Here is a 144,179-nt window from a genome sequence, read left to right on the forward strand (position 1 = left end):
TCTGTGCCAGGGGGACCCCAATTCTTCCAACTGCCTCCAAATAATTCCTAGAGCAGATTTTTTTTTTCCGAAAACATCCAATATTAATTTAGATATTGTCAGCGACAGAGAATCCACCACAAATCCTTTGTAAATTGTTTCAATGGTTAATTACCCTCACTGTTAAAAATGTAAATTAAACAAAACAAAATTAAGTTAACTTACTTTTCCATTTGGTCAAAAAAGATATGAAGGCCACAGCAATAAACAGCAATAAGCAGATTAAGAAATCTACTGAAAGATAGAACATGTTACTATCACCACAGTGCAGTCTCAAATATGGGAAGTATTTCTAGGTGTTATATTTTGGACCTAAACAAGGATGGAATTTTTCTCATTCTCTCAAATACTGTTGTCCTTATATGTTGATAGAGAATGAGAGTGAATATATTTCATGAGGAATAACATAAAGGCCTGCCTTCAGTGTCTCAAAGTATTACAGCAATTTCCAAAATACATGTAATTACTTTTCTGTTGCTAATTGCTCTATCGTGAACATTTACATTACACTGTGAACATTTACATTACATAAACAACCAATCCCAGAATTTTTTTCTCTTCACACAGAACTGCATTCCCAATCTTACTGTATTCTAATAATCTCCAATTCGCTTGGATGTGAACTTGCCCTCATCTAGAATATTGATCATTCTTCTGGTTTTGTGTCAGACCTGACTCTCATGGTGGAGAGCTTTTCTGCAGAATGTCTGTGGCCACGTAGCTTGTCTTGGAAGGATTGGAAGGATTCATTTTTTACTGCTAAAAGTTGGTAAACGTCTGTTTCGCCATCCATACACAAACGTAGAGAAAAATCTACCAATAATAATTGAAATTAGAAATAGGCAAAGTAAGAAAAAATGCTGCTTGCCAACTTTAGTAAGTCTGATCTAGGATATTTATTTTGTATATATTTGGCATATGATGTTCACATTTAATGTTTTAATGGTTATAAAGCTTTATCTTTTTCAATCTAAACATTTACTGTCATTAAATAATTATTGTCTGACACCCCCTATTGTCTGTCCTCATCCTAATTTTCCATAAACATGAAAATATAGATTGGTAAAAATCTAAAAAAAACCCCTTCAAACTCAAAATTTTGCATAACTATGAACATTTAATGTGATAAAAATAAAAAAATGCTTAAAAATATACATTGATACTATCCATCAAAATTGTAAAATAAAAATCGAATTCTGCCAAGCCTACTTGTCTTTGGAATTATGATGGGCTATCATTAAAGATGAGTGAATAGCAAGAAATATTCCAAATGTATTTGTTCAAATTTAAAAACTAAGTTGGATTTGGCTGTGGTCTCAACTCTCTCATGCTGATTTATCATTTATGCTGTGTTGTTGTAGCGTGTTGGTCCCAAGATATTAGAGAGACAAGGTGGGTGAGATGATATCTTTTACTGGACCAACTTCTGTTGGGGAAAAAGACACATCTGAGGAATAGTTCCATGTAGTTCGAAAGCTTGTCTCTCTCCCCAACAGAAGTTGGTCCAATAAAAGTGTAAGGAGCTTATTTAGGTTCCTGGGACTCTATGTGCTGATAATTCAAGGAGAGGTGCTGTTCCTGGGAGGAAGGGGGCCAAGGGCAGACTCAGAGTCTGTTGGCAACTAAAAAGGGAGACAGTATTTAGAGTGACAGGGCCCTGTCGGTGTGGAGAGGATATCAAGTCTGACTCCTCCTCAGAAGGGGCAGTGTCTGAGAGAAAGAAGGGGGCAGAATCAAATGACTAAAAATGAAAGCCTGGGAAGAAGAGCTATCTTGACCCATAGGAACTGAAATGCCCTTCCCTGGGAGCCCTGGATCAGGGAGAAGCCATTTTGGAGGAGTCTGGAATCAGGGCAGAACTATCTATGGTGAGCTGGGGGAGTCCCAGGCCTGCATGCAGAGTTCCCTGACAACTGGCCTCTGGGCACCTGCAGCAACAGTCCTCATCTTATTCCTTTCCCTGTTCAAGGTGACTCCCAGTTTGTAGAATTGCCCCCCTATCCAGCCAAGTGGAGTCAGCCCTCCAGCTCCCTAGGGAAAATCAGTCACCACATGGCACCACTGCTGTGGCTGCCAGTCCACGGCTGGCTGCCTGCTGTGTGTGTCTGAGCATGAGGGTGGGAGACTGAAGATAGGATTTTAGTAGAGAGATTACGATCTGCACGTTGAGCCCTGCCCTCCTTTGTGGTGAGGGGAAAACCTGGGACCAGAAGCAGCTTGACTGCTGCAAGAAGAAGATGCCTGTCAGCAGCGATCATCAGCCCCTCTGTAGTGACTGAGGAGCCCAGACCCATCTCTGAACCGGAGGTTCGTTCACAGAGTTCTGAGTGCATCAGCCTTTAGTTCAGGTCAGGGAAATTATTTGGGAGATGTCCTACTCCTTGAACTGTGTCCTCAGGCAAGGGAGTCAGGGTTTGGGGATTTAATTACCTGCTGCCTATTAAACCTGTGGAGGTATTGACCACCTTATCCCATGTGTGAGTAGTTTGGGCTGCACTGAGTCCCATCAGCTAGTTGCTAATTCTGCTGCAGAAGATATTGTGGTCACAGGTGATCAGGGACCCTTACAAAGTAAGAGTCCCAATGGGACACTAATTTTTATGTTTGCAGGTCATGTGACTGGGGAAATTCACAGGTATTATCGGCATGGACACCAGTGACCTGACAGTAATGTTTTACCCTGTTATGTTATATTTACTTCCTCTTTAATATAATTACTCTGTTGAATATATTGTATGTGTTTGTTGTTTCTTGGGGTCTCTAACCATCTGCCACGTAAGTGGGGGTTACCCTGTTGTTAGAATTTTCCTTCTAAGCTTCCCTGGTGACCCTGACAGGAAGGAGAGAGGGCGGTGGAGGCATCACCAAATAAATTCATACAGGAAGAAAATAAAGAAGTTACACTGTGCTGAACTGGAGACAGGATCCAGATGAAACCAGGACCGTCCTTTAAAATCTGTAAAGAGATTGGAATTAAAGCGGGTTACTAGGTGAATAGAACCTCATCCATCTTGTCTCATAAATCATCCAATCACATAACATAAACAATGCCAGCTGAGTTATTTAACCAACATACTATTAAAGTTGAAACTCAGATATCAAATATTTGCAATGAATTGCTTGAGAATGAATTTCAGAACAAAAATGTACACTGAAATTATTTGGCAAATAATTCTGAAAGATTCGTATATTTGAGAATCTTACTCTCTACTTGTGGAAATTTGTGGATAGATAATGAGAGGACAATCATTAAATACAGTGTTCTCTCATATTCACTCAGTCTTACTTATCACTAACAACCTAAAAAAGAAAATGTCCAATTCATAAAAGTAATGCAAAATTTGCATATATCCTGCAGTATAATATAGAGGCTGGAAGGAATTTTTTTCCATCCCATGGAAATTTCCATTTTTTGTTATTAAAACCAAAAACCAGATTTTCACTGAAAAATATTGGGGTTTTGGGTTGCTAATGAAACACCACAAAAGTTAGAGGGAGGCAGACAATTTTCACACAAAAATTAAGTTAGTCAAAACCCCAATTTTCTACCAAAAATAGTTTTGATGGAAAAAATGTTGACCCGCCCTAGTGCAATATGAGTGATTTGCAGCTTTTGGCCAAAATATTCAAAGTTGGGAACCTAAAGAGAGATTCTTTCTTTGTGATGAGCTCTTCAGGTTATGAGGGCTGAGTGTATGTGTGTGAGAGAAAGAAATACACTGCTGGTGGCAACAGTGGTTATAACCGCTCAGTGATCCGACCGAATACATGTATGTACTATTCCAGTAGCTTCTTTCCTAGACCACTGACAAAACCTTTGGCATGTTCATACTGTCTGACCCCATAACAGAGCAAAGGCCAAATTGTATCCTGACTGGCACAAGCTGCAACATCTGGAATGAGACCAAATGAATCCCTCTGAAAGTAGAAATGCCTCACCCATCATGCAAATGCAGTCACATTTGAGAGGAGTTCAGAGGCAATCAGAAACTCTGTGTGCTGTGGTGTGATCTTCCTGCAAGTCCTTCATCTGTTTGACACTCTTGAAATCTATGGAAGTCTGTTTGCTCCTTTACTCCATTCTCAGCCACAATCTAAACTAGCACTATAAGATTGATATGATGGGAGCTGAGTGTGCTGAGCAGGTCACAGACATGTGCTCAACATCTTGAAGGATAAAGTCCTAACTTGTTAGGGATGAATTATTTGGGAATAGGAAAGAATTAAGATTCAGAATGCAAAGATTTGTGCTATGATGCCCCACAGACCAAATAAAAATGCAGTAATATCTGCTCAGAAGAAGGCAAGTTTCCTGGAATAATAATAATCACATAAAAGGTACTTACCTAGGTGTGGAACAGTTGATTGTTGACTCATTATTGATTCTGGATTGATGAAGTCACAGGTAACCTTGGGGGCATCACATGACCGAGAAATGGTGCTTGCTATTGTGAAAAGATTCTGATTTTCCTGCACTTCTGTTGTCTCGGCCAATAAGGTTATGCTTTCTCCTTTGTAATTTCTCCAGACGATTATGGGCTTTGGATACCTCCCTGTCCATGTACATTTATATCTGCAAACCTGCTGATTCACTTGCAAAAGCATTTCATCCCCTGCCACTGTAACAAAAGGAGCGTTATCACAATGGACACGTGTCTAACAATGCAGAGAGATGCTCAGAGGGTAGAGTGTGAAAAGATCTCAGGGGCATCTTCACATTCGTTCAGTGTTTCATCTCAAAGCAAAGAGTGCATGTTTTGGTGAATGTGATTTAAGACAAACCCCAGTAGAAACAATGGGAAATAATTTTCCTGTTTCCAGAAGCAGATCTGCTTCGCTCTGCCTGAATAAAGATGAAGATTCATGTGTCGCTCTCATTTACACCTGTACAACCTCGGTGAAGCTAATAGTTCTGTGTGAGGTTAACAAAGGGCAGAATTTGCCCCAAATATTTTTACTGAGCAGAATGTGCTCCATAAAGAGAAAGACTGAGCTCCAGCCAAAGCCCCAATCATTGCACCTTTACATAGTGACTCTCACCCTGAATAATCCTGTCACAAAGGCTTAGTGTGAAAAGATAGACAAATATCGCTGCCTTTGCCATTAATAGATGGCTGCCATATTAACCCCAGCATAGTTCAGCAAAAGGGCACTTGAAGGACTTATTTTGTGTAGGAAGATGTGGGTGTATGATTGCCACCTACTGCTCATAGAGAAATAGGTTATGGTAATAAAATGGCAGGAAAAGAAAGAGAATATGTGGAATTGCCACAGGAATCTATTTGCATGTACATGTCAATAAATTACACTAGTGTTACAGAATCCTCTGCCTGTTTCAACCCTCTCCTGGAGCCCGCTCCTTCCGAGCCCCTCAAGAGGCAGCGTATCTTGGGTATCTCTTTATTATGAATTTTAAGTTCACACACTAGGAGAAAACTACAATTCCATTGTTACTCATTTGCTACTGCCAGCCTTTGGCTTTGTGTATTTGCTTTTGTATGTCTTAAATAATATCCAGATCCATCGACATGTAGACAAACAAGTTCAAGTTTCCAGACGAGCAATTCAGAAAACATATTACCTGCACGGAGAAAACTGTTTGTGAAACAGCTGCATTCCAGTAGGGAAGGGATGGAGGGAGAATGGGCAAGGAGGAAGTGGCAGCAGAGGGGGATGGCACGTGGTCTCCTCCTTTGCTGCTTCTGCTTCCGCATGTATTGATCTACTTGCTTAGGCATGTCATATCGCTGCCTCAGTTGAAACTGAGGACAAAACTTTGTTCTTCTCAGGGCTGGTGTACACAGACCCAGGGATTTCAGCAGTGCCCTCAAATCTGTTAGTGTAGGCAGTGCTTTGCCCGTCTTCACAGAAAATAAAGTACAGCCCATGAAGGGGAGCTCTTCAGTGGTCTATTGTATTTCTACAGGAATCCCCAGTGAATCAAGCCATGATGAGCAACAGATGGTAACTGCCATCACCATGATTCTGGCAGCTGAGTTGGCCACATCCAGGGAAGCCAGCAATGCCGACCTTGCAACCAGTTGACCTTCCACCAAGACGGACTGGGACTCATCCCTGGAGTCCTCTGGCACCTTACTGAGCAATTTGGCCAAAGCATCCCAATTCAAATAATCGTAACCAGCTACTAGGACCTGATGATTCACTATACGTAGTTGCAATTCTGCAGTTGAATAAATCTGTCAGAAAGGTCCATCTTTAAAAATGTTTTCTTTAGGAGTCACTTTTCTCTGTCTTGGCAGTATCTTTCATTTGCAGTCACCACTATCGGGGAGTCTGGTGTGGGATCCTGCTAAACCTGTTCATACCCCTCTGATGGAACTTGGTACTTGCACTCCATATGCTTTGCCACTGACACAAGGGTGGAAACTCCTTTTGAATTATAATCCCCACATATAAAAGTATAACCGCTCCATATTAAAGGTGGCAACCAGGATCTCTTTCAAGGTGGATTTTGAATGTTTCTCTTTCTCTTTGCAAATTAAAAAAAGAGAACCTTCTCGGTTTCAATTCTTTTGATATCAGACATTGTAAACTGATCTGTTCTGAACTTGTTCAGTCACTGAGGTACTGTTTAAGATTAGAGGTCTTAAATATGTCTCATTTTTAAAAAGATTTCCAAGAGTCTAACATTTCTTTGTCAGCCTTTGTCTAAAAATCACATTACACCTTAATATTTGAAAGAGTGGAATATTTTAGTGTTGTCTCACTGGTCCCTCCCTCCGTCCCTCCTCATTGATGGGCAGAGATGGTAGCCCCTCCCACAGAGCTGGGCTGAGACATCAGCCTCTCTCTCCCATCACCACCCGGAGTGGACTGAGCCACCAGCCCCTCCCCCATGTCTGGGCTGAGACACCAGCCCCTCCTCCAACCAACTGCCATTTCCCAACTGCCATGGAACTTTTTTGCCACTGAATGTAATAGATTGACTGAATGATGTCCAGGGTTTCTTTGCTTGTCTTTGCATTTTTTTTGTACTCTTTAACTTTGCAGAACCTTTCCAATTTTGCCTGTTCATCCTATGCATCTGCAGTAGCCTAGTATATTTTACACCAAGATATACCTTCCGATCTGATACTCAATCTGTTCTTAAGAATGAAAGTCCTTTTTGTACTTCAGAGCTCTAAAGACACGTGTCTAGTTCTGCCATCTCCACAGCTCCCTCAGAGCAGATTCCTGCCTTAAAGCTCCAATTAGAAAAGGAGAGGTGTTTTGGTTACAACTTGTTTATTTTGGAAAATCATAAAATAAAATACACCCAGAGTGAAGTGCCTGCTTGTGCCTCCCTTTAGCATTACAACATGAAATCCAACAGTATGTGACAGGGCAGTTTGTATCTATTGCTCTCCTCTACAAATTCAGCATGAGCCAGTTAATACAGATAAATGTTAGTCCAAGCTTTGCATTTACACAAAACTCCTTCTAATCATATACCACTGTTTTATGAATGAATTGTAAACTTTTCCAGCTTCAGTTATGAAAACATCCCTGCATTGCACCTAAATTTCAACCTCAGTCATTCCAGTTGCTCCAGAAACAATAAGTAACTTTTAAAAATCCAAAATCTGCAGTAAATATAAGAAACATATTTTAGAAATCAGTTGCCTGGATTATAAATTACATTCACACACAGCAGGTTTGTGTACTCACCTCAGAACTCTCTCAGCAGACTCAAATAAACGCGCCAAAATCCGTTGCACTATAAAAAGCAGGTGTGGGCAAAGGGCAAATGTATGAACAAATACTCAGAAAACATGGGAGGGGACTGAAGGTGAATGAAAGAAATATGCTGGGAGTTTGTAGTGCGTCTGTAGATTGCACCTTCTCCCATCCTGTAGGCATTCGGATCCAAGAATCCACAGATCCCCAAGGTCTATACAATGTTGTATGTGACTACACAAAGTGCAGGGCAATAATGAATTATCTCAATGAACAATCTTCCCCATAAGGATAAAGATGTGTGATCCCTCATAGATACTTAAGCCTTGGCTCTGCAACCATGGAAATTTCCCAGCATCTAGGGGGCCCTCCCACACATTTCAGTATTGTTGTTGGTGTGGCAATATCCCTCCCTACAAAAACTTTAGCCCGCCATCCACAATGGCAGCCTGGGTCACTCAGGAGCCTGAGTTGTGTCTCCCTGTAATGGGGCTGAGCTTACTGGTGATGGTGCCTAGTGGTTATGTTCCCAGGTAACACTATTCCTCATCTCTAGTATTCCTTACCGGTGGTTGCTCCAGTCAGGTATGAGCCATCTCCAGGATCTGTGCCAGTGACTCAGATGTAGGCTTCTTCTTTTATTGTATAAGTGAGATAGAGGTAGATACAGATTTTTCCTTTACTGTTATGATAATGGTACAGTACTGTTCAGTGTGGCATAAGTGAACTCCATCTTGTTAGTTTCTTGAAGTAAACTCTTTCCTGAAAGTTGTATTATTGAACCTAAAAATATCTTGATGAATTCTCTTTGTGCGTGTGAGTGAGGAATGTATGTGCAGGGCATAAAGAGACACCAACTTAAACTGCTCTAACAACAGAAAGGGGAGTAAAGACACCAACTGCCATCTTGACCCTGAAAGCCAAAGAATACCTATCAACGACCCTAAAGTGCAAATAAACAATCCTAAAGTACAGAAGGATCCACCCTGGGAACAAACAAAGTACAGAAATAAGACACTAGTCATGATTTCAATTAGCTGGTGATTAACAACCATAGGAAACTGGAGGCAGCATGACACAGCAAGGTCCATAGACTTACATGAGAGCCAGCAAGTATAAAAGATGGGGTAATACATGGAAACTTTGGTTCATTCTGCAATTGTCATCTTGGAGCATCAGATTCACAACCGACAAAGGCCCAGGTCTCTCCTCATGCCCAGCCTACTTGGCTACTAGGCTGGCTCAAGCAATGCATAAAAGGACTGGTAATTATATCATACCAGCTTGCAGAACTTCTTGGGTATGAATGTGTGTGTGAATGTGACAGCTTTTTGATATTCTTAAACTTATAATAAACGTGGCATATTTCCTTGTTCCCCTGAATAAGTATAACACAGATGGCAGCCCCTCTTCCAGCAGATAATAACTCAGCCCTCCAGTCAGGTCATCTTTCAAGTCCACCCCTTTCCAGGGTGACAGGATCCAAAAAAACATAAAAGTCCAACAGCCCCCACGAAAGAGTGTCTAGCCCAGCTCCGGGTCTCTATATGCTGCACATCCTTGCCTCAGGGCTTCCAATGTCTTTATCCCCCTTATCTTTGGGGTGATGAGGATCATGCCACCCTCACAGATGGCTGGCAGAGGAGCCTGGTCCCTTCTTCTCAACCAGCCTCCAACCCAGGACTCTATGAGTAGCAGTGAAATCAAGAAGTGGCCAGAGGCTGTCTTCCTGTACCACTTCCTACCACTTACTTTCCCAGTCCACGGTGCAGTCAAAGTGTAACAAACAATCCAGCACAAGATGGAATGAAAGTTTCCCTAATCTTTAACGACAAGCTAATTGCTCCTCTGGGGCCTGATGTAGCTGCTGCTTGCAGATCCCTTCCCCTCAGCAGGGAGTCCTGCTTTATGCTTAGTAAGGTGTTTGTGGGGTAAGTTTGTCCTTCTTCCTGTCTGCTGCCCCCCTGAGCTGTTTTGCTCTCTTTTCAATCCCCTCCCCCAGCAGGACAGGCTCTGCTGGTGCAGTGGAGTGGGCGCACCTGGGTCCAGAACCGCTCCTTAACCCTTAAGTCCCAGTGGGAGGTTTATATACCCCATCACACTCCCCTTCAGTGGCATGGAATGGGAGGGCATGTGAAATTTTTCCCATTGTTACCTCTGACTGGAATGTCTAGTAGGAATTTCATGAATTTCCCGGAAGGATAATGGTACTCAGGATGTCTGTCTCCCAGCTCCACACTCTCCAGGCTGACATCTGGCTGCATGCACATCTGCAAATTCTTAGAATTTGGTACTTTATCTCTATTAAGCAGTATTTATCTCCATATAATTCCTTTAGGATGCATAAGCTCCATGGGGCAGCTTCCAGTATGGCAACTGTCACTGTTTAAACTCACTCCAATTAAATGGACTCAACTATATCAGGTACATTTAAATTTGGTCCTCCAAGGTATTGTCTTTTAACACACTTTGTTGGGAAAAGATTAGTATCATATGGAAGTCGTCTTTATTTTAGGGCACAGAAAGTAGAGAGCAATCATTAAAGCTGGGATTTTCAAAGGAGCCTGCTAAAATTTGGCACCCAAATTCAATGTTATCTGGGTGGCTAACTCCTTCCAGTCTCTTTGGAAATCCCAGCCTAAAGCATTGCTCCACACATACACATACTGCAGAACTACAGTGTTTTGGCTGTCTGCGTCTATAGAAGGTGCTACTGGGACAGGATGTGAGTGACCCCAGGTCAGAAATCCCCAGAATACTGCGTAGCTCATTGAGCCACTGGAGAACAGATAGCTGCCTCCAAAACACTTTTTGACTTTAACATGTTCCAGCACACCCACAGAGGAGTTAGAAAAAACATACAATAGTCTTGCTAGAAGGTAACAGTGTAACACTACATTATTTCTGAAAATCCAGAACCTTAACACACAAGAACCAAAAACAGAGAGACACAAAGTAGACTGCTCCCTCAGGCAGAGAGGCACAATTCACCCACCCCCTCCCTTCCTCTAGACTAGCTCTTTTTACACTGACTCTGATTGCATGCTTGTTTGCTGACAGAGCTCCCTGCAAGTGGGACCAGGATAGCCCCCTCCCCATTCTTACTTTTAGTTCCAATATAGTCCTCACTACACCTCTGAGGAGAGGATCAGAGGGTTCGGCCAATCCCATTCCAGCTCACCACCTCTGACAAATCCCCTAGCTAAAACTTGCAACTGTGGAATCACTGTGCCCCCTTAATTATCCAGCCTGGGCTGTTGCTCACAGTGCTTTGCTAGTGACAAGCAGCAAACCTCTCCAGGTGCTGTGATCACTCAGGGTATGTACATGTTGACGGCGGCAAATTTACCACCATCGGATCGATCTATCCGGATCGATTGAGCGGCAGTGAAGACCCGCTTAATCAATCCAGAAGTTGATTCAATTAAACCACCTCCTCAAAAGGTGTAGCATTGCGTTGACAGGAACACATTTCCCATTGGTGCAGCACAGTGGAGACGGTGTGCAGAAGAGGATTTAGTAAGTCAACATGAGTTACACAAACTACTCTATGTAGCTTGCGTAACTCCTGTCGACTGCTGATGAATTTCCCTGTGTGTACTAAGCCTCAGTCAACAACATGCAGTCAACACACCCAGCTAAGTTGCATGAATGCTCTCTAAGCCACTCATGAACCATACACAGGGAAATACCAGCAAATCCCCTCAAGCCCCCAGCCTTGGCCCAAAGTGATCCTTGGTGTTTCTCTTCATTCACAGTGTTTATCACACTGACGGATGGAGGCAGTAGTGACTCTTCAGGGGTTCCAGTTACATGTTAGAGGCCGGGTTGAAGTGGTTCTGAGTGGGTCAAAGTGTGTGTAGCTGGTGACATGGCCACACCTAGGGTGGGGAGGAATGGTTGAAAAATTTCCATCAAAACTGTTTTTAGTGGAAAATTGGGATTTGGAAAAAAAAAATCTTTTTACCTCTTTGGTATGGAAAGTGCTTGCTTTTTGTCAGATTTTTGTCAGAAAAACCAAAAGATTTTCATTTTTTAGATGAAAATTTTCCAATTTTGCTTCCCAAAAAAAAAAGTGGGTTGGGGTTTTCATTTTTTTCAACGAAAAGCTGAAATTTTCTGCAGGAAAAAAAAAACAAAAAATAAAAACCAAAACTATTTTCCAATCAGCTGAACGGATGGAGCCTGAATGCGAGTTACAGAGGGACTATTTAAAAAGTTCATTGTGATATTAGACCTACTGTTATTTGTATGACCATAGCACTTAACTGGGGATCATTGCAGTAGCTGGACGTATCTCTAGAACCTGAATTAATTTTGTAGCTGCACCCATGCTGTATTAATTTAGTTCCAGTGGGGTAGCAGTGTTAGTCTGTATACAGCAAAAACAATGAGAGTTCTGTGGCATTTTAAAGACTAACAAATTTAATTTTTGTAGGCAGAAGCTTTCGTGAGACTCTGCTCACTTCGTCAGATGCAGAGGTTGAATGATACAGTAAATAGGAAACATAGATATACAAGTGCATAGAGAACAATCGGGGAGGTGGATGAAAGCCAGGTACTAGAGGGCTAATGACAGTCATTGAGTAGGAGACTCCCTTAAACTCCCCTGTATATGTGTCCCAAAGTACTTGTTTTAGACATGGCCAATTTCTTATGTTTTTGGAACCTGCATTCAACTTTTCTGACTAAGGAGAAGAAGGATTTGAAAGAGAGATGTTCAAAAGCATCGAGGTGCCTAAAACCCATTGAAATGTGGCCTTGGTCTAAGACTTGGCTCAGTCACTATGGCCAAGATTCTGCCTGCTGGGCTTCACACCAGCAGCACAAAACTCCTATAAAGCCAGCAGACTGTTCACTGGAGGATTCCACCTCTCTAGGGGAGCCTGCATAATGCAGAGCCACCTTAACAGCTCCTATGCCACCCTCTTTCCAGTAGTCGGTGCAAAGGCCTTGGCCAGAGAAGGGGAGAGACTGGGGCTCCCTTATGCTGGAGTCTAATTAGGAATTTAATTCATCTAACCTTTAAACATAGAAAAAAAAAAGGTTAAACACTGACTAAACAATTCTGCTACATCTTTTGTGAAAGTGTTGAAGACTTTATGGATGAGGAAGATCATAATTAGCTCTAAAATAAAATATACCCAGTGAATCTGGGACCCAGCCTGATGCTGATGGGATTAAGACTAAAAGAAAGAGGAGAATCTGGTAGCTACTCTGTGAAAACCCCAGGACTCTGTGATCAAATAATGTTATCAAATAATAATCAAATAATAATAATGTAATCAAAAAATGAAAATGTCTCAAGTCCTGCTTTAAATGGATTGGACCAGACTCCCTAGTATACTCTGGCTGCTGCAGACTCCTTCATTGATCCAAGGCAGCCATAATTAACTAGCTACTTAAGATGAATTGCAGCTGTTCAGCATCACAGAATGGTGCAAAGCATCTAAACTGTGCTGGTGAATGTGTCCTGTGATATTATAGAAAAACATGACAAGATGGTGGTTTTTCCCATTTTGGAAGGTGCAATATTTTTAGAAGACATTTTATTGGAGCACTTTATATTGTTGAACTTTGTTTGGGCTGTTTTAAGAAGCTAGAGGTTTCTTTTTATCCTCCTTGTGAAAAGAAACAAACTCACTATTTTAGGACAACTTCTTTCATTTCTTATACACGTGTAACCCTCATTAAACCCAGTGGGTTGTACAAGAGGCACCAAGGGCTGATCTACAGCGGGAACTTACATTGGCATAGCCATGTCTCTCAGGGGATGTGGGAAATCCACCCCCCTGAGAGATGTAGATATACTGACCTAGCCCCTGTGTAGACAGCACTACATAGATAGACAAATTCTTCCATCGATCTGGCTACCGCCTCTCCGGGAGGTGGATTACCTATGCCAATGGGAGAATCATTGTGGGGGAGGTGGATGTGTAAAAACTGGGTGTATATCTTCAATCTCAACTTTGGTCCAGCCACTGCTACTTCATAATGCAGCCCCAAAATACAGTTATTAATGAGCTATCTAAATCATCTACCTTTTATTATAGAGGAAATGTTGAAATTAGCAATGAGGTTCTTGTTATTGTGACTCCACCCAAGGTGAAGATGCCAATAAGGAAGCTGTGAGACAGGTCGGTGTTTTCTTCATATTAACACCTGCATCCTGTACCCCAGAAACGTTGTATTTTTGAGAGGCTAGTGAATTATCATATTGGACAAAAGTCACAAACAAAAAACCAATAGGAAATGAAAATATTTTATTGCAAAACATGTAATAAACACAGCATGGCGATGTGCTTTTTAAAAAACAAACAAACAAAAAAAAACTTTTTTACCTCAAAATACATTTGTGAAAACCTTGATTTCAGTTATATCAGTATAAAATCAGCATCAGTGTTATTTTAAATGTATTCCTCTTTAATTGAACAAATTCTCATTGTTGTTTCTCTGTGGGAATTTTTGAAGAATGGATAAACTTCTTCTGAGAATGAACAATCATTAAATGTGAACAACACAGCCATATCGGTTACACTGAAAAATCTCACCTGCCTCTCCTCATAACTAAGGTAAATTCCAATTTTCTTGGGTTTTTTCTGCACCATGACTCTGGTCCAGGGATCTGTTTTTGCCCAGTAATCTCTCCCACTCAGACCCAGAGCCCAGAATCCCTCTTTAGGGGAAAGGGAAAGTTTTCCTTTTCTCGTTATGGATTTTCTGGCCACTCCCAGGTCCCAGTCAGTGCTGTTCTCAACCTCCACCTCCCAGTAGTGCTTTCCAGAGGAGAATCCTTCAGAGCCCAACACACAGACAGTCGAATCGAACCTCCCTGGAGTTGGTGGAACATTCTGAGGTTGGGCTTCATGTTTCAAACTCTTCTTATCAATGGAGAGGTTGGGGTGGGCTGTGTCTGTATCAAGAGCAATGTCATCTACAGGAAGAGAGATTTCATTTTGAGAGTCACTCCTATAAATCCAGTATAAATAAGTGGATGGAAATATACTCTGTGGGGCCTTCTTCTGCAGCTCCTCCTCATGCAAAGCTCCCCCCAATTTCAATGGGAGTTTTGCCTGAGTAAGGACTGCAGGACTTGACCAGTGCTGTGTACTTGCCAATTCGATGTTACATAGAAATATTTTGGAAATGAGACTTGCTTGACATTTACATAAAAATAAAAGTGACCCTGAACTGTTTATCTCACTAGTACTCAAAATGGGCCAGATTCTGATCTCAGTTATATTTCTGTGAATCAAGAGTAACTTCACTTAAAATAAAGGCCAGCAAAGTACACCACCACTAATGTAACTGAGAACAGGATCGGGTCCACCATGGTTAACATCATGGGATGTTTTGTGTGTGAAGTATGGCAAAAATATGTTTCCTATCATAGCAAAACTGTGATGAAAAATTCATCAGGAACCACAGAATTGGATTAAGAACTCAAACATTGGTCATGTCAACATAACTCTATTATTCACAGTATAAATAAATAGTATGCACATAAATACATTATAATAGACAGTATATTACTCATTAAAATAAACTTTTGTCTAGTAATTAAACCTGGAATCAGGACCCTTAGGCTCTGTCCCCAGTACTGCTGTTGTTTGAGATTTGGCAGGTCACATAGGCTCTCTGAGAGTTGATTTACTCCTCATTAGGCTCAGTTATCTATGTGTTGTATATTCTATTACCTTCAGCGTTCCGACCTCTTCTCCATTCTGAAATGAAAGTAAGAAAACAACAGATATTGAATTAAGAGAGGCGTTAACCGTGGATTTCCTCCCTCCAACAGCAGGGAAGTTCCAGACTGATGGCAAGTGAAGATGCCAGAAGCAGTAGAAGGTGATTTCTTTTGCAGGAATTAATATAGACAAAAAAAGCACTTGCATGGTCATCCTCTCTCTCTCTGTCTCTCACTCTCTCTCCATCAGACATAGGTGGGCTGCTCCGAGCGAAGATTAGAAAGCATTGTCTGTCTTGCACCTCCAGTCAATGGTCCCCCTCACCACATTACCTCTTTCACTTGGCTTTGATCTGTTTCTAACTCCCTCTTACACATTCCCCTCTCACTTGAACAGAAAATGAAGCTTCCCATCCACACTCATGCTTTCCAACCACCAGACGCTTTATTCGCAACAATGCAGCTCCTACTAGGCAGGACATAGGAGACTTCCCTCCAAGGGTGTGTCTACATTGCAGCTGGGAGGTGTGATTCCTAACATGGGTAGACATACATGCGCCAGCTCTGACTGAGTAAGTGCACTAAAAACAGTAGTGACACCACGCTGGCTCAGGCTAACCATGTGAGTACAATCCCACCTCACCCTGGGTACGTACTCAGGCAGCTAGCCCTAGCTGCTACTCGTGTCACTGCAGTAATACTGCTATTTTTAGCATGCTATCTTGAGCAGAGCTGACACGTGTCTGCCTACCTGCACTGGGAATTACATACTTTAATTTGGAGCTACTCCAGCTTGGCTATTGAGGTGGTTTGGGCCCCTCAGGGAGTCAGTAGGTCTGTCCCGTCACTCAGGCTCAGACAGACAACAAGGAACAGGACACTTTTCTCATCCTGCCTGGTATGTGTGAGCAGTGTGGGGAGCTGCAATGTGTTTGACTGGAGCTGCTGTATTCCCTGCTGTGGATGGGGAAGTAAATGAACTATCAAGATCCCCTTTCCCATCAGAAGCAGCCAAGGAGATGGAGGAGAGATAAGAGAAATGGCCACTCTCTCCAAATTTCCAAGGAATGGGAGTGGAGACACCAGCAAGTATGAACATAGGTCTTTACTCACCTAATTCCTTCCTCATCTTCTCTGAAAAAACAACAACAACAACAACAACAATTATTACAGCCTTCTAAATTCTTGTTCAGTGTTTTCCTTGGTATCATAGATCAACGATTACCCAGTAAATGAATTAAATTTCACAAAAGACATGATGATTTAAATTAACAAAGAGCTAGAGAAATTGATAGCCAGATCGCTGGAAGAATTTATTGTGATGAGGGTCTAAGGTTTGGATGATTAATGCTCTCAGACAGATATTTATGTGGAATGGGGAAAAGTGTGGAGTTCCAAGAGTTTTAAGATCCGGATTAGGAACTGCAGATGTGCAAAGCCGACAGAGCCCTTCTCCTACGCAGAAGAGGAATCTCGGATGCTCTGCAATGGATATTTTGAGGGGGATTGCACTAAATCTAAATTAGGCTATAGGCACTACCACAGACAACTATTAACAACTATTTACAAAGTGAAAAACTCAGTGACACAGAGGGACACAGAGAGAAAAAAACATGAAGAGAAAATGCACATAGATAGCACCAACTAAGGCTGCTGGTGTTAAGAAGGAACTAAGGTGGGATTGAGGCTGAGCCACTCTTATATGACCTCAGGAGGGGCGAAGAGGAGGAGTAGGTTGCATGCACTGTCCCGATGGGTACTGCCAAGGGAAAAATCTCCAGCACTGATGCACTGGGCACAAACACTCCTGAGTGGAATAAACGTCTGCAACCATCCAAAAGATCACTAGTAGTTAAAAAAAACAAAAGATTCTCTGAACAGGATTGTGTTTTACAGGGACTCTATCTTGGAGTGAAGGGGCAGAAAAGTGCATTATCCTCACACATACCCAGCCCAGCCCCTGGCTCACTGTTTCTTTATGGATGTAAAGAAGGAGTTTTGAGAACCAGGAAACCAGAAGAAAATACTGAGCCCTCCTTGCACATGGGGGGAGGTGGCAAAACCTCCACTCCCCCACCACACACACTTTGCTATGGCACAGCAGACCCTATAAGACACTCTTAGGAGGGAGAGGGGGAAAAAAAGTTTCACAAAAGAAATTGCACCAGTTTCAATGCTACAGCATTTGAGAGACCACCTGCCAGTGAAAAATACTCTGCAGTCCTGAATCTCAGATGCAAAATGTGTCTACCTTCCTCGCATTACAAAAACCAGAAAGGTCCTAGTCAGGAAGCAGTGGAACCAGAGGAACTGGGCTTCCTATGGCCCAATTCTGCACCCATGGAAGTTCATGGAAACACCTTTTGGAATGAAGGTGTCTGTCAGTGGGGATCTTGGTCACAGGGAGAGAAGCATCTCCCAGGTAAGCAGGGCAGATCCTACGGGAAGCTTTGAATGTCAAAGCAAAGACCTTCAATTGGACTCCCTTTTCCATGGGAAGCAAGTCTCTACTCTATTCCTACTTAGTCTTTACCGAGGGGTAAGGCTCCGAGTCCAAGGTTACAGATTAAATAAATTATGTATTTGGCACATTGGTTTCAGTGTGATCACATAAACTGACAAAGATACATCACAGATCTGACAGTTTGGAGCCTGCTGATGTATAATGGATGATTTCAGGAGTGGTACTGAGATTTACAAATACAGGATATACATTATACTCCTGGGAAATAAAAACAGAATAATACAGCTTAGAAAACCATGCAAACTCACCAATTTCTCTCTTCAGTTGCTCTGCAAAAGAAAAAACTTTATCAGTCACCACTTGCATTTTTGTCAAACTCACCATTGCCTTCCTGCCATTGCTTTGAAAAAGCAGTCCAGTCTCAATGTGCCCCCTGTTTGATCACTGTTTTCGTTGCATATTGAGCTAATGAACATTTCTTCCCTCTGAACAGCCCCAACCTCACACTCCCACCACACCCCAGTCAAACAGAGAAAGAACCACCCCATGAAAAATGCCCAAATTCCCCTGAGTCTCAACTGCAAAGTTCACTCACCTCCCTCTCACCAAAACAACAGAAAGAGCCAGACTCCTCAGCCGTGAAGAAAAACCTGCCTCCTCTATCTCCCTCAATGGGGAAATGGCTGACCCTTCCAAACTGCAGAAGTCAAAGCCAACTTACCCTTTTCCTCATGGAGCTTGTCTGAAAAAAAAAAACAAACAGGATATTTCTCAATATATGTACTTTATTGTTATTAAATTAGGAGCGCCTAGTATACAACTCCCAGGATAGCCAGTGAAAACTTGCCACTGAATTCATTGAAGGAATGGTCAAGTCTTGGATTCAGTAACAGTAGGGGTTTTTTTTTCTGAAACGCAGACGCTGCCCACGCATGATTGGGTAACTCCATGGAACCTTAACAATGTCTCCTTGGATTTGTTTTGTGAATGAGACACAAGGACTGCACAGGTGACAAGAAGGGTAACAACATTTCCCTTATCTATCTGACTGTGACTGATACCAAGTGGGTACAGACTTACTGATTTGCTTAGGCAGAGCTTCTGAACAAGAAGTGTTGCAATGATATTAAAAGGTTATTTTTCAGACCAAGAAAAATGTACTTTATTTTCTCTGCTAAAGCTTTCCTAACATTATGAGATATGTCACACTAAATAGACAGGTTTGGGGAGCTAGTGGGAAAAGCAGCATCTAAGCAGTGGGTTTTACATGTATCCTGAGAGGTGAGGCCATTCTGATTGTGTGCAGGTTTGAGTTCTGTAGTCCAAATCCTGCTCCTAGAGAGGTGCATGTTCTGTTTCACAAGCGGAATGTATGTCTTAGTGGGGGAGTCATGGTCACAGAGGGAGAAGCATCTCTCAGACGAGAAGGGGAGATCTTATGGGAAGCTTTGAATGTTAACACAGAGATCTTGAATAGGCCTCCACATTCAATGGGAAGCAAGTCTTTCCTCTGTTCCTACTTAGCCTTAATGTAGATATAAGCCTTCACGTTCGAGGCTAGAGATTGAATTAATTCTGTATGTGGCACATTGATTTCAATGGGATTACAGAAACAGACAAAGATACATCACAGAACTGACAGTTTGGAGCCTGCTGTTGTATAATGGATTTTTTAGGGAGCAGTACTGGGGTGCACAGATTCAGGATATACATTATACTTCTGGGAAATAAAAACAGAATGATAATGTTTAGAAATCCACGCACCATTTTCTGTCTGCAGTTGCTCTGCAAAAGAAGAAACTTTATCAATCACCACTTGTTGTTTTGTTGTTTACAATGTGAAGGAAAAAAAAACCCATAACAGTTGGGTGTCTGATTTACTAACATTATGAAGAGAATGAATCAGTCGTATTCGGTATGGGTTCTATTCAGTGAGCTACATATTTTGTCCAATATTTATCTAACTGTGCATTTGACCACCTTCTGCTGTCTCTGCTGTTCTCAGCCCTACATGACAGATTACCTCCCATTTCTTACATGCCATCTAATCCACACATGCATTCAATGGAACACTTCAGAATCTTCTGACAGAAATCTAACAGCACAGGCTACATTTCTGAATACCTGAGGGTTAGCCGAGCTGACAGAGCAAAACGCAATTAAAACTTCCCATTCCCCAGAAGTGGCAACATTTTGCAACTAGCAAAACCATTCTCACTTTCACATGGGGTCTGTCAGTGGCTATGTCCATTTCTTCCCTCTGAACAGCCCCAACCTTACACGCCCACCACACCCCAGTCAAACAGAGAAAGAATCACCCCATGAAAAATGCCCAAATTGCCCCGAGTCTCAACTGCAAAGTTCACTCACCTCCCCCTCACCAAAACAACAGAAAGAGCCAGACTCCTCAGCCATGAAGAAAAACCTGCCTCCTCTATCTCCCTCAAAGGGGAAATGACTGACCCTTCCCTTTCCAAATTGCACAAGTAAAAGCAACTTACCCTTTTCCTCCTTGAGCTTGTCTGAAAAGAAAAACAAACAGGGCATTTTTCAATACATGTACTTTATTGTAATCAAATTAACAGCCCAATCCTGCTTGCAGGGTAATCAATGGAAGTCTTGCCACTGAATTCACTGAAGGAAAAATCAAATCTTGAATTAAGGATTGCTAGATTTTTTCTGACACCGCTACGCTGCCCCCACATGGATGTGTGGTTGAGTGGAACTTTAACAATGTCTCCTTGGATTTATTCTGTCAAAGAGGCATAGGGACTGCCCATGTTACATGAATGGCTTACATTTCCCTCATGCATCTGGCAGTAACTGATACAAACTCGATGCAGACTTACTGATTTGCTTAGGCAAGGCTTCTGTGCAAGAAAGGTTACAATGACATCACAATGGTTATTTTTCAAGACAGGCAAAAATGTACTACTTTTTCTTTGTTAAAGCTTCCTTTGTTTATCACATACATCACCCTAAATAGGTGTTGGGAGTGATTGGGAATAGCAGATTCCAAGAGATGCGTTTTCCATGGAGCTGGGGATGTGGAAGGAAATGACCAACCCTTCTCTCTCCAAACTGCAGAAGTCAAAGCCAACTTACCCTTTTCCTCCTGGAGTTGGGCTGCAATGAAAAACCAAAAGGACACTTTTCAATATATGCACTTTATCTTTATTAAAGTTATTAAATTAGGAGCTCCTGGTATGCAGCTCCCAGGATAGTTACGTGACCTATGAATCACACATCAAGCTCCAACAGTAGACGCAGCCACTGTGACAGAGATTTGACCCTGGCTGATGGAAGCAGACAGGAAATCTTACCTGCTTCAGGAAATTCCACATTCCTTCCTAAATGAGAACAAGAAACAAAGAAAAATTTTAATTGATGAAATGTGTAGTTCCTTTTTGTCGTTAAGGCACACAAAGACAAACGCAAATACTAGACAAAAATCCTGCTTGCCAAGAACTTCATAGCAAACTTCTGTTGACACCAATGAGAACAGGATTGACTCCACAATCTCTTCTGTTCTTGTTACACCCTAGGGCTCCGGAGTGAGTCCCGGCTGCACCCCATTTCCTCTGAGAGTTCAGATACCCCACCCCTTGGCCATAGGATGCAGAGCAAAGAGCCTTCACCAGCTACTTATTATGTGGGGCTAGTCACATGCCCATCTCACTACGTAGAAGACTAAAAGAGAGATTGGAATCTAATCTTTTTTAATACTTTTGGCAAGAACTTTCATAGTCACTATTGAATAGCGAAAAGCTCAATAGGAAACACAATCCAACTTTCCTAATATGGGCATCAGCTCTTAAAAGCCATTATATTTTTTATTTAATGACTTATATTCCATTTTCAGTTTCAATGTGGAAGCCTTTTCATGCATACATTTTCTTTCATACAATAGCTGTTTTCTGGAGAATTATATTTCCTGGATGACACCAAACAGCACGGGGGAGTTTGTTTAAAGATGCAGTAATGTATAAGCAACAATCCTGAAATCTAGCAAATAATCAGAGATGCTCTTGTCAAGCCAGGAAAAGGGGATTGTGAAAGGCAGGACAGAACAGAGAAGTTTAACAATAAATTCTTCCACTTTCCACTATACAAGATTCGTGTGTGTTGACCAGCTGTTTATACAGAAGAAAATTGTAGCACAGACTTACCTATTGTCTTCTCTAGGTTTTCTGAAAGAGAAACAAATGTTCAGTGATAGTGACAGAAACTTTCACTGTGAAAGGGTCAGGTAGTAAGGTAACTAATAGTTAAAAGCTAAAGATTCCACTGAGTTGTATAGTCCTGTGTGTGCAATAGGGGTGGGAGGGCGAAGGGATGTGCAGGAAGGGGGACCAATAAGCATTATCCCCACTTTCCCCACACCAGTCTCTCCAGCATTTCCAGCTGTACAGATCCCAGCACCAGCTAAAGGGCTTTGTAACAGCCAGGTGAATGGGGCTACAGCAAGGTAGTCAGCAGAACCCTCCTTTTTTGTGGGGAAGAAAAACCTAGCGTGGAAGGGTTTAGTTTGGCTGGGGCTCAGTGGAGTATGTAAGAGACACTCAGCAGGAGGAGGGGATTAAAAGGTTACATTTAAAAGATTGTGCCTGTTTCCATTATAGACCATTTGTGCCTGATAGGCCCAACCCTGTGGTGGGGAAGAGGAGAGAGTTGCAGAACTGCGAGTCCAGGGGGGACCTGAAGCCAAGAATGTGCCTTGAGGGGTGAGCAGTTCCTCCTGGAGATCCCAGGCACAGAGAGGGACAAAGCAATCTCAGGACCGAGCTGACAGGGAACAGGGGGCCAGGAAAGAGCCCTGGAGAACAGCATCCTCATAGAGAAACTCCAAGACTCCTGAGGACATAAAAACTGCTACATTGGGTATGACCAATGGTCCATCTAGCCCAGTATCCTGGCTCTGACAGTGGCCAGCAGCAGTGCTTCAGGGGGGATGTACAGAACAGGAACATTTTGGAGAGATCCACCCGTGTCTTCCCCTCCTCGGTTCTGGCAGTCAGAGGTTTGGGGTCACCCCGAGCATGAGGTTGTCTCTCTCACGGTCTTGGCTCATAGCCATTGATGCACATATCCTCTATGAACTTATCAAGTGCTTTTTGTAACCCATTTAGGCTTTTAGCCTTCACAACATCCCTTGGATGTGTCTCGAGGGGTGAGCTGTTCCTCCTGGAGATCCCAAGCATAGAGAGGGATAAGGTACACTCAGCACCCAGATGCCAAGGTCAGGGAAGACCAGGAAACTGCTCTAGAGAAGAGCATCTTTGTATACAAGGCTCAAGACTCATGAGCATGGGGCCTACTTTCCCATCAGTCTTGGGCTCTGTGGAAATTTCTGGCTGCTTTACACTCTCCTTTTTGACCCGAGTACTCCCCTCATGAGCAGAGGATTCAGAGGAACCTTCCCTGGGAAAGGCTCCTGGAGCTCCCAGCAGAGGTTTCCCATCAGACTGGATGCTCTGGCCCTTCATTAGCAGTGATTCTCCTTGCGGGAAGGTATTAATCCTACAGTTGTTATAGACAAGTTGTGTTGTGCAAGCTAGAGATCACTGCTAAACACTTTCATAATGAAACCTCACTCTGTGTGTTTTGCTCTTCAGTCAAAGCAACTCCACCCTTGCATTTTTGCCATTTTTTTTGCAAAGGCAGACACCTCTCAATGTGTCACCCCTTTTGTCTTTGTTTTTCCTGCAAATTGAGTTAATGAACATTTCTTTCCTCTGAGAAGTCCTAATTTGACACCTTCATGCCAACCAAGTAGAGATACAACCTTCAGTGAAAAATGCCCAAACTCCCTTGAGTCCCAAATGCAAATACGCACCTTCCTCCTCTTGCTGCAAAAACACAAAGGTCCTGGCCCGCTCCTCCCCTACTGAATTGAAGGAAATCTGCCTATCCCACCTCTCTCACTGGGGAAATGCCAGGCCCTTCCCCTTTCAAACTGCAGCTGTCGGAGAAAACTTACGTTTGTTCTCCTTCAGTTGATCTGGGAAAGAAAAAACAGAAACTCTTTTCATTATATTCACTGTATGATCTGATGAGGGGCCTAATCCTGCTCCTTATCATGTAAATCTTGTCACTGATTTCATCAGGAGATGAATCGGGCCCTGCCAGGGGGCCTGATCTCATAGCCTTAGTTAGAGCAGGCCAACAGGCTCAGAATTGCACAAAAGAGAGGGGGTCTGCTTGTCCCAAAATACCCAATAGCCCAGCGATTAGGGCATCCAGCTGGAAAACAAAAGACCTGGATTCAAGTACCTGCTCCAAATCACATAGAGCCTGGGATTGAAACCTGGCTGTCCCACACTCCTAAACCCTGTGCTCTTGGTATCATGATGCATGCAAGGGTTTCTCTCAGCTTTGCAATGCCTGGGTACATTTGTGACTCTGGTCCTTATGATTTCATTCTGAAATGCAATGGGAAAGCACAACCATGTTCTTTCCTTCAACCATGCAAAACATGTCACTTCTTTTCTGTATCGGAGCTTTCACTACATCATCAGAGAGAGAATGGAAAAAGGGTAGTTACTGACCTGTATGGTAACTGGGGTTCTTCAAGATGTGCTGTCCATATGCACATTCCTCTAATGGTGCTCAGTCACCCCACCTCACTCACGGTTGGAGTCATTTGCCCAGCAGTGCCCGTATGTATGAGCATGTGTCTTGAGACTCCTCATGCCACATGTCAAGTGCATTAAAAGATGGAGTTTGCTAATTGCCATGCAATTTCCTCTCCCCTGTAGAATCCTGGTAGGTAGAAGGATTCCAGGGTAGAGGAGATGGAAGGTAGGTCATGGAATGTGCACAAAGACAGCACATCTCAACAAACTCCAGCAGCTGTACAGGTAAGTAACTTCCTTTTCTCTCATCTAATGGACCAGTGTAATGGTCCGAGTCCAACCCCTGAGAAGGTTCAGGTTCTGCCCCTGCTCTCAAAAGCCTCCCTGTATTCTGTTACATTTTCTTTGTTCCAGGGGAGTAGAGCTGTCGGTTGAGGTTATGGTCACAGAGGGGGAAGCATTTTTTAGATAAGCATGACAGATCCCACCAAAGGCTTTAAATATTAAAGCAGAGACCTTGAACTGGACTCCACCTTCAGTATAAAGCAGGTCCTTACTCTGTTCCTGCCTAGCCTTTACACAGTTATATTTCTTGGATCCCAAGGAATTTTACCTTACTACAGACTGAATAATTCTATATTTGGCCTACACAAGGGGATAAAAACACCACTCAAAACTGACAGTTTGCAGTCTGCTGGCTTTATAATGGATTATTGAAGGACTGGTGTTGGGTCTTACAAACATAGGACATACATTACCTTTCTGTTAAGAAAAATTGAGTGTTACTGCTTAGAAGTCAGTATAAACTCACCATTTTGCCTCTGCAGATCCTCTGTGAAAATACAAACATTATCAATCAATACCTGGCTTGTTACCTTTTAGCTTGTGAAAAGCATTTTAATATGGCTAATCAATGCATTAATTCCATGAATAGCATGTGTGATGCTTTGGGGGTTCACCCAGACCAGGACAGGGTGACAGCCTGCCCTGAAATCCTGAGTTCTTCTGTGCTTGCAGCTTTGGCTCAGGTCCCTGACCCCAGCAGTCTGCTCACAGGACAAAGGCTTCACCCTGGCTTCCCCAGCCTAGTTCCATGCAGGGTGACACCAACTGCCCTTCGAGTCCCGAGTCTCCCCAGACTCGTCTCCCCTGCTGTGTCCAGTCCCTTTCAATGGCTCTCATAGAAGTTCTCTAGTTCTGGACACATCGGACTTAGTTTTTGTCCAGATCTCTGTGAATTTCTGGGCCCACTTCTGCTTAGAATAGGTCTTTGCTAGCAACTGATACATGACATTCAATGTACAAAATATATAATAATATGTAAGGACATATACTACTTGAATTATCATATTTATTTAATATATGAAAAACTATTTGCATACCTAATTTAGAGCGGTACTTTTTCATTTCTGAAAGAAAGCCAGTAAAAGGATGAGTAAAGAATAACTTATATGTGAATTCTCTGGTTTGCACTGCACCACCCACCTTTCTAATGGGCCCCTCTCAGTCACAGTCTAATCACCTCAATCTTTTCTTCACAGAACACTGAGCCTGAAAAATTGCTGGATCATAAAACACAAAGGGGACCCTTTTGTAGAGGTTAAAACAGATCCACACTGGAGATGCCCACCTGGGTCATAGAGAGTTTAGAGTGACAACATTCAGTGGTGCTATATAGCAGACAACAGGCCAAATTCTGTCTGATTTGGACCCTTACTGAAATAAACAAGACAGAAGGGATGTACATGAGAACAGAATTTAACCTTCAGGCCACGATGCGGCACAGATTTCAATATATGCCTAACTTTATGCACTGTAAACAGTGACACTGACTTCAGCAGAATGTCTCGTGGTGCATAAACCATTGCAGGATTGGGGCTTTATTAGTGCAATGTGTTAGGTCCCAGTCCAGCAAGGCAGTCAAGCACATGTTTAACTTCATCTTGTGCTTGGGCTGCATTAAAGGTACTTATGCATATGCTTAAGTGCTTTGTTAAATCAGGCCTTAGTGATGTTGATTTCAGGATGAGGAAACTGCAGGAAAGTAGAATGTACTTTGCAAAACAGGCCTCTCAACACCAACTGGAAAACACCAACTGGAATTTCCCTATGGCAATAGGTGGATGTGGTTCCACAGAAGACCATGTTAGTGCCTTGCTATGTGTTAGTGATGCTAACAAAGATGTCTAACCCATCTGTGTGCAATTACTGACATAAAACTGCAAAATATTTTGAAAACTGACAGCACGGGCAGCACTACTGATGCCATTAGCATTAACTCTGTTAGGAGTGCAACACAGATTTAGAGCGTCCTATTTCTTTGCAACAATAGCTCTCTGAAACGGGTGCATGAAACAGACATACAGTTTCATTTGCTTGGTGGCAATGCAATGAAGTGAGGTTTGACCCACAATGAAGAATAAAGTAAGGACATAGGAAACCTTACCTGCTTCAAACAGTGTTTCTTTCTCTTCTGAATGAAGGGAAGAAAACAGATAATGTTTCTTATTTAACTGATGTTTTTATATTTCTTATTTTGCCAGTACCATACACATAAAAAGTGGCATTGGAACAATTTTTATAGTGGGGATGCTGAAAGCCATTGAACAAACTGTTCATGAACAAGCCACTGAAAGCCATTGAACAAACTGTTTATGATAGAAACCACTTCAAGCCAGGGGGTGCTGCTGCACCCCCAGTTCCAGCCCCCTGCACACAAACTTCCAAACACCTATTCCAGAGCCCAAACCAATTCCGGCTGAAGGTCAGTGCAATCTGTAAAGGGGGCAGGAACAGGTTTACAAATATTTTTCCAAGAGTTACCACAAATCATACCATCTTCAGATCGAAATGTAAAATTCAGTTGTAAATCCTATGATCTTGACCTTCCATGATAGCGAATTCAAACAATATAAACAAACACAAAACAAATGACACTAAGTATATACTAACTTGGCTGCTTTTCATGGTAATCTCTGTGCCCATGGGATTTTTATTTTATTCTCTATGTGTGACTTTAATACAAATAATATTTCTTTAGAGATAGCATTTGGGAGAAGGAAGAGCAAGTGATCCCTGGCATTGCAAGACTGAACTGAACAATAATAGACAGACAAGGTGGGTGAGGTAATATCTTTCACTGGACCGACTTATTGGACTGTATTGAACAATAATAGCCTATTTAATAGAGCATCCTGTCTCTGACAATGCCTGTTCCAAGTTTCATCAAAGGAAGAGGCAGAAACCCTTAACGGACAATTAGACTGTAATATGTCCTTGATCAACCATTTTGCCAAGCTCAGGCAGCATTAGTTTGATGGCTTGAAGCAGAAGGATTTTTAAGTCTTTTACATATTTAACCGTTGCCATTGTAAGCTGAGGCTGCAGGCCACCTGGTTATTTCCTATTTTCTAAGAGAACTCTCGTTTTATTCTTACTTAGTTTGATGATGATCAGGCAACTGTCAGAAGCAAAGTATGCAATGAAATCTATTGGTGACCTGATCAGGTCCTTATCATTCCTCCTCATTGTAGCAGGAACTCAATAAAATCCTCCTGGCTCCTGTGCCTGTGTGGATTAGGCTAAATGCCATTCAGAATTCCAGGAGGGAAGGAGAATGGAGTCTTTCCCTCTTCAAACAAACAGACCAGCCATGCCCAGACACAGCTGGCAGGGTTGCCAATCATGGAGGCAGGCATTCACAGCTGGCCTTCATATGGGAAACGAACCTAATATAAAAGAGGGAGAGCAGCAAAGCAAAAGGGAGGTAGAAGAGCTTAGGGTAGCAGAGTAGCAACAGCTCTGCTTCAGGCAGTCTTCTGGAGCACCACCACAGGGCAATAATATGCTTGCAGACCCAGGCAGAAAACACTTAATTGAGGAACTACCTGGGGATAGAGACAAGCTGGGAAGTCCTGTGATTCCTGCAAGGGAGCACCAACAGACCCCACCAGGAGTCTGTAACAGAGTCTTCTGTTGGGGAAAGCAGCAGGGGAGAAAAGATGGCCACTGTTACCATATCCTGGCCTGGAAGTCATTTTGATGGCCTGATAGTTGACTGAAAAGCTGAATCAGCTACCCATGTGCAGTGCTACGTGTGACGTTAGCAAGTGGAGCAGAATAATGTATTTCTATTGCCTAGTATAGGCTCATTTGTGGTACCCTTATTTCCATTGGTAGCAACTTATTCCATGAATACTCCCATAGGCTGGGAGGGCTATTTCCATACCACATCACAAAGTTGAAGCCTGTACTATTCTGGCCTCATGGCTGTTCAAAGAAGAGCCATGGGAATTTTTTATAATTGAAAAACACGATGTTGGTGCTTGAGCCAGTCTTCCCAATCCTTCATGGCTCCTATCAGTCACAAGGGTGTGGAGGTCCCACCTGGCCTGGGCTGTGATGGGGTAACTGCAATGTGCCCATAGAGCCAGCCAACATCCCCAGCTAGACATTTGATAAGAGACTGAGGCAGGACTCACAGGCTTTTCCTTTTGCCTCTGGCTTTTCCCAGCCTAGCTCACTCCCTGAAGTCTACTACAGTGAACATGTCAGAAGAAGGAGCGGAGATGAGGGAGAAAGGTCCCCAAACATAGCCATAGAATGCAGCTGAGAATTATATTCTAAACCATGGAGCTGAGTCACTTATTTGAATGTAGTCCCCACCCTTTTGGATTTTGCTAGTTCTTGGACCACTGAACTGAGGATCTAGGGGGCCTACCCTCTAGCCTACAGAAAACTGGCTGCAGACTCTCTGGATGCCATTTCCCAGCTGGCTTCAGGCCCGGGGGAGGCAGAATAGACTAGAAATGCTTATAAAAGCCAGTGGGGAGCTTTGGCTAGAATGATTTATACAGGCAAGTTTGCTGGGCGAGGGAGGAGCCAGAACTCCTCAGTCCCTCAGTGGGAGAGGAGAGGCTGACTGAAGGACAAAGGGACTGACTTTGGTTTCACTTTTGAGCTGTTTGAGTTTGGAACCTGGAGAGGAGCAGCATGGCCTTTCAACCAAAGCAGGACTTTGAACTATTGTGGGGGTTAGTGTGCGACTAGAGAATTTGGAGACCAGTGGTCAGAGGGGATCACCACTAGCTACCAAGAGCTGGTGGGGACTTCCCAGAACTCCAGACCAGAGAGCCAGGAGAGGACCCTAACCCACCTGGGGGTGAAGACATCATAAGGAAACACCTTTCTTTTTGTTTAAGCCATCCAGCATTCACAGAGCTTCAGCACTTGTCACAGGACTTATCCCCAGCATATCAGCTGCCTGAAAAGGTGCTAGGGAGGGATCTGGTCTTTGCATATATGGTGAATGCAGGGAGATGGGGAATTTGTTATATTGTTGATGTTTTAGTATTTTAGTTCATCTTAACACTTTCTTTAGTTAACCTTAACCTCTTTCCAGTGGAGAGTAGAGTCCCCCATGGATGTGTACTGAGACCAGTGATGTTCAACACATTCATAAAAGATCTGGAAAAAGGGGTATACTTGGGAGAAGGGGGTCTAGTGAGGTGGTAAAGTTTGCAGGTGATACTAAATTAGCCACAATAGTTAAGTCCAAAGCAGACTGCAAAGAGTTACAAAAGAATCTCACGAAAGTGGCAGACTAGGCAACAAAATGGTAGATGAAATTCAAGGTTGATGAACGTAAAGCAGTTCACATTGGAAAAAAGTATCAAATATACATACAAAATGATTGTGATCTACATTAGCTGTTACCACTCAAGAAAGATCTTGGAGCCATCATGGATAGTTCTCTGCAAATATTCACTCAATGTGCAGTGGCAGTCAAAAAAGCTAACAGAATGTTAGGAATCATTAGGTAAGGGACAGATAAGAGAAAAAGTATCATAATGCCACTGTATAAATCTATGATACTCCCACACCTTAAATACTGTGTGTAGTTCTGGTCACCCCATCTCAAAAAAAGATATATTAGAACTGGAAAAAGTACAGAGAAGGGCAACAAAAATGATTAGGGGTATAGAACAGCTTCCATGTGAAGAGAGATTAAAAAGACTGGGATTGTTCATTTTAGAAAAAAGACAACTAAGGGGAGATATAATAGAAGTCTATCAAATCATGAATGGTGTGGAGAAAGTGAATAAGGAAGTATTATTTACCCTTTCACATAATACCAGAACCAGAGTCAACCAATGAAATTAATAGGCAACAGGTTAAAAACAAAGAAAAGAAAGTTCTTCTTCACACAATGCACAGTCATCCTGTGAAACTTATCACCAGAGGATGTTGTGAAGGTCAAAAGTATAATGGGTTCAAAAAAAGAATGAGATAAGTTCATGGAGGATAGGTTCATCAATGGCTATTACTCAAGATGATCAGGGATTCAACCCTGTACTCTGGGTGTCCCTAAGCCTCTGACTGTCAGAAGCTTGGACTGGATGACAGGAGATGGATCATTCTGATTAATTGCCCTGTTCTGTTCATTCCCTGTGATACATCTGGCACCAGCCGCTTTCAGAAGACAGGATACTGGGCTACATGGACCATTGGTCTGAAACAGTATGGCTGTTCTTATCTTGTTTCCCTAGAGCCTTTGTTTCCTGTCCCCTGTGTTATACTGTTATTTCTGAGTGAGGCTTTTCATTAGTTGGGACCTGTATTAGTGTATTGTATTGTACGTGTGCTGGGTTATATTCCTTGTGAATAGCATAGTAGAATTTGTCATTTGCCCAATGGACAGCACCTCCTTGTCCCAGGCACAGAGAAGAGTAATCTTTGGGTGGAGGCACCAGGCACTAAAATAAAGAACCCTGGACCCAATGCATGCCTGGAATGTGGAGAAGCCACTCTGATTAGGAAGCAGCGGGGAGGAGGCTTAAGCCATATGAGGGAGAGAGAGGCTACATAAAATACAACGTTGGCATTTCCCTCAGAGAGCTCTCTCTCTACAGCAGAGAGTGCTGGAGGAGCCTCTGACTCCTGTGAGGCAGAAGAAAGCTGTCAGGGACTGCAGGGGGTGAACCCAAGCTGCAAGCAGGCAGAGCTACCTCCCCCTTTTAAGGGAGCTGTGAGACCCTCACACAATGAAGAAACATTCATTATTCATACTTTTTTTTCAATCAAAAATGGAGGAACAGTTTTCGTTTAAATTTTCCAGAAGAAAAAACAAAATCATTGCCTTTGAGGAAAGGCAGTGGCTGAGCACTTGCAACTCCAACTGTGGTTATTTCGCTAAATTATGAGCAACTGTTAATAGAGTTTTATAACGGAAAAATCCATATCCTTTTTCTCTAGAGGGATGACTGCTATATATATAGGTTTATGAATGACTGTAGAGTGACTGAAAAGTGAGTGACTGTATTCACTATTAATGTATGGAAACACATTCCTCTTACCTAATTTAGCACTCAGTATTCGTAGCACTAAAAGAAAGGCAGACAGAAGATCAAGATAGTCTAATTCAACCCAATCTAATTCCCACTGAAGTCAAGGGAAGCAATCAAACCCTTTATCCAATTAACTGCTGTTGAAAGAGCAAAATACATTTAAAGCTTCATATTGCTCTACAATGACTCTTGGTGCATGAAATAACCAATCATATTTTCATGTGTGCTCTATTAATGTGACTGGGTAAAATATGCCTCTCGCTGATGGATCAACAGATATACAGGAAATCTTACCTTCTTCAGAATGCTCTTCTTTCTTTTCTAGACAAGGAGAAGCAAACAAAGGGCCATTTTTACTTGATTAAATGTTTCCTTTTTGTCATTACCATATACACACACTGCTCCCACTGAAATTCATGACCAATCCCTGTTGATTGCAGTGGGAGCAGGAACAGAAGTCTACGGTCTCCACTTATTTCTGTCAGACTCTAGGATTCTGCTTGGTGTCAGGCTCTCCCCCTCCCCACATATTCTTTTCAAGATTAGGAGCCCCTCCCCTTTGTACATCCAGTGAGAGGATCTTGGAGTTCCCAGTAGTTCCACACCACCACCACCACCATGGTAGAGGACAATCTGACCCTTAGTTCTTATGAGATCCATTGGGAAAGAGGGGTGGGAATATTGTTTACAGAATTACAGACCAGTTGCAGGGGGTGTGGATGGTAGGGTCTAGAAATATTTAGATCCAGATCCACCCAGTGGTTAGGGTAATCACATGGGATATGGGAAATACTTAAATTCTCTCCTCTGTCTGCTGAAATGAAGGGATTTGAGAGAAATTTCCTACTTTTCAGACAACTGGCCTAACTACTGGACTATGTATCTTTCTCAGTCTCTCTTGTTGAAGCTTTTCCTCTTTAATTAAATACATATTAAGTGAGGGGGGAGGTAGCGGGTACCACCTCAGAAGTTTGAGTGGTTAGGGCACTCACCCAGGCAGTTGGAAACCCAAGCTCACCTCCCAACTCTTCCTGAGGGGGAGGAGGGATTTGAACCTACAGCACCCACTTTTCAGAGGCTGCGCTAATCATTCATTTATGGGATATCCTGGTGTGAGATGCTCTCAGTCTCCCCTGTTGAACCTCTTCCACTTAGTATAAATAATTAAAGAGTCATTATAGCAGGAGGACTGGACACTGGGTTTCTCCCTCCCATGCAAAGGCCCCAACCACAAGTATACAGTCATTATGGCTCTTGGTCTGTCTCTTACTCTGTTAGTTGTTAATTAGTTAATCCAAAGTGGAACAGCATCAACAGAAGAGATTGAGGGAACATCCATATTGGAATATCCCATAACCCAGTGGTTAATGCACTGAGAGGAGTGGGAAACCCTGGTTCAAATCCTTTCTCCCCATCAGGCAAAGGGGGGAATTGAACCTGGTGAAAGCTGTAACCATTGGACTAAAAGTTATGAGGTGGCAATTACCGCCCACACATTCTTCATGGGACCCAATCCAGTAGCTGGTCTGTGATTGGGCCCCACCCCCCACAAGATACGCAGAGGAATGCCTACCTTCTTTCTGGTTCATGGACCACACTGGGGCCTAGAGTGAAGCAGCAGTGTGCATGCCCACAGGCAGAAACATCACCAGCAAGGAAATTTTTACAGTAAAAACTTGTGTGCTGTGGGTTTTGGCGGCTACAGTCAGGTGGCAGCTGCCTTCTCAAAAGTTGAGGGTATTTTGAAAGGTTACAAAGTGACTGAGGAATTTTGAAAGCTTGAAGAGTGAAAAAATGGAAAAAAAGGCAAAACAAAACAAAAAACTTGAACAACCTTCATTCTATTTCATTCAGTGGAAAAAAATAAAAAGGAGAAAGGGGGGGAGAACAAAAAAATCATTAAAAAAATTGAAAACCAAAATAAACAAAAAAAAAATTTTATTTAAAAAATTTCCTCTGAAAAACTAAAATGTGGAATGAAAAATTTTTTTGCTTTTTTAAGGGAAAATTTGAATATTTTTTACCAGGTACAATCATGTCATTCACAGCCAATAGGCACGGTGGGTTAACACATTTTTGCTTCCTGTAAACAGCCCCAAACCTGATGATCCAAACCTACTTTAGATGAAGAATATTCCCAAAAATGCACCAGAGAAAAAGAAACAATCTAACCCAATTATGTTTTATACTGCCCTCATCACCAATCATTGATTGAGAAGCTGCAATAAACTGTCCAATTCTGCATCTAGCAGATCAGAGCTTCTCTTCTGATTTTCTGCATCAGATATACAGTACACACAATTCCACAACATGCTTCATCTCTCCTCAGTTTGAGAAGGCTACATAAATGAATGCAAACTTACCCCTTCCCATCCGTAGTTCATCTGCAAAGGAATGACCTACATTTGAGTAACTACATCTTTTTGCTTTTTTCTGTAAATCTTTGGCGGTTGACTTTGGATTGGTGCTTGTTAAGTGTGAGCCATGAAGGATGTGGAAGTGTAAGGAATTAGCTCCTCCTTCATATCACAGCCACACAAGTCAACCATGATTAGCATTTCAGTTTTCAAAGTGCAATATTTTCCCCTCCTATTATTAAGAATGAATCAAGAAAGATGGATTGAAGCCCAGCATTGGAGTTACTTATCAAATCAGTTTGCAGCCTCTGATCCTTGGACTTCTCACTGTTGATGAAGACTCCAGTGTGGGCAGCTGACTAGGTGCAATTCCACCCTAACCCATCTGTCCTTCCCCACCTTGAGTACAAGGCTAGATACATACAAGGCTACATACATTAATGAAAACTTACCTCTTTCCAACTGTATTTGATCTGCAAAGGAATGACACACATTTAACTTACAGCACAGTTTTTGCCCTGTTCTCTAAACTAGTGTTTTTATGCAGCATGTGGCTGCAAGGTGTTAGCTACAGGGATGCTGCAGTGAAATGATTCTGGATGCAGGTTGCTGAGGGAGTATGGAACTAGTTCCTCCCACATGCCCCATTCACACAAGTCAACCCTAATCAGCATTTCACAGTTTCCAAAAAGTGTAATTTTGCCCTCATATTATTCAGAATGAAGTAAGATTGATGCTCAGCATTTGAAATCAATTACCAAGTCAGTTTGCAGCTTCTGGCTCATTTTCGATGAGCACTTCAGTATGCACAGCTGCTACAAACTTCTCCTTACATCCATGGCTTCCTAGAAGGCTGCACCTTGTCCTAGCAGAAGATGACTTTGCTACTAGGATCCACCATGCCCACATCTGCTCTCAGCTCGAATACTGGACTGTAGGAATCACCACCTCCTCACTGCTGTGACCACTCCAATACAGGCAGCTAAATGGGTGATGACTCCATCCCTGCCTGCTGTCTCTCCCCTGCCTGAGTAAAGGGCTACACAAATGAATGCAAACTTACCCCTGTCCCTCCGTACTTGATCTGCAAAGGAATGACACACATTTGAGTAACAGCATAGGTTTAGCCCCGTTCTGCAAACAAATGCTTTTATGGGGTATGACATGGAGTAGGTGGCTGGAAAATGTGAGCTACAGTGTTGCTGAAGTGAAATGGTTACAAATGCAGCCTACTGAGGGGGTAAAGAACTAGTTCCTCCCACATAGCCCATACATACAAGTCAATCCAATCTGCATTTCACAATTTTCTACGTGCGTTATTTTGCCGTCTGATCACTCAGAATGAAGTAGGATGAATGGATTGAAGTCCAACACTGGAGACTATTAGCAAGTCAGTTTGCAAGTCTGGCTCATTTTGGACTCATTCCCGATCAACACTCCAGCATTCATAGCGGCTACAAATTCCTCCTTATGTCTCTGGCTCCTATGAGGCTGCACCTTGTTCTGTCAGAAGATGACTTTCCTACCAGGATCCACGCCTACATGTGCTCTCAGCTCCAATACTAGCTTGTAGGGATGAACACATGGACCTTCAAAAAACATCATCGGGTCCAGAACACGTCAGCCTGTCTCCTCATAAATCAGGTCAAACTTACTCATTTCCATCCGTAGTTGGGCTGCAAAGGAATGACATACATTAGGGTAACAGCAGAGTTTTTCTTCTATTCTGGAAACAAATGTTTTCTACATTGGAAGACTTGGTAGAGGTGGCTGTTAGGTGGGAGCTACATGCACTCTCAGCTCAGATGCTAGGTTGTGGGGATGATCACATGGACCTTCCAAAAACATCATCGGGTCCAGAACACATCAGCCTGTCTCCTCAGCGACACTAGTTCCCAAGAGCTCATGAATATAGGGCTTCACTCATTACACTGGCTCTTCACAGATTCCTAGGTAAAATATGGGGCATCATATGGAAGGCCCTGCTTGCTATGGTACCTGAAGGACTGTCTATCTCTCTCACACACCACAGTTTCCATCAGCAACTACCTTCTGAGGGAGCTAAGAAAGTATCAGCCAAACCCACTAGACAACAGGGCTTTCTCAGCAAGTGGCATAAGACTTTTAAAAAAAAATCTCAGTGAAATTGCTTAGAAATCAAAGCAAACTTACCATTTTCACGCTGGCACTGTTCTGCAAAAGAATAAACTTGATCAAGATTTGTGATTACTTTGTTGTTGAAAATTAGATTCTCATTGCCACTGACCACATAAATAGTTAACTGCTTGGAATAGCAAGAATTAGCCACATGCAGAGCCTGATCTAAAGTCCAGTGAAATCAATGTGATTCTTTCCATTGGATTAGATGGATTTTGGATCTATCCCAAAGTTCCTCATAAAAGTCCCTTCCACATTTACATATTTTGGAAAGATATTTCTGCACTGAAACTGGAAGAACAAATGAGTAGAATGTTTTAAAAGTCTTTCTCTGAGACATTCACATGCTGAATTAAGATGTTGCTCTGCCAAGCCAATGACTGGACTTTAGGGTTTTCTCAGCCACTGGCATAAGACTTCGGAGCTTCTTTTAAAGGTTGTGAGAATGACATCAAGTCTCACCACTTCAAAACCTAGTCTGATACCCACTTACTTAACCTGGCTTTGCCAGAGCCCCAGCAGTACTACCCAGGTATTTTCCATGTGTAGTTGTATATTTTTTTCTTTCCCAAATGAAGACCTTTGCACTTGTATTTATTGAATTCCATCTTGTTGATTTCAGACTAATTCTCCAAATTGTCAAGGCTGTTTTGATTTTAAATCCTGTCCTTCAAAGTCCTTGAAACCTTTCCTATCTTGGTGTCATCTGCAAATTTTATAACCATACTCTCCGTCCAGTTAGCCAAGTCATTAATGACATATATTTGAATAATATACAGGTGTTCTCTAGATAATGTGAACTAATGTTTTCTATGGAGACTAACTTAAGATAGGGAGCTGTTTATCTTCACAGCCATATGGGGCACTCAGTCGTCCCCCATTGACATCATTGGGACATCGTTGGGACTTCTGCCATTGAGTTCATGGGAAAGTCTAGTGAAGTCTGTGTGATTTTTTTTCTTGGATTTGATGGGTTTTGGATCAACCCATTTTTCTGTCCCTCCCTCTTTTGCTGTTTTCAGTATCTCGTTTCGTCTTCTCTTCTGCAAGCAAACTTTACAAATTTGGGATAGTCATTTCTCTTAAAAATTGCAAACAGAAAGATAAAAAATCTGAGGGATTGCTTAAAAATGCAAATTTGCCCATTTCATTTTCAAACACTTTGGTAAAAAAAAAATATTTTTGATCAACATTTATGTCGTTGTTTGTGGACCATGTAGGTAATACTGCAGTTGTTTAAGTAGGAGTTTTCATGAAAGCTCTGTTTTTCCTCATGTAACTCCACTGATTTCAGTGGAGTTACAAAAAGGATGTACTGGGCTCAGATGGGCAGTATACCATTTTGAGAGGATGTGTGGCCAAGACAGCTACACAGGTCATGCAATTCCATCAGATACTCTATCCCTTCTCTGTTTCAGAAGAAAGCTATTGAGATCAATACAAATTTACCCTTCTCCTCTTGGAATTCCTCTGAAAAGGAATGACATATATTTCAGTAAAGTATAGCTGTTCTCTAGATAGTGTGAACTACTGTTTTCTATGGAGGCTGATTTAAGATAGGGAGCTGTTTAGCCTGTAATAACAAGACTGAAGCAAAGGATGCATGTGGGCAGGACACTAGAGCATAAGGAATTATGTCTACCCCATACCCAGTCACACAAGCCATCTATCATCATCGTCATTTCACAAGTTTCTCTGAGCATTATATTTCCTTTTTATTAATAAGAATGCATTTAGACTAACGGACCATTCAAGTAACTATCTAAATTACTATCACTAAATGCTATTTAACTCCTAACTATTTAATAAACTAAGTTTTAATGCTAGCCACTCATCAGGGATGCAAAAGGATTCCTCAGCTTCACATAAAACTATTCAGCAGGTCACAGTGAGAAGAAACTGAGGCACCTGGAGCACGATGCAACTTTATACCCTTGCCCTGGAACACTCCATGTTCACTGAGGGGAGGGGTGAGGGAGCTGCACGAGTGCGCCAATGGTTATTACTAGCTAGAATTCCAAATCTTCATGCTCCACTGGTCTGGAGCATTCCTATGACTGGGAATATACAGAGGACACTTGAAGGAGAAGAATCTCTCAGTGGATGTGTCAGCGTCCATGGACAGAGCCTGCTTTGGCTTCAAAGGGTAGGTTACCAAGCAGCACACTTTATCCCCTTCCATGAGCTGGGAAACCCATCCACCTTGAGAAGACATTCCCCAGGAGAAGCTCATAGATTCATAGAAAATGTGCCAAATGTGGTAAGAAACTCTAGTTTCTTGTGACAATCTAATACTCCCAACCCAGCACAAATCATAGACACTCCCAACAATCCTTCAATGAATAATGAACAATGTCACCCAAGTAACAGCTGCAATAAACGTCTCCAATTTCTGTCCAGTTCATCTCCGCAGCCCTTGGTTCCGTCAATAAATACATAATACTGTCATTTCTATCCAAGTACACTCTCTCCCATCAGGAGCAGAAGGCCACACAATTCAGTACTAACTTACCCCTTTGCCTCTGAAGCTGCTCTGTAAAAAAATTACACACATTTCAGTATTTACATGATATTTTTCCTGTTCTTCAAACCTCTTTTAAAGTACTTTATTTACCCCGTATGATTATAAAGAATGTGATAGGAATGATGGACCAAAGCACTGTACAGAATTTGACTATCAACCTCTAGATCCTACTGGACAATTCACTGTTGCTGGTCAGTCAAGTACAGTCAGCACCTGAAAATTCCTTCTGAAATCTGCAGGTGGCTAGAAGGCTGTCCAAAGGATTATGGCAATATTGCTCATTTTCCCCTTCAGGAAACATTTGAATACAAATGCTGGTAAAACATAGGTTTGAGTTTTCCAAAAATCTTAGGGGCTACTTCACACAGGTGTGACTCCACTAACATCACTGGAGTTCCAGCAGGGATGAGGGAACAGATCAATATATATAGCACCCACAATTCTACTATATCTTAGGGGTGGCCAAACTTACTGACCCCCTGAGGTGCATACAACAATCTTCAGAAGTTCGAGAGCTAGTGTGTGCCTCCGGAGTCTTGGGCCTTCAGCACTGTGATAGGGATTGAGGCTCCAGCCCCACAGAGCATGCCTGCCGGGGCATCATCCCCATTCTTGATGAAGCCCTGAGACCACTCTCCCTGCAGGGCTGAAGCCCTGAGAAATGGCAGGTGTGCCTCACGGAGATGAAGCCCCAAGAATCCCCATCCTTGCTGGGCATAAGTCTCTAGCCCCACCACCCCACTACAAAGGAGAAGCCCTGAGCTTTCCAACCCTATTCTGGTAGCTGGAGACTGCGGGGGTTATGTGGTTGGCTTCACAAGTCATACTTGAATTGTAAAAGAGCCGCATGTGGCTCAAAAGCTGAAGTTTCTCAAAAACTTTGTCACCTAATTCATCCTTGGTGTAATAGCACTGACTGCACAACAGGAATGAATTTGGCCACTGCTGTGTAGTGCACTGCACTACAATGGAACAGGGCCCTGGACAAGAAACATATATCACCTACAATTCCTTCATGCCATGCCACAGCTGCAATCAGCAGAGAAGCTGAGGCTGGATCTCCTTAATATAAAGGAGAGGGGTTGGTGGCAGAGCACTCTGTGTAAGTTCCTGGGGCTTTGGAATGCTCTCCCGACTTTGGTCTGAAATAGTCTGCATTGCCAAGCTTTTTAACTGTACTGACTTCACTGGAATTACAGTAGGGATGAATTTCACCCGTGCAGTACAGTGAACTACACTGAGAGAGTTGTGCTCTTGTCAAGAAATATATAGTATACACAGTTTCATCAGATGTTCCATTGAACATTGGCCTGATTAGAAGGCTCACGAGCCACAGTTTGGCCATCCCTGCCATATATTCTTGCTTTTTAACTTTGCTTGACTAAAAGCTACATAAATCAATGAAAACTTTGTCATTTCCCCCCATCATTGGTCTGCAACAGAATTACACGAATTTGAAGAAGCAAATAATTTCTCTCTTCTACAAACAAATATTTTCTAGGAAGGTTGAGAGGGGGTAGATGTCCCTTAGGTGTGAGTTATAAAAAGACAAACTTCTTCTTTAGAAAGGCCAAATTCATGTTTGGGGCTTAAATCCTGGGGAGACTTCACTGGCAGTTCTGCAATTTCAGCAGGGATGGATCTGGCACTGCTGTGCCGTGGACAGTTCTCTGAGGGAGGAGTGCTCTGGTCAGCAAATAAAGCACATGTAAATCCATCATAGGCTTCATCTCTGCTTCACTGGAAAACTACAGAATTCAGGTCAAACTTACCCATTTCTGTCCGTAGTTGGGCTGCAAAGGAATGACATACATTAGGGTAACAGCCGAGTTTTTCTTCTATTCTGGAAACAAATGTTTTCTATATTGGAAGACTTGGTAGAGGTGGCTGTTAGGTGGGAGCTACATGCACTCTCAGCTCAGATGCTAGGTTGTAGGGATGATCACATGGACCTTCCAAAAACATCGTCTGTTCCAGAACACATCAGCCTGTCTCCTCAGCGACACTAGTTCCCAAGAGCTCATGAATATAGTTCTTCACTCATTACACTGGCTCTCCACAGAATCATAGGTATAATATGGGGCATCATATGGAAGGCCCTGATTGCTATGGTACCTGAAGGACTGTCTATCTCTCTCACACACCACAGTTTCCATCAGCAACTACCTTCCGAGGGAACTACGAAAGTATCAGCCAAACCCACGAGACAACAGGGCTCTCTCAGCAAGTGGCATAAGACTTTTAAAAAGAAAAATCTCAGTGAAGTTGCTTAGAAATCAAAGCAAACTTACCATAGTCATGCTGGAGTTCTTCTGCAAAAGGAAAAAACTTAATCAAGATGTGCAGTTTTTTTCTTATTGAAGATTAGGTTCTCAATACAATTTGATTATGCCAATCAACTTCTGCAACAGCAAGAAGGATCTATATACAGTGAACAAGTAAGGCCACGTGAAGTTTACCGTTGCATTTAATAGGCTTAAATTAGCTCCAGAGTTTTTCAGAACAGTCCCTTGTATATTGGAAAGATCTTTTTCGGTATTAAGACTAGAAGAACAAATGAGTAGAGTATTTTTAATGTGTTGCAGATTAGAGACAGTCTTACTCAGAGCCTACCATACGTTGTATTAAGGTTTTCTACAGAGAAGCCAATGACACACTTTTGTGGCAAACAGGATGAAGGGAATTATTCAGGAAAGACTGAAAAACTTTCTCACAAGACAGTTGTCGATTTGAGTGGAAGTGCTGACAAGGCAACTTTGACTTACGGATTATCGGCTGGAGAGTCCCTGAAAAAGATATTTTGAAATAACTCACTCAGAACTCTTCTCCACATGAGATAGAGAATGGAAATTTTTAAAGTAAGTAAAGGATTTTCTAAATGATCAGATTCATCAAAGCAGCCAAAAATTTATGTGTGAACATTGGGATCTGATGCAGTTTGATGACTGCACAGGTTTCTTCAGCAATCCCCACTCCTTGCTCTTCTGTGTCCCTTTGTGTTTGAATGAAACTGTTAAAGAAGAGCTGCAAACTTACCCAGTCCCATCTCAGGAGCTCCTAAAAAAGGAAATCACAGGTTTTAAAAGTTTAATTTCACCTCTTTATCTTTTCAAAGCAGAGAAAGAAGGTTACTTAATCTAAATCACCATGAATGAACCAGGAATAGCTGTCATCGACTGGGATAAGTTTCTGACAAGAGAGGCAGCATTTAAAGCCCAGTGACCTCTGCATATCCCCAAAGGAAATGATCTCCTTAAATAAGGAGAGGAGAGGGATGGAGAAGAGAGGGAATGAGTAAAAATACTTTCAAAAGTAAAAGCGAGATAATAGAAACAAAGTAAAATGGTAACTACACTAACTATCTAAAAACTAATAAAAACTAAATATACTAGATGAAGTCAAGAAGCTATGAACAGTGTATGGCAAGCACACTAACACTCCATCTAGGGTGAAGCAGGTAAGAAGGAACTGAGGGCAGTTTCCTCACACAGACCTATTTGACCTTGGTGCAGAGCGAGAGGCTGTATAGAGCTCATAAGCAGTACAACACCACTATCAGTCTCCAGCGCCGTAGTATTCCCCGGCTTCTCTGATTCCTTTTTCCTCCTTTTTTGACTGTCTCATCCAGATCTGAGAGTATTGGATCTGAGGAGGAATGTCTCCTCACCCTCCCATCAGAAAATATATTACTGCTCAATGCCTTAAACATATCATTTTTAGAAGAGTCTTTCCCCTGAAGATTGCCTTTTGCCAAAGAGGATGACAACACTTCAAGGCTGAATCCTTATGCCTGCCTTTGCCCATTCAGTCTTTATTAAAAGGATTGGCTTTAGACATAGAGGCCAACACCTCAGATGATTTCTTTTTCTGATCTTTACCTCTGAATCCTTTAGTGTTATGGGTTGAGGAAGATGAGTTACTCTTCCTCCCTAGAGACTCATCTGGAGCCAATGCTAGTCTGTGAGCTTTCCTGGAACCTCACCCTTTCCCAGTTCCAGATGTTTTGCAGACAGTGCTTCTTCCAACATAAGAGCCTGAAGACTATTCTGTCTTTCTTTCTTTGCTCTTATGATAAACATAAAGCAAACTGAACACTTGGAGGGTGTGTCCTTCATTTAAACATGCCTGGCATCCAACATGTTGTATCTGATGCTGGGAACACCACTTGATAAGATACACACCTTTTGAAACAGGATTTCTTCTTCATTTCCATTCAAGTAACTATCTAAATTACAATCACTAAATGCTATCTATCTTCTAACTATTTAATAAACTAAGTTTTAATGCTAGCCACTCATCAGGGATGCAAAAGGACTCCTCAGCTCCACATAAAACTATTCAGCAGGTCACAGTGAGATGTAACTGAGGCACCTGGAGCACGATGCACCTTTAAACCCTTGCCCTGGAACACTCTATGTTCACTGAGGGGAGGGGTGAGGGAGCTGCAGGAGTGCTCCAATGGTTATTGCTAGCTTGAATTCTACTCTTCAGGGTCCACTGGTCTGGAGAATATCCATGACTGGGAATATACAGAGGACACTTGAAGGAGAAGAATCTCTCAGTGGATGTGTCAGCGTCCATGGACAGAGCCTGCTTTGGCTTCAAAGGGTAGGTTTCCAGGCAGCACACTTTATCGCTTTTCATGAGCTGGGAAACCCATCCTCCTTGAGAAGACATTCACCAGGAGAAGCTCATAGATTTCCTAGATAATGTGCCAAATATGGTAAGAAACTAGTTTCTTGTGACAATCTAACACTCCCAACGAAGCACAGATAACAGACAATCCCAACCATCCTTCAATGAATAATGAACAAAGTCACCCAAGTAACAGCTGCAATAAACGTCTCCAGTTTTCCTCCAGTTCATCTTCACTGTCCTTGGTTCCATCAATAAATACATAATACAGTCATTTCTATCCAGTACACTCTCTCCCCTCAGGAGCAGAAGGCTACACAATTCAGTACTAACTTACCCCTTTGCCTCTGAAGCTGGTCTGTAAAAAAATGACATACATTTCAGAATGTACATAATTTTTTCCCTGTTCTTCAAACCTCTTTTAAAGTACTTTATTTACCCCTTCTGATTATAAAGAATGTGGCAGGAATGATGGACAAAAGCACTGTACTGAATCTGACTATCAACATCTAGATCCTACTGGACAATTCAGTGTTGCTGGTCATTCAAGTACAGTCAGCACCTACAAATTACTTCTCAAATCTACAGGTGGCTAGAAGGCTGTCCAAAGGGTTTTGGCAATATTGCACATGTGACTAATGAAATTATTTTCTCTCTGAGGAACCATTTGAATACAAATGCAGGTAAAACATAGGTTTGAGTTTTCCCAAAATCTTAGGGGCTAATTCACGCAGGTGTGACTACACTTTACATCACTGGAGTTCCAGCAGGGATGAGGGAACAGATCTCTAAATAACAAATACATAGCACCATGATTCTAGCATATCTCAGGGGTGGCCAAACTTACTGACCCTCTTAGGTGCATACAACAATCTTCAGAAGTTAGAGAGCTAGTGTGTGCCTCCAGGGTCTTGGGGCTTCAGCCCTGTGATGGGGATTGAGGCTCCAGCCCCACGGAGCATGCCTGCCGGGGCATCAGCCCCACTCCTGATGAGGCCCTGAGACCACTCTCCCTGCAGGGCTGAAGCTCTGGGAAACGGCAGGTAGGCCTCACGGAGCTGAAGCCCCAAGAATCTCCATCCTTGCTGGGCATAAGCCTCTAGCCCCACCACCCTACCACAGAGGAGAAGCCCAGAGCTTTCCAACCCATTCTGGTAGCTGGAGACTCTGGGGCTTATGTGGTCGGCTCCACAAGTCATACTTGAATTATAAAAGAGCCACATGTGGCTCAAAAGCTGAAGTTTCTCAAAAACTTTGTCATCTAATTCATCCTTGGTGTAATAGCACTGACTTCACAACAGGAATTAATTTGGCCACTGCTATGTAGTGGACTGCACTAAAATGGAACAGGGCCTTGGACAATAAATATATATCACGTACAATTCTTTCATGCCATGCCACAGCTGCAATCAGCAGAGAAGCTGAGGCTGGATCTCCTTAATATAAAGGAGAGGGGCTGGTGGCAGAGCACTCTGTGTAAGTTCCTGGGGCTTTGCAATACTCTACTGACTTTGAACAGCCTGCATTGCCAAACATTTTAACTGTACTGACTTCACTGGAATTACAATAGGGACCAATTTCACCAGTGCTGTACAGTGAACTACACTGAGAGAGATTTGTGCTCTTGTCAAGAAATATATAGTATACCCACAGTTTCATCAGACATTCCATTGAACATTGGCCTGATTAGAAGGCTCACGAGTGCAGTTTGGCCATCCCTGCTATATATTCTTGCTTTTTTCCTTTGCTTGACTAAAAGCTTCATAAATCAATGAAAACTTTGTCATTTCCCTTCATTATTGGTCTGCAACAGAATGACACCAATTTGAAGAAGCAAATAATTTCTCTCTTCTATAAACAAATATTTTCTAGGAAGGTTGGGAGGGGGTAGATGTCCATTAGTTGTGAGTTATAAAAAGACAAATTTCTTCTTTAGAAAGGCCAAATTCATGATTGGAGCTTAAATCCTGGGGAGACTTCACTAGCAGTTCTGCAATTTCAGCAGGGATGGATCTGGCACTGCTATGCCATGGACAGTTCTCTGAGGGAGGAGAGCTCTGGTCAGCAAATATAAAGCACATGTAAGTCCATCATAGGCTTCATCTCTGCTTCAATGGAAGGTTACACAAATCAGGTCAAACTTACCCATTTCTGTCCGTAGTTCGGCTGCAAAGGAATGACATACATTAGGGTAACAGCAGAGCTTTCATCTATTCTGGAAACAAATGTTTTCTACTTTGGAAGACTTGGTAGAGGTGGCTGTTAGGTGGGAGCTACATGCGCTCTCAGCTCAGATGCTAGGTTGTGGGGATGATCACATGGACTTTCAAAAAACATCATCTGTTCCAGAACACATCAGCCTGTCTCCTCAGTGACACTAGTTCCCAAGAGCTCATGAATATAGTGCTTCACTCATTACACTGGCTCTCCACAGAATCCCAGGTATAATATGGGGCATCATATGGAAGGCCCTGCTTGCTATGGTACCTGAAGGACTGTCTATCTCTCTCACACCACAGTTACCATCAGCAACTAACTTCCGAGGGAACTACGAAAGTATCAGCCAAACCACGAGACAACAGGGCTTTCTCAGCAAGTGGCATAAGACTTTTAAAAAGAAAAATCTCAGTGAAGTTGCTTAGAAATCAAAGCAAACTTACCATTTTCACGCTGGAGTTGTTCTGCAAAAGAATAAACTTGATCAAGATTTGTGATTACTTTGTTGTTGAAAATTAGATTCTCATTGCCACTGACTGCATAAATAATTAAGTGCTTGGAATAGCAAGAATTAGCCACATACAGAGCCTGATCTAGAGTCCAGTGAAATCAATGTCATTCTTTCCATTGGATTAGATGGATTTTGGATCAATCCCAAAGTTCCTCAGAAAAGTCCCTTCCACATTTACATATTTTGGAAAGATCATTTCTGCTATTGAAACTGGAAGAACAAATTAATAGAATTTTTGAAAAGTCACAGTATAGAAGTGACCGTACTCAGAGCCATTCACATGCTGAATTAAGATGTTGTCCAGCCAAGCCAATGACTGGACTTTAGGGTTTTCTCAGCCACTAGCATAAGACTTTGAAGCTGCTTTTGAAGTTATTGGGAATGACATCAAAACTCACCACTTCCAGACCGAGTCTGATACCCGCTTACTTAACCTGGCTTTGCCAGAGCGCCAGCAGTACTATCCAGTTATTTTCCATGTGTGGCTATGTATATTTTCTTTCCCAAATGAAGACCTTTGCACTTGTGTTTACTGAACTCCATCTTGTTGATTTCAGACTAATTCTCCAAATTGTCAAGGCTGTTTTGATTTTTAATCCTGTCCTTTCAAAGTGCTTGCAACTCTTCCCATCTTGGTGTCAACTGCAGATTTTATAACCATACTCTCCATCCAGTTAGCCAAGTCATTAATTGAAATATTGAAAAGTACCAGGATCAGGACTGATCTCTTTGGGACCCCATTAAATATATCCTCCCAGCCATATGGGGGACTCAGTTATGCCCCATTGACATCACTGGGACATCGTTGGGACTTCTGCCATTGAGTTCATGGGAAAGTCCAGTGAAGTCAGTGTGATTTTTTTTCTTGGATTTGATGGGTTTTGGATCAACCCATTTTTCTGTCCCTCCCTCTTTTGCTGTTTTCAATATCTCGTATCGTCTTCTCTTCTGCAAGCAAACTTTACAAATTTGGGATAGTCATTTCTCTTAAAGAATTGCAAACAGAAAGATAAAAAATCTGAGGGATTGCTTAAAAATGCAAATTTACCCATTTCATTTTCAAAATCTTTGGTAAAAAAAAATTATATTTGATCAACATTTATGTCCTTGTTTGTGGACCATGTAGGTAACACTGCAGTTGTTTTAACAGGAGTTTTCATGAAAACTTAGTTTTTCCTCATGTAACCCTACTGATTTCAGTGGAATTACAGACAGGATGCACTTGGCCTCTGATGGGCAGTATACCATTTTGAGAGGATGTGTGGCCAAGACAGCTACACAGGTCATGCAATTCCATCAGATACTCTATCCCTTCTCTGCTTCAGAAGAAAGCTATTGCCATCAATACAAACTTACCCTTCTCCTCTCGGAATTCCTCTGAAAAGGAATGACATATATTTGAATAAAGTACAGGTGTTCTCTAGATAGTGTGAACTACTGTTTTCTATGGAGGCTGACTTAAGATAGGGAGCTGTTTAGCCTGTTATAGCAAGACTGAAGGAAAGGAGGCATGTGTGCAGGACACTAGAGCATAAGGAATTATGTCTACCCCATACCCAGTCACATAAGTCAAATATAATCATCATCGTCATTTCATAAGTTTCTCTGAGCATTATTTTTCCTTTTTATTAATAAAAATGCATTTAGACTAATGGACTAAAGCCCAGCACTACGCTTCACGAACTACCAATGTGACCTAGATCCTGTATATTCTATTTAATTCTCTCAGAGTATTTCTACTCTAGAAGTAAGAGGTACAATTTTCAGCTAAGGGGCACATGCCTACACTAGCTCTGATTGAGCTATTGTATTAGAGATAAAAGTGTAACCACAGCAGTGACAACTGTGTGAGGGGTTAGCACAATCCCAAAGCACAATCTCATCTGAAAAACGAGCTATGCAATTGGGGCAGCAAGCCCAACCTGCTGCCAATGAAGATGTGTCTACACTGCTAATTTTGGGATGCTAGCTCAATCAGAACTAGTGCAGTCATGTCTATCCAAATTGAAAGATATACCTCCAGCTCCAGTGTAGACATACACAGTTAGTGAAGGTGAAGCTTTTTTGTGGATGAATAAGGGGATAAACTTTCCATTTTTGACATCATTGATGAAAATGTTAGAGTAATGCCAAAATCTGCTCTTTGTGGGACCACACTAGAAACAATCCCACTCCTTGAGGATTGCCTGTTTACAAATACATTGTGAGACCAATCCGTTAGTAATATTTTAATCCATTTATCATATCTCATGTTAATTTTATATTCATCTATATTTTTAGTCCAAATATCATGTGGTACCAAGTCGAACACCTTACAGACGTCGATTATATCAACACTATAACCTCTATCAAGCAAATTTGTAAATAAGCGGAGGAAAAGATGTGCCAGCTTCTTTGAGTAGTGGAAGGAGAAATCTACACAAGATGCTTAATATAATAAAAGTGATGTTTTTAAGGTGCTTGAATACTCTAAGCATCAGTATGTTATATAGTTAATCTAGACAGAAAAATTGATAGAATAAGGCATAATTAAAGAAAAATGGAGAGAATTCTATATTTGCCCAAATAGCTTCAAAAGGACTATTTATGTGGGGAAGGATACCTCACCAGTAATTCAGAGTTTGCAGAATTAGACACCTCCCTGCAATATCTCTCCTTAAAGTCTGCTGCATAATGGATGAATGGGAGGTTTTTGTCTAGACTTAGAAATAGAGATTTTACAGTTGACTTAAAAGGAAAAATCTCAGTCGACCTGCTTAGAAATCAGAGCGAACATACCATTTTCACGCTGGAGTTGTTCTGCAAAAGGAAAAAACTTAATCAAGATTTGCAATTTTTTTGTTACTAAAACTTAGGTTCTCAAAACCATTTGATTATGTCAATATTTAACTTCTGGAACAGCAAGAATTACATATAGTGAACAAGTTAGGCCCTCTGAGACTTTCCATGGCATTTGATACGTTTTAAATCAGCTCCAAAGTTTCTCAGAACAATCCCTTCTATATTGGAAAGACTTTTTTTGTTATTGACACTAGAAGAACAAATGAGTAGAGTTTTTTAAAATAGAATAGAATAGAATAGAATAGAATAGAAACAGCCTTACTCAGAGCCTACCATATGCTGTATCAAGATTTTCTACAGACAAGCCAATGACACACTTTTGTGCTCAACAGGATGAAGGGAATTATTAAGGACAGACTGCAAAACTTTTTCACAGACAGTTGTTGATTTGAGTCAAAGTGCTCAAGAAACACACACTAACACTCCATTGCAGGGTGAAGCAATTAAGAAGGAACTGGAGTGAAGTTTATTCACACAGACCCAACATAACCTTGGTGCGGAGCGAGATGCTGAATTCTTATGCCTCCCTTTACACATTGAGTCTTTATTAAAAGGATTGGCTTTAGACATAGAGGACAACACCTCAGATGATTTATTTTTCTGATCTTTATCTCTGGATCCTTTAGTATTATGGGTTGAGGAAGATGAGTTACTCTTCCTCCCTAGAGACTCATCTGGAGCCTATGCTAGTCTGTGAGCTTTCCTGGAACCTTGTCCTTTCCCAGGTCCAGATGTTTTGCAGAAAGTACTTCTTGCAACATAAGAGCCTGAAGACTATTCTGTCTTTCTTTCTTTCTTTGTTCTCACGGTAAACATAAAGCAAACCGAACACTTGGAAGGTGTGTCCTTCACTTAAACATGCCTGGCATCTAGCATTTTGTATCTGATACTGGGAACACCACTTGACAAGATACACACCTTTTGAAACAGGATTTCTTCTTCAGTTCCATTCAAGAATCTAAATTACTATCACTAACTGCTATCTAAATCCTAACTTTTTAATAAACTAAGTTTTAATGCTAGGCACTAATCAGGGATGCAAATATATAATACTGTCATTTCTATCCAATACACTCTCTCCCCTCAGGAGCAGAAGGCTACACAATTCAGTACTAATTTACCCCTTTGCCTCTGAAGCTGGTCTGTATAAAAATGACACACATTTCAATATTTACATAATTTTTTTCCTTTTCTTCAAACATCTTTTAAAGTACTTTATGTACCCCATATGATTATAAAGAAAGTGGTAGGAATGATGGACAAAAGCACTGTACTGAATTTAACTATTAATCTCTAGGTCCTACTGGACAATTCACTGTTGCTGGTCATTCAAGTACATTCAGCACCTAAAAATTCCTTCTCAAATCTACAGGTGGCTAGAAGGCTGTCCAAAGGATTTTGGCAATATTGCGCATACGACTAATTAAATTTTTATTTTCTCCTTCAGGAACCATTTGAATACAAATACTTGTAAAATATAGGTTTGAGTTTTCCAAAAATCTTAGGGGCTACTTCACGCAGGTGTGACTCCACTTTACATCACTGGAGTTCCAGCAGGGATGAGGGAACAGATCTCTAAACAACAAATATATAGCACCCATGCTTCTAGCATATCTCAGGGGTGGCCAAATTTACTGACCCTCTGAGGTGCATACAACAATCTTCAGAAATTACAGAGCCAGTGTGTGCCTCCGGAGTCTTGGGCCTTCAGCATTGTGATGGGGTTTGGGGTTCTGGCCCCATGGACCATGCCTGCCGGGGCATCGACCCCATTCCTGATGAAGCCCTGAGACCACTCTCCCTGCAGGGCTGAAGCCCTGAGCAATGGCAGGTGTGCCTCACGGAGATGAAGCCCCAAGAATCCCCATCCTTGCTGGGCATAAGCCTCTAGCCCCACCACCCCACTACAAAGGAGAAGCCCAGAGCTTTCCAACCCATTCCGGGAGGTGGAGACTGCGCGGGTTATGTGGGAGGCTCCACAAGTCATACTTGAATTGTAAAAGAGCTGCATGTGGCTCACAAGCTGAAGTTTCTGAAAAACTTTGTCACCTAATTCATCCTTGGTGTAATAGCACTGACTGCACAACAGGAATGGATTTGGCCACTGCTGTGTAGTGCACTGCACTAAAATAGATCAGGGCCCTGGACAAGAAATATATATCACATACAGTTCCTTCGTGCCATGCCACAGCTGCAATCAGCAGAGAAGCTGAGGCTGAATATCCCTAATATAAAGGAGAGGGGCTGCTGGCAGAGCACTCTGTGTAAGTTCCTGTGGCTTTGGAATACTCTCCCGACTTTGGTCTGAAATAGCCTGCATTGCCGTACATTTTAACTGTACTGACTTCTCTGGAATTACAGTAGGGATGAATTTCACCAGTGCAGTACAGTGAACTACACAGAGAGATGTGTCCTTCTCAATAAATATATAGTATACACAGTTCCAACAAATGTTCCATTTAGCCTGATTAGAAGGCTCATGAGCCACAGTTTGGCCATCCCTGCCATATATCCTGGCTTGTTAACTTTGCTTGACTAAAAGCTACATAAATCAATGAAAACTTTGTCATTTCCCTACATTGTTGGTCTGTAAAAGAATGACACCAATTTGAATAAGGAAAATAATTTCTCTCTTCTATAAACAAATATGTTCTAGGAAGGCTGAGAGGGGTAGATGACCGTTAGGTGTGAGTTATAAAAAGACAAGCTTCTTTTTTAGAAAGGCTATATCCATGTTTGGGGCTTAAATCCTGGGGAGACTTCATTAGCAGTTCTGCAGTTTCAGCAGGGATGGATCTGGCACTGCTGTGCAGTGGATACTTCTCTGAGGGAGGAGTGCTTTGGTTAGCAAATAAAGCACATGTAAGTCCATCATAGGCTTCATCTCCGCTTCACTAGAAAGCTACATAAATCAGGTCAAACTTACCCATTTCTGTCTGTAGTTGGGCTGCAAAGGAATGACATACATTAGGGTAACAGCAGAGTTTTTCTTCTGTTCTGGAAACAAACGTTTTCTACTTTGGAAGACTTGGTAGAGGTGGCCGTTAGGTGGGAGCTACATGCGCTCTCAGCTCAAATGCTAGGTTGTAGGGATGATCACATAGACCTTCAAAAAACATCGTCTGTTCCAGAGCACATCAGCCTGTCTCCTCAGCGACACTAGTTCCCAAGAGCTCATGAATATAGTGCTTCACTCATTAAACTGGCTCTCCACAGTACCCCAGGTAAAATATGGGGCATCATATGTAAGGCCCTGCTTGCTATGGTACATAAATGACTGTCTGTCTCTCTCACACCACAGTTTCCATCAGCAACTACCTTCTGAGGGAACTACGAAAGTATCAGCCAAACCCACTAGACAATAGAGCTCTCTCAGCTAAGACATTTGCATAAGACATTTAAAAAGAAAAATCTCAATGAAGCTGCTTAGAAATCAAAGAAAACTTACCATTTTCACGCTGGAGTTGTTCTGCAAAAGGAAAAAAATTAATCAAGATTTGCAATTTCTTTCATATTGAAAATTAGGTTCTCAGTCCCATTTGATTATGTCAATATTTATCTCCTGGAACAGCAAGAATTATCTACATACAGTGAACAAGTTTGTCCCTGTGAGCCTTTACACTGCGTTTGATAGGCTTTAAATCAGCTCCAAAGTTTCTCAGAACAGTCCCTTGTATATTGGAAAGACTTTTTTTGGTATTGAGACTAGAAGAACAAATGAGTAGAGTATTTTTAATGTGTCTCAAAGTAGAGACAGTCTTACTCAGAGCCTACCATATGTTATATTAAGGTTTTATGCAAACAAGCCAATGACACACTTTGGTGGCCAACAGGATGAAGGGAATTATTCAGGAAAAACTAAAAAACTTTCTCACAGACAGTTGTCGATTTGAGTGGAAGTGCTGAAAAGGCGACTTTGATTTATGGATTATCGGCTGCAGAGTCGCTGAGAGACATTTTGAAATAACTCACTCAGAACTCTTCTCCACATGAGATAGAGAATGGAACTATTTTAAGTAAGTAAAGGATTTTCTAAATGATCAGATTCATCACAGCAGCCAAAAATTTCTGCGTGAACATTGGGATCTGATGCAGTTTGGTGACTGTGTGGGTTTTCTTCAGCAATCCCCACTCCTTGCTCTTCTGTGTCCCTTTGTGTTTGAGTGAAAGTGCTGAAGAAGAGCTGCAGACTTACCCAGTCCCATCTCAGGAGCTCCTAAAAAAGGAAATCACAGGTTTTAAAAATTTAATTTAACCTCTTTATCTTTTCAAAGCAGAGAAACAATGGTACTTATTCTAAACCGCCGTGAATGCACCGGGAATAGCTGTCATTGACTGGGATAGGTTTCTGGCAAGAGAGGCAGCATTTAAACCCCCGTGATCTCTGCATATCCCCAAAGGAAATTATCTCCTTAAATTAGGAGAGGAGAGGGATGGAGAAGAGAGGGAATGAGTAAAAATACTTTCAAAAGTAAAAGCTAGATAATAGAAAGTTAAACTTGCTACACTAACTATCTAAAAACTAACTAAATTAGATGAAGGCAAGAAGTTATCAATAGTATGTGGCAAGCACACTAACACTCCATCGCAGGGTGAAGCAGTTAAGAAGGAACTGAGGGCAGTTTGTTCAACAGACTTATTTGACCTTGGTGCAGAACGAGAGGCTGTACAGAGCACATAAGAACAACAACACCCCGATTAGTCTCTAGTACCATAGTATTCCCTGGCTTCTCTGATTCCTTATTCTTCCTTTTTTGAATGCCTCATCCAGATCTGAGAGTATTGGATCTGAGGAGGAATGTCTCCTCACTTTCTGATGAGGAAATATCACTGCTCAGTTCCTTAAACATATCTTTTTTAGAAGACTCTTCCCCCTGAAGATTGCCTTTTGCCAAAGAAGACAACAGCACTTCAAGGCTGAATCCTAATGCCGGCCTCTGCTTATTGTGTATTTATTATATTGATTGGCATTAGACATAGAGGTCAACACCTCATATGATCTCTTTTTCTGATCTATACCTCTGGATCCTTTAGTGTTATGGGTTGAGGAAGATGAGTTACTCTTCCTCCCTAGAGACTCATCTGGAGCCAATGCTAGTCTGTGAGCTTTCCTGGAACCTCGTCCTTTCCCAGTTCCAGATATTTTGCAGACAGTGCTTCTTGCAACATAAGAGCCTGAAGACTATTCTGTCTTTCTTTCTTTCTTTCCTCTTACGGTAAACATAAAGCAAACTGAACACTTGGAGGGTGTGTCCTTCACTTAAACATGCCTGGCATCAAACATGTTGTATGTGATGCTGGGAACACCACTTGACAAGATACACACCTTTTGAAACAGGATTTCTTCTTCATTTCCATTCAAGAATCTAAATTACTATCACTAAATGCTATCTAAATCCTAACTATTTAATAAACTAAGTTTTAATGCCAGGCACTAATCAGGGATGAAAAAGGATTCCTCAGCATCACATAAAACTATTCTGCAGGTCACAGTGAGATGTAACTGAGGCGCCTGGAACACGACACACCTTTATACCCTCGCCTTGGAACACTCCATGTTCACTGAGGGGAGGGGTGAGGGAAGTGCAGGAGTTATTGTTATTGTTATGGTTATTGTTAACTAGAATTCTACTCTTCAGGGTCCACTGGTCTGGAGTATTCCCATGACTGGGAGTATACAGAGGACACTTGAAGGAGAAGAATCTCTCAGTGGATGGATCAGCATCCATGGATAGAGCCTGCTTTGGCTTCAAAGGGTAGGTTACCAAGCAGCACACTTTATCCCCTTCCATAAGCTGGGAAACCCATCCTCCTTGAGAAAACATTCCCCAGGAGAAGCTCAGAGATTTCCTAGAAAATGTGCCAAATATAGTAAGAAACTCTAGTTTCTTGTGACAATCTAACACTCCCAACTCAGCACAAATCATAGACACACCCAACAATCCTTCAATGGATAATGAACAATGTCACCCAAGTAATGGCTGACATAAACGTCTCCAATTTCCCTCCAGTTCATCTCTGCTGCCCTTGGTTCCATCAATAAATACATAATTCTATCCAATACACTCTCTCCCCTCAGGAGCAGAAGGCTACACAATTCAATACTAACTTACCCCTTTGCCTCTGAAGCTGATCTGTAAATAAATGACACGCATTTCAATATTTACATAATTTTTTCCCTTTTCTTCAATCGTCATTTAAAGAACTCTATTTACCCCTTCTGATTATAAAGAATGTGGCAGGAATAATGGACAAAAGCACTGTGATTTGACTATCAACCTCTAGATCCTACTGGACAATTCACTGTTGCTGGATATTCAAGTACAGTCAGCACCTAAAACTTCCTTCTCAAATCTACAGGTGGCTAGAAGGCTGTCCAAAGGATTTTGGCAATATTGCGCATACGACTAATTAAATTATTTTCTCGTTTAGGAAACATTTGAATACAAATGCTTGTAAAATATAGGTTTGAGTTTTTCAAAAATTATAGGGGCTAATTCACCCAGGTGTGACTCCACTAACATCACTGGAGTTCCAGCAGGGATGAGGAACAGATCTCTAAACAACAAATATATAGCACCCATAATTCTACCATATCTCAGGGGTGGCCAAACTTACCATCCTTCTGAGGTGCATACAGAAATCTTCAAAAGTAAGGAGCTAGTCTGTGCTTCCCGGGTGTTGGAGCTTCAGCCCTGTGATGGGGTTTCAGGCTGTGGCCCCACGGAGCATCCCTGCCAGGGCATCATCCCTATTCCCGATGAAGCCCTGAGACCACTCTCCCTGCAGGGCTGAAGCGCCAAGAAACCCCACCATTGCTGGGCATAAGCCTCTAGCCCCACCGGCCTACTATAAAACAGGAGCCCTGAGCTTCCCACCCAATTCTAGTAGCTGAAGACTCCAGGGCTTATGTGGGAGGCTCCACAAGTCATATTTTAATTGTAAAAGAGCCGCATGTGGCTCACAAGCTGAAGTTTCTCAAAAACTTTGTGACCTAATTCATCCTTGGTGTAATAGCACTGACTGCACAACAGGAATGGATTTGGCCACTGCTGTGTAGTGGACTGCACTAAAATGGAACAGGGCCCTGGACAAGAAATATATATCACCTACAATTCCTTCATGCCATGCCACAGCTGCAATCAGCAGAGAAGCTGAGGCTGAATCTCCCTAATATAAAGGAGAGAGGCTGGTGGCAGAGCACTCTGTGTAAGTTCCTGGGGCTTTGAAATACTCTCCCGACTTTGATCTGAAATAGCCTGCATTGCCAAACTTTTTAACTGTATTTTACTGGAATTACAGTAGGGATGAATTTCACCAGTGCAGTTCAGTGAACTACACTGAGAGAGAGTTGTGCTCTTGTCAAGAAATATATAGTATACACAGTTCCATCAGATGTTCCATTGAACATTGGCCTGATTAGAAGGCTCACGAGCCACAGTTTGGCCATCCCTGCCATATAGCCTTGCTTTTTTCCTTTGCTTAACTAAAAGCTTCATAAATCAATTAACACATAGTCATTTCTTCCATGGTTGATCTGGAAAAGAATGACACCAATTTGAAGAAGCAAATAATTTCTCTCTTCTATAAACAAATATTTTCTATGAAGCCTGAGTGGGGTAGATGACCGTTAGGTGTGAGTTAGAAAAAGACAAGCTTCTTCTTTAGAAAGGCCATATTCATGTTTGGGGCTTAAATCCTGGGGAGACTTCATTAGCAGTTCTGCAGCTTCAGCAGGGATGGATCTGGCACTGCTGTGCAGTGGTTACTTCTCTGAGGGAGGAGTGCTCTGGGTCAGCAAATAAAGCACATGTAAGTCCATCATATGCTTCTTCTCTGCTTCAATTGAAGCCTACACAAATCAGGTCAAACTTACCCATTGCTGTCTGTAGTTGGGCTGCAAAGGAATGACATACATTTGAGTAACAGCCGAGTTTTTCTTCTATTCTGTAAAAAAATGTTTTCCACATTGGAAAACTGGTAGACGTGGCTATTAGGTGGGAGCGATAAAAAGACCGCAGGAAAAGTGTAATGGTTGCAGGTTGCTGATGGATTAGGAATTAGATCCCCCAGCATCCCCTACTCATACCAGTCACCCAGGATTATCACTGTGACAGAAGAGGCAATTTCCTAAAATATCTTTGGGAGATCTTAGTGTAGGTATCATAGCTAGACAGTGATTATATGCAATTCCATGAGTGAGGGTGACTATACCCCTGCAGGAACTAAGAACTGTAGGGGATAATTAGGCAATTCACTCAAGTTGTAACACCTCCCAAGAGATACCATTTCCTGGAGAGGAACACACATACTGATTCCAACTGTATTCTCCAGGGACCAACAGACAAAAAGGGACGTTTGCATATATAGCCTGTGTATAACCGGACTATAAAGGGCCTTCTTTCTGATCCGTCAAATGGACAGGACCTTTTGAGACAAGGGGAACCCAATCCTTCCCAGGAAAGTTTGGAAGGACTTGCAATTTATGTACGACCCATAAGGCCGATGGATGACCTTTTAGCATAGGTATAGAAACTTCTACTGTTTTTTTATGTTTTCTGTGTGATGATTTCACCTTATGGAGAAATGTGTTTGCATATAAAAAGCTATGTGGTACCTTGTGCCTACTCCAATCTGAGTTGCACATAGCCTATTAAGAGAAAGCAAAGCATAAATGCAGGCCTGTTTAGGCAGTCTGGCTTGCTGGGATTATCATGGTGTAGGCATCATGGACAAACCCCAGACTGGAGGGACAGAAACACCTGTCCCTGCCCAAGAGAGGTGATGCTGACCAACCCTCAAGGGACCACAGAGGGGAAATAAAGCGGAAGATGCCCTGAACCGTGATAATAATGTCACAGTTTTCAAAATATAAAGCAAGTGGACAATCCATTCGTTTAGCCTGGATTTCCCACAGCTGCAAAAAGGAGAACAAAATGAGAAGTAGGAAATTGGCAAAAAAATGTATTAACTAATTGTTGCCTGGTATCTTCTGGGAGGCATAGAGACAACAAGAGGCACTTTATTCAAGTGATCATTTGTGCAGTGATCAGACACTCTAGAAATGAAGCTGCTGGACATTTTGCGGTAAATGAGACAGAATAGGTAAATAGATAAGTAGAAAGTTTAGAAATATAGGATATACATTGCAGAGCAGAAAGGAAAAAATCTGAACACCACTTCTTACAAATCACTGCAAATTTACCATTGTCATTGCGGAATTGGATTGCAACAGATTAAATTTGATTAACATGATTGTTTTTGGTTCTTGAAAATGTCATTAACAATACATTTAACTGACAAAATATTTAACTTTCTGAATGGCACTAATCAACCTTCTTTAATAACCCTCAGAGGGCCAAATATCTTGTGTTATGTATATATTTTATCACCATCCTGGTGTAACTGCTGCTCCTGACCTGTCATCACTGGCTCTTTCTCATCTCTTGCAAGCAAATGTAAAATAATTGTTTTACAATGTAAGATGGTCACTGAATTAATTAGATATCCTGCCTGTATTTAAAATTTGCTTCCCATATGATCAAAGTTAGCAGATTATGCAGAGATTAGCAGAGATCCACAGATTACACCTCTCACTAAAAATTAAATAAATCTACATTTGCACTCACAGAAGTTTCCCAAAAACTTAGTCACCTAATTCATCCTTGGTATAATTGCACTGACTTCACCACAGGAATGAATTTGGCCACTGCTGTGTAGTGGACTGCAGCAAAACGGAACGGGGCCCTGGACAATAAATATAGATCATATACAATTTCTTTGTGCCATGCCACAGCTGCAATCAGCAGAAAAACTGAGGCTGGATCTCCTTAATATAAAGGAGAGGGGCTGGTGGCAGAGCACACTGTGTAAGTTCCTGGGGCCTTGGAATAACCTTCTGACCTTGGTCTGAAATAGTCTGGATTGCCAAACTTTTTAACTGTACAGCCTTCACTGGAATTACAATAGGGATGAATTTCACCAGTGCACTAGAGTGAACTACACTAGGAGAAATTATATTCTTGTCAATAAATATATAGTATACACAGTTCCATCAGATGTTCCATTTAACAGTGGCCTGATTAGAAGGCTCACAAGACCCAGTTTGGCCACCTCTGCTATATAGCCTCGTTTATTTCCCTTTCTTTGATTAAAGCTTCATAAATCAATGAAAACTTACTCATTTCCCTCCGTTGTTGGTCTGCAAAAGAATGACACCAATTTGAATAAGCAAATAATTTCTCTTTTCTATAAACAAATATTTTCTATGAAACCTGAGAGGGAATAGATGGCCTTTAGGTGTGAGTTATAAAAAGACTGAAACTTTTTTTTAGAAAGGCCAAATTCATGATTGGAGCTTAAATCCTGGGGAGACTTCACTAGCAGTTCTGCAATTTCAGCAGGGGTGGATCTGGCACTGCTGTGCCGTGGACAGTTCTCTGAGGGAGGAATGCTTTTGTCAGCAAATATAAAGCACATGTAAATCCATCATAGGCTTCATCTCTGCTTCACTGGAAAGCTACAGAATTCAGGTCAAACTTACCCATATCCGTCCGTAGTTGGGCTGCAAAGGAATGACATACATTAGGGTAACAGCCGAGTTTTTCTTCTATTCTGGAAACAAACGTTTTCTACATTCGAAGACTTGGTAGAGGTGGCCGTTAGGTGGGAGCTACATGTGCTCTCAGCTCAAATGCTAGGTTGTAGGGATGATCACATAGACCTTCAAAAAACATCATCGGGTCCAGAACACATCAGCCTGTCTCCTCAGTGACACTAGTTCCCAAGAGCTCATGAATATAGTTCTTCACTCATTAAACTGGCTCTCCACAGAATCCCAGGTAAAATATGGGGCATCATATGTAAGGCCCTGCTTGCTATGGTACCTAAATGACTGTCTGTCTCTCTCACACCACAGTTTCCATCAGCAACTACCTTCTGAGAGAACTACGAAAGTATGAGCTAAACCCACTAGACAACAGGGCTCTCTCAGCTAGTGGTATAAGACTTTTAAAAATAAAAATCTCAATGAAGTGGCTTAGAATTCAAAGCAAATTTACCGTTTTCACGCTGGAGTTGTTCTGCAAAAGGAAAAATATTAATCAAGATTTGCAATTTTTTTCTTATTGAAAATTAGGTTCTCAACACCATTTGATTATGTTAATATTTATCTCCTGGAACAGCAAGAATTATCTACATACAGTGAACAAGTTTGTCCCTGTGAGCCTTTCCATTGCATTTGATAGGCTTTAAATCAGCTCCAAAGTTACTCAGAACAGTCCCTTATATATTGGAAAGATCTTTTTTTGGTATTGAGACTAGAAGAACAAATGAGTAGAGTATTTTTAATGTGTCTCAAAGTAGAGACAGTCTTACTCAGAGCCTACCATATGTTATATTAAGGTTTTATACAAACAAGCCAATGACACACTTTGATGGCCAACAGGATGAAGGGAATTATTCAGGAAAAACTAAAAAACTTTCTCACAGACAGTTGTCGATTTGAGTGGAAGTGCTGAAAAGGCGACTTTGATTTATGGATTATCGGCTGCAGAGTCACTGAGAGACATTTTGAAATAACTCACTCAGAACTCTTCTCCACATGACAGAGAATGTAACATTTTTAAGTAAGTAAAGGATTTTCTAAATGATCAGATTCATCAAAGCAGCCAAAAACTTCTGCGTGAACATTGGGATCTGATGCAGTTTGGTGACTGTATGAGGTTTCTTCAGCAATCCCCACTCCTTGCTCTTCTGTGTCCCTTTGTGTTTGAGTGAAAGTGCTGAAGAAGAGCTGCAGACTTACCCAGTCCCATCTCAGGAGCTCCTAAAAAAGGAAATCACAGGTTTTAAAAATTTAATTTCACCTCTTCCTCTTTTCAAAGCAGAGAAATAATGGTACTTATTCTAAACCGCCGTGAATGCACCGGGAATAGCTGTCATCGACTGGGATAGTTTGCTGGCAAGAGAGGCAGCATTTAAACCCCCGTGACCTCTGCATATCCCCAAAGGAAATGATCTCCTTAAATAAGGAGAGGAGAGGGATGGAGAAGAGAGGGAATGAGTAAAAATACTTTCAAAAGTAAAAGCTAGATAATAGAAAGTTAAACCTTACTACACTAGCTATCTAAAAACTAATAACAACTAACTAAACTAGATGAAGGCAAAAAGCTATCAATAGTGTGTGGCAAGACACTAACACTCCATCGCAGAGTGAAGCAGTTAAGAAGGAACTGAGGGCAGTTTCCTCACACAGACTTATTTGACCTTGGTGCAGAATGAGAGGCTGTACAGAGCACATAAGCAGTACAACAGCACGATCTGTCTCCGGTATCGTAGTATTCCCTGGCTTCTCTAATTCCTTATTCTTCCTTTTTTGAATGCCTCATCCAGATCTGAGAGTATTGGATCTGAGGAGGAATGTCTCCTCACTCTCTGATGAGGAAATATCACTACTCAGTTCCTTAAACATATCTTTTTTAGAAGACTCTTCCCCCTGAAGATTGCCTTTTGCCAAAGAGGATGACAACACTTCAAGGCTGAATCCAAATGCCGGCCTCTGCTTATAGAGTCTTTATTAAATTGATTGGCATTAGACATAGAGGTCAACACCTCACATGATCTCTTTTTCTGATCTATACCTCTGGATCCTTTAGTGTTATGGGTTGAGGAAGATGAGTTACTCTTCCTCCCTAGAGACTCATCTGGAGCCAATGATAGTCTGTGAACTTTCCTGGAACCTCGTCCTTTCCCAGGTCCAGATGTTTTGCAGACAGTGCTTCTTGCACCGTAAGTGCCTGTAGACTATTCTGTCTTTCTTTCTTTCCTCTTACGGTGAACGTAAAGCTAACTGAACTCTGGGAAGATGTGTCCTTCACTTAACTTTGCCTGGCATCTAACATTTTGTATCTGATACTGGGAACACCACTTGACAAGATACACACCTTTTGAAACAGAATTTCTTCTTCACTTACATTCAAGAATCTAAATTACTATCACTAAATGCTATCTAAATCCTAACTATTTAATAAACTAAGTTTTAATACTAGGCTCTAATCAGGGATGCAAAAAGATTCCTCAGCTTCACATAAAACTATTCTGCAGGTCACAGTGAGATGTAACTGAGGCGCCTGCAACACGACGCACTTTTATACCCTCGCACTGGAACATTCCATGTTCACTGAGGGGAGGGGTGAGGGAAGTGCAGGAGTGCTCCAATGGTTATTGCTAGCTTGAATTTTACTCTTCAGGTTCCACTGGTCTGGAGCATTCCCATGACTGGGAATATACAGAGGACACTTGAAGGAGAAGACTCTCTCAGTGGATGGCTCAGCATCCATGAATAGAGCCTGCTTTGGCTTCAAAGGGTAGGTTACCAAGCAGCACACTTTATCCCCTTCCATAAGCTGGGAAACCCATCCTCCTTGAGAAGACATTCCCCAGGAGAAGCTCAGAGATTTCCTAGAAAAAGTGCCAAATATGGTAAGAAACTCTAGTTTCTTATGACAATCTAACACTCCCAACCCAGCACAAATCATAGACACTCCCAACAATCCTTCAATGGACAATGAACAATGTCACCCAAATAGCGGCTGCCATAAATGTCTCCAATTTCCCTCCAGTTCATCTCCGTTGCCCTTAGTTCCGTCAATAAATACATAATACAGCCATTTCTATCCAATACACTCTCTCCCCTCAGGAGCAGAAGGCTACACAATTCAATACTAACTTACCCCTTTGCCTCTGAAGCTGGTCTGTAAATAAATGACACACATTTCAATATTTACATAATTTTTTTCCCTTTTCTTCAAACGTCATTTAAAGAACTTTATTTACCCCTTCTGATTATAAAGAATGTGGCAGGAATGATGGACAGAAGCACTGTGATTTGACTATCAACCTCTAGATCCTACTGGACAATTCACTGTTGCTGGACATTCGAGTACATTAAGCACCTAAAACTTCCTTCTCAAATCTACAGGTGGCTAGAAAGCTGTCCAAAGGGTTTTGGCAATATTGCGCATATGACTAATGAAATTATTTTCTCCTTCAGGAAACATTTGAATACAAATGCAGGTAAAACATAGGTTTGAGTTTTCCCAAAATCTTAGGGGCTAATTCACCAAGGTTTGACTCCACTAATATCACTGGAATTCCAGCAGGGATGAGGGAACAGATCTCTAAACAACAAATATATAGCACCCATAATTCTACTATATCTCATTGGGTGGCCAAACTTACTAACCCTCTAAGGCTACAACAAACTTCAAAAGTTAGAGAGCTATTGTGTACTTCCCGGGTCTTGGGGCTTCATCCCTGTGATGGGGTTTCAGGCTCTGGTCCCATGGAGCATCCCTGCCGGGGCATCATCCCCATTCCTGATGAAGCCCTGAGACCACTCTCCTTGTAGGGCTGAAGCCCTGAGAAACTCCAGGAGTGCCTGACGGAGCTGATGTGCCAAGAAACGCCACCATTGCTGGGCATAAGCCTCTATCCCCAACACCCCACTAAAGAGGAGAAGCCCTGAGCTTTCCAATCCATTCCAGGAGGTAGAGACTGCGGGCGTTATGTGGGAGGCTCCACAAGTCATACTTGAATTGTAAAAGAGCCGCACGTGGCTCTCAAGGTGAAGTTTCTCAAAAACTTAGTCACCTAATTCATCCTTGGTGTAATTCCCCTGACTGCACAACAGGAATGGATTTGGCCACTGCTAAGTGGTGCACTGCACTAAAATGGAACAGGGCCATGAACAATAAATATACATCATATACAATGATTTTGTGCCATTCCACAGCTGCAATCAGCAGAAAAACTGAGGCTGGATCTCCTTAACATAAAGGAGAGGGGCTGGTGGAAGAGCACTCTGTATAAGTTCCTGGGGCTTTGGAATACCCTCCTGACCTTGGTCTGAAATAGTCTGCATTGCCAAACTTTTTAACTGACGGACTTCACAGGAATTACAATAGGGATTAATTTCACCAGCGCAGTACAGTGAACTACACTGAGAGAGAGTTGTGCTCTTGTCAATGAATATATAGTATACACAGGTCTATCAGATGTTCCATTTAACAATGGCCTGATTACCAGGCTCACAAGACCCAGTTTGGCCAACTCTGCCATATAGCCTTGTTTTTTCCTTTGTTTGATTAAAGTTTCATAAATCAATGAAAACTTACTCATTTCCCTCCGTTGTTGGTCTGTAAAAGAATGACACCAATTTGAATAAGCAAATCATTTCTCTTTTCTATAAACAAATATTTTCTATGAAGCCTGAGGGGATAGATGGCCTTTAGGTGTGAGTTATAAAAAGACTGAAACTTTTTTTTAGAAAGGCCATATTCATGATTGGAGCTTAAATACTGGCAAGACTTCATTAGCAGTTCTGCAATTTCAGCAGGGGTGGATCTGGCACTGCTGTGCAGTGGACAGTTCTCTGAGGGAGGAGTGCTCTGGTCAGCAAATATAAAGCACATGTAAATCCATCATAGGCTTCATCTCTGCTTCACTGGAAAGCTACAGAAATCAGGTCAAACTTACCCATTTCTGTCCGTAGTTGGGCTGCAAAGGAATGACATACATTAGGGTAACAGCCGAGTTTTTCTTCTATTCTGGAAACAAACGTTTTCTACATTGGAAGACTTGGTAGAGGTGGCTGTTAGGTGGGAGCTACATGCGCTCTCAGCTCAAATGCTAGGTTGTAGGGATGATCATGTAGACCTTCAAAAACATCATCTGTTCCAGGACACATCAGCCTGTCTCCTCAGTGACACTAGTTTCCAAGAGCTCGTCCATATAGTTCTTCACTCATTAAACTGGCTCTCCACAGAATCCCAGGTAAAATATGGGGCATCATATGGAAGACTCTGCTTGCTATGGTACCTGAATGACTGTCTGTCTCTCTCACACCACAGTTTCCATCAGCAACTACCTTCCGAGGGAACTACGAAAGTATCAGCCAAACCCACTAGACAACAGGGCTTTCTCAGCTAGTGGCATAAGACTTTTAAAAAAGAAAAATCTCAGTTAAGTTGCTTAGAAATCAAAGCAAACTTACCATAGTCACGCTGGAATTGTTCTGCAAAAGGAAAAAACTTAATCAAGATTTGCAATTTTTTTTTGAGACTAGAAGAACAAATGAGTAGAGTTTTTTTAATGTGTCACAAAGTAGAGACAATCTTACTCAGAGCCTACCATATGTTGTATTAAGGTTTTGTACAGACAAGCCAATGACACACTGTTGTGGCCAACAGGATGAAGGGAATTAGTCAGGAAAGACTGAAAAACTTTCTCACAGACAGTTGTCGATTTGAGTGGAAGTGTTAAAAAGGCAACATTGACTTATGGATTATCGACTGGAGAATCACTGAAAAAGACATTTTGAAATAACACATTCAGAACTCTTCTCCACATGAGATAGAGACTGTAACTTTTTTAAATAAGGAAAGGATTTTCTAAATGATCAAAGCAGAAAAAAAAATTCTGTGTGAGCATTGGTATGTGATGCAGTTTGGTGACTGCACGGGGTTCTTTGGAAATCCCCACTCCTTGCTCTTCTGTGTCCCTTTGTGTTTGAGTAAAACTGCTGAAGAATAGCTGCAGACTTACCCAGTCCCATCTCAGGAGCTCCTAAAAAAGGAAATCAAAGGTTTTAAAAATTTAATTTCACCTCTTCATCTTTTCAAAGCCGAGAAAGAATGGTACTTATTCTAAACCACTGTGAATGCACTGGGAACAGCTGTCATTGACTGGGATAGGTTTCTGGCAAGAGAGGCAGCATTTAAAGCCCAGTGACCTCTGCATATCCCCAAATGAAATGATCTCCTTAAATAAGGAGAGGAGAGGGATGGAGAAGAGAGGAAATGAGTAAAAATACTTTCAAAAGTAAAAGCGAGATAATAGAAACAAAGTAAAACAGTAACTACACTATCTAAAAACTAATAAAAACTAACTAAACTAAATGAAGACAAGAAGCTATCAACTGTGTGTGGCAAGCACACTAACACTCCATCTCAGGGTGAAGCAGGTAAGAAGGAACTGAGGGCAGTTTGTTCAACAGACCTATTTGACCTTGGTGCGGAACGAGAGGCTGTACAGAGCACATAAGCAGTACAACACCACGATTAGTCTCCGGTACCGTAGTATTCCCTGATTTCTCTGATTCCTTATTCTTCCTTTTTTGAATGCCTCATCCAGATCTGAGAGTACTGGATTTGAGGAGGAATGTCTCCTCACCTTCCCAGGAGGAAATATCACTGCTCAGTTCCTTAAACATATCTTTTTAAGAAGAGTTTTCCCCCTGAAGATTGCCTTTTGCCAAAGAGGACGACAACTCTTCAAGGCTGAATCCTAATGCCTGCCTCTGCTTATTGAGTCTTTATTAAAAGGACTGGCATTAGACATAGGGATAATTTTTACCAGTGCAGGAAAACATCCAAAAACATCCAATATTAATTTAGAAATTTTCAGCGATGGAGAATCCACCACAAATCCTTTGTAAATTGTTTCATTGGTTAATTACTCTCACTGTTAAAAATGTAAATTAAACAAAACAAAATTAAGTTAACTTACGTTTGCATATGGAGATCACAGCCATAAACAGCAATAAATAGATTAAGAACCATCCTGAAAGACAGAACATGTTACTATCACCTTCATGTAGACTCAGACATGGGAGGTATTTCTAGGTGTTACAGTTTTGGACCTAAACAAGGATGGAATTTTTTTTTCATTCTCTTAAGTACTGTTGTCTTTAGACCTTGATAGAGAATGAGAATGAACATATTTCCTATGAAGTATCATAGAGGCCTACCTTCAGTGTCTCAGGGATTTGCACCAACATCCAAACTACGTGTAATTACTTTTCAGTTGCTAATTGTTCTGTCGGACTACACTGTGACCATTTACATTAAGTTTATGAATGAGCTAAACAGCGAGTCCCAGAATATTTTTTTTTTCTTCACACAGAACTGCATTCCTAATCTTACTGTATTCTAATAGCCTCCAATTCACTTGGGAGTGAACTGACCCTCATCTAGACTATTTATCATTCTTCTGGTTTTGTGTCAGACCTGACTCTCATCAGGGCGAGCTTCTCTGCAGAATGTCTGTAGCCACGTAGCTTGTCTTTAGGCTTGGAAGATTCAATTTTTACTGGTAAATGTCAGTAAACATTGGTTTCATCGTCCACAAGCAAACTGAGGAAAAAAATCTACCAATAATCATTGAAATTTACAAATAGGTAAAATAAGAAAAGTGCTGCTTGAGAACTTTAGTAAATCTGATTTAAGGATATGTATTTTGTATATTTGACATATGATGTTCACAATTTGTGTTTTACTGGTTATAAAGCTTTATCTTTTTTAATCTCAACATTGACTGTCATTAAATAATTATTGTCTGACTCCCCTATTGTCTGACCCCACCATAATTTTCTGTAACTAAAAATTTATATTGGTAAAAATAAAACCATTAAAACTCATAATTTTGCATAACTATGAAAATTTAAACTGGTAAAATAAAAAATGCTTACAAATAATCATTGATATTATCCATCAAAATTGTAAAAAATAAAATTGTAAAAAATAAAAATTGAATTCTGCCAAGCCTACTTGTCTTTGATGTTATTATGGGTTATCAATAAAGATTGGTGAATAGCAAGAAATATTGCACGTGTATTTGTTCAAATTCAAAAACTAATTTTGATTTGCCGTGGTCTCAACCCTCATGAACTCATGAAAAGCACGTTATAAGCCTGAATACTGTGACATTTATTATAAAGTGCGTTTGCAATTATATAACCTCTTATCATATTCAAAATACACCCTGTGTTGGTTACTTCACAAAAATCATTTATGCAGTGTTGTTGTAGCTGCGTTTTTTCCCAAGATATTAGAGAAACAAGGTGGGTGAGAGGCACTGTCCCTAGGAGGAAAGGGGCCAAGAGCAGACTCAAACTGTTGGCAACCAAAGAGGGAGACACACTATTAAGACTGACAGGGGCCCTGTCCATGAGGGGGAGGATAGAAGGTCTTTCTGATCGGAGGAGAGGGCAGTGTCTAAGAGTACGAAAGGACAGAGTCAAATGACTAACAAGTGAAAGACTGGGAAGAAGAGCTAGTTTGATCCATAGGAAGTGAGATGCCTTCCCCTGGGAGCCCTGGATCAGGGAGAAGCCATTTTGAAGGAGTCTAGAGTCAGCCACAGTAAGGGTAGGACTGTCTGTGGTGAGCTGGGGGGTCCCAGGCCTGCATTCGGAGTCCCCTGACAACTGGCCTCTGGGCACCTGTCAGCGACATCCCTCATCTTAGTCCTTTCCCTCTTCAAGGTGACTCCCAGTCTGTAGAATTTCCCCTCACCCAGCCAAGTGGAGTCAGCCCTCCAGCTCCCTAGGGAAAATCAGTCACCATATGGCACCACTGCTCCGGCTGCCAGTCCAGGGTCGGCTGCCTCCTGTGTGTGTCTGAGCACTAAGGTGAGAGACCAAAGTTCGGTTGTAAGAAGAATTATTGTAATCTGCACCTTGAGCCCTGCACTCTTTGTGGTGAAGGGAAATCCTGGGACCAGAAGCAGTGTGACTCCTGCGTGAAGAGGATGCCTGCCAGCAGTGATCAGCCCCTCTGCAATGACTGAAGAGCCCAGACCGACCTCTGGATCGTTCGCAGAGTTCTGAGGGCACCATCCTTTAGTTAGATGGTCAGGGAAATTGTTTGGGAGATGCCCTGCTCCTTGAACTGTGTTCTTAAGCCAGGGAGTCAGGATTTGGGGTTTTATTACCTGCTGCCTATTAAACCTGTGTAGGTATTGACCACCTTATCCCATGTGTGAGTAGTTTGGGCTGCACTAAGTCCCATCAGCCAGGTTGCTAATTTCTGCTACAGAAGATATCATGGTCACATGTCACGTGACTGGGGAAATCCTCTGGTATTATCAGGGTGGGCGCCAGTGACCCTGAGAGTAGTGTTTTATCCTATTATGTTATATTTACTTCCTATTTAATGTAATTACTCTGTTGAATGTATTGTTTGTGTTTGTGTTATTTCTTGGGAGTCTACAACTATCTGCCATGTAAGTGGGAGTTATGCTGTGGTTAGAATTTTCCTTCTAAAATGCCCTGGTGATCCTATCAGGGAAGGAAGAGGGTGCTGGAGGCACAACCAAATAAATTCATACAAGAAGAAAATAAGGAAGTTACACCCTGCTGAGCTGGAGGCAGGATCCAGATGAACCCAGACCTGTCCATCAAATCCTGTAAGGAGATTGGAACTAAAGGAAGTAACCAGGTGGATAGAACCTCACCCATCTTGTCTCATAAATCATCAGGTCACATAACATAAACAATGCTAGCTGAGTTATTTAACCAACATACCATTCAAGTTGAAACTCAGATATAAAATATTTGCAATGAATTACTTGAGGATGAATTTCAGAACAAAAGTTCCACTGAAATGATTTGGCAAATAATTCTGAATGATTATTTTTGAGAATTTTACTCTATTTGTGGAAATTTTGGGTAGACATTCAGAAGGCCATCATCAAATACAGTGTTCTCTGTGAAATATTCACTCAGCCATGCTTATCACTAACAACCTAAGAAAGAAATGTCAACTTCATAGAAGTAATGCAAAATTAGCATATGTCCTGCAGTATTATATAGAGCTGATTGAAAATGTTTGTCCTCCCATTGAAAATTTTCAGTTTTTGTTAGAAAACCAAAAAACAGTTTAAAAAAAATTAGCAGGTTTTCACTGAAAAAATGTTGGTGAAACATCAAAAAATTGAGAGGGAGACAGACAATTTTCACACAAAAATTAATTTAGTCAAAACCCCCATTTTCTACCAAAACTAGTTTTGATGGAAAAATTTTTGACCAGCCCTAGTGCAATATGAGTGATTTTCAGCATTTGGCCAAAATATTCAAAGTTGGGTCTAAAGAGAGACTCCTAAATAAAAGTCAGATATTCTGAGTGCTGTGCGCACATTGTTCCCACGGACTTCAATGGAATATGCACGGGCTCAGCCACTCTGAAAATCTGGTCACTTACCTGGGTGTGTAAACATGGCTTAAATTTATCCCAAAAAGTTTAAGTTGGGGTTTATGAGGAGCACTTCAGGTTTTGAGGGCAGTGTGTGCATGAGGGAGAGAAAGAAATACACTGGTGGTGGCAACAGTGGTTGTAGCTGCTCTGTGATCTGACTGTATACATGTATGTAATATTCCCGTAGCTCCTTTCCTAGACCATTGACAAATCCGTTGGCATATAGCTACCCCTCCTTGGTTTGCAGGAGCTGCAGAAGTCCCACTAAGCAATCTTTCATCCTGACTGACCCCATAATAGATGAAAGGCCAAATTCTATCCTGACTGGCACAAACTGCCACACCTGGATTGAGGCTAAAGGAATCCCTATAGGAGTAGAAATGCCTCACTCATCATGGATGTGCAGTCACATTTGAGAGGAGGCAGTTCTACATCAGAAGCACTGAATGCTGTGGTGTGATCATCCTGTAAACCCTTGTGGTCATCTGTTGGACACTCTTGAAATCTATGGGAATATGTTTGTCCCTTTAATCCATTCTTAGCCACAGGCTAAATTAACATTGTAAGAATAATAGATGGGAGTTGAGGGCACTGAACAGGTCACAGACACGTGCTCAGAATCTTGAAGGATAGAGTCCTAACTTGTTAGGGATGAATTATTTGGGGATAGAAATGAATTAAGATTCAGAAAGCAAAGATTTGTGCTAAGATGCCCCACAGACCAAATAAAAAAGGCAGTAACATCACTCAGCAGAGGGCAAGTTTCCTGGAATAATAATAATTACATAAAAAGTTACATACCAAAGTATGGAGCAGTTGATTGTTGACTCATTATTGATTCTGGATTGATGATGTCACAGGTAACATTGGGGGTATCACATAACATAGCAATGGTGCTTGCTACTGTGAAAAGATTCTGCTCGTCCTGCACTTCTGTTGTCTCGGCCAATGAGGTTATGCTTTCTCCTTTGTGATTTCTCCAGAAGATTATGGGCTTTGGATACCTCCCTGTCCACTGACATTCATAGCTGCAAATGATCTTCTCCTGATCCACTTGCAAAGAAGTTTCATCTTCTGCTCCTGTAACAAAAGGAGCATTATCACAATGGATGCGTGTCTAACAATGCAGAGAAATGCTCAGAGGGTAGAATGTGAAAAGATCTCAGGGGCATCTTCACATTCGCTCAGTGTTTCATCTCAAAGAAAAGAGTGCATGTTTTGGTGAATGTGATTTAAGACAAATCCCAGGAGAAACAATGGGAAATAATTTTCCTGTTTCCAGAAGCAGATCTGCTTCGCTTTGCCTGGACAAAGATGAAGGTTCATGTGTCACTCTCATTTACACCTGTACAACCTCAGTGAAGCTAATAGCTCTGCATGGGGTTAACAGAGGGCAGAATTTGACCCGAATATTTTCACTGAGCAGAATGTGCTCCACAAAGAAAAAGACTGAGCTCCAGCCAAAGCCCCAATCATTGCACCTTTACATAGTGACTCTCACCCTGAATAACCCCATCACACTTTACAAACTTTAAAGGACAAAAAATAAACAAAAAATAAGCCTTAGTGTGAAAAGATGGACAAAGTTTGCTGCTCTTTGCCATTAATATATGGCTGCCATATTAACCCTGGCATAATTCAGCAAAAGGGCAGATGAGGGACTAATTTTGTGTAGCAAGATGCGGTGTATGATTGCCACCTACTGCTCATAGATAAATAGGTTATGTTGATAAGATGGCAGGAAAAGAAAGAGAATATGTGGAATTGCCACAGGAATCTATTTACATGTACATGTCAATAAATTATGCTAGGGTTACAGAGTCCTCTGCCTCTTCCATCCCTCTTCTGCAGCGCACTCCTTCCTGGCCCCTCAAAAGCCAGCGTATCTCAGGTATCTCTTTATTATGAATTTTAAGTTCACACAAGAAGAGAAAGTGACAATTACATTGTGACTCTTTTGCTACTGTCAGCCTTTGGTGTATTTGCTTTTGTATCTCTAAAGTAACATCCAGATTCATCGACACATAGACAAGTAAGTTAAAAAAAAAATTAAGATGAGCAATTCTGAAAACATATTACCTGCATGAAGAAAGATGTTTGTGAAAGAATTAGATTCTGGTAGGGAAGGGATGGAGGGAGAGTTGGCCAGGAGGAAGTTGCAGCAGAGGTGGATGGCACGTGGTCTCCTCCTTTGCTGCTTCTGCTTCCGCATGTATTGATCTACCTGCCTAGGCATGTCATATCGCTGCCTCAGTTGAAACTGAGGACAAAACTTTGTTCTTCTCAGGGCTGGTGTACACAGACCCAGGGATTTCAGCAGTGCCCTCGAATCTGTTAGTGTAGGCAGTGCTTTGTGTGTCTTCAAAAAAAATAAAGTACAGCCCATGAAGGGGAGTTCTTCAATGGTCTGTTGTATTTACACAGGAATCCCCAGCAACTGAAGGTATCATGAGCAATGGATGGTAACTGCCATCACCATGACTCTGGCAGCTGAGTCGGCCGCATCCAGGGAAGCCAGCAATGCTGACCTTGCAACCAGTTGACCTTCCACCAATAGGAACTAGAACTCATCCTTTGAGTCCTCTGGCACCTTACTGAGAAATTTGTCCAAAGCATCCCATTCAAATAATCATAACCGGCCACTAGGATCTGATGATTTCGCTAAACGTAGCTACAATTCTGCAGTTGAATAAATCTGTCAAAAAGGTCCATTTAAAAAATTTTTTTCTTTAGGAGTCACTTTTCTCTACCTTGGCAATATCTTCATTTGCAGTCGCCACTACCAGGGAGCCTGGTGTGGGATCCTGAGAAACTTGTTCATACCCCTCTAGTGGAACTTGGTACTTGCACTCCATATACTTTGCCACTGGCACAAGGGTGATGGGGTTTGCCATGAGGCCTCTATAGGCTGAATAATTGCCTCATCTATAGGGAAAGCAACTTTCTCTGTCATAGTAAAATGTGTAAAATGCCTATGAAATAGCCATCCTTTCCAGGAGCTCCTGGTAGGATTTAAAATTATCTGGTACTGGAGAAGACAATTCCGGTACCAAAGCCTCATCCGGCGAGGAGGACAAAGGGTCAAAGGACATTAAATAACACTAACTAACAACAACAACTAATTGTAATGGAATGATTCCAGATGGAACAAGCTGAAAACATCTCACCGTTGACTCTGCACAGTAAGAAGGACCTGAAGGAGGGGTGGCCCTTTATATCTCTGGCACAGAGCATGAGGCTCAGGTGAGAAGATAGATTTAATAACACAGCTCCAAGTGCTGGCATTTTAAAGGAAAATAAAGGAGAGAGTAGTTATTATTGGTCTCTCTTCTAACAGCACACAGTCTGAAATCACTTCCAAAATCAGGAAACTGATCTCACATTGAGATACATTAGACCATGTAATACCTTCCCGATGGAAGAACTAGGAACTCCATCATTTAGGAGTTTTTAAACAATAATAGCCAAAGCAATAGAAAATGTGCTGGAGAGAATGGACAAGCCCGCACTGGCTCCTGAGGAGATAGAATAACAGAGTTTTGTTAAATCTGCTTTCTCCAATTCTAGGTTTTTCTTACCTATAACCAAGACTTCAATGATGATTTCTCTGTGAAACCCATTGGTTGCGGCAGAACAAACATATTTTCCTTCATCTTCCACCTGAACATTGTTCAGTTTCAGAGAAACATTTCCTTTCCCAAACTCCTTTCCTTTCAAAACTTCTACCTTTTTTTCATATTCCTTCCTGAGCCATTCTCGGCTGTTGTCTCCATTTGGAGACAAATAACTTGCTGGGCATTTGTCACCATGTAGATAAAAATTAAGCCGGAGGCTGCTTTCATCATAGAGGTAGAAATAGATTGTTTTATCCTTCCCAGGTCCAACTTTCCTCCATTGCAGCTCCATGCTACGGGGCAGATGTTTCGTAACCAGCCGGCAGGGAAGAATAACATTTTCTCCAGTTACAGCAGTAATTGTGTCATGTTCTGCCTCCAGATGAAAGAAACCTGAAAAATGTTCGGGGGGTTATATTTGCACCAGAAGCACATAATGACTCATATTAGTGGGAGCCCAACCCAGAGAAACTGTGTAAGAGAGAGTAAAAACAGGACAGCTCTGATTCTCCTCTTATTTATGCTGTTATTACAATAGTATAAATCCATTATCTTCAGGGGAGTCACTCTTCATATACACACAGGTAAGTGAAAAAAGAATCAGAGCTATACTATCTTTTACATCTATGGTGATCTCAAGAACAATATTTGAAAAGAATTGCTGAGTTGTACAGTTCTTCACATTCACTATGCTGCACCAAGGGCATATCTACACAGTGGGATAACGTGCAGTACGGAGTGTGTTTGCTAAAGTGCACCAACGTGTTGTGCATTAATTGGTCTGTGTGGATGTTGCCAATGCACACCAAACGTTCCCTAGTGTGATTTATTGTGTTATTGTTTCAAACAATAAAATGGTAAAACACACCAGGGAACCTTTAGTGAATACCATCTGGGGATCTACACAGATTAATTAATGTGAAACCTGTTAATGCGCTTTAGAAATCACACCCCATAGTGTGTGTTGGTGCTCCATGTAGACAATCCTTGAGTGGTCTAGCTGGCCACAATGCAGGTAAGTTTAGACCTATTTTGTAAGTAAGAGCAGGAATATTTGCTTGGACAGTACTACATATCTTACCTGAAATTGCAATAACTTTTTCTTGGTGTCTCTTCAGCAACGGGTTTATTATAGTGCATGAGATAGTGTCAGAAGCAATATCTGCTACCTTGAGTGTACTGTGGATTTGATACATCTCTTTCACATTTTTTTCAATTATTGTTTCAGCCATAGCAGTTATGTTTTGTCCTGTGCTGTCTGTCCAGCGTACTTCAGGTTGTGGGTACCATCCTTGGGACGTACACCTCAGTATGGATGAATTATTCTGCTGGTGTGCTATGGTTAGACGAGGTGCAGATCCAAAACCTAGAATGAAAACCAATTTCAGAAAATGCTAAACATGTGTCAGTGTGCTAAAGAATGAGCTAACATACCATGCACCAAACAAAGAGTGCTAATGACAAATGATCACCACTATCATTTCGGTCTCCATGTCCTATTCAATCTATGCTGAATTATAATCTTGCATTTCCAAGTATCTTAAATTTATAGAAAGAGAGAGAGAATTCTACCAAACACTTCACAAGCTGATCCCAAACTCTATGCAGACATGACTTCATCGTACATATGTGATGGCTTCATTTTTGGGATGGCAACAGGTCAGTCAGGAAACAGTATTTTCACAAAAGGGGAACTCCACCTTTGTGATCCTCATATTTTGGGCACATTCAGGGTCCCCCTTAGCGGCCAGTGTAAAACAGAGCAGCCTTAGGGCTATTCTAACTTACACTTTGCTTCCCAGGGTCCCCTGTGAACCTTGGGAAGCAGAGCATAGCCAAAGCACAGTGTGCTCCAGTCATAGGTATTATTTACCGTATTATTGTTTGAAACAGTAATACCAGCTCTTAGTCTCCTTCTTTCCCCATAAGCCTGACATGCCCCTTACACCAATTCTGGAAGCAGGGCCAGTACAGAGCCCTTACATCACTTCAACATTGGCCAACAAAACATTTCTCTGCAAAAGGAGTAATGTCCGTGGCTCATTTCTATGTAAAGGGGCCTTAGCGTAACTGAGAATCAAGCACAGTGTGTACAAACCACAGCTTGACAGTGACCTCACAGTCCCACAGGAGTTTGTAATATACTGGCTGGGTGCGTATGTGTGTGCGATGGGATGTAATGGCCCACCTCTGCCTCTGTGCTTTACTCATTTTATAACTGTTTTGCCAGAGCAACACACGCAATGCAGGTGGATGAGAACTGTACATGCCACCAGCAAAAATTCAGTGGAAAATGTACATGATGTATGCATGTTGCGTGCATAAACTGTGTATAATTTACGTATACTATGGGAGGTGGACACCAAACTGTGGAAGCTTTCCTGACTCCCCGTCCTTCACTTCTCCCTGCTTCCTTCCTAGTCCCTCACTTCCTCTGCCCACAGGTGGGTGCTCATCTACAACAGATGCAGTTTCTCCTTCCCCTGCCAGGTACTGAGCCCTCCCTGTTGGGAGGAAAGGATTAAATGGAAATACAGCTGGCCACACATTGTGCAGTGCAATACAGAATCAGCACCACTGTGATCAGTGCAGCATTATTCACAGCCTGCAAAATTTCTGTATGAACAGCTCCATGCTTACCTGTAACAATCACCTTGGTCATAGCTTCTTGATAGGCACCATCGCCTGTCACTGCACACACATACTGCCCATTGTCTTCTACTCCCACTGGAGAGAGTTTCACTGTAGAGACTCCGTTCTCATATCGTCCTTTGGGTATGTCCTTCCTGTGCTGGTCCCCAGCCCTGCCCAACTCAGTCCCATTTTCTGTGCTATTGTAAGAATATAACGTCATATTTTTGCTCCTTTCCCATTTATACAAATGCACTTGAACATTAGCAGGGATCTGGCCTGTGAGCTGGCAGGATAATATCACATCTTGTCCAACCAAGGCAATTGGAGGATCAGCATGTACAGTGACAGTAAATTCATCTGCAAGAAAGAAAATAAATCATGATCACTGATTTTCATCAAAAGTTTGACATTAGTATAGCGAGAACAAAAGAAAAACTGGACAATTACTGAGATACAACAGCGGCGGTTATATTTCCTGTTTGAAACTCACCCCACTTAACCTAGTTCCACCCCTTCAGAATGGAGTATTTCAGGTCTTCACTGAGAGCTCAGCTATGAACAGATTTGAAGAAGAAGTGGACTAGGATGAAACTTTCAGGGGAAGGTGCAGGATGAATAGACCCTCCTGAAGATCTAGGGAGCACAGGGGCCTGTACCATCAGTTAAGTTGTTACAATGTGTTCTCTTCTTAGTGGCTGGCCAGCATGGGGAGGTGAACAGCAGAGCTAGGGTTAACCTTCACAGAATTCAATTTTTTAAAATAATTTTGACAGATATCAATGTTTATTTTTAATACTTTTTCTATTTTTATCTATTGACATTTTCAGAGTTTTGCAGAATTATGCCTTTTCAGCATTTTTTTATTTGTATCAATTTAAATTTTCACAGTGGCAGGAAATTATGGAGGGGACACAATCGGGGAGGGGGTCAAACAATTATGTAAAGACAGTAGATTTTGGGATTCAAAAAGTTAAAGTTTTTAACCATTAAAACACAAATTGTCAACATCATATGTCAAAATTTTAGCCTTAAATCAAACTAATAACATCTCAATTCTCGTTTTTCTTACTTTGCATCTCTGAGTATTTCAGTCATCACTGATGGAAATACTTTTTCCTTAGTTTGTGTGCGTACAGTGAAATCGACATTTATCGACATTTACCAATAAAAATTTAATCCTTCAAAGCCTATTTATGGTCCTACTTTCTGCCCAACCCTTTTGGGTGGCTTGTGCCTCTGGAAGAAGTAGAAGCTCTGAAATTTTGTTTGGGTTTCCCTCTTCAGATTGCATCATGGTTTCTTTACACAGGATTTAGACAGGCAGCAATGGATGTGCATATATTTATTTCCTGATCAGTAGTTTGGAAAAGTGGTGTTCTTACCTGAAAGCCAGTTCTTGATGATATAAACAATTGGAAAGATGGATAAACTGGCAATTGATCTGATCCCGACGATCATTGTGAAGTGATTTCAATATCATCCATCCAACTATCTGTCAATGGAAATTGAAAACATCACAAACTGTAGCATGAGATGTAAATACAACTAGAGCTGGTCAGGAACTCTCCTATGATGTGGTTGCATCAGAAAATGCTGATTTGTCAAAACCAAAACATTTCATGGAAATAGCATGCCTGGTTGTTTCAGGGAAGTCAGGGCTTCGGGGGTCCACAGCACTGAGGTGGCACTGCTATGCAGATGGCCCAGGGATCTCAGGATTTTCAGGTTCCACATTCTGAATCAGAGGACTCCCCAGACTTTGGGGGGCACCTAGGGAGTCTCCAGGAGTTGGAGACAGAATTACCTTTTGTGGAAGTAGATTGAAGGAAGACAAGATAATTCATCTGATATTTAATTAACCCTGGACACCTTCACTTGTCAGTGGATGCATGGATCAAAAGCAGCCCATGCTGTGGGTGACATAAACTCAGCACCATTCAATTACTCTATTCTGGGCTATGTGAAATGTGCTGATTGTGCCAGCCAAGTTTCTAATAGATGTCTCATGAAAATAAAATTAGAACTAATCTGCTCCCTTATGGGGCATGGCTTGTATAAACATGATATGACATTCCTCAAAGTGATCTCTTTAGGGGTATGTCTACACTGCCAAGGCTGTACTGGGACTGCACAGGTCAATGCAGCGGTATTGATTGAGCAGACACTAGAGACCCACTCAACCAATCCTGGAAATGCTTTCCATTCGACACAATAAATCCACCCTCCCGAAAAGAGTAAGGTTGCATCAACCAGAAGGTGTTTCCCGTTGACACAGTGAAGTGGAGACACATGGTAATGGAACATTAGTAAGTTGATGGGAGCTATGCAACCTACAATACGTAGCTGATATCTGCAGTCAACAGCCACCGGCAGCGTAGACCAGACCTACGTCTAGGTTGGGAAATTTGTGCTTCTTCTTTTACTATTTCTGCACATATATCATCAAGGAATTTAGTCTCTACTGATCTCAAATGAGATCTCTTCATGAACACAAAAATAATTTCAAAGAAAAAATTCAATTTCAAACTCACCTTACTTTGTCTTGTAAATTTGCAGTGTTTCTTTTGCCAGCAATGCTGATTCAATTGCTACTCACATGACAATCATCCACCTCATATAAGACCCTATTTAAAGTGATAGTATAGTAGAAGTAAGTACTGAAAGTCCCCATGTGTGAGCCTTGAAGAATCAGGCCATTTAGTGACAATTTCTGTACAGCTACTGCAGTGTTTTTCGTCCCAAAGGACTTTACAAACACAGCATACTCAAATATAATTTACTTCCGTGTACAAAGTACAAAGTACAAAGCTGTTAGAACAGGAATTAACATTCCATTCACCTGAGACTAAAAGATGAATTTATGCAGACAAGCAGTGGTTAACAAAATTGTAATTTGTCCATAACACCAGGATTAATACATTGAGCAGTACAAGAACATATCAGAATATATATCGCATCACATCCAGTAGGGTGTTACCTCCTTCATACTGTGATATAGTAGCAAATTGTGTTATCAGAGTGGGTACAATCAGTCTTCCTATTTCCAATTACTCAAAATAAGCAAAGCTATTTTAGACAGTGATCACAAAATTTATGTTAGTGAAAAGTATAATTGATGTGGAAACTCCATTTAAATTATAATCCCCACATATTGAAGTATAACAGCTCCATATTAAAGGTGGCAACCAGGATCACTTTAAAGGTGGATTTGGAATGTTTCTCTTTCACCTTGCAAATTAAAAACGAAGAAACTTCTCGTGTTTCGAATCTTTCGATGTTAGACTTATTGTAAACTAGGATCTGTTCTGGACAGGTTCAGTCACTGAGCTTCTGTTTAAGATTAAAAACAACGAGAGTCCTGTTGCACTTTAAAGACTAGCAAATTCAGTTATGCAAGAAAATCACATTACACCTTAATATTTGAAAGAGTGGATGATTTTAGTGTTGACTCACTAGCCCCTCCCTCCCTCCATCCCTCCCCATTGATGGGCAGATATGGCAGCCCCTCCCCCAAGTCCTCCCACAGGGCTGGGCTGAGCCACCAGCCCCTCCCCCAACCAACTGCCATTTCCCAACTGCCATGGAACTACCCGTCCCCATGCGTCTTTTGAGTCAATTCCCCCCATCAGTCTGCTCCTGGTTCCACAGGCTGCAGAGGCCTGTTTGTACCCAGCAGTTCCTACCCAGATTCTGCCCCCACACACCCAATGCAGACCCCCAACACTATGCAGATACCCCCTCACATCCGCAACAATGAGGGAAGCATCCAGAGCTGCTGCCCCCCATAGGGGTCCCAGCCCAGAGCCAGATGCACCCTGGTCCTGTCTCTCAGGACAACACTAGCCAGGGAGAGATGGACACAGACCAGGGCAGAAACTGCACTGTGGGATTAGCAGGAGCAGGAATTAATTTTGGTGGGTGGGGGCAATGAGTGATTTTGGGGAGGAGCAATAAGTGATTTCTGAGGACAGGGTAGGGGACTGTAACTGTCTCATGGGGAAGACCACATGTGTGTGTGTTAGGCACCTGTAACAGACAACTAATGGAAGGAAGGACGCGCCTTAGATTGAGATTCCCATAAGCCAGTGCACTAGGTGGCTCCATGTTTAAATGAGCCAATGAGAGATGCCAAGGTCAGCAATGTGTGCTAAGCCATCTCGCAGAGACAAGTGTTTAAGTACAGAGTTGGTTTATGGTTGGAATTTACTGGTGACTCATGGGGATAAATTTTAGACAGTAGCTTTCCCCTTTTTATGATTAAAAATCTTGTATGTTGTGAAAGCTATTTGTTTTTTAAAAATCCCCATGATGTAATAATGAGGGATAACAATATATTTTTGTTTTGTTTCATTTCAGATTGAAAACTTACATTTCTTAAAAACCAGAACATTTTTTAAAAATCAAACATTTCCATTTTTCTCTCCTCCCCTTTCTCTCTCTTTTCTCTTTTTTTGCCACTGAATGCAATAAATTGATTGAAGGATGTCTAGGATTTGTTTGCTTGTTTGTTTTTTCCCATTATGTTTTTTTGTTTTTGTTTTTTTGCACTCTATAACTTTGCAAAACTTCTTAATTTTGGAAAAATTTAGAGAACAAAAAGGAAAGAAATGAAACAATGTAAAAAGGGAGAAAACAGACAGAGCGGGAAAAACCAAAACTCAAAAAAGGAAAAAACAAAAACTGGATTTTGTGGTTCCTGAAACCGCAGATTGAAACAAAATTTTCTATTCAAATTAAAAAACTCATTTAATCTCATTCTAAATTTTTTCCATGAAAATTCTAAACATTTCAAATGACATTTATTTGTTCAAAATTTCTCACAGATAAAAAATAGGGAATTTTAACCAGCTCTGATCGTCAGTCTCTTTTAAAGCTTTCTTATATACCCTTTAAAATCCAACAGATGCCCAGAAACTGGTGGGGTTTTTTGTTTGTTTGTTTTACCAATTCCTTCCCCTTTAAAGCTTCAAAGACAACTGCCAACTACCAGCAGAGCAATGCTGTTAATCCCGTGAAATATGCATCTCCAAATCTGAGGTGACTCCAGTTAAACATAAAGTAAGAAGAAAAATTCACAAGCCTCTTTTTCTTCCCTTTCTCTTCTTTTCAACAGCTGACCCTTCACTGCCTGCCCATCCCATGCACATGCAGTAGCCTGATGTGTTTTACACCGAGCTATACTTTCCGATCTGATACTCAATTTATTGTTAAGAATGAAAGTCCTTTTGAGCTCTAAAGACACATGTCTAGTTCGGCCTTCTCCACAGCTCCCTCAGAGCAGATTCCCGCCTTAACAGTCAAATAAGAAAAGGAGAGGGTTTTTGGTTACAAATTTCCTCTTTTAGAAAAAAATGTAAAATAAAATAACAAAGTGTGTGACTCTTCTTAGCATTACAACACTAAATCCCGTATTATGTGACAGGGAGATTTGTATCTATTGCTGTCCTCTACAAATTCAGCATGATCCAGTTAATACAGATAAATGGTAGTCCAAACTCTGTATTTACACAAAACTCCTTCTAACCATATGCCACTGTTTTATGAATAAATTGCAAATTTCCCTAGCTTCAGTAATGAAAACATCCTTGCAATGCATCTAAGCTTTAACCTCAGTGATTCTAATTGCTCCAGAAACAAGCAGTCACTTTTAAAAACTCAAAATCTTCAATAAATATAAGAAACATATTTTAGAAATCACTTGCCTGGATTATAAATTACATTCACACACAGCAGGCTTGTGTACTCACCTCAGAACTCTCTCAGCAGACTCAAATAAACGCGCCAAAATCCGTTGCACTATAAAATGTAGGTGAGGGCAAAGGGTAAATGTATGAACAAATATTCAGAAAACATGGGAGGGGACTGAAGGTGAATGAAAGAAAAATGCTGTGAGCTTCCGTGTGTGTGATTACACCCTATCCCATCCAGGTAGGAATTTGGTTCCCCAGAATTCACAGATCACCAAGGTCTGTACACTGGTGTATGTGACTACAAAAAGTGCAGGGCTGTGATGAATTGTCTCAATGCACAATCTCCCCCATAAGGACAAGGGTGAGTGATCCCTCAGAGGTGATTAATCCTGGGCTCTGCAACCATGGAAATGTCCCACAGATCTCAGGGCAGCTGCTGGAGTAGCAGTACTCCCTCACATTCTTGCCTCAGGGCTTCCAGTGTCCTTAGCCCCCTTATCTCAGGGAGAGTTATGCCACCCTCACAGCTGGCTGGTAGGACAGCCTGGGCCCTCCCTCTCCACTAGGCTACAACCCAGGGTTCTACAAGTGGCAGTGAGATCAAGGAGTGCTCAGAGTCTGCCTCCCTGGACCACTTCTTACCACTTATTTTCCCAGTCCACGGTGCAGTCAAAGCATCACAAACAATCCAGCAGAAGGTGGAATTAAGGGTTCCCTAATCCTTAAGGACAAACTAGTCACTCCTCTGGAGCCTCATGTAGCTGCTCTTTTCATCTCCTTTTCTCTCAGCAGGAACTCCCGCTATACCCTTACTCAGGAGTTCATGGGATAAGTTTGTCCTCCTATCCTGTCTGCTGCCCCCCACTCCCATCCCCTGTCTGGCTCTCTTTTCAAACGCTTTCTTCAGCTGCAGCTGGCTCTGCTGATACAGTGGAGTGAGGCCACCATGGCCCAGAACTGCTTCTTAACCCTTTTATCCCAGTGTAGGGTTTATATACCCCATCCCACTCCCCTTCAGTGGCATGGAATGGGAGGGCATGCTGGAATTTTGACAGTTATTAACTCCTACTGGAATGTCTAATCAAAATTTCATGAATTTGCCAGAAGCACAATGGTACTCAAAATGTCTGTCTCCCAGCTCCACACCCTGCAGGCTGACACCCTGTTATATGTACATCTGCAAATTCATAGATTTCATGGCCAGAAGGGACTACTGAGATCATGTAGTTTGAGATGCATAACAGGACAGAGAACCTCTCCCTGCAATTTCTGTTTGAGCAATATCATCTCTTTGAGAAAGACATCCAGATTTATTTTAGTGATGAAAACTTCACCACATACATAGGTAATTTATTCCAATTATTAACTACTCTCATTGATAAAATGTGCACCATATTTCTATTCTAAATTTGTCCAGTTTCAGATCCCAGGCAGCAGATCCTATGATTTTTTATCCTAAATTCAAGAGTCCTTCTACTATCAGAAATGTTTTCCTCCTGTATGCACTTGAAGACTATGATCAAGTCACCTCTTCCCCGCTATCGCCCTCTATGCCACTCATCAAGGGGGATGCTATGTTAAAAAGAGATTTTTATACAATAACAATTACTGCAGCTAATATAGACAGCAATGTCTTGCTTATTAAGTAGGGTCTTATGCAAGAAGAACTAGTTTTCTGTGCTGTAACAGCCGGCCATTTGATTTCCAGAATAAGTTTAACATGTTCATTTGAGCTGGATTTGTTTTCAGGCTCATGCATCAGCAATAGAACTATTACCTGAATGTTGATTGCAAATCTTTGTTGCCATGAAACAGCAAGAACCCAAGTTGACTTTCAGAGCTCATGTTGAGTTTTCAGAGCTCCTGATTACTTGTAGACTGAACACATTTTCTGTAGAGTCAATGAGAGACACTAAACAAGGACCCTGACAAATTGTACAGCCATTTCTCAGAGTTTGAACCTTTATTTCATACAAAGACTTTATAATAGGACTTGACAATCAATAAGGGTTGCAGAATAATATCTTTGCCTTAAAATCTATTATGGGGAGGAGGCTGTGTAGGTAGAGAAGGCCATGTATTGTTGGACATACTCTTTAGCTGACCATTTAATGCCCACTGCTGCAAGATATGGTGATTCTTGATTCCCACCAATTATACAGCAGAATGACTGTTCAGATTTTGCTAATCTTTTATTATGTTCAGGAGGGTCAGCAACAGGGCTACATGACAAACTTTCCTATTTCTTAGCAGTGTAATTGAAAGTGGGAAATATTTCAAGCAAGTATAATAAAGCCCTAGATTTGTATAAAAACCCATTATGACTAAGACATCCTGATGGACATCATATTTCCTACCCTAATTAACCAGCTGTCCAGAATAACAATGGGCCATTTAGGAATATAACTGTCAGAAATGAGCTAACATGAAATGAAACACTCATTCATTTTAAAATTAGTTTTTAAATATTTATTTTAGACACTTGTTTCTTCAAAGAAAAACGTCAAATTTCACACCGTAAAAAACAACTATTACTTTTCAGCAGTGGGTGAATGTATCCTCTTCAAGCAGAAATTTTGGTACTTGTGTCTCCAGTAAGCAGTATATCTGCCTATATAGGGTGCAAAGTTCCCTGGGACAATTTCTAAGACAGCAACCAGCCCTCTTAAAACTCACTCCAATTAAATGGACTAATCTCTCAGCTAGATTTAAATTTGGTTCTCCCTAGTATTTCCTTTAACACACTTTGTTGGGAAAGGATTAGTATGGATCAGATCTAGTAAGGATCAGATGGAAGTCTTCTTTATTTTAGGGCACAAAAAGCAGAGAACAATCATTCAAGTTAGGATTTTCAAAGCCTACGGAAATATGGCACCTAATTCAATGTGATTTGGGTGCCTATATTCCTTAGGTCCCTTTGGAAATCCCAGCCTGAAATATTGCTCCCCAAACACAAATGCAGTTCTAGACCCTGAGCTCTATTTTACTTCTAAATAACAAAGGGAGGGAGATCAGGGACTCTCTTTTGCCACCAAAGTCTAGATTGTGCAATCTGCAGGTCCCCTGTAGCCAGGAGAAACACTGGGCTACAAAAATCCAGAGGGAATGCTTTTTTTAAAATCAGAAATGAAGTTTTTCAACAAACAAAATATTTCATGGAAAATGTCTGCTTTCCTAGAAAAGTTCTGATTTTTCACCAAATTGCTGAAAATGTGGAAACTGAACATTTTCATCCAAACTCCAAAGATTTCCCAGTTTGCAGCTGAGAATGTTCAGCTTTCAGCAGCTTTTGGCTGGAATATTTCTTTTTCAGAATTTTGATGTCTTTTTGTCCAAAAATAAAAAAAAAAATGCTAAAAATTCACCAGAAATGACATGTTTTTCATTTTCACAGAAATTGTCTGCTGAAGGGAAATAACAAATCTAACTAGCTGGGAGCCATTCTGCGTCAGGGTGGCAGATTGTGTCCTAGGTCTCCGTGGTACTCAGGGGTAGAGTACACCAAACTGCACTTCTCCAAGGGAAGCAGCCTATCATCCTCTGAACACTGGCCAGCTGGTTTATTATAAAGGGCCAGAACCATTAAAGGGGTAGACCCACCACTGTGAAGACAGTGCTCAGCAAATTATGTGCAACAAATGTATTTGTATCTTTTTCTATTGGTGAATTATCTGTGAGCATTTCTCAAATGTATTCACTATTCAGAGTTATTTTCCAAATAATTGCAACAAAACAATTCTTGTCTGGTGGACTGTGAGCTATTCAGTGTAACTGACATCTGATATTTGAGCTGTGCTGGCTAGAATTGTTTGGACGGATAAGTATTCTGTCTTGATTGGGACCCCCATTCAACAAACCTCGTCTATTCTGCAAAGCACTAAGGTTTACTAAAGTCAAAGGAACTTAAGTATATTCTTAAACTTTGCTGAAGAGGGATGACATTTGCTGCATTGTGCCCTAGATGATCATATCACTTGGCATCAGATTTCTGCTGTGAATACTTGCATTTACTCATTCAAAATTTGCTTTCCACAAATATTCAGTCATCTTTGCTTAGGGTCTGTCTACACTACAAACTTAAGTCGATCTATATTTGGTCAACTTACAGCCACCGCGGGAATTACTGTGGTGGCTGATGGCCACACTACACTCCTTCTGTCAGTGGCACACATCCTCAACAGAGGTGCTCCCACTGACTGAAGAGAGACAGTTGGGGAGGGCTAAGAGCCAGAGCTCTGTGCTCCATACAGCTCCTTGTTGGGAACCCACCTGCTCTCCCCCACCAACTCTTGCCTCCCTGCTCCAAGCCAGGAGCAGGGAGAGACAGCCACCCAGGGCTTCTTGCTTCCATGAGTGGGGAGCCTCCGGGCAGCAGCAGGGAGCCAAGGCAAGACAGCCAACAGCCCTAACGCAGTGTCTTCTTCCTAACTACTCCAACATAAGCCTCTTGTGGAGGTGGCGTTATGATGTCAGTGTAGTAGGGCACTTACATCAACGTGACAAGGGTGTAGTGTGTACACTGACATAATTAGGTCACTGACATAATTAAACTGCCATACGTTGACTTAACTGTGTAGTGTAGACCAGGCTTTATAGTTTGTAATTTCACTAACATTCCTGATAGTAAATTAATTCACGAGATACCTGATGAAAGCGAACATAAAATGGACAAAGCAGAGCCTCACTTTTTTCAGTGAATATAGACTTGAATAAAAAATGAATAATTATTGGTCCATTTGACAAGCCCCAGTTTTTACTCAGTTCACTTCACTGGGAGTTTGCCTGGGTCAGGACCTATGAATTATCTGTTTTGGCCTTTGGGCCTCCTTCAAAGAGGTGAAAATTATACTGTTTTCCCCCTTCTCTCTCTTTCTCTCAGATTCTATATTAATGAATTAAAACCTTCCCTTTCCTCTATATTTGTTCAGATACCCTGGTTTCCCCTTGTCTCCTCAGTCCTCAGATGAAGTAAATTTAAAAATCTCATAATGGTAAGATCCAATGCTTGATTTCAGAGAGAGGTTAAGGGGCTGGAGACACTGACTGGGCGGATTCCTAGGTATTGCTTGTCACAGCCAGGATTGAAGAATGGGTACAGTTTCCCCTTAAACTCTTGGTTGATGGACCCAACAGGACACATTAGCTCTACATTATAGAATGAGATCATTCCCTCTTCCCAATCCAGAAAAACGCCAACCACTGGACATTTTTTATCCTCAGAGACAATTGTGTCACTTTCCCCATTACAATGATATTTACCCTCAGACAGTCTCAAACTCCAGTATTCCTCCTCATGAGGTTTCTCCATCTTCTCTTTTTTCAGTTTCCCCTTTGCATCTTGAGTCAGCACTCCCAGCTCCCACTCTGGTTTGTCCCCCACTTCCACCTCCCAGTATTGCCTCTTTTCTGAAAATCCTTCATTTGCCACTGCAATCAACTCTTGGCCGGGTTTCGTCTCTGTCGTGGAAACTACTCTATTTTTATCTTTGAGTGAGAGTTTGGGGTGTTTACAGTCAGGATCCAGAGTGATGTTAACTGAAGGGAGGAATAAAAATATTAATTTTATCAGTAACCAGAAACTTATTAACTGTCACTGAAATAAACAAACACACTAATATCAAAGCAGGTGAACAAAAGGAAAGGTACAGTAAAGAGAGAAACACAATATTAAATATCTCAGTAAAGTGCACTACAAATGCCCAGAACAAGAGTGGGAAAATTAATATATGTTATAGCAAGGACACATGCAGCCAGGTTCAATTGTAGCCTGAATTAACGCCCCTGGGCCAAATCATCTTGCATAGTAAAAACCATGGGAGCAGAGTTTGTGTGAGAGAATCTCTGATCTCGCATTTCCTTCCCTATTACAGTATGTACGGGCCATGTCCATACTACAATCCAACTCTCAGGTAGAAGGCACAAATATTATGTGTAATGGCCTGGTATTTCTGTAGGTTTCAGCTAGTAAACTTCATTCTCCTATCAGAAGCCTCTCCCATTCCTGCCAAGCCTGCCACATTCCTAATTCCCATTGAAATCAAAAGGAGTTTCCCTGCTCCCGATCTGCAGGATTGGGGCCCAATGGACAGATCTGGCTGCAAATGTAGTTTGTTGATTAACGTACAAAGCCAGGTTTTCAAAGGTATTTGGGGGCTAGATTCACAAAAGGGTTTAGGCACCTAACTACCATTTTAGGTACTTAATTATCAGAATCAGACCCCATTGGGAGAAACAAAAGCCCCGCTCTGCTGCCCCCACATGGCCAGGAACATCCATAGAAAAGACAGATCTAAATATAGATTCTGGCCTCATTTTTATGGATACCAGTGAATTAATTTATTTTGCAGTAGGACTGAAGATTTCATTTGGAGTTCCCTGTCTGGATATTACTCTATTAGATATTGAGCTAATTATGTTTCATAAAGATTTTAAATAAAAGACGTCAACAATTTCTAAGGGGATCTTCGTCCATTGCAAAATACCTGCTCATCAAACTCTGTACTTTCTGTAAGAATTTGTCAATTTTGATGAAATATTGTTTTTGGAGGGGAAAAAAAAAGCTTAAAAAGCACTTTTCTTTTGGACATTGTTACAATGGAAATATTTGATTTTCCATTTCAAAACCTATTTTATTTTATAATGTATATTTTAATATGAATAAAAACTTTAAAAAGTCAAAATGAAAATGAAATATTTTCTCAAAATGATAGGTTTCAATTAACCCAAAACAATTTTTTTTAAAAAAAATTGATTTCACAGGAGATTTTTAAATGTGACCCAACAATTTCAGGACAAAACCAAATCTCTAAATGTTATTTGATTGAAAATGAAAATTTGGCTTCCTGCACAGCTCTAGCTGTAAGGTGTGAGAGAGATGGCAATTTTCTGAAATATCCTTGGAAAACCTTATTGCATTAAGTTGAAGTATCTTGGAATCCATTGTATTAAATGCAAAGATTATGTATTATTCTGGGGTGGGATGACATGCACCCTTTAGAGGAGGGAGATGTGATGTGAATCCTGGGAAGTATTATGAACTTCAGAGGGCTGTATTGAACAACGTGTCAGACAAGAATGGACTTTAGGGACAAACAGGGCCAAATGGTTTGCTGGGGGTCTTTAGGGGGAGGTGAATCTGGCCTGCTGGGAATAACACAGTGTAGGCAGACAACCATGCAACCTACAAAACCTCTGGTCAGAAGGGAAAGAGACACGGGTCTGCCTGAGCAAGGTGATGACTGAAAAGCTGGGAGTCTAGAGCAGGTGTCCTCGAGGGACAAAGGAAGGGACATACAAGTGCAGTTGCCCTGAACTGTGACATAAGGTACTTAGAGTTTTTAGATAGAGGCATTTGAGAAAATGAATAAAATAAATTAGCAATATTAATATGAGGAGTTGTGCCCTCATACAAAGAGAAAAACAGGTGTGTATTAAAAGAATGGAGAACATTTGAAAAGATTCTACAGGAAAATGGATTTAGCCATGTAACTTCCCTTTAAGTTGACAGAAACCAAAACATGAAGGGCCCTATCCTACTGCTATTACTTACCTGATCCCACGGATACCAATAGAATTACTCACATGTATAATGCCAGTAGCACTGGACCCTAAAATCTTCACAATGGCAATTCATAGTCATTCATGATGACAACTAATAGTTAATGGGCTAGGAAAAGACAGTGGGAATGGCTATAACCCAGTAGCTAGGATCTAGGAGACTCCAGTTAAAGTCCCCCATCCCGCTATTATTTATAAAAATGGGAACAGCTTCAACAGGAGAGACTGAAACTACAACATGCCAGAATATCCTATAGCCCAGCAGGTATGATGTTTTCCTATAACATGTGTATACTTCCAGATACAAGACAACTTACCTGCATTGCTACGAGCCCTCCTGAATTCTACAACAACAAAACATTCAGAATTTCAGATATAGCATATAGTTTATTTACATTCAAATAATACAGGCTGTGTAATATTAAACGTGGCCTTTCAACTCACCCAGCTCAGCCATGGCTTTTTCTGAAATGGAAAAAGGTTGTTATATCATTTGTGTGTGTTATTCCCTTGTTCATTTGGTTTTGTAGGAAATCTTCACTCCCTAAATGGCATTACTCAGGTAAAACAGACTCAGGTGAGTAAGGGTCAAGTTCTAAGGCCCAAACCTGCACAAATTTACATCCATGCTTAATTTTAGACACGATGAGTCATTCCATTGTGTTAACAGGAATGACTCACGATGTGTATAAATTTAAGCATGTGTCCAACTCTTTGCAGGATTGGGTCTAAATATTTATCTTTTTGACATACGAGCTGCGGTAGGATATCTACTGTGCCATGTTCAATGCCATCTTCATACAGACTAACCTATACGCAAAAAACCGTGACTAAAACTTGAAGTCCATTCTGCATTTAAACAATGGTAGTTTGCCTAAGTGAAGATAATGTAATAAGAGTGAGAAATTATTTGGGGGAAGTTCTCTGGCCTATATTATACAGGAAGTCAGACTAGATGAGCATAATGATCCTTCCGACTTTGGAATTTATCTATGAATATAAAGAGAGAAAACAAACAGGGAAAAAATAACAAAGTTGGGGGCTTTGGGTTCTGGCCACCACCAAGTGGCCTGTAGGCTGGGATGAGTGTGTTACCAAGAGGATGCTAAACTAAATATTAGAGATGGTTGAAAATATTCTGGTGAAACACTTACCAAACTTCTCTTGTATTTCCTGAATTGCTGCAGAGAAACAAAATTAAACTGTTAACCAAAAGACAAGAGAAGTCAGCCAATGAGTGCAACTAAAGAGAGACTTTTAATATAACAGACATACATTATGGAGATAGTTTCTGGGAATGGAGAATGCATCAATCTGTTTGTAGCGACCAAAATTTGACAGATATTTGGCTCTCACAAACACTTAGAATATTTCTACACTTACAGCGGTGTGTAGAGTACATACATTGCACACCCAGTTAGCATGGATATAAATAGTAGTGTAGACAGTGAGGCACTACTTAGGTGAGTAAACATACATTTAGATCCTTAGGACATATACCCTACAGGGCTCTCTTCACATCCACGCAGTGCATCCAATATCTGCACTGCTACGTTTAGCAGTGTAGTGTCCCACTGCCTCCGCACTACCAGACCCTTACACTGCTATATGTAGGTACACAACACAGTGCAGAAACAGCCGGCTTTTCACTGTGATGTGTAGCTACATGTACTCTACACACCACCACCAGCATAGACAATGCCTTAGTTTGTATGAAGGCAAGGGATTAAAACAGTGCAGTGCAGCAATAACGTCACTCAAAACAAACAGCCACAAATGAGATCTACAGTGCAAGAGACACTCATAAGAGCAGGAAAATATGGACTCTCTGGTATTGTACATAAATAGCATCACTGAATTACCTGTACTTTAGATTAATGCAAGCAATGAAGAAAGAACAAAAGTAAAGTCTCCATGTGTGGAGTACAGTGTGCTTCCTCTTTGCAACATGCTGAATCTTCCCCAGAATGTTACCCACCTGGTCTCTCTATTTTGTTAGAACAGCCAGCTCCAAAATAAGCATCCATGCCCAAGACTGAAAGAAATCCCTCTAATTTTAAACACTAAGTAGGAAGAGATGGAATTACCTTTTTGAGATTTTCGATGCTCAGCCTCTGCAAAATAAAGAAAGAGAAGAGGTAATCCCAAAATAATAGGGCAGAGGTGAGATTTTCATTTGTCAGACCCCAAAGTAAGATATATTTGAACATTTTGGCTGATGTTTGCAACGATGTCTAAGGAATCTGGACACCCAATTCCCATTAAAATTAAATCAAATACCACAGGCAGCTTTGGAAGTCTCTGCCTTCAGCCTGAGGAAACCTGTCAGACTGGTATTTAGCTCCCAGGTTTAGTAGTCTGGGATAGAGAGCTAGATGACGGGGGTGAGGAGCCATGGATAAGCCTTTGAGAGGAGAAAATAACTAAATGAGCTAAAATACACTCTTACCCAATTCTTTTTTGAAAATCATTGTTTCTGAAAGAAAATATATTTCAGTATTACAGCAGGAAACACACATTAATACAGTCTGATTTTGAGGCTTTTATCAAATGCCTTCAAGCTTTCTATTTAAAACAATGTAAATTACATGTTATGGATATTTTATTTCCACCTGGACAGACAGTGTCAGCAAAGATGATAAAAAGAGCTTGAATTTAACACCATAGATCAGATTTTCAGCTAATGTAAATCTGTATAGTTCTATTGCTGGAGTAAATCAGCATAGCTCCACAATGGAGCTGCATCAGTTTACTCTGTTGAGGATCTGATCCCTTAAAGGAAGGGTGACCTTTCTAACAATAAAAACCCTTTTTCGTTTTTCCCTATTTGATGGCAGCGCAGCAAGCCAATGATCCCAACTCTTGGAACTTGAACTAATGAATTTCTCTCCCAAACCATGTAACATTCAGAAATTTGTACTTTAAAAAATACAGTGGATCGATACCATAGATAGAAAAATAGAGGCCAAAGATAGATAGATAGATAAAAACCAGAGATAGATGTCAGAGCTGGTCTCATGCCAGCAGGTCATATTTGCAAACAATTCACAAATACTAGGGATCTGGTTTTTAGTGATTATTCAACGCTTCAGAGAGAGCCAGCATCATTCAATCAAATACATGAATTCAGCATCAAACATGTATTTTACCCAATCAAGCTTTTTATAAAGCTTTACTTATCAAGTCTGCAAATACAAACAAGAGAGTGTGACTTGAGAGGACCCAGCTCAAATACTGTATGTCAAACACCAACCCTGGGTAGATTGCCAATTCTTCACTTGGAATATCTGGCAACAGTTTTCACATACGGTAGAACCTTGGTTTTATAAACACCCATCTTATGAATGACTAGTTATATAAACCATTTTTCCTGATGAAGAAAAAAAAAATCACAGAACAAATGTGATGTCAATGAGGAACAAGTCGACCTTTCTTCATATCCCAATGCCTTCGGTAAATTGTTTTGCAGCGGTGTGAAGGTCGAGCAGAAAGCAATGCAGTAACCCATACTGCAATTTATGCACTGGAACTAGCGTCATTTTGACATGTTCCATTTTATTAACTTTTTGATTTTATGAACTCCTCAATCCCCCAATTAGTTTGTAAAACAGGAGCTCTGCTTTATCAGATATACTCACAGAAACAGGACTAGATGATGACTAAGTAACAAAAAAAAAGCGCTATTCCTTGATTTTAGCCTGTGTCAAATACTGTTTTTCACCAGATCTGACAGATGTATGGAAATATTATTGAAAAGATACATATAGCATGTTATAGTTACCGTCTTCGATGGCTTTCTTGTCATTTACTGCATATAGAGAGAAATATATTATAATCCCAAAGATAATTATTAGTTCATTAACAGCTAGTTTCAAAAGGTATATAAATATTACATAAAAGAAAAATTAAGATTGCAAAATCAAACACTCAGAAGTTAGGAAATGCTGTAATTGAGGCTGCCAGAGAAACCTTAATTCAGCCTTCTTTGTGCATATGACCTATGAGGAAAGGTTGAATGAATGAGGAGTATTTAGTCTAGAGAAGAGAAGGCTGACATGGGACACGATAACAGTATAAAATGTTGTTATAAAGAGAATGGCGGGATGGAATAGATGACCTCCTAAGGTCCCTTCCAGTCCTACATTTCTATGCATTATGATACATTTCAAAGACGACAGATAATTTCTGCAAAAGTTTTGTTTAGCCAAAAAAAAAAAAAGTTTGGACAGAAAAAAATTGACCAACCCCTAGGGTGCACAACTTCTTACTAGAGAGTGTGTCCCGTGGAAATCTCTCCTCCCATTCATGATGCACAGACTCCTCCTCTCATGAACTATCAAGTAAGATCTCTGTGACAACTTCAGAATTGGTTTATATAGAAATTACTCTTACGGTGGGTATTTCATGTGTTTTTATCTGTCTTTTAATACAGTTTAGCAGATAGGAACAAGCAGGAGAGCCAGCTAGCCTGTTCCCTGTGGATCATCAACAAGTGCCCTGCAACCATTAGCAGAACTCAGTTTTGAAACTGCTTCTAGAAGGTATTTTAGGACAAGTGTTAAGCCACCACTGCAAACTGAGAATAATCAACAGCATGAAAAAATTGGTGTAGGAGGAGAATCAGCCCCATGATTTATAGTATGCAACTAGTTAGTTGTGCTTAATATTTACACAATACTTGGAGATGGGTAAATATTATATTTATTGGGACTTACCAGCCTGAGCAGTTTTCTCATTGTTTTCTGAAAAAATAAATAAATAAAAAGATGCTTTTTCTCTCTTTTTTTTTAAAAGGAGACAATTTAACTTCATATTATGGCTCTGTGTGCTCCACAGGGATCACGTCTGATAGACAGCACTGGAGTGGAAATGCATGATTTTTCAAATAACCATCACACAAGTCAGATTTGATCTACACTAACCATTACAACTATTACTCAAGAAAAATGGGCAACTCGGAAATGAAGTCTATCACACTGAGATAAAGGGCGTCATTTTTAATAGACTGGCTTGAACATAGATGCAGGCCCGTGGTGAATAAATGTAGTAGCTTTTTGCTAAGCTAGGTGAAATCAACGTTTCCACTTAGCTCATTTCCCATTGCCCAAATCCCTGTCAACACCACAAGTTATGAAGCATGGTTGGGATTTACGATATAACAACAGATAATACATATGTTGTAGTTGTTTTGTTCTTTTCTACATATTGTACAACATCTGTGTGCCAGGAGGCTTTCTGTAAATATCTGTTCTTATGAATTATCAGTGTCTAAATGTAATACAAAATAAAGTTAAAAAACCAGCATGGTGGTCAAGGTCACCTTGTGCTGTCCTCTTCTCTTGAGGAGACTCGTCTGCCATTGTGTCATGCTATGAGCCCAGTGGTAGAACTCTTACAGTTGTTGCTACATGAAGGGCTAGATTCACAAAGGGACTTAGGTGCCTAACTGTCACTTTAGGCACTCAAATCCCAGAATCAGGTTCCAGTGGGATTCATAAAACCTCTGCTCAGCTTCCCCCAAGCCTGTAGGCACCTAAACTCACTTGGCACCTAATGTTTTTCAGTCAAACTTCCCTCAGCACCAGGGAAAGACAGACATTCCTCTGCCTACCTCCCCTGCAGAATCCGATTTGGTGAGCATGCTCAGAGCTCCTCTGCCAGATCAGGCCCTCTCACCTGGGATGTGGGACACCTCTTGCTCAAGTGCCCTTCCACTGGGCTCTGCTACTTCTCAAGTGAGTGCCCTAACCAGTGGGCTATGGGGTATTCTGAGATGGGCCACAATCAGTCTCTCCTGCTGAAGCTGTTCCACTTTGGATAAATAATAATAAAAAGGTCGTTGGAGCAGGAAGCATTCTTGAGTCTCCCATCACTCTGGTGAGTGTGCATGCCACCAGCTGACAAAGTTATTCTCCTGCTTGCTTGCGTTCTCTCCCTGGCCCAATAATTCTTTCATTATTTAATCCACTATTGAACAGCTTCAACAGAAGAGACTTAGAAAGGCCTCCATCACAACAGCCCATAGCTCACTTACTGGGGAGGCAGCAAATCTTTTATTCCCCATCTGGTGGCGGGGGGACTTTAACCAGGGATCTTCAACATCCCATGTGAGTCCCATAGCCACTGGGCTAAAAATTATGATGGAGCCCCAGATTATTGCTAAAATGGCTAAGGCAAATGACACTCAGAGAGGGTTTGGAGCTGAGAATGATAAACAGAGATAGGTGCCTCCCTGCAGCAAGGATTTAGGCACCTATCTCCAAGTGAAGGGCGGGGCTCAGCACACATCCCTTGGCTACTGGCTGATTGAGGTGAAGAGCTGTGTAGAGGACTAGCTTGCATGAATCCCATGCTGATGTGCCTTCCTACCTCCATTCACTGAACAGGGAGCCTCCGCACCTCATGCACGCTTTGTGAATCCCAATGATTACCCAAGCTACATGATAGTTAGACATTGTGACGCTCAGCCTCTCATCACCTGTTTCTTTGTGAATCCAGCCCAAACAGCCTCACTGACTCTTTTAGATTATTTGCATGGGGTACAGGCTGTACATGGGAATAAGTCACATCTTCTATCCAAGCTCTTTCATATCACAATTCATTAGCATTTGCTGCAATAACATGAATAGGAAAACTTACTTTTCAGCTTATAAATTGCAGCAGTAACCAGGGCTATGCTAAGCAGCAATATCACGATGAAAGCAGTCATCCATGGGGAGGTGGCAGGAAAGAAAACATCTGCAAAACAGTTCACAGTGTCCATTATTCTCTCATCAAATTACAAAACCAAATTAAATCTTCATGAGAAGTAGGTGAGATCTGAATTCTCTCTAGGACATGTTGAAGGCACTATCTTCAGTATGAAGGGATGGATTTACACTCAAAGGCTATTCAGTTTTCCCAGTGATATTGTGGATAGTTCCTATAGGTCTTAAACCCATCCCTCCTGAAAGTAGGAAGCACATACATCTATCTATGTATTATCAGGGTAGATTCATGCATTTCTGAGAAATAGAGAGTGCCTTAATGAAGAACTCCAATAACATCTTCAGATAGAATATAAACACTCATGGTGGGGTCTTCAAAAGCACTCAGCCCTTGGCCTAACTCTGTCCCAGTTGAAGTCCCTGGTAAAACTCCCATTGATCTGAATGGGAGGAGAGTTAGCTCATTGCAGAGTGTTCTCGAAAAAACCATCTCCAAGGCCTTAACCATCAGCCGTGAAAGGCAATGAAAGTCTTTCCATGGACTTCAGTGTGCATTGGATTGGGTCTTTTGGATGAGATTTTCAAATGGGTCCAAGGGATTTAGGAGCACTGCTCCCTTTGAATGTCCATGTAGTGCTCCTAATGCCTTTTGAAAATTCCACTCTTAGATACTATGCTGATGGTCACGAGAGAGAGAGAGAGAGAGAGAGAGAGAGAGAGAGAGAAAAGAACTCTCTAGAACTCTCACATCAGCCTCAGCTTCCCGGACAACACGATCAGCTTCAGCAATGGAACTCTACAGACAACTGTATACGAGAAATACATGGATCACTGCACCTACCTCCACAGATTCAGTAACCACCCCAAACACACCAAGAAATCAGCTATCGACAGCCGGGCCCTCAGATACCACAGAATATGCTCTGAGGAGAAAGCCTGAGGTATACCCCTTAACACATTTAACTCCTCCTTCACCAAACAAGGACACACCACCAGAGAAGTAGATCGCCTCATGGAACAGGCCACCCAAACACTCTGAAAGAACCTGGTTCAACGTGAAAAGAAACCCTTTTACTGCAGCCCCTAACTGTCACCTACCTGCCCTCACTGGAACCCAGGCATACGGGATATCATTAAACTGTTATAACCCATACTCAAGGGGGACGTCATCCTGAAAGAAACCTTTCCTGAATCCCTGCTTTTGGCCTTGAAACAAACTCCCCAACTTTAGCAAGCTCATCATCAGAAGCAAGCTCCTCACCAACCAGAACATACCAACTCAAAGCATCACCAGACCCTGCCAGAACAACAGATGAAAAGCCTGCAGACATATCGCCAGTGCTATGATGATCAATACCTGTCACCAACACACCTTTCAGGATCCTGGGGTCCTACACATGCCTGTGTGTTGTACATCATCCAGTACACTAAATGCCCCATAACAAATATGCGGGTGAAATGAGACAATCATGCTCTCAAATAAACTCACTCAGAAAAACCATAAAAGACAAGAAACCATTCACTCATGGGCAAACAGTTTTTGCAAAACGATCATTCTATATCTGACCTCTCAGACCTCATCCTCAAGAGAAACCTGCACAACACATTCAAAAGACAAGCTTAAATTCATAATTTTGCTAAACACCAAAAATCCTGGATTCAACAAAGACACTGGATTTATGGCATATTACAACAATCTGTAACCCACTAACCTTCCTTCATCCTATGCCTGCAGAGGTGGTAACCTGCCCGCTTCACCTTGAATTCTCTCTTGCAACATGTGTTAACTCCTTATGGTAAACAATCTGCTCCAACTTTGTATTTTGCTGAGATACTCTGAGTACCTTTTGGAGCTCTGTGTAAGCTCCAGACCTTGTCTTTTTCACCAACAGAAGTTGGTCCCATAAAAGTTATTATCTCACCCACCTTGTCTCACAAACACAGAGAGAGATGGCATTCTCCATCAGTCTATTAAATGGTGAAATTGACAAAAGACATTGCTGCCCACTGGTGGAGTTAATTTCTACCAACCAACTCCACATGTAGCAAGGGTTATTTTTAGATTTATTATTATTAATAATAATACATTAAAGAAGTTCACTTATTATCTACAGATACTTGTCAGTGATGGTTCTGTGTAGAGAAGAAGAGGAAAGGATCAAAGAAGATGATTTTTGGGGAGTTGGGAATTGTGTTTATGTAAAAGATTTGGAATCATTTTCAGACAACCTGGTTTGTTTGGTTTTTCCCCTTCCCAGGAGATATCGATACAAGTTCTCATTCACCTGCAATGACAACTGTAGATTCGACCGAGGTGCTTAGCACGTTATCAATTATGTTGCAGGAGATGGCATTGTCAGATCCTGATTTCAGAAGGATAGAACTTTGGGCATTAACATCATTTGTCTCAGAGTTCGGGGTGACTGGGCTTCCAGTAAGATTGTGTCCTTTACTGTCTGTCCACAACACTTGCACATCCGAAAACTTCCTCTCAGAAAAACAGGTGACTCTGATCCCATTGTCCTCATAATCCTTCAGGATAATCAGTGGTTCATGGCTGTTACCTATAAAGAGAAGAGACATAATTTGTTATGGGATCCATGCATTCCCAGGGGGTTGTCTATGTCCTCTCCGCAGCTACAGTTTTTGAAGGCGTTTTGGAATTATGTGGTCCTGACTAGGCTGCATACCCAAAATTCCAACCTTGATTCAATTGTGGGCCTTTTGATTAACATCTTCTCCCCTAAGTTTCATCAGGAAAATTGGTTTGCCCTGAAAATGGCCAACACCAATTGGAAAGTGACGGAGGATGGCTCTCCAAAGTCTGCACAGATTTGGACAAACTGTATTTGACAAAGGCCATTGAAGACTATCCTGATTTCAAATGACAATCAATGTCTAACATTTCTCAGGCTTGCTGTAGCTTCAAAATGACTTGTTACTAGAGTTGGGCAGGAAAGGGTTTTCCCCATCCTGTGAAAATTTTCAGGAGCTTGAAATTTTTTTCCCTGCTACAACTGGGGACAAAAACAATATTTGTGGGGAAAAAATGAAAAATTTCTCATTTTGATCCTTTTCAAATGTTTGATTTCAATTCCATGCCGTGTAATTGTAGCAGTTTCAGCCCCAGGATATTAGAGAGACAAGGTGGGTGAAGTAATATCTTTTATTGGACCCACTTGTACTGGTGAAAGAGGCAAGCTTTCAAGCTTACATGGAGTTCTTCTTCAGGTCTGGGAAAGATCCTCAGGGTGAGTACTTCTATTGGTGAGAGAGACCTGAAGAAGAGCTCTGTGTGGCTTGCAAAATTGTCTCTCTCACCACCAGAAGTTTTATTAATAAAAGATATTACTTCATCCACCTTGTCTCTTGTTTTGATTTTGGTTTTGCGGGGTGAGATCAGGTAAAATTTCTATTAGTCTAATGAGGCTTTCATTTCTAAACAAAAAGTCATTTTGAACTAGAAAACTGGAGTTTTTCATTTCGAATTTGCCAAAATGAAACATTATGACAATTTCAAAACTTTTCTCTGTACTTTTTTCAGGGTTTTTTTTTTTTTTGAGTTGCAAAATTAATTGAAACTGATCCTGGTTCCCGAACAGTTTGAGTTTTGATGAACAAGCACTTTTCAACAGCAACAACAAACAAGTTTCATGGAAAAATCCCCAACCAGCTCTATTTGTTACTACTTTTCCAAATTCCATATATGTAAGTGTCCTTGAAAACTAGAATACGGGACTGCACTTGAAGACAATAATGTGTAATTAAACAAAGTTAATGACTGTGGTATCTAGCTATATGTGGGTGAGAGAGAGCGGGAGAGAGAGACACACACACAGAGTGAGAGAGAGAGCATGTGGCTTTCTAGCAGCTAGTTGAAAGTTGGAGAAAACATAAAGGTGCACGCAAGATATAGCAATCCTTTTTTAGCTTAAGTGGGTCCTCCTGGCCAGTTGGGCTCCATCTTGTATGTTTCTTGCCACTCCTTGGAAGGGAGAGGAGCAAAAGGCTCAGAGATTCAGGAGCAGCATCTCTTACACATACCATGTACCACCAACCAGCAGGTAACCACAGAGTCTGCAGCACACTGTCTGAGAGGTCTGTATTGCAGACAAAGGGGATTAAACCATCTATAATGCAGACTGCACCACATAATGTGACACAGTTAAGGGCTCTGCTCAGCCAGTGATCTTCAGAGGAAGAGAAGAGGTAGCTGGGGACTTTGTGAAGTTCTTAAGTTCCACGTTAGTCTAACCATAAAAAAATGCATCAAATTAACAAACAACTTCCTTAAATGTAAGTCAGGGTTTCTGTGTGTTACATTTCACTGCACACAAATAGTGAAATTAGAAAAAAAAAGCATACAATACTTTTTGTGGAAGTTGGCAGTGTTGCACTAGTTCTTAGAATTCAGGATAACACACAAGAACCGAAAAACAGAGAGAGACAAAGCAGACTGCTCCCTGAAACAGAGAGGCCCAGCTCGCCCACTTTGCTCTAGACTGGCTCTCTGCCGACTGACTGCTTCTAGACCCAGACTGCACACCTCCTGCCATGCCCCCTCACCTGCAAGCAGGACAGGAAAAAAAAACCCTGAAACTCAAAGTGATAGCTTACAATTTTAACTCGTTTTCAATACACTCCTGCCACTGAACGTTAAAGATTAAAGACCAGCTATGCCTCTAATAGTATGGAAATGAACAGTTATGGGAATAGAAATAAAATCCAGATATGATCACCATTTCTAAAATTAGAGTGTGAGCGCAAACGATCACTGTGCGTAACATCATAAATACAATGAATTTACCTGCAGTGGTACGGGGAACCAACACCAGCATGAGCATGTGAATGGCTGCTATCCAGGGATCTGAGAAACCCATCGCTGTGAAACTGGAAAGCAGCTTTAGAAGACCCAGATCTGCATACAACAGAAAGCAGCTGGAAGTGCAGTAAGCAGGAACACAGACTCCACAGGGCCTGGAAATGGGAAGCACAAGAGGGTTCTGAGTTCAGAGACCTCACATGTAAAATAGTTCACTACACATGAAAAGGAGGATTGTCTCAGGGTGACACCCGCCCTCTTTTTAGTGTGGCAGCGCAAGCCTCAGTCTGTTGACCAGGACTTGGAGGCTCACTGCCGTGGGCTGTGTAGACATAGGGGGAAGAGGCTAATGCCCCTGTGACTAGTTAGCTGTCCCTAGCTGGGGTTAAGGGAGAGAACCTGGACCTTATATAGGGAAGAGACCTGATCAGTTGGGGAAGTGAACCTGCAGAAGGTGGATGGCTGTGCAGTCCCTGTCAGAGGTAAGGATGAGGAGCTGCCTGGAGCAAGGAAGTTGAGGCAGGCCAGGTAGGGAGCTGCTTCCCAGAAATGTAGGACACCTAAACTCAAGGGGAGAGACTAGAGGCTGGAGTGAGAAACAAACTTCAGGGAGGACGGGCTGTGCCCAGTAGGAGACTGGAGTGGAAGAGACTTTATTCTGAGTTTGACTTTGCTTGGGTTTATTTTATATGAAATACACCGGTCCCCCAAGAAAGAAAGTTTGTTCTTGAATATAAATCTCTGTGGACTATTCCTGGGGCCCCAAGAGAAGGGGGAACTGAGGCTGGGTGCCTGTGGGGTACCTTCCTGCCATGAGGGTTTGTTCTGAGACGTCGACCCTATGACAACAATCAAAACAATTATTGAAATGTCTGTCACAAAGATAGGCACAATTGCACCTAAGATCCCGCCTTCTGGACTCCATAGCAGCTGCCTGTGAAATTTCCGAGGTGCCAGAGAACTTGGGAGCCAAGGTTCCCAGCTCCTTGGTAACCTGGGTGGCCGGGTGCCTAGGAACTGGGACCCTAGAAGACAGGCAGGATGCTGATGGACCAGGATGCTGGGCGAACTGGCAGGGAACCAGACAGGTAGCAAGTGCCATCATAATCAGCACATTCCCTTGGAACATGTTGGTTTCAATGTATTGGTATTTTCTGGCAGAAATATTTGCATTCTCCAAGCAGTGATGCTCCCTACTAATGCTAGCCCAGTTCAGGGCTTTTTTAAGATTTCCAGAGGCTTTTCTTGACCTGCTAAATGAGGAAAAGCAATGGCTTCTCTGCACACAGCACAGTTGCTTTATGTCTTTATTGGATGCAGTATTGACAGCACCAGGAGTTCAGTAATCAATGGAGTGGTTTAAAAATCAGGAGATTAAAAAAAATAATAATACCTTTTTGGTTCTTTTTATTCACCTCTTGTTTTCTAAGCCTTTAAATCACAGTTCACTTTTCAAGCATTTCTCTGCAACCAAGAGGGCTAGAGCTTTATTAAAGCGGAGATCTTCCCATAATCACAGGACTCCAGGAGCAGCATTTAAGAAAAACACCAAATAGCACAAGACTTGTGATAGAAATTACGAGAACTGGCAACACGGCCGGAGGCCTCTGGTGAGAATTCTATTGTGAGCAAATTCACTGATGACACCTGCTTTGGAGGAGCAACAGCAGGTACACAGGAGGACTGGAACTGACAATTGACCTGGCAAGATGCGGGTAATAGGGGATGCAGGCCCTGGGCGCGAGAGCTGGAGAAATTAAAGTAAAGTCTTATATTCTCCCATTTTGTCTCTTTTCATGAGTGCAACTAGGAAGCCATGCCTGTCACATGAAAACGATGTGTTTACATTAGCTGGATTTCTTAATGGGGCCTGAGGGAGTGAGGCACCCAAATGCCACTGAAATTCAATGAGAGCAGGGTGCCCAACTCCCTTAGGCAGCTTTACAAATCCCAGCCTTTGTCTCCTAAAGATAGTCCTTCCTGTAGCCACGCCAGAAGGAAGGCATGAGATCAGGATTCAGAAGCTGCAATAATTGTCCGTAAAAGGGATTTTGGTTAAGAAACTGCCCACAGTACAAACCCATCTGAGAAACTCTGGCTTACGAAGCCCATGCATTCATCCTCTGTGGGGAGAGGGAAGGCACTGATCTGGGCCGGCATGCAAACACTGATTCTCAGCACAGGGCAGGCCCAGTTAAGTGGATACAGAAAGCCAAAGGAACTAGAGGTCTAATCCTCCTGGCTAGAGAAAAGCTGGAAGATTTTCCTTGGGGAGCGACTGAAGAGTGGAAAGGCCCAAATTAACTCTCCCTCTGGAGCAGAGCAACACAATCCCACCAGCCAGCAGCACGGGGCTTGCCTGGCTCTGAGCGACACCCCACATATTACCAAACACAGCTGTATTTTAAATAAGCAGAATGTATTACCTGGTGAAATAGGTCCAGTAACTCTGAGTACCTGGGGGCACCTGCTACCTTTGAACCATGCCACTGCGTATGTGCTGTTGGTGAAGCCAGAACTTTCATCTCCCAAAGTTACCTATTAACTTAGAAGTGGAAAACGAAAGCATCTTTCTCAGTGTGGGGGGAAGGGAGTGGGTGGGGCTGTGGATTTATTGTTCTTTATGGGACAATTTCTCCATCCCTCCCTTCCCCCCACACTGAGAAAGATGCTTTCATTTTCCACTTCTAAATTAATAGACAACTTTGGAAGTAAACAATACTTAGGTGAACATTTTCAAATTTCAAACTCTTTTCCATGAAGGAACTGGGACACGTTTCTAATGAGGAAGGTGACATTTTTCCCTCTGCAGCATGGGGCGTGGATCGGCTGCCATTCCCTGCCATTGCAGGAGCGGCAGGTGTAGAGAGATGTTTGTACAAGATTATAATTGAGAGAGGGTTGCTTATATGGGACAGTATTGCTGAGCCGTCCCCTGGAAGCAGGGGTGCAGAACACAGTATAGCTGTGCACAGAATTTCACCACAGACACTCTCTGGTTTGTTTCAATAAAAGTTTTATTCCTTTCTCATTCACTGGGTTGTTGTTTAATGAGCCCCAAGATCATTCCATGGTGTCAGAAATGCTGAATGAGAAGGAGACTGCAGTCATTTTGCTGTGTTTGAAACTGAAAGCAGGGACCAGAGGAGCTGGTGGAACAGCAAACAAAAACTTTTGTATGTATTTTATGAGCACAATAGTAGTTTGACTAGCTTAAGAAGGGAAGAAAGTCAAAAATGGATGTGTCGCAACCTGCATCCAGCCTTCAGTTATCAGGCAATGTAGCAGAGCACAGAAAAAAATTCCGACAGAGATTTGAAATGCATTTAAGCAGCTATCGGGGCAAAGGAGAAAAATAATAACATGAAATCGTCAATATTTTTGCATGTTTTGGAGGAGGAAGCAATAGATATTTATAATGACTAAGTTTGAAGAAGATGAAAACATGATGTTAAGTAAAATTCTGACTAAATTTGAGGAACATTGCTTGCCAAAAACTAATGAGACTTTTGAGATACACAATTTTTTACATGCATGCAAAAAATTAATGCCACTGTGGAACAATATGTCCGAGAATTAAGGAAACTAAGTAAAACCTGTGATTTTGGTAAGCTGACAGATTCTGGTCAGTGATAGAATTATTTGTGGCATTAAAGACAATGTATTAAGAGAGAGACCACTGTATGAATGAAGGAGATTTATCTTTAGAAAAAGCTCTCCAGATATGCAGGGCAGCAGAAACTTTTCAAGTGCAAGCTAAAGAGCTGAATTCACCAGAAGGGGTATCCACGTACGAAGTACAAAAGACTATAGTCCAAAAAGGTCAAATCAAAAAGTGGAAACACCCACTATGAAAACCACTGCTAACGGGGAGACAGGATACAGACAATTATGTGGAAGGCGTGGAGCACAACATGGCCCGAACCAGTGTTCTGCATTTGGGAAACCGCATCATAAATGTGGGGAAAATAATCATTTTGCAAAATACTGCAAATGCCAAATGCAGAAAAGTCAAGTGCATTCAGGGGAAGACAACCTGGTTGGGGAGTTTTACATGGACATGCTGGGATCACGCAAACCTGATGAGGGGGACTGGATACTGCCTGTGAAAGTGAATGAAACAATTACTCCACTCAGAGTGGATACAAGAGCTAAGGTTACTCTTCTGTTTGAACATTATGATGAGAGACTGAAAAGAAGACCAAAATTGGGGCCAACAAAAATAAAAGTAACTATTTTTCTGGAACAACTATACCAGTCAAGGGGAGATGCATTGCTAGTGTCAACTGTAAAAATACCGTATAGGTTCTTGTTCATTACAGCGCAAATGACACCATTTTTAGGCCTGGCTGACTATGAAAAACTAAAATGGGTGATCTGACTACAAGATCATACTGAACCCGGCTATGAGGCACTCATTCAGGAATACCACAATCTGTTTTAAGGGTTGGGTTGCTTGCAGGGTGAACAAAAAATCCAGATAAACAAACAGGTCCCTCCAGTGGAAAGTGCCATTTGCACTCCATGATAAACTCAAGGTGCAGCTTGCACAGATGGAAGCAATGCAAGTAATACAAAAAATGGAGGAGCCAGTGTAATGGGCGAGTTCCCCAGCCATTGTGGAGAAAAATAATGGCCAGCTATATATATGCTTAGATCTTCAATAAGGCTATAAAAGAAGAACATTTCAAACTGCTAACCAGAGAAGAGATTATGGCTCAAATTTGCAAATGCACAATATTTCCATAAATTGGATGCTCCTCAGGAATGTGGCAGCTAAAATTAACTGAAGAAAGCTCAAAACTATGCACGTTTAATACCCCATTTGGAAGATACAGATACTTATTTCCCCCCACCCCCCAAACAATTTTTTGAATTGGGAGATTTGTTGACTGGGAAGCTGTTTCACAAATAGTTTTACATTATGTGCGCAGCACACACACAGAGAAATTAGATTAAAAGCATAAATTTTCTTGCTGGAAAGTTTCAAATAATATGATTTGATTTTGTAGAATTCAGAATAACAACATGCAAGAACCAAAAACAGAAAGAGACAAAGCAGGCTGCTCCTGAAGGCAATGAGGCACAACTTACATCATTCTGCTGTAAGCTGGCTTTCTCCAGACTGCCCTGATAACATTATTTCGTACAGAATGACCCTGCCTGCAAGCAGGTCCAGGAAACTCTCTGCAAATCGAAGTCACTGCCTGCAATTCCAACACAGTTTTCAAATACACATTTTGATTTCCATTAAATTAAGATTTATCAAAATTTCCCATGTACACCAAACTCCTTTAGGCTCTTTTGAAGCCACAGGGCAAAACCCTGCACTGTGTTGGAAATCTCACCCAAGGGAATTAGTTGTGTGGGCTCCTATGGCCCTTATTCTTAGTAATAGGGAAGAGTAACGTGATCATGGGTGCAGCATGGTGGCAACCATTAGGCCAGCACCTAGCCCCAGGTTTTAATGGGAGTTAGATACCTAAACACCTTTGAGGATCTGGCCCTAAGTGACCAAGATGAGAGAGGCTTTATAAATCAGGCCTGGTCAAAATAAAATAAAAAACCCACAAATTATTTTTTATGAGAAATGATGAAAAATGTTTGTTTTTAACATTTTCCACAAATATTTTGGTTTTGATGAAAACACTGAAACCCGCAAAGTTTCCAGCTCAAAAAAAATCAGGACAAAATATTTAGTTTCTTGTAAAAATGCCATGCTCGAAAACAACACATTTTTTCCAAAAAAAAAGTTTTCACGTTCACATATTTCAGTCCAAAACAGGGAAAATCTCAACACAAATTTGGTCAAGAAGCCATTAGGAAATATTTTAACGTAATTGTTTCATTCAACTGTCCTTGCAATACCTAAGAACAACTTCCTTGAGTTTATACTAGGCAGACAATAAAACTGTCCCTTCTCTCTGATAAATTCTTCCTGAAGAACTGAGTTGATTCCACAGCTCCAAGCAACCACTGTTCCCAGGAAACTCAGCTCTGCTTCTCTGAAGAAAGGCAACCAAGGGGCCTCTCCCAGGGCAGCCCCCTATGGTGGAAGCAACAGTGAAAAGGTTGCAGCGGCGCCCAGCAAGATTACAAGAAAAGGGGTTAAATTAAATCTGAAAAGCCTCATCAGCCAAATAAAGAACTAGCAACGATGTTCCTGCAGCAGAGCTGACAGCTCTAAGCGCTCAGCCATCAGGAAATGCAAAGGTTTCGTTTCCCACGTTGCACGCTTAGGTCTGCTTTTAATATTCGGGCTGTTATAGACAGAATGTCCCCTCTGCACAAGGGGAGGGAGGGCATAAAAGCTTTGGGGATGATCAGCTGATTGATTAGAACGGGGGGGGGGGGGAAGCACTATCTGTGCTGTTTTGTCACCCACGCCCACCTCCACAGAGCCAAGGATGTGTGAGTGCTGGAGGTGGCAGGGATAACTCAGGCTGACCCGTCTATGCTTCAGGAAGTCAGCTTGAAAGTGCAGGCTGACGTGGTGCTTTGCATGCCTCTGTGCTGTGCATCGGGCATCGTGGGGAAAGCTTCAGCTGGGGAATCCCAGGCAGTAGTTGCAGTGGAGCGGATTGCATTCAGAGACAGACAGAGGCTCAGGGCTTTTGCTAGGGCAGCCATGGCCTCTGGAGATTGCCTGAGGCCTGCAGATTTGGGCGATCGGGCCAAGTACCCATACCAGGGGAAGGCAACAACCTTCAGCCCCATAGGATTCCACAAGACTCAGTCGCAGGGAGAGACTGAGGTGCACCACGGGAGATGTAGTGCAGCCATTGCCAGGGCCTGTAATGGGGCTGTCTGACCTAGTGGTCAGAGCCAGAACCACGTGTGACATACTAGACCAGTGAGGTCTGTATCACCCCTTCCCTGCAACCATGGGTGCCTTACAATGCCTTGCTGTAGTAGCTCCCACTTGTGTCACTCACAAATAGCCTTCCAGCATGCAAGCCGCACCCTGAATGTCTGTGTGTAACTGCAGCCTGCCAGCTACACCCCGACTCTCACCAGCCTTGGTTATACTGTGGGGTTACCCCAACACACCCCGAGTCCGGGATCTCCCCCCAGAAATGTATATCCTGTACTGCCCTGTACTCCTGGACAGCACAAATATATTAAGTCCATTATTCCTTTACGGACTCTGTTCATCTGGAGCAAAGAATAAGAGCCAAGCAAGGAAGCAGGGACTTGGTCCCAGGGAAATGAGGTATCAACAGTTGCTCGGACAAGGAGTGGAGCAGGAACAAAAACCTTTCTTCAGCAGTCTGCTGCTAGTTGCCTGACCGTGCTGAGGCAGCGGTTGCAGCTTCTGGTAGTGGAGCAGCAGCTGCATTTCCCTCATCTGACCCTGCATGGAAGAGTGTACGGTTCTTGCTCAGCAACCGTGCAGGCTTGGGTTTCAGATGTACAGTATCCACCAGCCACAGAGCAAGGCCTCCAGGAGAGAAAGACGTGGAACTCCCATGAGTCGTTGTGGTGACTGAGGTGGATACAAATTAATATCAACTTCACCCTCAATGACACAAAACTCCACCAACATTGCTCTGTTCCTGCGGAAATGTTCCACTTTTGCCAAAACCCCATTTTCTCTTGGGAAACATGTTTCATTAGAAACGTTTTGACCAGCTTTATCCCAGTGCACGGGGCGTGCAGAGTGATTTCGTAGCATTTTCAGCTCACTTTGCAGTGGGGCAAGGGGGGACATAACGTGCAGGTCTGTCAGCTTCCACAGATTCATAGATTATAAGGCCCAAAGGAAACATTGTGACCCTAGATGCTGAGATTCTAAGGCCAGGAAGGATATTGTAATCATCTGACCTCCTGTATAATGCAGGCCAGAAAACTCTCCTGAAATAATCCCCAGAGCAGATCTTTTAGAAAAACATCCTATCTCAATTTAAAAATTGTCAGTGATGGAGAAACCACCACGGCTCCTGGTGAATTGATCCAATGGCTAATTACCCTGACCTTCAAAAATGTGCACTTGATCTAATGGCTGGACGCTAAAGCTAGACAAATCCAGACTGGAGATAATGTTCTCTCTTCCTCTGCTACACTGAAGAGCCCATTATTAAATATTTGTTCCCCATGTAGGTACTTACAGATTGGGATCAAGTCACCCCTTAACAAGTCTCTTTGTTAAACTAAATAGATTTGAGTGCATCCATATAAGACAGGGTTTCTACTCCTTTAATTATTCTCCTGGCTCTTCTCTGAACCCTCTCCAATTTATCAACATCCTTCTTGAATTGTGGGCACCTGAACTGGACACAGGATTCCAGCAGCCGTCACACCAGTGCCTAATGCAGAGGTAAAATAACCTCTCTGCTCCCATTCAGAATTCCCCTGTTTATGCATCCCAGGGTCGCATTAGCTGTTTGAACACAGAGTTACTTTCACCTGATAATCCACCCTCCCCCCCAAATCTTTTTCAGTCAGTGCTTCCTAGGATAGAGTCCAATCGTCTAGTCTGACCTCCTGTATAAGACAAGCCATTGAACCTCCCTAAATTAATTCCCGTTTGAACTAGAGCATCTCTTTTAGCAAAACGTCCAATCTTGATTTTGAGCTATTGCTGATTTACAACAGGGCGAGCAAAAGGACCCCTGAGCAGAGCACGTGCAAAGAATTCAGGCATGAAAAAGTCCGTGTGAGTCTCACGGACTGAAAGGTTGGGAGAATCTTTCTATTCTTAGTCTGACTGGGGGACTTAGGCCATAGACAAGATAGGCTGGCACCAGAAGTGTATTCACCTGAGCAGAGAGGGACTGCAGCCTCTTTTCTCACGAAAACCTAAAGGCATTGGAATAGCCTCCACGTGGAAAGCTCTCCACCTCAACCATCCTGAGCAGAGAGGGATTCAGAGAGTGACTGAGCATTCTCCTTCTAAACAGTTATAAACAAGAGCAGGCTCAGAGCTGCAGCAACATCCCCACTGCCTCAGCCCAAGGAGACGGAGAGAGGTCAGCGTGGGATGAGACTGTGGGTTTTCTTGCACCTGCTCAAGGGAGCAGGGCGGAGAGGCTGCTACTAAGCTACACAAGCCTCCAGGAGAAGAGCGAGGTGCAGTGCAGAGAACTGAGCTGTACCTTATCCACCCATGACCGGAAGAGCAGAGGAGGGGCAGAGAAGGACTCGAAGCAGCTGCACCTTCCCCACATCAGAATGCTCTGGGGGAGCCGGAGCAGAATACAGGCTCTGCCTTGGGGAGCAGAGACCACTCCAGATTTCTGGGGCTACGGATGGCAGATCTCGCAAGGATTCTCTCACTGTGTCTGTGGCTTCTCTGTGAGTATCGTGACGCTCGGCTGTGTTGTGTGTGCGTGTGGAGCTTTGAGAAACAGTACATGGTGAATTCAAGCCAGGTTCCCCTCTCCTTCACCCAGCTGATAACCAGGAAAACAGCCATTGCTGGGCCCCTTTGTGGAATCATTTACCCCAAATCAGGAGGGGCGCCCTGCCAGGTGCAGGGTGATGTAGAATCAGGGCTCAGTGGAATTAAACTGGAGTCAGTGAGTCAGAGAAGACTCAGTTCCTTTTTGAGGTTGCCGTGGCCTGAATTCTCCTTTACACCAATGCGCCTTTTACTCCACGCTGGCATGCAAAGAGCCCATGAAGTGGGAGCATGTACATCTCTTTGGGACCCCTGCGCCCTGCCAGAGGGTCTTAATGTAAGCGAGAGGCTGGCCCTGCACCTTGGTGTGGGATGCTCTGTGACGCAGGGTTGAAAAAGTCACTAGTTAGAAATAGGGCTGGATGTTCACAACTGCCTGGCTTGGTCCATTTGATCCATTGACCTCAAGCCAAATGTAAAGGCTGCAATGTGGGAAGAATAGAGGATCTGTCTCCTCTATGGGACGGGCTGTCCTGAACCTATCACCACTGTACCAGTCCCCCCGCCCCAGCTCCCAGTCTGCATTCGCTATCTGTCATGGGCTTATCTTCAAAGCCACTAGTGCAGCAGGTCCCAGCTACATCCTCGGCTGCTTCTCCAGCCACGTCCCTCCAGTACAGCTGTGCTTCCCTGGGACAAGGAGCCCAAGGCAGAGTGTGGGGGAGCTGGAGCGCCAGCATTCTCTGGTGGTGGGACTCAGCAGGATGAGATAAGAGTAATCCAAAGTCTGATCACCTTTGGAACCCTCCTCTTTGATAAACTTTCCCACCATAACCAAAATGAAGGAGAAAATACCTTGTACTCCCAGCAGAGCTTCCTATAGCTAGGGAAGGAATAAGAAGATGCCAGAGAGCCCACTAGGACTTTGAACTGAGAAGCACTTAGATTCCACGGTGCAAAGGCTATAGGACATCCTGACGCGATGCCAACACTAGCCTGCACTACCAGTGCAGCTGTGCCTCTGTACGCTCTCTAGTGTAGCCGCTCTAAGCCAGCGTGACAGAGCTCTCCCGGCGACTTGATTAATCCACCCCAACGAGTGGCAGTAGCTGTGTTGGCAGGAGAAGCTCTCCTGTTGACATAGCGCTGTCCACACCGGCGCTTGGGTGGTGTAACATATGTCACTCAGGAGGGTGGCTTATTCACAGGTGGTAATGTAGACATAGCCTAAGACAGAGCAGGGTGATAAGAAGGTTGACTTAGTGGCTAGGACACTAGGCTAAGACTCAGAAGACGTGAGGCCAATTCCTGACTGAAACACAACCTGCTTCTGACCTCAGGAAAGTCACTTAATTTCTCTGGGCCATCTATAAAATTGAAATCATTCTCCCCTTCCTTAAAAGGGTGCTTCTGATGGATGTGAACCGATCAAGTACCACAGTGATTAGTGGTACAAGAGCCGGGGGGAGTTGGTTTTTTGCAGGGAGGGAGTGGAAAATTCCACACAAAATGAATATATATATATAATTTTTGTCAATTTTTTCTATGTCAAATGTCACCTTTTCATTGATAAAACAAAGCACCAACACCAAAAAGATTTATCTTAAACAGTTGGTGTTTTCAGGTTTTTGTTTTTTTCATGAAAGTCAAAATTTTCTGACTACAGAACACATTTTCTGCAGAAAATTGCATTTAGCTAAAACACCAATTTTCCATTGAAGAGTTTTGATGGAAATTTTCTAACCTGCCCTAAGTACCTACATAGATGTATCATTCTTATATTTCTTCTTATCCAATTAAAGTCTTTTTAGTTTAACTGATGACATGGTTAACTTACTGAACACTAGAACAAAAAATTGCTGTTGACAAAAATGAGTAGAAACCTTGCATTTCTCCTTCTAACAAAAGATTGGACATTTAATGTAAAAGATCAACATGTATAAAATGTAATTCAGCAATTCAAGATGTAGTTTAATAGCTACACTTCCTAAAGAGCAGACCATGGAGGTGAAATATCTTAGTGACGCTTTCCCCGTTTCACTCATAAATTTTGTTTCATTAGCGCTTCAGGGAAGTTCGACCTTGTAAAATAAAAAAATGTTTCTTCTCTTGTTTTGTTTCTTTTCCCTAAAATACATTTGCTTTTCTTTTCCCAAGCTTCGAGCTTCAGCTTGCAGCAATGGCAGGACTCCAGCTGCAATACTTCTGGTGAGTGCTTGCTCAAAGCAACTGCAGAAATAAAACCAACTCATGAAACTCAGTTAACCTCAATGAGGTTTCTTCAGTGTGAGAGTAAAATTAACCAAGCGGCAGGTAAGCCCCGGCTCTGTGTAGCTCATGAAATCCTATTAATGTCAGTGGACTCCACACAGGTGCAGTGTAATGCCCCTGCACAAGTCATTGCAAGATCAGGACATAAAACTAAAGTCAAATGATACATTTCCAAAAGAACCTAGGGTCCAGATCTGCAAAGATATTTAATAACACAGGACGTAGGACTGGAAAGATCCTCCAGGGTCATGGAGTCCAATTACGGTGCCCAGATAGCAAGTGTAAAACATCAGGACAGGGGGTGAGGGGTAGTAGGCTCCTATATAATTGGGACATCTGGTCACCTTAAGTCCAATCCCCTACTATCACAGGAAACCCCATTAAAGGGACCTTGGGGGTTTAGGGCCCCCACTTTCCAGTCTGATTGAAGGGAATTTGAGCACCTAACAACTTTAGGTTACTTTGAAAATCTCAGTCTAAACACCTGCTCTCTGACAATCCAGTAATTCTAGCAGGATCTGCTCCTGCACTCCCTGATGTCAATGGGCCCTTGATTTTGTGAGAATGAACTACTTTAGGACAATGAGTCACTGCGTTTTTATTTTTTCAGGTGAACTTCCTGCCGCTGAGATATTCCTGGGGACAAGCTCTGCTAATGAGGGGGACACGGTTAGCGGCAGATGTTTAATCCCTTCAGGAACCTCGGTCTCCATTGTTTTCTTTTGTAAAGATGGGATGGAAATTTCAAGGCTTCAAGCCAGGAGAGAAAAATTCTCTTATGATTTAGCTTACCGTGTGGCCGGCAGTTCAGGCAATATTTCCTGTGGCTACATGTTCAAAAATGACAATAACCAGGTGTTTAATTCTCTGCTAAGCGTACCTCGGTACCTGAAGGTCACAGGTAAGACAGTGCTAATTACTTAAAGGATAAAACATTGCACTTGTTTGTTATCGGTAAAGAAAATTACTAAAGCCGAAAAACTGTGAACTATTTTTTTTACAGGCAATTTTGAATGCTTTTCAGTTCTTTCAAAATTCCCTATGAAATCTTCCAGCTTTTGGATGAAAAAACCAGAAACCAAAGATTTTGTTGGTAACGTTTTTGACTTTCAGCTCTTTTTCTTACCAAATAATGACAGTTTTTACCAAAAGTCAAACATGATTACTGAAATTTTCATGGGAAAACCAACAAATAATTCATTTTTAGAAATGTTCACTTTGGTTACAAAGTCTTTTTTCGTGAAGAAAAACGTTTTCAGGGAAAAACATTCGAGTAACTCTAATATTTAGTAAATTTGGATGTTTAGGGACATACTTTGGTAACATGGGGACCCAGTGAGCACCCAATGTGCTTAAGTCTTTTATTAAACAGGCCATTTATTACGGAGTCTAAACAGGAGCTGTGCTTTTCTGAAATTCTAGCCCATTCTGGCAACCTTTACTCTCATGAGGTGAGGGGGCTATTCCCCCTCTCTACCCAAGCCCTGAGAGAAATCCAGCATAAAGTGAATATGACCTGAGGCTACAAAACATTTGCTCAGTTCTTCTGCCCCATCTGGAGACACCCCGTTAAGATAAGGAGAGGATTAAGGGGCTGGCACGGCATTTCTGCGGATGGTCACTCATAGGAACTCAAGACAAAGGATTCAAAGGGGCCTCCTTCCACAGCAAATCTAGCTCCTGCTATTACAGGTAACCCCATCAACTTACCAACCCTTCATAAATGTACCAAGCTCCAGCTTCAAACTACTTAGGGTGTTTGCCCCCCATTCTTTTCATAGGGAGTCCCCCCTCCTCTGATGGTTAGAAACCTTCTTCTCATTTCCAACTTGACTTTGTTCTTGACCAACTATTTTCTGCTTTTAATTTGCACTGTCTGCACAGGTGTCGATAGCAGCCCGACCGAGAATCCGCCTCAACAAGGTAATTGATTTTCATTGACTATGATGCAGTCGGTAATTTCTATCATGGGCTCAGAGGCCTGTTTCAGAAAGCTGGAGCCGTTCAGGGGCTTAGTCTGCACTACAAAGGTCTGCTGGCATAGCCATCTCAGCTAGGAGAGTGAAAAATTCACACACCCCACATGACATAGTTATGCTGGCAAAACCCTAGTGTAGACACAACTACGCTGACAAAAGTGTGCTTCTGTCAGCATGTCATTCGGAGAAGTGGTGTACTTACACCAGCCAAAGAACAACTTCTGTCAGCATTCAGTGTCGTTGGAGCCATGTCACTTCCCGGATATTAGAGAGACAAGGAGGGCGAGATAGTATCTTTTATTGGATCAACTTCTGTTGGTGAGAGAGACCTGAAAAAGAGCTCTGTGTGGCTCGAAGGTTTGTCTCTCTCTCCAACAGAAGCTGGTCCAATAAAAGATATTGCCTCACCCACCTTGCCTCTGCCAGCTCGCTCTGGGTCTCCACTGGGAGCCCTGCTGGAATAGCTAAACTGGCCAAGGCTCTGTAAGGCAGACAACCCCTGAGTGACATGTTCCTTTCTCTTCACTCATCTCTCATTTGCTTAAATATTAAAAGGATGCTTTTCCATGCATCCCACATAAAAAGCCCCAGTTAGACAGCCTGGTGCACAGTGGGCAGTAATTCTAAGCCAGAGCAGATGTTGTATCTACTCTGTTCTCCCACCTGGCTGATTCCTAGGGATTGTACAGGAGCTGTGCCAGTGCCTCAGTCAATCAAATATTGTCCCCATTTTACAGATGGGGATCTGAGGCCCAGAGTACATTACGTGGCTTGCTCAAGGCCACAGAGAAAGCTTTTGGCTGACTGAGGCGAAGCCAGGTCTCGTGCTCCCCATCCACTGGTCACCCCCAAGACTAACCTAAACTATAGAAGGACAGATGGGACCACTATGATCATCTAGTCTGACCTCCTGTGTAACCTTATTAATTCCTGTTTGCATTAACATAAATCTTCTAGGAAAGCATCCAACCTTAATCTAAAAACAGCCAGTTTTCATATTGCTCCAGTGGCTAATTACCCTGACTGAAAAATTTGCGCCTCTTGAACAAGTTTTTCCAGCACTTCCTCCCCCTCGTTTTCTAGGGCAATGTGACTATCCATGTTCTTTTCATTTTCTAGGGCTGGAAAAAACCACAATATTGGCAATTATAATTCCTGTTTTGATGGGTCTGATTTTGGCCTTTGTTCTGCCTCTGGTATATTACCTTAAGAAGAAGAAAGGTAGGTAAACATGGACACCTCGTATTGTTAATAAATGAACAGGTATATGAAACAAACAAAGACATCATAAAGAGATTCCCACCTCACATGATGTTCTCAGACATGGAAAACCTGAAAAGAATAACATTATATAATTGCTGTATAGAAAATCTGAAGCTGAAATGTGAACCCTTTCAAAAGTTGAGGGTGAAGAGGGCAAAATGGGGGTTAAACCTCAGCTCTGAACTTAGAATCATCATTCTGGAAGGGACCTCAAAAGATCATCCAGTCCATCCCTTCATGCTGATGCAGGACCAAGTAAACTGAGGTGATCCCTGGAAGTTGTTTGTCTAATCTGTTCTTCAAATCCTCCAATGGAAGGGCTTCCACTACTTACGTAGGTAACCTATTCCAGTGCTTGACTATGCTTAGAGTTAGAAAGTTTTCCTAATTCCCTGCCTTAAAACTCCCTTGCTGCAGATTAAGTCCATTACTTCATGTCCTACCCTCAATGGACATGGAAAACAGTTGATCATCCCCACTTCATAACTTGCACCTTCAGTTTTGGTTTGAGATATATTTTCTGGATCTGATTTGGATTTGGCTTGACACGGAAGAAATCTCACAAGAACAGATGATTTTTTGAGCTTTGCACAATTTGAAACCAAAATCATATGACCCAGAATTTGTCAGATTTCATCACCCTTCACTGACCCTGAGCCTAGACACTAGCCCAGGGTTGACCTTGAATCGGAATTTAGGAGCTGGTCAATATTTTTCAAATTTCAAAAATGTGCTGAAAATCCACATTTTGAAATGTGAAACAAACTAGAAAAACATTTGCAAAACATTTGCCAAATGAAATTATTTGAATTTCAAAATTTTATAGTTAAAAAAATCAGGAGAAAAAATTCTCAAACATGTTTTGTAAATTCTTTCCCACTTTTTTTTAATACAATTCCAGAAACAAGCCCCCATCTCCTTATCCCATAAGTAGATTGTTTAACTCCCTCTGCCTCTTACTGATATTTTGGGGAGAGGTGAAGAATATTTCTCTAAACCATTCTAATTCTTTTTCAGTTGTAACTAAAAGGAGAAGAGAAAGGTAAGAATGGGGATAATTCCATCACTCCTCATACCTTACAGACAAAAAGAGATTACTCCACATAGTATAGCAAGTTGTGCCTGAGTCAGAGAGTTTGGTTCCCAGACCAGCCCCCTCTAAATGGTGATGCTTTGTGGGATAAATATGGTTCTTCACCTGTCTATCGGGATTGTTTTTGGCTCCCCATCATCACTGTAGTATCTGTGGTAATGATGATGATTGATACCTAGTGACTTCATTCATAAAATAAGGGTCCCATTGCACTCATCACTGAACAGACAGGTAACAGAGTAGACTGTCCCTGCTCCAGACAGTTTAAAATCTACATATAATTAATCATTAATAGTATGGCTATTCTTGCTATTGTTATGATTAATCATTGATACTGCTGTATTATGTAGATGCCTCAACCAGGCTGGGCCCATTGTGCTTGGTGCTGTACAAATGCAGCATATATGAGCTGTAGTCTAAAAGTGGGGTGAAAAAAGAGAAGGATTAGCTCCATTAGTGATCTAATGGCAGTGTCCATCTGTGAAAGTCCTTCCCCACTCAGAAAACTCCAGTTGTTCTGGAATCCACTGACAAATGGGAGCCCTTGCCCATGCAGTTCTGCACTAGTTAGTAAGGGCAGGTTGTCAGGGGAGAATTAAAATACCACAATTTCCAGCAGCACATGGCCCCAAGATGATGTGCCTATGAGCTGCCTCCGATCCCACTGCTGGTCAGTGGGGAAAAAGATAAAATGCTTTCTCCTAATCCAGCAATACCAAATTGCAAACCACTTGCCAGAAAACAGAATTTCCATTGCACAGGAAATTCCAACATTTCCAAATTTGTTTCCATGCCAAATTGGAATGAAAAATTGAAATGTTGACATTTTCTGCAAAACCAAAATTCCCCCCAAATCATTTTGGAAACATCAAAAGGTTTTGTTTTGATAACATCAAAACATTATACTATACTATGCCATATTAACTAATACAAAGCTTAAATATACTATATATAATAAGAATAAACATTACTATTTAACACAATATAAAAGTCACAATGAAATGAATCAAAACAAAGTTGAAATGAAACATCTTGGCCTTATTGAAGCAAAACTTTTGATATTATTGAAACAAAATATTTTAACGTTATTGAAATGAAATGAGAAAGTTCAAATGATTCGTTCTGACTTTCTCCAGTCAAAAATGTTGTCAAATCCGCATGTTCCCATGAAACCTTTCTATTTCAACAATACTGAATTTTCCAACCAACTTTAGTTGTGAATTGCTAAGGCTGTGTGTGGCCACATAGCAGCCTGTGTGTCACTTTTCTGGCATGTGCTTCTTAAAGAGAGATGGCCCTTAATTTCCAAATTCAGATGTGTAGCTGGAACACTCCATCGTTTGGGATTGTGGCGTTTGGACCTCTTGAATACAGGGTTTCATGCAGCATATTGATGAGACAGGGAGACTTGTGCAGTTTACATGAGGATGCAGATTTGGATTCCAACCCTCTACAACCTCTATGTTCAGGCTGCATGAATTTCAGGATTTTGATCTAGGTCCATCTCTATAAATATGACTCGTGTCCCCTGTTCACTTTTGCAACTTTTCTCTTGTTTTAATTAGGTTGCAAAGCCTCCGTGAAAGGAACAATAAGGCCACTGAAGATCAGTACAGTGGTATGAAAATCAGACACGTTAATCACTTATTGCTCTGAGCTATAAATGTGTTTGCTGTATGGTTTGTGAAGGAATGGGGAGCTAGGAGAAGTTTATGTAGGAATTCAGGGGCCAGGATCTCTGAAAAGTCTGTTAAGAGCACATTTTTAACTACCAATGGTTCTGTCTGCCTAGGTACTTAATGTATCAGCATGGTATCTAATGCCTTCCACACTGATTAGCAAACAGGACTGCCTATTTAGCTCTCTATCAGAAGTTGAGTGAAGGATCTAGGAACAATCCCAGGTCTCTTGACTTCAACTGTAGTGCCCAGTTCTCTGAACCACATTGTCTTTTTAAAGATCTGTTGATTATAGCTGATTTCAGAAGCAGCTCTGTATGAATGTGCATCTGGCACAATCAGGACAAATGACCTCTTACAGATTTATAGCATAGCATGTTGATTTCAATAATCAACAATGAGTTTAAATACTTTTTTTTTAAATCTTTTTTTTTGGGTATGGGGCGGAACTATGTTGTGACTCTTACATTTGCTAAGTCACCAGTTAAACATACTATAAGGGGATGAATAAACTTTTTTAAGGCTCCTTTTTAAAGACAGCAAAATCTTACCAGTAACATTATTAACAAAAATTGTTATAATGTGACCTTTTCACAGATAAGTATTCGGATGGATATTCCTGCAGTATGGTAAGTGATTATACTGTGCTGAAAGTCAGAAATATTACACAGCAATGATTTCCTGCTTCGGTGTATTTTCCTTATGACATTTCTAATAAATTATTATTTCTATTATGATAGTGCTTCAAGGTCTCAGATGCAATCAGAGCCTTTACTTACTATATAGATACATAATTAGAGACAGTAAGTTTACTGTATAAATAGACCAAGAAGGATTATTAAAGCCCAGAGAGAATGAACAACACCTTGTTTCCCTTTTTATGTAATTGATATCAATGTCCTTCTGTTGTGACACCATTTGGGCCATCAGAGGATTTCCCAGTAGGTCGGATCAAAAAGATTTCATCACAAATATTTTGTGTTAGGAAAAAAAAAGTTGTTTTGCCTAAACAGAAATTTCTCATAAAAATCATAATTATTTTGACAAAATTTTATTTTGTTAAATAAATGGGGGAAAAAAATTAGAACAGGTTGAAATTTCCCATTTTGATACTTTTGGAACAGGAAACAAACCAATTTTTTTCCATTTAAACAGCTTTTTCTTTGAGGAAATTATACACAAAATTAAAAAGATAAAGAATGGTCAAAATTGAAACAAAGTTTTTCAAATGTATCAAAAGAAAACATTTTGATTGTCCCAAAACAAGTTTTTTCTTCACAAGTTTGTGTCACAAAAAAAAAAAAGGTTTTGGGTTTTCATCTCAATGCAGAATGAAAAAAAAATTGAAGTCTCAAATTTTTTCACAGGGCAGAAAATCTGATTGCTGGCCAGTTCCATTTACCAGTAATGTTTTCCTCACTGGGGGCCCAGTTCCACTGGGATATCATGTGTTCAGGGGAATCAAGCAATTTAATGTTATGTCTCTCGCTATTTAGATATGTTAAAATGATCCTATTGTGATGTCAAAAAAATAGCACCCTACTATAATTCATATATATATATAGGATAATATAATGTATTAGTACCAGGGTTTCCATGGCTAATACAAAACTTATTAACATAAATATCCATTTTGTGATCAACACTCGATACATGGAAATGTTAATTTGTCAATGAATATACCTAGAAGGTCATCTCAGCATTTTCAAACACATATGAAGACAACAGTTTATGTGAGATTTAATTCATTGCACTTTAATAACTATTTCTTATCCACAGAGATTTTTTCACTTGCACTCCATGGAATGACTATATATTCCTATTCAATTTTTAAGCCAGAAAGATACAATCTGTGTAGAGAAGCTTCACCTTCAGTACTGAATTTAGCTGGAGTCACAAAAGGATTGGCTATTTATCTGGATAACAAAGACATCTAGAATTGTAGCAGTCAGGCTTACAAATAAGCGAGCCTTTTGGAAGTAATATAGCTGCCTTCAGAGCATCAACCATCCTGGAACAATAGGGGGTTAGAAAAGACTCTCCCTATGGTTAGATTATTTCATAGCTGCCTCCTGCAGGATTTCATTTTTATTATAGCTGGTTGAAAATTTTTTGACGGACCAGCTTTCCTATCAGAAAATGCTGATTCAACAAAGTCAAACTGTGTCATAGGAATGAATTGATTTTGTTGAAACTTTTGACAGAATATTATCAAGTCATTTGATATATTTTAATATTATCGTTTCATTTCAATATGGTCAAAATTTATTTAAACTTTCTGGTTTCACTTTTATGCTAGAATAGAATAGACATTTAGAATATTATATATGATATGATGTTATTAAACATAAGAGTCAAAATGATAATGTCACAATGAATTATTCCAACCTTTCAGAAATGAAACGTTTTGATAAGGCCATTTCAATATTTCTGGAATGAAAAATTTAATATATTTAGTGTCTTGGTAAATTTTGCCATTTTGACTTTTCCCAATTCTCAATTTCTCAGTTTCCCAAGGAACCAAATTCAGTGTTCTGGCCAGTTCAGTGATCTATTAATGCCTTGAAGCTCCAGGCATTAACCAGCATCCTATTGCACTAGGCACTGTATGCACACATAATGATCAGATGGTCCCTGACCTAAGGAGCTTGCCATCTAAGGCCTCCATCCTGCAAATTCTTATCCCCATGCTTAACTTTACGCTGTGTGAGCCATCTATTGAAGTCAATAGAGATGTTTGCAGTGTATAAAGTTAAACAATATGTTCATTTCTGCAGACTGTATAATATCCATTTTCCTCTGAAGCATCTGCTGTTTGGAGTCAGATGTGACTAATTATAAAGTACACATGAGGTTGTCCGGGCTGATTAGCTGTAGTTTGTACAGTACTCTGAGATCTTCAACTAAATGTCACAATGCAGTTTTGCCATTGACTTCAATGGAGTCAAAATTTCACCCCATCTGTTCATTATTTAGTTGTTATCAGTTAACAAAATTCCCCCTTTGAATTTACCAATGAGTGTGTTTGATCACTCTCTGTGAGGCTACTTGGCTTTGCCTTTAATCTCAACTTTCTGACAGCTTTTCAGCCAGAAAATAGCACTTTTGCACCCAGTTAACATGCCCCCATTTATTTAAAGAGCAAAGAAGCCCCGCAGCCGATCTACCAAAATTTTGATCCAGAGGACATGCCTTGTTCTACATTTCACCACCAACAGGAGTTTGGCTCTGTCTTCCCGCTATATGTGAATGGTGAGTGATCCAACCCACTTAAGGCCTAGGCCCTGGTTCAGCAAGGGCCTTAAATGCTCGTAGAAATGTAACCATGTGAGTAGTTAGTGGAATTGTTCATGTACTTAAAATTATGCATCTGCTTAATTACCTGGGCTTGGATCCTTGTCGTTTATTCATACTGATGTAGAGCTTTCTCCACAGAGAGAACAGGGGTGAAAGTCACCCCTGCTGCCCTAAGTTTGAGGAATCCGACTTTCCATGGAAGTGGGGAGGGAAATAGAATGAGAAGAATCAGGGGCAGATCCAGTTCTCACGCCCTGCCCCATGGAGTTTTCATTACATTGTAACATTCAGAAGGGCAAACTAGTGAGGAAAATGTTTCCTTTAGGGTCACGCCCCATCAGTGAGAGATATTGACATCTCTGATCCAATGCAAACTGGAAATAAGGTACTCATTTTTGATGGCAAGGGTGACTAACCATTGGCACAAACTCCTCAGGGAAGTGGTGAATTCTCCATTTTCAGGTATTTCCTCATGTTTAATTTTTTCATTTTTGATGGAATCCCAGCCTGTTTCACACAGACAGTAAATAAACTTTATGAGGCTGGTTTTTGTATTATGAAATTCACCTCAGCCTATCCTCAGGACTCAGGTCACTCCTCTGAGTCTTACCACCACTGCGCTGGTGAGTGGGACAGAGGGTGCTAAAAGTGGGACCCCAGCCCACAAAGGATAGAAGTTCTATCCCATCGGTCCAAAGCCCCTCAGCAAATTCCCAGGTCTTTTACTTCTGGAAACCTTCCCTTTTCACTTCTTAGCCACACTGGAAAATGGCTGCAAGTTGCAATGAACAGAAATCCTCTCCAGTTTCCCTCTCTCCCTCCCTGGCTGACCAACAGGTGAATAGAGCTTCTGGAGGGGGAGAGGCAATCCTCCATCCCCCATGAGTGCTCTCCTCCCCCTTTCTACTGGGGCTGTCCCAATCAGCACCAACCCAACAAATTTTCCACTCTTTGAGATGGGTGGGGGCCTGTCTCTCTCTCTCTCTCTCTCTCTCTCTCTCATTTTTGAATGCCTGCAACCAATGTCCGGACAGCCATTGCAGGGGGTCTAACAGTCCCTCTTGTCCTCTATTGCAGTGTCAGTCCAAGTCACAATTTAACCCTTAACATTTGCATTCTGGATCCAGAATACAGGCTGTACAAATCATGTCTCTCTCCACAACCTTCAGTTAAAGTCGACAGCATGTTCTGTTTGGGACAGGGTGAAATTCCCAGGGGATTAATGTTGTGAGATCTGCAAGCGGTTAATATGTTTTCCATGTTTCCTTCCCACTTTCCCGCAGACTCGCGCAGGCCATGAGAGGTACAAATGCGTGTCTCAATTTAGCTTTTTGAAAGATTGATCGCCATGTGTGAAAGCTAGCAGAAGAGGAAAGAAGAAGACACTCAGGAAAAAAAGGAACATTTCAGAAATTAGGAAATATGCAGAGCTTTTGATTTTTGAAGAGAGAAATAAAAAAGAACATGAGTTTAACCTACCTGATTTCTTATTAGGGAATGAGGATTTGTGTCAATTTCAGACCAGTTCCTCCTGTGCAAAGGGAAAAATGTGAATTTGCTATCACTAGATGATGCTGTACTATAGATCACAATTTTATTTCTATTACATGAATGTCGGGCTGTAACGTATTTCTGTATTTTCTTTTCTTTATTTCTGTACAACCAGTCATTACAATTTCATTTTTTTCATTATATGCAAAATAAAATATAATTTTAAAAAGAAAAACAAATGTTGTGTAGTCATGTCTTTAGAGCTGAGCTAATAATAGATTTTTTTTAGTTCAGGAACCAAACAAAAATTTGGTTCATTTCGAATCAAAACTGATTTTTTTTTTGGTTTTTGCACCAAAACAAAAAACTGTTTGTTTTTTTATTTTGGATAGAAAACACCCAAAACTATATGAAATGAAAAATCTAAAATTAAACCAATTGTGGGCATGGGAGATTGCTTTGGTTTGGTTTAATTCTGGGCTTTTTTTTTTTTTTTTAATTTGAAATAAAATTTTTTTGATTTTTCATTTAATTTATTTTTCAATTGTTTTTCCATCCCTAAAAAAAATAAATACACCTAAAGTTCAAAATTAAATGTCATTTAACGAACTCTTTTGACTTTTCAAAAGGAATTCTATTTTTTTTAGCCAAAGCTATTTGCCAAATTCAACCCATTTCATGAAGTTTCACTGCCCTCCCAAAGTGCATTTTCTGCTAATTTACTATTCACCCAAAAAACTTCATCCAACACTGCACATATGCATAGTTCCTCTGCTATGTAAAAACATACAATGCCATTGATTTCCATAGAGCTTTACCACTTTCTTCCTTTTGAGTATTTGCCCCTTTGCCAATTTCTTCCATTTGAGCACGTGGCCTATAGAGGGTAAAACACTAAATTAATTCTTAGATTACTTAGATCACTTCTGAGGTGACGAAACATGCCCCCCTCGGCTGGGGGGGGGGGGTGATGATACTGCTGAACACTGGGAAGATACCTACTTGGTTCAGGTACCACAGTGAAGATGAGGCAGTGTCAAACATAGAGGGATCAGAAGAGGAGCTTCTGGAGCAAGCTGATAAATTAGGTCCTTATCCAAAGCTCTCTGAAATCAATGTAAAGACTCAGCTGCCTTCAATGGGTTTAGGATCAGATCCTCAAAGACCAACAAGCTACCACACCTGGGCAAGACAGCACAGAGTCTTGAAAAGACCATTGTGATCACAGATTCATAGATTCCAAGGCCAGAAGGGGCCATTGTAACCATCTAAGTCTGACCTCCTGTGTAACACAGGCCAGAGAACTTCCCCCAAAATAATTCCTAGAACAGATCTTTTAGAAAAGCAGTCAATCTAAAAATTGTTAGCAATGAAGAATCCAGCACAAAGCTTGGTAAATTGTTCCAGTGGTTAATCGCTCTCACCATTAAACACTTATACCTTATTTCCAGTCTGAATTTGTCTAGTTTCGACTTCCAGTCATTGAATCGTTCTCTGCTAGAATGAAGAGTGTATTATTCCCCATCTAGGTGCTTACTGAATCTAATCAAGTCACCCCTTAACTTTGTCTTTGTTAAGATAAAAAGATTGAGCTCCTGAGTTTCCTAATGCTTTCATCATTCTCATGACTCTTCTCTGACCCCTCTGCAGTTTATCAACGTCCTTCTTGAATTGTGGGCACTAGAACTGTAAAGAGTATTCCAGTAGCAATTGCAATGCTGCCAAAAAATAGAGGTATAATAATCTCTCTACTCCTACTCAAGAATCCCCTTATTTATGCATCCGAGGTTTACATTAGGCCTATTGGTCCCAGCATCGCACTGGGAGCTCATGTTCAGCTGATTATCTACCATGATCCCCAAATCTTTTTCAGTCACTGTTTCCCAGGATAGAGCCCCACATCCTATAACTATGGCCAACATTCTTTGTTCCTAGATGTATACATTTACATGTTGGTGGTCCAGGCTGTAACAGACCAGTAAGCCTTACTTTCTCACCAGGTTAAACAGGTGGAAATTATAATTAGAAACAGAAATATAGGTCACACTCATAATCATGATATGGTAGGGACTAACCAGCACGGCTTCTACAATGGAAAAACAGGTCTTTCTAATCCACTAGATAGTGGACAAAGGAGAACCAATTAATACCTTTCAATAGCCTTTGACAAAGTCCCTCACAGGTGGTTAGTAAAGGAACTAAGTAATCACTGGGGGAAAAGCAAAGCTCTGTCAGGGGCAGAAACTGGCTCAGAAACAGAAAGAATAGGAATAAATGGTCGATTTAAGGTGAATGGAGGATGCCTAAAAGGTCTGTGTATTGGCCTTCTGTTGTTTAATGTGTTTATTAATTATCTGAAAAGGGGAGTGAACAATGAGGTAGCAAAATCTGCAGATGGCACAATATGTTCAGGCTCCATATGCAGGGTTAGGAAGGAATTTTCCCCAGGTCAGATTGCTAGAGACCTTGGGATTTTTTTTTTCTGGTTGATTTGTTTTTTGTTTGTCAGAGCTGGGCAGCTCGATGGGAAATAAATTGCATGTTGAGGTAATGCAAGAGGGAAAACAAGGCAGTGCACATTGGAGGGAAGAGCTTGAACCACTTATACCTTTACCGGGTGCTAAATTAGCTGTAACCAGAGCCGTGGGCATCACTGGACACAGCTCGATGACGACCCTGTTGAACATGCGCTCACAAAAGGGAAGCAAATGTTACTATGTATAAATAAGACACTAGAAGAGAATGGTGAGGATATTATAGTGTTACTATCTGAATCAATGACGTGCCCCCACCTCAACAGCCATGCCCTACGCTGGCAGGTTATTTGCACGGTATCTAAGTGGTGCCCAGTCTTGGGCTGGGGGAATTTGACCCCTAGCGGGTGGAGCCCTGTCTCAGTCTTTGATGGTGAAAAGCTATTTCTGTTTTCATCCCAAGAAAGGGGCGTCCCTTTCTGACTCATACAAACAGCAGAGAAGTGGAGACGCTAGAGCAGATTGGCTGTGGCTTTCGGTCTATTTTAGCGCAAAGAAACCTAGACCAGAATGAGCAGAGCTGCTTTGGGAAGAGAGAACCTTATTTTGCTGATGTCCTAAACCTTCTGCCATCATTTGCACCAGCACAAAGGGAGAGTGAAACATTACCATCCTTTGTCCTGTTGTAAACACAGCACAAGGTGCAAGGCAACAGCGATTTAGGCCCAGAAAGCCGCTGCAGCCGGTCCCCTACCTAAACCCGAGGAACAGAATAAAAAGGTCTTCGGAGAGAGCATCTAAACCCCAAGGAGCAAAGCAGGACACAGCAGTCTCCTGAACCAAGTGTGGCTTCCCGTTGGCCTAAATCCTACAGACAAGAAGCACCGAGCCACTGCGGCTTCTCGGCTGTGAGGAACACAAGACAGAGTAGAGACCGGACAACAGCTGGAGCTCATCCTCTATTTAAGACCCAAGAACCTGGAGGAAATTCAAGCCAAATCCCTTCATTTTTGGGGAGCAGAAGCCACTGCAGAATTTGAAGGCAGCTGAGCAAATGCTGATTCCCCCAATGATTCTTGCGCTGTGTCTGTGGCTGGTCTGTGAGTATTGGGCTTTTTTTCCTCCCTTCAGAAAAGTACGAGTAAAATTGTCCGGTCATAGATAGAGTTGTTGTATGCTACTGCAGCAGAGAGAGCTTGGATCTGGAACTGTACCATGCTGTTAGGGCACAAATAAGGCTCTACCCTCCTTATCTATCATGCTGCATGCTGGAATGGTTCCCTTGTGTTTCTATAGCGTAACTCTTTTTACAAGAAGTTGTTGGTCTCTTGTTCAACCACCAACCTGGAGGACCAGTGCACCGCTTTTCATCTGGTTCCTAGTGTAGTGTATTGAAAACGCTGCTAAAATTGTGGCTGTCATTTCAAATTTCAAGGGGGTTTCCAGGGCCTGCTTTCAGGCAGGGGGCTCTGTAGGGAAGTATGATATCTGGGTCCAGCAGCAGTCAATCTGCAAAGAGACAGGATAGAGCAAGGTGGGGTGAGTTGGGCTTCTCTGCCCCAGGGAGCAGCCTGCTTTCTCTCTCTCTCTGTTTTTTTGTTCTCATGTGTTAAGGTTCTGGATTCTAAACCCTAAATGGTGTTAACGTTGCAACCTTTCAAAAAAGGTATTATGTCTTTAATTAATTTCTCTGTTTGTGTGCTGTGAAACACAACATCTATCTTTTGACCTGTCTGGCTTAGCTGACTTTTCCAGGGGTTAAAACTCCTGCAGACATCAGAACACATAAGCCTTCCCATCACATCAAAGTGCTGTCCCCAGGGAGACAGAGCATGAATACTCCAGCAAGGTTGTCCAGCCTCATCCACAACCCTAAATGAATGGGCACCTTATGGAAATTTGGCAGCTCTTAATCATTTTCAGATGAAAGGAAAAATTATGAAGTTTTTCCCTAAAAAGTCTTTATTTTTTCTCCCAAAGCTTTCAGTTTTACGTCCCAGCAGCAACAGGTCTCCAACTGCATTTCCTCATCAGGTGAGCACTGACTTGAGTTCACTATGAAAACAGGGCTGCCTTTTGTATTGGTGCTTTCCTTTTCTTACCACAGCTACACCTGTCTAATTATAGAACGGCCCAATGACATCCACTGGCCCTGCTTATCCACTATCTGACATTTTGTGTCATAATTGAACCCTGAGAGAAGTGATTGTAAAATGCCGCTTTTCTGATCTGATAGAGATTCATAGCTACGTTGTACTTGTGTAAATATCTATATAAGAGAGCAGGCAATGGAGAATTGACTTCAGCTGAGTTACTGCACATTTAAACTATGCTGCTGGGATATCCCTGAAAAATCACAAAAAAGAATCTCAGATTTTGTAAATTTCACAATGGCAATTTTGCAATCTTGACCAGCTACTCTAGTCTAGTCTATATAGGTTATTATATGATGCTCACCACCCTAGTGTCTAAGGCCCTTTCTGATCATCACACCAATGAGACCCGGTTTTTCAAAAGCGCTGAGTATCCACAACACCAAATGAAGTCCATTGGATCTGCAGAGGCTCATTGTCTAAGGTGTTGAATAGAATTGGGTGAATTTTTTTCAGTGAAATGTAAATTCAATGAAAAATGCGTTGGGAGGCAGGCGCAGAAACTGTCTGCAAATTTGGGCCGAACTCAGTGCATCATTTCAGCCAAAATAAAATTGAAAAAAAGAAATTGAAAAGGCGAAACGGTTCATGTTGTCTTTTCATTTTGAAATGGCATTTTGTTTCAAAAGTTGGCTAATTTAAGAAAAAAAGGGGAGTTGAAAAATACCTAAAAATAATCCAAAATGAAACAAAAAACATTTTTTTAAATGTTTTGGATCAAATGAAACGTTTCATTTGACCCAAAAAGAATTTTTGTTTGTTTGTTTAAAAGCAAAAAAAATTCACTTTTGGTTCAAACTGAACCAATTTTTCCCCCAGACTTTTCACTTTGGCCCCCAAACTGAAAAATCAATTATTCACTCAGCCCTAGCACTGAGAACCCGCAGACCCCAAGGATTTCATTTTGAGCCTTCGGTGCTCAGGACTTTTTAAAATCAGGACTCTACAGGCCCAGTCTATGCCCCAAATTGGGTGGGGCCCTTTCTTTTCCATGGGAGCTGGATTAGGCCCTAATCATTGGAAAGGAAAATCACTCATGTTGGGTGTTTTATGGTCTCTGTTTTTCCAGGGGATCTCCCTGCTCCAAAACTATTCTGGGACAAGTCATCAGCGTATGAGGGGGACACTGTTCTTTATCGGTGTCTCATCCCCTCAGATGTCTCTGTGAGTTTCGCTTTCCTCTGCAAGGATGGCAAGGAAATGACAAGGAAACCAGCTGTACCAGGGAAATTCTCCTTTGACTTTCCCCATCATGTATCTGGGCAGAGTTCAGGCAACTTTTCCTGTGGGTATCAGCATAAGGGCCTCCATAACCGAGTGAGAAGTTCTCATCTCAGCACTGCCCGCTACCTGCATGTCACAGGTGAGAAGGCTCGGAGGATAAAAATGCTTCCATTGTTTGGTATCAGAAAGGAGCAAATATTTATGTTTAGTAGCATACAGCAGTAACACAGGGCCCGTTCCTGCAACCCCTCCTCCAAGAATAGCCCTTCCAATGGGGACCACTCACAGGCGTTAGCATTGCAGTATTGACCCGTGAGAGTTTCAGAACTGCAGCACAGCAAGTGTTGAATCTGTTCCGCAGAGACGCTCAGTGTGTCTGGCACAGTGCTGAGGACCCTTAATTGCCATGAGAGTGAAGGGGAGTTTCTGACAACGGGTATTTCTCAGTCATCAAGCAGCTGCTTTGCGGGACTGGGGTTCAAATGTCCATTGGCCTCTTCAGCAATGGCCAATGCTAGATGCTTCGGGGGAAAGTCGAAAACGACAGAGCTGGTTGAATCACATTCGTTGAATGATTTTTCCAGTTACTTTTGTGATATTTTCCCAATCTATTATTTGAAAAACATTTGCTAGTGCTTCTGCTGGGGGAGTCATGGCTCTGTGTTTAAGGCAGTGGCTGTAGATTCAAGCCATGTGGGTTCAAATCCCACAGTGCAATCCATCCATCTGGTTTCTCAATTCATAAAATGGAGTAATAATAAGAACAGAGAAACAGCCATAGTGGGACAGACCAATGGTCCATCTAGCCCAGTATCCTGTTTTCTGACAGTGACCAATAAATTACAGCTGCTTCAGAGGGAAGGAATAGAACAAGTAATCATCAAGAGATATTTCCCTATGCACTGCCAGAGATACATCATCAGGTTAAATTTAAAATTACTTAGATACTCCAGTGATGGGAGATGTTCCAGCCATGGATAGGGCAGGTCGGATATAATCATCCAATTATTTAATAAAAAATTGTTGTGAAATATTTTCTATCAAATATTCAATGGATAACATGTCCTATTATTTTACCATCTTCATGCATGATTTCAAAGGCTGAAACTGATGGCAGAATTAGGACCACAGACTAGAATATTGAATCTGGATATATTTTTAATCACACTTAGCTCTTGACCAGGACTTCCCATCTGTAGATCTCGAAGCACTTTAAACAGGACAGAGTATCAATGGGAAATTGAGGTACACAGCAGGAAAGTGAGTTAAAATTTCTTTTTCATTCCCATTTGGATTAAAACAAAAACATTCATAATTTCACTTCAGACTTTTGGAAGTCATTCAAACTATTTCATTATGAAACAGACAGGAGACACTTTGATCTAGAAAGGAAGATAAGCTTCTGCTTATCTTGGTACTAAGTACCGGTTACACTTAATGATTTTAAAATAAATAGAATATTTCAACTATTCTGTCATATAATGACTTGTTAGTAGAAGTAGTGCATAATATGTCCAAAAAATCTGTAAAATAATAAAAACAAAAAAAATGAAACAAAATAAAACAAATGCCAAAAAAAAAAAAAGTGTTGATATTCCAAAATGAAATTTAAAAATTTTAAAAATATGAAACAAATGTTCAAAATTCCAGCATGAGCCTTTCTCAAATCCAAAATTTTCAGAATTTCCAGTTTATGGGAAATTTAAGAAATATTTTTGTTTGTGTTCCAAATAGGAACAAAACAGAAATTTCAAAATGTCAAAATCTCATTACTAGGTAATTCTGGGTTTCAGCCAGCTCTGTGAGTAGGATTAGATTAGGAAGGAAGGGTCAGATTTTTATCTGTAAATGTCAGTAAATGTCATTTTTCGCCATACATGCACAAAAACAGATGAAAAAGTTCATTGATAATCAAAATTTACAGATACATAAAGTAAGAAAAATGCTCCTTGAGAATTTATGAGTTTGATGTAAGAATATTTACTTTGCATATTTCGATATGTGATGTTGACAATTTGTGTTTTAATGGTTATAAAACTTTAATTTCTTGAATATCAGTGATTTTTGCATAATTGCATAATTTTTTGCAACAGTGAAAATTTAGGTTGATAGAAATAAAAAAATGCTTCAAAATAAATATTGACATTGTCTGATGAAATTATAAAAGAAATAAAAATCATATTTGCCAACCTTAACTATAAGAGACCTTTTACATTTCAACATGGGAAACAAGCGGCTGTCTCAGTATTACCATTTCTAAGAAGGTTTCCTGCTTTTGCTTTAACACTTTCTGCTCTTGTAATTTTTGCACAGACAAAACAACCAATTCCAGCAGCCATGATCCAGAGACGACTTTTCCCCATGGTAAGTCATTTCATTCATTCATGAATTAGGAGATTTCTCCAGTGCCTAAGGACGTGAATTAAAGAAAAGCAGAACTCCTTCCTGTGGGAGCTGCCATCTTTTCCTCTCACTTGCCTCCCTTCTTCATGAAGAGTATATATAGGACGTGCACTGAAGGGGCTGCATTCAGTTAGCCTGGTGCAGTGGGGTATAAATCACCATCACCACCATTTCCACAGCGAGGTGGTTTGTTCCCCTGCAGGATTCACCTCACACGGGAGCAGAGATGGTGTTTCCACAACCCCCAGCTTCCACCAGGATGCTTCATGGTAGCTCTGCCAGTGGGAGCTGTGAGGGGAGGACTGAATCAGAGCCTTCCTGGGCCATTCGGAACCAAAATAAAGGAACTTGCAGCCCATTTGTGCTGCCACAGCCTCTGTCCCAAGCAGAGTGTCTAATGCTAGGACCTCCAGCAGGGCTTGGGCTGGCACAGACCTGGGCCTAGAATATGTATAGATAATCTTCCAGCTAAGAGACTCCCGGACAACATTGCTACTGAACTGGTTATGTCCACTCAACAAAGGGCAAGCAAGGCACGCACACCCCAGTCAACAAATTCTGAACTTAGGCTTTCTGCCTGGCTTTGCCAGGTTACAGTGTAAACATCCACCTGTGCCAAGTGCCTGTCTGAACCAGAGCCAGATGTAGAAGCAGTTGTAGCTAGAGTTATCTCCTTTTAGCTGGAAGTTGCTCTTTCCAGACTGGGTTGATTATTATAAATCACTTGCCTTTTGCTGACTACAGATGGAAAGGTCATTTGGGTTTTGATTTTTTGTTTCTGTTTTTTCCTGTACCCAGCAGCCCGTAGTGAGAGTGCCCTATTTCAGGCTATCTGCACATGGGAACATGAAAATAAATAGAGCTGGTTGAAACAAAACAAAACACAAATTAAGAACAGTTTTCCACTGGAAAAATGCAGATTTGTCAAAATCAGAATGTTTCGTAGGGAAGTGTCAGTTCTGATGACATTTTGGAAGGAAAAAGTCCAAATGAATCATCTTGATTTTCATATAATATTTTTTTTTTAAATGTATCATATAAATATGAATAAATATTTATATAAATATATTTATCTATATTAATTGTATTTGATATTATATTTAATATATTACAATGTTCAATCCTCTCAAAATGAAACATTTTACCTTATCAAAAAAAATTATTTGCCATTATCAAAACAAAATATGTCAATAGTTCAGAATCAATTTTTTAGTAATTTTCATCGTGCAGGAAATTTAAAAGTTTTGATTTTTTGTTCTAATTTAGAATAAAAACAAATTTTGAAATGTTAGAATTTCCCAATTATAGAAATTCCAATGTTACAATGGAAATTCTGGTGTCTGAGCAGCTCTAAAAAATCCATGCTATCATCCAGTGAGTAGCCTAATACAGCTGTCTTTATTATATTAGACACCTATTTTTGGGCCAGCTGGATGGGCTGGTCATCTTCAAAGTATTCTGGCTTCCCTTCCCCTTTATTTCTTGTTTAATATTATTGTATTCTGTAAATATTCATGTTGCTTTGGTTTTCTAGGTCTACAAATGACACTTGGAATTACAATTCCTGCCACCCTGGGATTGTGCTTGATTCTGTTTCGACTGAAAACGAAAAGTATGTAAGCACCTACACCTGTTAGAAGGTAGATAAAACAAACTGCAGAAGAATTCCCCAGCTTCCATAATATTCTTGGACAGGGATAGGAAGCCTATATAGAATAACTGTTAGATGTTTTCAGTATGTGTTTCTTTTAGAGAAAGGCCAAAGTCACAACCTCAAATGTGACTCTTCCCAAATTCAGGGGTTTGGGATCTGAATCCTGTAACATTCTGGCACTGTTTGCCTGGAAACTCAACCTGTTAGCAGATGAAGATTCCTCTAGAAAACATTAAGTGCATCTCTCTGATTCACTGTTGCAGGGTACTTTTTACCCCACCTAAATAGAACAGAAGTGGGAGTGCTCTAGAAAGAGATGACCTAGGGGATGAGCTGAGTGGTCCTTTCAGAGTAGCCCTGGGAGCAAACAAGCTCAAGGAGAAGGGCTGGGCTGGATTTTATTTATCACTGTATAAATAAAGATGAATGCCAGGAAGGGGTTATAGTCTGACCAATGCAATCATATGGACTGGAGCAATGAGGTGAAGTAACTTGTTCACAAATTGCCAACTTGACACCTGTCCCTACAGCTTCAATTTGAGGAAAGAATCTAAACTAGGAAGGGGATCTACCTCAGATTTTCCCCAAAAGATCAGAAATTTCACAAATCCAATCACTCTTGGGAAATTTGTGACATTTGGGACCAAATTCTTGTGAGAAAAGCTGATGACATTTTGGCACTGCAAACTCACAGCATCGATGTCTCGAGTGACCTGAAACTTGCACCCTCAGTCCTAGCCTAAACCTAATACAGGAAACAACTCCAGACCCTACTTCCTTATCCCATACCTAGTTCACTTTATGTTCCCTTTTTTCTTTACTAATGTTGTGGCGAGTCATTTAGAAAGTTTCAGTAACACTTTCTCTGTCTTTTCAGCTGCCCGTCAATGTAAAAAACAAAGGTACGAGGAGATCATCTCTTAGCAGATATATTTGATTTAGAATTACCCTATCCTAAAGATGAAGGTGCCATGAGATGCAAACACTGATTATAACTGAAAAACAAAGTCGATAGGGTTCTGAATAAAGTCAGGGATTAACCCCACTGGCAATTTAGTGGCCAGGACATTTGAATACCTTTGTGAAGATTCTCACCCAGCTACAGCGTCTTCAGAAATAGTGACCTTTACTCAGGTAGTTCTTTGCTAGTGAGAGGCAGTGTGGTCTAGTGGATTGCACACTGGCCTGGATTTAGATGCTACGGATCTGTTCCTGTCTCTTCTGCTGGGTGACCGTGGGTGAGTCATTCCCCTTCTCCATGCCTCAGTTTCCCCATCTATACATCAGGGATAATGACACTGACATCCTTTGTAAAGCACTTTGAGACAATCCATTATCTTAAGTAGCAAGCTGTTGTAAATGCTGGAAGCAGCCATTAGAGGGAGACATAATCACATTCGCTAAGCCAGAGACTTACATTGGTAGATGGGACTGTAGCTCAGGCCTCTCTTGTTTTAACACAGGAAATACAAGTGACTTTCCACATTCACTCATACAGCTTTTCTCTCATTTTCGATAGAGAGCAAAATCCAAATGAGAGCACAGACACAACTGCAGCAGGGAAGCTTATTGGTATGAAGTTCAAATATATTAGTAACCTACTCCTTTGATCTACCCATTCATCTAGTATGCTTGGATTATCCAGGCAAAGCATGGGGAAAATGAGTGAAGTTTGTTAATTAATTCACAGGCCCAGGACACTAATATCAGCCTGAAGTATAAACTGTTTTTCTCATCAATTTCTAACCACTGATTGGAGGATCAATATAGTCTGGGAGTGGCAGTAAGATGCAACTGGAGGAGCAGATGTTGGGATTTCTGCTGAAAAGCAGATGGTACAGTAGGTCATTACCTAGGCCTATTCAGTTTTGTTGCAATGAGTCATAGATTTATAGATGTCAAGGCCAGAAGGGACCATAGTGAGCATCTAGTCTGACCTCCTGTATAGCACAAGCCTGAGATCTTCCCTGAAATAATTCCTAGAGCAGATCTTTTAGAAAAAATACCCCATTTTGATTTTAAAATTGACAGTGATGGAGAATCCACCACAACTTAAATCAAAATCCATGACCCCAAGTTCCATTTTTCTTGAAGTGGATGCCCGACTAATAAAGATCCCAAAATGATTCCAAACCACCTCTCCCATATGTACACTTCAAATGGTAGATTTATTGTTTTAGTTGCTATTTATTCCTCTGAGTTTAGTACAAAAAGCATATTTTAGAAATATCATCCCCATGATGTCTGAATCCATCAGCACTGCTCACACATATTACAGGGATTCAGATGCTATTTGACCTGAAAACTTACTAATAAAAATGTCTATGAATGCAATATTTATTTTTCAGATGCCTCATCTGCTGGAGGTTCCCATTACACAGTAAGTTAAAGGAGACAACTAACAGGGGAAATAGGATAGAGGTTTATAAAATCGTGAATGGTGTGGCAAAAGAGAATAGAGAAGTGTTATTTACCCTTCCCCACAACACAAAAACCAGAGGTCATCTTTTGAAATTAATAGGCAGCAGGTTTAATACAAACAGGAAGTAGTTTTTTCACAACTAACCTATGGAACTCATTGCCATGGGATGTTGTGATTGCCAAAAATACAACTGGGTTAAAAAAAGAACTTGATAAGTTCATGGAGGATAGTCCCATCAATGTCTCTTAGTCAAGATGGTCAAGGATGCAACCCATGGTTGGGGCAACCCTATATCTCTGACAGCCATAAGCCAGGAAGGGAAGACAGTGGTGGATCTCTCCAAAATTTCCCTGTTCTGCAGGACAGCTGGGTTCTGCCTTTAAATCTCAGCTTTCTCAAAAAGAAGCCAGCCCCTTTGCTTCGTGTTCATATACACACGTTTCATTTCCAGGGACCCCAGGGGAAAAACAAGGATAGAGAGAACTATGAATGTCTAAACACCAGAGCACTGGAGACAACTCCTTATTCTACACTTCATCTGGAAGAGAAAAGAAAACCTGCTGCCTCTGCATTTCGGCTCAGTAAGTGACTTATGGCCCTCTGCAACTGAAACCTTAGGCCACAATTATCAAAGGTGCATAAGCAACATAGGCCCAAATTTTTAAAGCTATTTAAGTGTTGCAGTTCTCAGAGTCGCAACACCTACCTGATTTTGGAGCCTTCCTCTCAAAGGCTTCAAAAGGGAGTTAGGCACTTAGGAGTCTTAAATACCATTGACAGCGGATCTAACTCCCAAAGATTCTTTACAAATCCCAGCCATAACATTTACATGCCGGATAGTCTTGTTTCCCAGCCTGACTAGCCTTATCTAGTGATCGGTGACACTGGATCATGGCTGTTTATTCCTGTCAAATAGACAATGCGGTACAGATTGCCCGAGAGTGTGACTCAGCATAGCTCCATTGACTCCAGAGGGCTGGGGCTGATTTATACCAGCTGGGGATCTGGCCCATTGAGTCCAATGGAGTGACACTGGTTTACTCCTGCAGGTGACCTGGCCCTATAACTTTTCTTTGCATTATCTGTAATCTCTGAAATCCCGCCTGGCAGACACTGGTTTCCGCCCCCTCCGTTTCTCTGGACCACAATCCAATACGTTTCTACCAGCTTTGGTTGTTACTTACCCTTGTTCAATGCTGGAATCATCAGGTTGTTCTGTGACAGCACAGCTCTGGGGGCTCACTCACGTACCCAGGCAAGAAAGTGACAGCATCAAAAGCAGCCCTCACTCAATGGTGTGTTCTACCAGCGTCCCCGGGAGAGCACAGCCAATGCTTACCCTCCCATGCATGCACGTGTCTTGGAAATGGGCAGGGCATAGTCTAGGAGTGGGCGGAGTGTGGCCTTCCGGCCAGCACAGTTTAGCCAGAACACATGGGGAAGTACCTGCCCCAGCAATCACAGATTACTTCCCCCCTCTCCCTTGGAGCTGGGAGAACCCACACAGCAGAATGCGCCCTTTGCTCAGGATTTCTGCAAAATCACAATGGAGCCGTCTTTATTTTTATATTTGTCTCTTCCTGCTCTTGTTCTCCTCTTCACAGTGGCTCTCACCTGTTCTGCAATTACTCTTCTGCTCGGAAAAGCGACTCTGTCCGGAGAATTCCCAGCCTGGCGCCTGCATCCAGTTCATGCCAGCTTTGCTGTGCTGAGGCAGTACAAAGGGGTCAGAACAGGGGCAAGGAATCTGTCCATATCACTCTACATCTGGGATGTAGCATAAGCCCATCTCGCCTCACTTAGCCACCTTAAAATAAAGACATTCCCAGGCTCAAGGAGTTTTCAATGGAGTTCGGTTAAGAGTCTCATCAGTGAACCTGAGTCTCCTTTCAGTTACCCTGGTGTAACTCAGAGCAGCATTATGGGAATCAATGTTTACCTCAGAGCAAATGAGAGGGGAATCAGGTCCACTACTTGTCATTTAAATACGAAGTTTGGAAATGCAAATCAAAGCATGCAAACAACCTTAACTCACCAGCCTCCAGTCTTCTTGCATGTTCTCCTTTCATACGTACTTAGTCTGATGTTTTGGTTTGGGATCAAGGCCTCTTTCCAAGGGCTTTATGAAGCCCATAGCGTATGGGTTCACAACTGATTTCAAAATCAGATAAAGGGTCAATTTTTCAAAGAGCACCTATGGGATTTAGGAGGTTAATTCCTATTGCAAGTGAATGGGATTCAGGCTCCTAAGTGACTTGGGTGCTTCTGAACCATTGAGCCTTTCTGATTTTGAATCTAGCAAAAATCAGGCTTGATGTATGAATCAGTTCCAAGCAGCCCTGTCTGTATTTACAGCACAAAGGAGGTGTGTATTGTTTGAACTGTTATTTAGTCAACTTACCACTTAAATACTGAAAAAAAAATCTATAGAAATATTTCATGCCTTTTGTGTCTGTGCAAAACCTTAGCCCCATTCACACACATTAGCAGGGACTAAATAGACTTGTAAAGCTGTGACATTGTTTAGCCTACAGGTGCCATAGCTAATAAAAGTGTTTATAAATACAGTATTCTTGTTCCAGGTGCTTCATCTGCTGGATGTTTCCATGAGATGGTAAGTACATAAGAATGGCCATATTAGGTCAGACTAATTGTCCATCTAGCCCAATATCCTGTTTTCTGACAGTGGCCAACATTAGATGCTTCAGAAGGAAAGAACAGAACAAGGAAATTTTGAGTGATCCATCCCCTGTCATACAGTCCCAGCATCTGGCAGTGGGAGGTTTAGGGACACCCGGAGCATGGGATTGTGTACATGACCATCTTGGCTAATAGCCACTGATGGACCAATCCTCCAGTAACTTATCTAATTCGTTTTTGAACCCATTTTTGCTTTGTGCCTTCACAGCATCCCCTGGCAATGAGTTCCACAGGTTGACTGTGTGCTGAGTGAAGAAGTACTTTCTTTTGTTTGTTTTAAACCTACTGCCTATTAGTTTCATTGGGTGGTCCCTAGTTCTTGTGTTATGTGAAAGGTGAATAACACTTCCCTAGCCACTTTCTCCACATCAGTCATGATTTTGTACACCTCTGTCATATCCCCCCTTAGTCATCTCTTTTCTAAACTGAACAGCCTCAGTCTTATTAATCTCAGATGGGAGCTTTTCCATACCCCTCATCATTTCCATTGGCCTTTTCCAGTTCCATTCAGTGACATTAATAACACTTCACTCTCTCAGATTGTTACAGAAAATGCAAGTCTGCAAAGAAAAGGATCAACAAATGGCCACAGAGGTGTTGAGAACATCACACAAATAAGAGCATCACAACACTGAGAGCAACTGCCATGTTTGATCACCTGGGAAGTGTAGAACATAGGCTTAGGGACAGATTCCCATCTGAGCAGCACTGTCATTCACAAATAGCCCTCTCCATTTCAAAGAGACTATTCACAGAGTAAAGTACTACTCAGCACGGGGAAGGGCATCAGAGAAGCTGACCCTTCATACTACAAAAGAGGCCTGTGCTTCTACACAACACAGCCAGGCCCTTTGTCAGTATGAATTAGACACACTGCTCCCTTTGAGAGTCAATTTCAATGGAAGTGGAGTGTTTAAGGCCCATATCTGAATCCTCACAGTTATTTAGGCTCCTAATTTCCACTGAAATCAGTGGAAAGATCTGCTCTAGGAATTAGTTTGGGGCAGTTCTCTGGTCTGTGTTATCCAGGAGATCAGACTAGATGAGCACAATGGTCCCAGGCCTTGGAATATATGAATCTTTGACAATACTTTTGATGATCTGGGCCTAAACCCCCTTCAGTGCCTGTGAAAGTCCCTCCCTCCATGGTTTGTCTGTCTCATCTCTGGTTTAGAGCATTTTTAATAATGGGAGAGGAAGGAGCTACTGGGAATATTTTTGTTCATGTAAAAATACAAATCCAGTTTATTAAAAGTTCTCCTCCAATATCTCTACCCATATTGTGGAACTTCAAGGAGTTTCAAAAATAGCTCCAGCACCCACTTCCTACTTACGATAGCTTAGTGATAAAACGTTATTTTAAAAATAGCCCCTGATTGCACTTTGTTTAGAAGGTCTTTTTTTATTCTGTTTTTGTACAGCGCTAGCACTACACGGTGCAATGTGTGACTTTGCAGTATGAGCTCTTTGGGATAGGGACTTTCCAATCCTTACTACCTTGAGTGGGGTCTAATGGGTCAGAGCTGGGGGGATTGGGAGTCAGGACTCCTGGGTTCTGTTCCTGGCTCAGAGAGGGGAGTGCAGTCTAGGAGTTAGAACAACATGGACTAGGAACCGGGATTCTTGGGATCTGTGTCTTACTCTGTTTGGGGACAATGGTCTTGGAGTTAGCACAAGGTGGACAGAGAGTCAGGAGTCCTGGTTCCAATTTCAGCTCTGAAAGGAAATGTTATTGGGGCAGGAGTAAAGATTCTTGGGATTAATTTGTTGCATAGCCTGGGACATACCACTAGTGTTAAAGTGTATCTGCTGATGACAAGGCTGCTGAAGCTGATTTCCATAGTGCTCTGGGATCCTGAGCTCTCCATACGCAGTATGTTATTCCAATGTCCGGCATTCACCTATGGCTTGTAGTAACTATTATCAATTGCTGAAGGGCTGCTTAGCTGTGCCTCTAACCACTGGCTTTCAAACAGGTTCTCAGAAAGGGAGCAGCCCCAGTTGCCTTCTGTTAATATGTATGTGTTTTATTTCAAGGAACCAGCAGAGAAAGACGCGGCAGGCGAGGGATATGAAACGTTAGACCCCAGTTCAGTGCAGGCTGTGCTTTACTCTACACTTCCTTGCACACAGTGAGAGGCCGCTATCTTATCGCCTTCTGAGCTCGGTGAGTGAGTCACTCCTCTCTGGAATGAACCTTCCTCATCAAATCCTATTGACACTAGAGCTTTCTCTAGGCTGAAATTCCTCCTCCTGGCCAAAGCTGGAGTAACTGAGTTTTGCATGGGTAAGAGCAGGGATGGGGGTAGGAGCAAGTTGGGCATTTGAGGAAAGAGAATCATTTCAGTTGCATTCAACCCTGTCTGACTCCCTGACCAATTCTGCTCTACTCCAGAGTGTCTCCTTACAAGGAGCAGCTACACATTCTGGTTACAGTCTAAGATTCCCAAGTGTGCATGGCTATAACGACACTAGCTCCTGCCTGGCACCTTGTCTAATCACTTACAGCCAGTGTAAAGGGGGCATCAGATGGATAGAAGCATTCCCAGTGAAAAGAGGACATAGGCCAGGGCATCTCTTGGTGTCACGACACTACAGCCAGTCAACATTTTTTCGACACAAAATGTTTGTGTCAAAAAAATGTAGGGAAATAGCTCATGAAAATCTTCTTCTTGATTGGTCGCAGGGTCATGAAGCATAAAGATACCTTAGAGTCACCTTCCCACTCCCTTCTGGTGCAGTGTTAAGCACAGCTTAGTGTGAACAGCGAATCGGACTCATTGGATTCCTTTTGGTTGTCTTAACAATCCAGTTGGGTTCACTTTTCACTAATGTTCCAGGGAATGAATTTAGGGTGGGACATTGAAAAAACTTTAGGGGAGTTCCCCAGTGAAATTCAATGACATTTTGGCACTTAACTTCTTTAAACTCTTTTGAAAACCCCAGCCTTCCCATTTGCCAAACCAGAGAACTTTCAGCTGCTGTCGGGGAAGGAGCAGAAAACAAATTTTGGAATCAGTGCAAGTATTTCAACCAAAAACTCAAAACATTCAAAACCTTACACTCATTTAGACCTTGGACAATTGGCAAAGCTCTTAAGCATGTGCTTAGATCTAAGCACATGGATAGTCCCATTAAAGTCAATGGAAAATACTCACATGCTTATCTTCAAGAGCCTTACTGAATCAGGGTCTCAATCAGGGAACAGAAATGATACCATGTGACCTATGTGTCCAATCAAAATGAACCAATGCAGATGAAATTTCACATATCTGAAATCTGTGAACAAGTCATTCCTTTGTTTTAATCTCTCTTCCAACCCTGCAAACTCAGCCTGAGATCTGAGCTGGCAGTGTGTTGGCTGATTCCCTCTCATTTTCCCATAGATCAACATGCCCTTAAATGAAGAGTTTGCAAGAAAAGTCTTTCAGAGTTGATTTCAGCAACACAGGAAAGAAGAGGACACAGAGATGAAGGAGAAATGTTTAAGAAACTTGGAAATATACAGAACAACAGAATTTGTCCATTGGTTGATTGAATGGAGAAATTACGAGTGACACAGATTTAACCTGTCTGATTTCTTAAATGGCAGTGAGATTCCAGACATATGTGGAAAGGAGGTGTGGTTCATATGCATAGATAACGTAATTTCAAAAAAAATCTATGGTACCTATATATGGACTATAGCATACGTGTAAAGGACACTCAATTCATTTGAAATAAGATGTTAATCCAATATGTAAAATATGTGTAATCTACATGTTAATGTTACAAATGTCTTTGCTTCATAGACTAATAAGAATTGCCAGATCCAGATCATACCAGTGGTTAGAAATTATAGAAAAAACCTCTTTTTTCCCCCCACAAAAAAATTTCAAACAAAAATGTTCATTTAAAATGTTTCATGGGAAAATTTCAAAATGAAACAAAATAAAATTTTCATTTGAAGAGAAACAGAAATATTTCTTTCAATTCATTTTGAATCATCTTTAAATTTGCTTTGAATTAAAAGTTTCATTTCATTTTGGTTTCCAAACGCTGGAAAGTTTTCAAAATTTTGAATTTTTTTCCTCTTTCTCCATTTTATCCCAACAAAATGCAATAAAATGAAAACTTTCCAGGGTTGTTGGTTTGTCTTTTCTTCTTTTTTTTTTTTTTTTTTTTTTTTCTTTTCCTTTTCCACTCTTAAATTTTCAAAACATCTCCAAATTTGGAAGAGTTACAGAAGCAAAAAAGAAAATGAAACTCCATGATTCAACCACTTTGTAACTTTTCTAAAGTTGGAGAAATTTTGAAAAGTTACAGAGTGATGAGGAAAAAAAAAGGAAAAACTGGGGCTGTGGGATGAGGAAGTAGATATAATTAATTCTGCTTATTCAGTTGCAAAAAAAGGGAAAGAGAAAAGATTTCTAAACTCTGAAATCTCAAAAATTGCTTATAGCTTTCAAAAACAAACAAAAACACACTTTCATTTCAAAAGTAAAGGAAACAAATATGTTTGCAGTTCGTATTCTGGCAAAGTATTTCAGGCAAAAATAACACTGAATGAGAAGACAAAATTAATGACTTGTGGGGCTCTTACAGAGCTCATCATATATGACATGCAGGAAAATGATCTGGGGTAATTACACATATAGACACTGTTTAGACAGCTGCCTGGCTGTAAGAGATTACAATGTAAGGCTCTGATCCTGCAAATACAGCAGCTAACATGTTTGTCCTTAACTTTACCACTGCAAATATTGCCACTGAAATCAACTTCACAGTGGTAAAATGAAGCATGTTTGCCATACTGGAGACAAAACAGACAGGACCAGCTCTTCATCTGGTGTAAATCAAGGGTAGCTCTGTGGACTTCAATGGAGCTACAGCCATTTACCACCATGGAGAGGTGAAGAGTCAGGGATGGGTGACTGGTAGAGTGATGGGGCAGTGAAAATTAGAGTGAAGATAGCACGTCTGGGGGAGGTGGGGTTGTGCATATATTCTCTGGTGACTATTTTATTCAACTCACTCTTAATGAGGGGAGAACATTTTAAAGGGTTCTAGCAGAGATGTGTTTAAGCAGGGACTTGAAGAAAAAGTGGCTTTTGCTATATTATTGAAGAAAGGGCTTGTTCAAACAGGGACTATAAATAATCCAGAATAACGCCATGTGCAGACACTTATTCCAGAATGAATGCCTTTGTCCAAATTAGCTACATTTCTGAATTAAGCTAATTCAGAAAAAGGCACTCATATCTTGGAATAAAAGGATTTACATATGCAGTTATTCCAAAATAGCGAATCCATTGAAAATTCACACTTTACCTTATTCCAGAATCACTTTCATGTGTAGAAAAGCCTTAGACAATGACCATGAACAAACAAACATCTCAGAGCACACAGTACTGTTCAGTAAGGACAAATCTGACTGTGGGGGGAGGGGAATTAGGTGAGAGGAGTGGCTTGTGGGAAGCGAAGTTGTTTTCAAGACGCAATAAGTTCCTTCACTGACTCGCGTCTACTTTTATTTTCCTTTAACCACATCCTGTGGTTGGGTTTCTGAGCGTAAATTATTGTGCAGTCAGTTTATATCATCTGTACAGTTACATCAACTCTTCAAAACCACTGCTCAGCTCAGATCTATTTACAGGGTTCCTAATAT

At 41.4% G+C, this 144,179-nt stretch overlaps 3 protein-coding genes across 4 annotated transcripts; all 3 read right to left on the reverse strand.

Annotated features, from left to right (window-relative positions):
• Nucleotides 1–13,976: 13,976 nt before the first annotated feature.
• LOC137157810 (butyrophilin subfamily 1 member A1-like) lies at nt 13,977–22,944 on the reverse strand. Its single transcript, XM_067555218.1, has 11 exons — nt 22,926–22,944; nt 22,037–22,057; nt 21,191–21,217; nt 20,973–20,993; nt 20,369–20,389; nt 19,632–19,652; nt 18,589–18,609; nt 18,176–18,196; nt 16,517–16,537; nt 15,414–15,440; nt 13,977–14,650 (listed from the first exon to the last, which is right to left on the reverse strand). Exons 1-11 carry the CDS (start codon nt 22,942–22,944, stop codon nt 14,124–14,126), a joined length of 747 nt encoding a protein of 248 aa, XP_067411319.1. The 3' UTR covers nt 13,977–14,123.
• Nucleotides 22,945–23,781: 837 nt separating this feature from the next.
• LOC137157806 (butyrophilin-like protein 2) lies at nt 23,782–79,067 on the reverse strand. 2 transcript variants are annotated; one of them, XM_067555214.1, is made up of 27 exons: nt 78,845–79,067; nt 77,696–77,805; nt 76,320–76,670; nt 74,761–75,045; nt 73,644–74,072; nt 70,867–71,145; nt 66,599–66,652; nt 65,636–65,656; nt 65,085–65,105; nt 64,568–64,588; nt 64,207–64,227; nt 62,764–62,784; nt 60,837–60,857; nt 60,091–60,111; nt 56,907–56,927; nt 52,479–52,499; nt 47,546–47,566; nt 36,318–36,338; nt 35,801–35,821; nt 35,209–35,229; nt 34,598–34,618; nt 34,152–34,172; nt 32,083–32,109; nt 26,889–26,915; nt 25,825–25,851; nt 25,254–25,274; nt 23,782–23,868 (listed from the first exon to the last, which is right to left on the reverse strand). In XM_067555214.1, exons 2-27 carry the CDS (start codon nt 77,769–77,771, stop codon nt 23,819–23,821), a joined length of 1,941 nt encoding a protein of 646 aa, XP_067411315.1. In that variant the 5' UTR covers nt 77,772–77,805; nt 78,845–79,067; the 3' UTR covers nt 23,782–23,818. The 2 variants fall into 2 exon arrangements, with proteins under 2 accessions (XP_067411315.1, XP_067411316.1); XM_067555215.1 differs by lacking the exon at nt 73,644–74,072.
• Nucleotides 79,068–84,457: 5,390 nt separating this feature from the next.
• Nucleotides 84,458–103,623, reverse strand: LOC137157811 (butyrophilin subfamily 2 member A1-like). The gene is made up of 12 exons (XM_067555219.1): nt 103,516–103,623; nt 101,075–101,244; nt 98,553–98,831; nt 96,200–96,298; nt 94,276–94,302; nt 93,342–93,368; nt 92,010–92,036; nt 91,648–91,674; nt 90,715–90,741; nt 90,005–90,025; nt 89,878–89,904; nt 84,458–87,538 (listed from the first exon to the last, which is right to left on the reverse strand). Exons 2-12 carry the CDS (start codon nt 101,145–101,147, stop codon nt 87,015–87,017), a joined length of 1,158 nt encoding a protein of 385 aa, XP_067411320.1. The 5' UTR covers nt 101,148–101,244; nt 103,516–103,623; the 3' UTR covers nt 84,458–87,014.
• Between the last annotated feature and the right edge of the window lie 40,556 nt (nt 103,624–144,179).

The sequence above is a fragment of the Emydura macquarii genome, unplaced genomic scaffold (genome assembly GCF_026122565.2).
Source record: "Emydura macquarii macquarii isolate MOO-44397 ecotype Brisbane River unplaced genomic scaffold, CSIRO-AGI_Emac_v2 contig_1573, whole genome shotgun sequence".
NCBI lineage: Eukaryota > Metazoa > Chordata > Testudines > Chelidae > Emydura > Emydura macquarii.

Coding starts and splice junctions, on each gene's coding strand:
- LOC137157806 (XM_067555214.1), bottom strand. CDS start 77,771: ATGATCGTCGGGATCAGATCAATTGCCAGTTTATCCATCTTTCCAATT. Junction 66,653..70,866: donor ATCAACTGCTCCATACTTTG/GTATGTAACTTT, acceptor TCTGTCTTTCAG/GATGGTTCTTAATCTATTTA. Junction 56,928..60,090: donor ACAACTCCAGCGTGAAAACG/GTAAATTTGCTT, acceptor ATTCCTTTGCAG/CCCAACTACAGACAGCAATG.
- LOC137157810 (XM_067555218.1), bottom strand. Junction 18,610..19,631: donor GCAACTGCAGACAGAAAATG/GTGCGTGGATTT, acceptor TTTTTTTTTCAG/ACAAGCTCCATGAGGAAAAG. Junction 16,538..18,175: donor GCAACTGAAGAGAGAAATTG/GTGAGTTTGCAT, acceptor TTGTTTTTTCAG/AGAAGATGAGGAAGGAATTA.
- LOC137157811 (XM_067555219.1), bottom strand. CDS start 101,147: ATGGGTTTCTCAGATCCCTGGATAGCAGCCATTCACATGCTCATGCTG. Junction 94,303..96,199: donor TGCAATTTATAAGCTGAAAA/GTAAGTTTTCCT, acceptor TTATTTTTTCAG/AAAACAATGAGAAAACTGCT. Junction 90,026..90,714: donor GGAAATACAAGAGAAGTTTG/GTAAGTGTTTCA, acceptor TTTCCATTTCAG/AAAAAGCCATGGCTGAGCTG.